We start from the raw sequence: 143402 nt of genomic DNA, 5'->3' as shown, positions 1-143402 counted from the left end.
CTTTTTTATCAGTGAGTGCAACTACAATCCACCTCTGTAAAAATTACTCAAACAACAAGTGAATATTCATTCAAGCATAATGTTAAATGCATATCCTTTTCACTTCTGCTGTCTCTGGTTTAGTGCACAAAAAAGACCTGTTGCAATTCTTTGGACTGGGCGAGGACTGACCTGCAAAATACCTCGTGAAATGCTTTTGACAAAAAAGATGACAACTTTGTGGCTGGAGGCCAAAGTAGGCAACAGGACCTACAGGTCACTCAACCTCAGTGTTGTTCTTGAAACCCAGGGTAAGAAATGTTTAAATAAAATGGTGCGGTGGCGCAGTGGGTTGGACCACAGTCCTGCTTTCCGGTGGGTCTGGGGTTCGAGTCCCGCTTGGGGTGCCTTGCGACGGACTGGCGTCCCGTCCTGGGTGTGTTCCCTCCCCCTCCGGCCTTACGCCCTGTGTTACCGGGTAGGCTCCGGTTCCCCGTGACCCCGTATGGGACAAGCGGTTCTGAAAATGTGTATTTTTATACCATTTAGAAGATGGACTGGCGTCCCATCCTGGGTGTGTTCCGTCTCCTTTTGACTTTGCACCCTGTGTCGCTGGGTTTGGCTCTGGCTCGTCGCGACCCTGCTCAGGACAGGCAGTTGTTGACAATGACGTGACATTTAGAAAACTGTAAAAATGCATACTTTTTCAAGTTATCTCCTTTTTGTGCCTAAATAATTGTTGCATACTCTGCTATTTCTTTCTTTCTCCAGTTAAATATGATGCTCCAGAAATTAAAAAGATGTCGCGATCCTCAGGAAATCTGACTTTGTGGTGGGACAGACAGAATTCAGAAGATAAAGGGGCTATACATGAGATTGCATTCAGGAAGCAGGGTGATGATCTTTGGCAAAATGTAAGATGTAAAAATCAACTTTAAGAAACACCTGAGCTGTTTTACTCGTGGCAAGGCTGAATATGTTGGTTCTCAGTGCTGTTAAAGTAAGTTTTCATAGATCAGACTGAATCTTCATTTGTTTTGTAATTGTTCCAGAACACCTTTGAGACAAGAGACGGAGGAAATGCACAAGGTTTGTTTTGTTTTACTTGCAATTTCTGAATCTGTTTCTTTTCGATTTTTTGAAGAAAGTTACAATATAGTATCTTAATCAGAAATTTTACCTCTGCCACAAGATGCAGTTTAAAAATTTACTTGTCAATGACTTTTACCAGTTTCAAATCAGTTACATGTACTCAACGGTGGAAGCACAATGCCATTTGCTTATTCTTTTCACAAAGAAAATCTTTACAAAGCATTGTAATGACGATTATGGAGATCATTATACAAAAATATTCCTATGTATCATTCCAGTCTTTTATTAATGTTAGACTATTCTGCTATGTAATGCAAATGCATAATGACTTGATTATTTTTATGGGTCCAAAAGCTTCTGCAACATTTGACTGAGTAATTGAACTACTATCTAAGCTAGGTAGTTTTAGCATAGATATGTATTGTACAGTATGACTTTTTTAGTCTATGTATGTCACAGGTATCTGCATAAGCAAGTGAGGTACATCTGGTAATTAGGTTTCCATTAATGAGTTGGGATCTGATTGTTTATTGTGCATAGTTGTCATTTCAAGCTCATGTGAAATTTTAGGAGTGGGAATAACTGATCAATAAGCATGTAGCCATTGTAATAAATTCTGAAAATCTTACACAAGATCTGCTTTTACAGAGGAATGGACTGAGAGTCTCCCAGAAAATGAATGTTATGAGGTGCGGATCAGACGAATGGCAAAGGGACTGGGCACTGTCATCTGGAGTGATTGGAGCAACATCAAGAAAGTGCCCATTGGTAAAATAATGGTGTAAAATATTCTGTGATCATATTCAACATAGAACACATGCACTGTACTCAGGTGATATGTAGAGACAACTGTGTCTCCTGTTTTTGAGCTCCATTGTGTCCAAACATTGAGAAGAACACATTTTGCCTGGTCTTACAACAGAAATTTGCAGCAAGCCTAAAGTAACATGGGAAGTAGGAGAACTAAAAATGGGAGTTCGATTGCTGAAGTTAACGTGGAAGGTAAGAGTTCATCATTCTGGTGATGCATTTGAGCCTAGATAATATGTTATACATTAAAAAATCACAGATCAGCATTTTTGTTTGAATACCAACCCTTAAACCATCTTAAAGCTGCTTGTTTTTACAGTAAAAAAAAAATGTTCGAATTAATTTGAGTGAAAATCCAATTAGTTATAAATTTTGACTTCAAAACAGACATGAATAAATCAGACATATATTTCAGTAACTTTTAAGCTTATGTGTTAGAGTCAGAGAAGCATCCATAATAATGTAATTGTTTTAATTGCATAACAGGAACCTCAGAAACTAGCATCTTTTGGAGGAGTGTCATACAAGCTCTCCATCTTCTATGGGCACTGCTGGAGAAAAATTTTTTTATATAATCTTTACACCACAAAGTATAACATAAATGTGACTGCTTCAGCTGTAAACTTGAACATCACTGCCATCAACAGTGTGGGGGAATCTCCAACAGCACAGATTACAGTTCCAGCTCAACATCTCAATAGTAAGAGCTACACAATATATGTGAGCATGTGTTTGAGACTGAAAATTAATACAGCAGATAAATGTCAATGAACTGAGAACAAATGGTCTTTTTTATTATTCTCAGCTTGTTCCAAAAGTCTAGATTTATTATCCAAAAATGTCAAGAAATTCTGTGTAGAGTTGTATAACGTGAATGATGAAAAGACACCACCAGCATCCGTGAAGACCTTCCACAGCAAAAATATAACACATGCAATGAAAAAAATGAAAAAAGGTGAGTTGATATTCCTGGATGTTAAATTTACAAAGCAGGAGATTAATGAAAGAATACAAGGCACTTTGAGAAGCACTAATTTGTAATGTCTAAAAAAAAAAATCAAAGGGGTACAGTGGCACAGCGGGTTTGACTGAGTCCTCTTCTCTGGTGGGTCTGGGGTTTGAGTCCTGCCTGGGGTGCCTTGTGATGGGCTGGCCTCCCATCCTGGGTGTGTCCCCTCCCCCTCCAGTCTCGCACTCTGTGTTGCCAGGTTAGGCTCCAGCTCACCATGACTGTGCTTGGAACAAGCAGTTTCAGCTACTGTGTGTGTAAAAAAAAAAAAAAAATCAACTAGCATTCAGCATTATATTGTCCAATAAACAAATGTAATACTGCACAATGTAGAATGAAACATATTGCATAAATAGATAATAGCACATTGAAAAGAAATACCTAAAAAATAATGCAAATTAATTTTATGTTGTTGTAACATGTATGTGTATGTATCTATATATATATATATATGACTATATATATGTGTGTGCGTATATATACTGTATGTATTTGTTTTATTTAGAAATGGAAGACTTTGTGCGCTATCACTACTTCATTCATGTTGGAGACCATTCTCGACGCACCATTGCACTCTGTCCCTTCTACAAGAAAGAAGAAGGTGATCTGATCTCAGATGTTTACATTATAGGCTAATAACCTGACCCAAGCTGACTAGTTATAAATGTCTCTATGAATTTCGTGTGTTGGGTGAATTCATAACACCTCTTACCAGATTCATAACACCTCTTGCTAAGTTGTGCTTCTTCAGAATTTGTGTGCTCTTTTTAAAACCTCTGACTGGTTCACTTCATTGAATTTAAATTTGTCTGAATCAGCATCTTAATGGTATTTTTGCTGGACTGCATTACCTTCATAATCTAAGACAATAACTGAATAAACGGTAATAAATATCTGTAAAAGATTTAAAAAAGGATCAATAGTAGAAAAAGCATGAGCACTGGTATAAATAGTAGAATGTGGGGAAAACCTTATACTGCAGAAACATAATTAATGGTTATTTATCATTTCAGCGCCCGCAAGTGCTCCTGTTAATGTCACTGTTCTCAACAAAACACACAATTCTGCTTTGCTGCAGTGGAAACCTATACCCATGTCAAAGCAGCATGGCTTCCTCAAACATTACATCATTTACATAGAAAGAAAGAGCAAGATTGACATAGGTACGGTTTCATTTTTTTCTCCACTTTTAATCCACCCATTCCAAGTTTTTGGTTTACTGAAAAAAATAGCTATTTATTCCCCTAGTTAAGATTCAATATCAACATTATATACAAGTGATGACTGAAGTGTATCTTTTGTCAACCAAATAGTTTACGTTGTAATTAATTTACCATACAATGCTGAATGATTTCTGTAACTTGAACTGAGTTTTATGACAGCTTGGTTTCTAAAGGGAGAAATACAATTATTTTTGTAGATTTCCTGAGATGTTATTCTGTCCCTTAAACTTAATGTACAAACTCCTGCTGGTGAACTAACTTTAACAGCAAATGTCTTGTCTCTCCTTCTTTTACACACAGAAAAAGTTTCTTGGCTTCAAACAAATTACACAGTTTGGAACCTTTCATCTGGGACTGAATATACGGTCAATATCACCGGGGAAACAGATATGGGTTTAGGGCCAAATGCAACAATCAAAATCCAAATGTTTTCCTCTCAATCTAACCAAGGTATTGTTCAATATTGTATATGTTACATGGTATAAATGTGCAGACAAATATAAATAATATCACGTGGAGGACAAATAAGGAATGATAACCCCTTGATTTAAAAAAAAAAAAAAATTAGACACTGTCTCTTTAAAAGGAAACAAGTTAAAACTGAAAGCAAAATGAAGCTAAATATAAAACATAGTTAAAAAAACAACTCATCTCTGTTCTGAGTGCAGTAAAGATGAGACTTTATTATTATTATTGTCCTGAACCGATCAGGGTTCCACAGCCTGTCTTGGAATCACTTGGTGCAAGGATGAGAGGAGTACACCCTGCATGTACTAACTTCACACACTTACTCACTAAATGCAATTTAGCATTCACTTGAACTGCATATCTTTGGACTGTGGGGGGAAACCAGAGCGCCCTGGTGAAACTGAGAGAACACACAAACTCCACACAGATAAAGTGGTATTTCAACCTGCATTTAAACAACTCAGGCACTGTGGCACTGGTACTTGCTGTATCATAGTACAGCTATGTTGTTTATTATTATTATTATTATTATTATTACTGTTGTTGTTGTAAATCATGGTTCCAAGGTGAGCTATGATGCCAGGATTATACAGTACCATATACAGGACACTATGACATTGAAAAGTACAGCGCAGCAGTCACATGAAAGTCTTAGATCAAGTATTGAACTACAGTGGACACAAGATCAACATATGAACCAAAACTCTAAAACGCAAGAAGCAACGATTGTAAAATCTGTTTCTATAATGTGAGAAAGTATTAGCAAAGCCTGCATAACTGATGTGATGCATAAAGAGCACTGAGGGTCATGAGGGAGAAGAGGCTAGACAGGCTCAGGGTTTTTGAGAAAAGGTGCTGGAAGCTTCCGAGACTGAGATCAGACTGCTGAGAAACCTTTTTAGAGCTTGTGGAGAGTTCGCACATCCATCCATTGCATTGAGAAGGCAGCCAGAAGCGGAATAGAGGTCTTGAGGAGGGTAGCAGACAGATGAGAGTCTAAAGGCAGGGAGGGGCAGACATACAGGGCTCTGTAGATCAAGGTAAGACTCTTGAATTGAATGAGATCAATTCAATGAGGAATCAACAGAAACACTGGAATAGACAAGTTGTGTGTGTGTGTGTGTATGTGTGTGTGTGTGTGTGTGTATAGCAAGACCCAAACTTTTCTACATGCACCATTATGAATAATGTATTTGTGGAAGTTTTAGCATCAAGAACACATTATAGGTGATACATGCTGCTGCAGCTGACCACACTATTGCAATTCAAAAGGCTGACAGTGGTTTTATTTTATGTATTTATGAAAGTTTTTAGAAATAATTAATTTTAAAATTAATTTTCAGTGAATGAAAAAAATAGCTTCAGAAGGTTCAGACTCTTTGGCAAGTGTATTTTTTATTGCAGTATATAATGATAACACAGCTCTAATACTGATGACAAGGGATGGCATTCTATGTCTATTCATTTGTTAAATTGTTGGAACTTTGCATTAATATAATTTTTTCTCCTTAATATAGATGGCAAACCTTCAAGAACTGATACGATTATAAGTGTCACATGTCTGTTTGTGCTTTGCTCAATTGCAATCTGCAGTTTTGCCATCAAAAGGTACGTCAAAACTTGGTACCGTATTTCTCATCCACCCACTGATTATCTGGTTGTTCAGCGATCAGTTTGCATATCGATATCTAACATTCATATTGCACTCACTTCGAGGTTAATGTCCAAAACTGGTTTTCGCAACCAGGTCATTTGGTCCATCACTCATTCATGGAAGTACCATCTAAAGCATAATCTAAAGCATAATCCTCTTCTATCCCTGCAGATGATTTTCTATTATGATGCATATGTGTTGTGTCAATCAAAAAGAACTAAGAGCAGATATAACAGAATATTTCATGAGATGTACGTTTTATAATATAAATTGACATTTATTTAGCAGATGCTTTTCTCCAAAGCAGCACACATCTCATAGAAACTACAATGTGTCCATTACATTAACAGAAGGAGAGACTTAGATGCAGATGCATGATTCTAAAGCACAGTTAGTTTGCTACTTTCCACCATGTGAACCAATGTACATCCCAGGAGTAGCTGCATAAAGGTTTTTTTACATTGCACAATTAGCTGTGTGAAGGTTTACCCGTTATTCAGCAGTTATGATCTCAAGGTTACAGTGCATACACTTTTAAACATTACATAATCTTAAGAGATCATGGGTGAAGTGAGTCTGGAAGAGGTGAGTTTTAAGACCCTTCTTAAATGTAAACAGAGATTCAGCAGTTTTGAGTAAGAAGAGGAGGTCGTTCCACCACATCAGAGCCAGAACTGGGAACCTTTGTGCGTTTGCTTTCGGATCTTTTGTGTGTGGGAGCACCAAGTGGGCAGATGTGGAGGGGTGTAGCAGTCTGGTTAGCGTTTAGCGGACGATCAGGTCATGTAGACATCTAAGAGCAGTTCCGTTTATGCTTTTATAGGTCATAACCAGAGTCTTGAATTTGATCTCGGTGGCTATAGGAAGGCAGTGCAGAGAGACAAAGAGGGGGATACGTGGGAACGCTTCGAAAAGTCAGACACAAATTGGTGTTGGTGCAACATATTTTTCTCAGTAACCGCTTCACCTGGTCAGGGTCATTGGGGTCCAGAGCCTATCCTGGAATCACTGGGCCCAAGGCTGGGGAGGGGGTACGCCCTTGACAGCATATCTGTCTAATGCAGGGTAGCCACACACTCATTTACACAATATGGGCAATTTAGCATTTACCTTAATTATATGATATTAGAGCGTGGGAAGAACCCAGAGCACCTCGGGGAAACCCACATAAACACGAGGAGAATATGCAAGCTCCACACAGACCAAGCCGGATTCGAACCCACACCAAAGCAGTGCCAATGTGCCACGCACAACTCTATAAGTAGTTTGCACAAAAATCCCAGATTTGTGCAATGTGAACTGACTTCATCTTCTCTTGTTTGCTTAAGCAAATATTTTAGTGAAACGTGTGATATTCATAAATTATAAGTGATTGCCCCCCTTGTGTAGCCTGTTTGCATCAGAGTTCTGAATCCCTCCAGCATGCATGCTTTGCTGGCTGCTGCACAGTATTTCATCTTAAAGTGAAATATATTATCGTTATCCTGTTACCTTGGAAACATTTCTCTGCTGTGCAAACCTAACACTAACTCATTCGGCACCATCCAATTAAAGAGTCTGTCTTTTTTTTTAGTTTCATAAGCAACTACTTACCTGACATTCCAAGGCCTGTGATCCAAGAAACACATTGCTGTTCCCCCGAGAATGACAAGGTGAGGTCACTACTTGGGATTGTTCACCAGATCATGAAGTACAACAGCACTATGGGGCCGTGAGCTAATGATGTGCTCATTTCACAGGAAACATACCCGGTTGGAGAAGAAGTGGATGTTTTTGTTTTTTTGCCCAGTGATGAAGAAAAGGGCAAGAAGCCTGATGTCCAGGAGGAGAGAGCAACGCTGGTTGTTAGCGAAAGTTCCTCCCAGGAGCAGGAGGACAGTGAGTGCCAGTCCGACTCCGACACGGCTGACGCCTCTTGTTTTGCCCTGAGCCCGGACTATAAGAGACAGGTGCTGAGCCTACAGGCCCCTCTGGAGGGAAACGAGTGCGGCCATGGACCACGTCACTGTGATGACACCACACCCTCCTACAAAAACGGTCTAGTCTTTGAAGGTAGAACAGAAAACACACGGAAGGGGACAGAGTTATAATACTTTTAGCCTCGGTGTCACTTATGTGTAAAAGAAAAGTGAGAACATTTTGGTTTTGCTCAGTGCTCAGCAGAGGTGAAGTGCGGTTACAAGTACAAAATGTATTTTTTTAGCAATGACTACAAAATAACTGTTCACGTTTGTTATTTATGCACAATCGTATGTTTACAATAGAGGAATGAACAAAAAAGCCATAAATATATGTGCTATGCCATACAGAATGCAGTGGTTTTTACAGACGGGGCCCTGTCTGTAATTTTGTTTTTTAGAACGTGCATTGAAATTTATTTTTGGACTGATTTAGTATTTCATTTGTGTAATCTTTTTTTGTACCATCTTACACGTCTAAGCATTCATTTCTGTAATCATAGTCGACTACCTCATTGAGTTGTTCGCATTTCATTCTGTTACACATTAACATTTGAATGTATGGAAATATTTTAACCTTAGTTAATGGAACAACTTCTTTAACGAAAGACATTTGTCATGTATTCTCTTTTAATAACTAACCTTCTCCAACTGTTTTTCCCTCCAACAACTTCTTTTCACAGGCATTTCTTGCTCTTAATGACAACATACCGATATATATCAGACATATTGCTGTAACGACCAAGAACTGCCTTTGAAATGAAGTTGTCGGAGGGAAGAGTAGTCTGAAAGAGTAAGGTGAAATAAGGTGAAATATATTCATCTCAAGGGTTTGATGAAATATATTCTATTTTAGATGTAAGATTTCTGAAAGTTTGTAATTTTTGTGATTTTTTTTCTCCACTCATGCAGTTGGACAGAGGTGGACTGCAATTTAATTAAATTACATTTTTTAACCCTTGCTGTGTCAAGAAAACTTCTGGTTCGGTTTAGGTTGTTAAATCAAGGGAGAGCACAGTGGTCTAGAGAGCAGACTTTGCACCTTACGGCTCTCTGAGTTTGGACCTACAGTAGGTTGAAATGCGGCCCTGTTTTTGTGAAGCTTGCATGTTCTTCTCCCTTTCAAATGGGTTTCCTCTTGGAGTCCAAAGATATGTGTTTCAGATGGATCATTGAATCTAAGTTGTTGTTAGGGTATCTGTGTGTGTGTTTGTGTGTGCGTGCGCGTGCGTGCGCGTGTGTGTGTGTGTGTGTGTGTGTGTGTGTGTGTGTGTGTGTGTGTGTGTGCATGGGTGAAAGAGAGAGAAAAAGAATGCCCTCCAGTGCCCTGGGGTCTCACCCAGGTTGTGCTTTATGCTGTATGATTCCTGGCTCTGGATCTGACCCCTAACTGAATAGGAAGTTTCCAAAACTTAGTGCAATACAAAGGAGTAATTTTTTAAACTTTTTATTCTGAATGAAAGTCTGTAAAGGGGCATGGTGGTGCAGTAGGTATGGCCAGGTTCTGCTCTCTGGTGGGGCTGGGGTTTGAGCCCTACTTGGGGTGGTTTGTGATGGACTGGCGTCCTGTCCTGGGTGTGTCCCCTTGTGCCCTGTGTTGCTGGGTTAGTCTCTGGTTTGCCATGACCCTGCTCGGGACAGGTGTTTTCAGACTCTGTGTGTGTGTGTGTGTGTGTGTGTGTGTGTGTGTGTGTGTAATTCTATAAATATGTTATGTAGAGCTTAATTTTTCAATTATAGACAAATACTTATATATTTGTAAAGAATGACTTTATCTGTTACCATTTACCTCTGTTTTTATTTTGCCTTGTACCTCAATGAAAAAAATGATTAAGGGGGTATTTCTGTGGCTGCCGTGTTTTCCATCGTGGTAGGCTGACAAATCTAGAAAGTAATAAACATAACAAGATGTTACATTCAAATAGACTTTCAAAGTGAGTTTTTTTTTTCAAGAAGATTTTACAGAAAATGAATCCTCAGAGTGATTCTTATTTCTACTCACTTTGGGACAAAAATGAGAATCAAAGAGAAAATGTAAGCCTGTTATTGCCTTCTTCTGCTACTGCTCTCTTTTGTGGTTGAGATTTCTGTTACATGTGGTTTGGCCTTATTTCAAAATCATAAATAGAAATCTAAACATGTACTCTACAAACACACACATACACACACACATTTTCAGAACCGCTTGTCCCTGACGGGGGCACGGGTAACCGGAGCCTACCCGGCAACACAGGGAGTAAGGCTGGAGGGGGAAGGGGACACACCCAGGATGGGACGCCAGTCCGTCACAAGGCACCTCAAGCGGGACTCAAACCCCAGACCCACCAGAGAGTAGGACTGCGGTCCAACCCACTGCGCCACCGCACCCCTGCACTCTACAAACAGTGCCTTGCAAAAGTATTCAGATTTTTGAGCAATTCCCTCATTTTACTCAATCACAAATGGTACACTGAAGTGCTGGTCTCTGACACTTTATTTCAAAACACACACACACACACACACACACACACATTTTCAGAACCGCTTGTCCCATACGGGGTCACGGGGAACCGGAGCCAACCCGGTAACACAGGGCATAAGGCCGGAGGGGGAGGGGACACACCCAGGACGGGACGCCAGCCCGTCGCAGGGCACCCCAAGCGGGACTCGAACCCCAGACCCACCGGAGAGCAGGACTGTGGTCCAACCCACTGCGCCACCGCACCCCCTCCTCTATTTCAAAACAACAAAACTCAAAATTATTTCATTGAAATCTAAGAAAGTGACATACATCTCATAGAAAACACAGTGTGTTCATTACATTAGGAGAAAGAGAGACTTAAGTACAGTTAGTTACTTTCCACCATATGAACCAATGTTCATCACACGCGTAGCTGCATAAAACTTTATCCAAATATCAAGAACTCCTAATCATATTCCTAATAATTTTTTTATGAACATTTACTTGACATTATGAGTAGCTGCATGAAACTTTATCCATTGTTAAACAAGCATGAGCTCAAAGCTACAGTGCATGAACATTTACACATTACATAAAGTTAAGAGATCATAGGAGAAGTGACTCTGGAAGAGGTGAGTTTTAAGACCGCTTTTAATTGTAGAGAGAATTCAGCAGTTCTGAGTGAGAGGGGGAGTTTATTCCCCCTCATCGGAGTCGGAACCAAAGACCTTTGTGCTTTTGCTTTTGGACCTTTTGTTTGTGGGACCACCAAGCGAACAGAGGTGGAGGAGCGTAGCAGTCTGGCTGGGGTGTAGCCTTGGAATTGTTTCACAAATATTCCAATGCTTGGAATGTTGAGTCTACTCTTCGTAACATGGCCCCTTCTAAGCAACTGTCTGAGGTTTTGAAAATAAAGGTAACTGACTCATATACACCAATTAGCCACAACATTAAATCCACTGACAGGTGAAGTGAATAATATTGATTATATCATTACAGTGGCACCTGTCAAGAGGTGGGATATATTAGGCAGCCAGTGAACAATCACTTCTTGAATTTGATGTGTTGGAAGTAGGAAAAATGGGCAAGCGTAAGGATCCGAGTGACTTTGACAAGGGACAAATTGTGGTGGCTAGACGACTGGGTCAGAGCATCTCCAAAAGGTCTTGTGGGGTGTTCCTGGTATGCAGTGATTAGTACCTGTCAAAAGTGGTCCAAGGAAGGACAACCGGTGAACCGGCGACAGAGTCATGGGTGCCCAAGGTACACTAATGTGCATGGGGAATGAAAGCTTGGTGATCGGTGTAAATCATTCTGTAGTTCAGAATACAGAATTGCCATGAAAGCTGGAAATCAAAATCAGTTTACAGTAAAGGAAATGTTATTCTTGTGACTAGGAAAGGAGAGTTAGAGAAAAGATCTTTCTGTATATGAAAGAGATCAATTTATAATGATCCATAAAGCCTCTGAACAGAGAGCAGACACGCGGTTCAAAGTTGGAAGCTGTTAAAGAGGTATTGAGTGCATGAGTGCAGACGAGGTCATTGCATTTGTACAGAAGTGCCGCCAGGGGGCATCACTGCTGCAGGCACTCCGTATTCCGGAAAGGTGTCCATACTGACAGCACATTTCAAACAAAAGGCCATCCAGCCTGTTATTCTACCATGTTGTTATTAAAGTAAGTTTGGCAATATATTGCTGTAACATGCCGGGGCGGTCGGAAGGGGTGGCGGAGCCGGGGAAGGAACAACAGCAGCTGAACGTAATCAATGCCCCTATTTCTTCCCCCGGCTCGACCAGTGAAGAGAGAAGAGAGTCTGAGGAGTTAACACTTGAGACGACCCCGGGATGTGAGAGAGAGAAAGCACGAACCCGGTCCCAACAGCAAACCCAACCACAACCACCCCTTCGAGCACCCCTACGAGACACCAGTTCCCTGCGCCCCTGTTTCCCCCTCCCCCTTCTGTCTGCTGTCCCTCAGACCAATAACCCCCCCCAGCAATCCTGGTGACTGTGTCGGACCCTTCTTCTTACAATCGCAAAGCTGTTTTTTAAAATATATTTGGTTTCTTTCCAGTGAACATTTGGAGGTTGGCACAGCGAGTAGCCCTGATGTCTCACAGCTCCTGGGTGGTACGAGAGGATGTGGGTCCAATTCCCACACATGCTGTTCAAGTTCACCATCAGTGGAACACACTCTCTCTGTCACTCACACACTATGGGGGAACCTGAACAGCATGTCTTTGGATTGTGGGAGGAAATCCACACAGACATGGGTTCGATCCCTGCTCAGTCTTTGTGGAGTTTGCATGTTCTCCCCGTGTCCTATTGCACCACCCAAACGTTGTGAGACAGCACTATTACTTGCTGTGCCACTGTGCTGCCCTAACACCTTTGAATTAGCTAGCAAATGATGCCTTAACATCAAGACTATAAAAAAGTGAATTTAGTTTTAATAATGTAATAATAGAGATATTTACACATACATGTACATTACTCTTGAAAGACTTATTGTGTTGTAACACACAGTCGTGGGTGACTAAACCTTGCTGAGTGTCACACACAATACAAAACTGTAGCTCTGAATCCTCTGCTTAGTGTTCAGGACATGGCAGCAACTCTGTGATGAATAAATAACATTTGCAAGTGTCAAAAACAGCATTTCTGAATCTGGGATGGGAAATTCCTTACTTGACTCATGCAGCCTAGGAAATAGTTTAAAGAAAGAGCTGTGATTTTTGCCCAGTGTCATGACAACATCAGAATATACAAGCCATGTTTACAAAAGTGAATTGCCAAAGCACTCATCCACAGTTCAAAGACATTTGTTTCAGGTGGGTTGAGAGTCTAAATTGCTTCTAGTGTGTGTGTGTGTGTGTGTGTGTGTGTGTGTGCGGACATTTTACACTGCTGACAGCAAACATAAAGCCAAAGAAACATGTCTAACCCTGTCACTATATCCTACAATACTACAATTAACTTGCACTTAAAGTCAATAAAACATATACTACTATATACATTTACATTTCATTTTACATTTACATTATATTTATTTATTTAGCAGACACTTTTCTCCAAAGCAACTTCCAATGAACTCTATGTAGTGTTATGAACCCACACACCTTATTCACCAAGGTGACTTACACTATACATACATATATATACATTCTGATTAAAAAAATGTTTAGAAAAATACATTATAATTGCTAGATTACAAAAATTTTAAAAACAGCAAAACACACTGAATATGTCCACATATTATATATATGTGTGTGAAATAAATTAATGTAAATGTAATTGTTTTGCACCACTCCAGTGTCTGGAGGGACACAAAATCCAAACTCAGCTCCTCGTGTAAGTCAAAGATAGGGAATTAAAGGAAGCTCCTCATAAAGTCAAATTCTCAAAAACTCAAATCACCATCCCAAGGTCACTGACTGATATTCCACCAGGGTAATTTTACCTGTCTTAATCTTTAGACATGTCTACACTTTGAGTGAAAACAGAAGGAATCTCACTGTACATGAATATAACTATTTAATAGACACTGTCCAGTCAAATTGAATTGTGAAAAATGGATTTCTTCCGAAAAATCTTTTTACCTTGTATGTTCATAACATCAGATTGGTTACACGGCAACAAGTAGAACAACATGAAACATGACCTCATCAACATGCATCACTACAATGTTAGAGTTATGTCTCCATTAGTGAGTGTCAGTAGGTAGAAGAGCAGTTTAACAAAGATAATTTCTTTTAATGAGTGAAAGTCAAGGAGGCTAATTCAAAATTAAAAAAAAAAATGTCCAATAGAGTGTCTGATGGGCTATGATGAGCATATGCCATGTATGAGATTTTCTTTTTACTCAGAGAGCGCTTGAGGGAGCTGGCTCACTCTGGGAGTGTTTCTCGGGATATTCCCCACTTGAACCCGAACAGTAAAAGCAAATGAATTTGTTGGAGTGCGGACTGAGGTTACACTGAGAGGTGTGGCGAAACAGGCCTTGAGTATAAATGACAGCGGACCTCCAGGATTGCATTGCACCATTCAGACTGAGGCCCACACCAACAAACGCACACGGACACATTTTGTCTCCTCGTCCACACAACGCACTTTGTTCCGCACGCTTGACATGCAGCGGTTTGCTTTCCTGGGGCGTCTCCTCCATTGTGTCCTACTGTGCTGTGTTGCACACCAGTGCAGCTGTGGGCCACAGAGGGGTCGGGTGGACAGGGAGCTGCAGCTCGAAGCTGTCAAGAAGGGGACCCTGGAGTCTCTGGGGTTCAAGGGACCCCCTGGGCGCAAAGAGGAAGCCCAGGAGCAAGAGGTGAGGAGGAGGATGCAGCTGTTCTATGAGGAGCTCCTTGAGCTCCACAGAAACACCAGTCGCGCTGACGAAACTGAGCCCGCTCTCCGCAGACCCCCCACAGTGCTGTCCTCAGCACAAGGTAAGTCCTTCTGAGGTAGCAAGGTTCCTCTTGTAAAATATGCTTACGTGATTAACTTCTTATGAAATGTGTTTTTAAACATCTTTATTGGGGGGGAGAAAAAACACAGGCTTTGGTTTTCATCAAAGTACATTTTTGTTTCAGCTAAATTTAAAATTCATTGAACGTTGTTGTTTGAACTGTTCTGCACTGCAGTTATGCAGAACGGTGTAAACAAATGTGAAGTACTCAGTTCTGTGGGTTATGTAAAGTAAAGTGAGAGGAAGCTGAGAAAAAGGAATGTAATGCAGTGATGTTTTGATGATGGATCATCCAAATGATGGTTGTGCGCTGAGGGGATGTGGTGGTGCAGCTGATTTGGCTGGGTCCCACTCTCTGGTGGGTCTGGGGTTTGAGTCCTGCATAAGGTGCCTTGCGATGGACTGGCATCCCGTCCTGGGTGTGTCCCCTCCCCCTCCAGCCTTGTGCCCTGTGTTGCCGAGTAAGGCTCCGGTTCGCCGCGACCCCGCTTGGGACAAGCAGTTCCAACCAGTGTGTGTGTGGGTTGTGTGCTGTCACACTTCTGTTGTCTCGTGTTTGTTTGTAGAAACAGCAAGGACGGCATCATGTCATTTGTCAGAAAGTTTGTCTCAGTGGACTTTGAAATCCTCACGTTCCTTGTATTCACACGAAAAACTCGAGACCTTTTGCAACTGGTGCTTCCCAACTCATGAATGACCATAACACCTGGTGCCTGATTCACAGTTCTAAAGGAACTAAGCTAAAATTCACGCAGTAATATTATTAAAACTTTTATTTACACTATTATTAAAAAATATTTAACCCTTTTTCATAAAACACTCAATGTGTGTATTATTATAATAATAATGTGAAGGAAGGGGTGCAGTGGTGTAATGGGTTTGGTTCTGCTCTCTGATGGGTCTGGAGTTTCAGTCCTGCTTGGGGTGCCTTGCAATGGACTGGTGTCCCATCCTGGGTGTGTCCCCTCCCCCTCCAGTCTTGCGCCCTGTGTTGCCAAGTTAGGCTCTGGCTCGCCGCAATTCCGCTTGGGACAAGCAGCTTCAGCAAGTGTGTGTGTGTGTGTGTGTGTGTGTGTGTGTAATGTGAAGGACAAGTCAGACGACTAACCACATTTTTCTCTTCTTAGTAGAACCATTGAAAGTGTCGCAGTCCTGTCCATATGGTGACCGGTTCAGAGCTATTTTCAACAAGACCCATCTCATAAGGAAAGAGCTCACAGTAGCACATGCTCAGATGAAGATTTCTGGTGAATTTCATCACAAGTCACATTCTGGCAATTCACAACAACTTTCACAAGAAGTTCAGATCAAAATATACCGTAGAGATGACGAAATGAAGATGCATTTTGAGAAGAAGGCCCTTGTTCTCACTAAAGTCTTTTATGGAAAAAGCCTAATAGTGAACACTGGAGTGCCGGTTGAAGAGTGGAATTTAAATTCTGAGGAGCCTCTGGTGCTGGAGGTGGAGTTTGTCATGTGTGGGAGTTGGTGTCTTCAGGAAACTCCTCGGATATCGCTGGAGATGGAAATCAGCACGCCTGAGCCGAAGAGACGGAGGCAAAGGCGGCGAGCCTCAAAAGACGAAGACTGCGAGGAGGATGAATGCTGTTGCCGAAAATCTTTGACTGTCTCTTTCAAGGACATTGGATGGTCTGACTGGGTGGTGGCCCCGGAGAGTTACACCATGTACTTTTGCGCTGGCTCCTGTCCCCACAATTACAAGCCTGCCAGCATGCACACCCAAATCAAATCCCGCGTGTACCACCTGACCAAAGGGGCTACGCCTCGCCCAAGCTGTGTCCCAGCTGCTTATGAACCAATGCTCCTCATGCACTACAACAGTGATGGGAAACTGACTTATACGCTCTTCAATGAGCTGGTTGTCAGCAAGTGCCACTGTGCCTGATCTATCAGTGTATAAATGGATTTAGAATAGCTTAAGAGCTGCGTTCATGAGACACTCTTATGATATCCAGGTGCAGTGTGATATGCATAATTTTAAATCTGCAATCTCCAAATCACAAACTTTTACTTGACATTGTATTACTGCAATGTAATCTTTTACATACAGTTCCAACAATATTCAGATAAAGTTACTCACTGTACAGCTATATTTTGCCAAAAATGTTCATCATAACTCAGTACGAATGACAAGGTTGACTGAAAAAATTGAAAAACACACCAAATTGCCAATTAAAGTAACCGCAAGAATGAACCAAACTGATTCTGTTCTATGTCATTGTTTACTTATATATTTATCATTTCACAGGTATCAACAACATTTTTTTCATTTACTACGTCAGTCTGATGCGAGTTTATGGATTAATGCAAATCTTTTGCACTCTAAGTATAATATTGTGGACAAACAGTTTGTGTTGGAATTATTGTACACACATTCTACCAAAACATATACCAAAGTACATATCTGTAAAAGCAGCAAAACAAGTGTGGAGCAAACTTTAGTGATAAGGAACTGAGTTTAACCTATGTTTAAATAGCAATTAAGACACATTCTTCTTTTGATTAAAAATAAGTTAAATGAATAATTGCTCATTGCTGATATTCATAAAATTACACACACACACACACACACACACACACACACACACACTTGCTGAACCGCTTGTCCCATACGAGGTTGCGGGGGAGCCGGAGCCTAACCCGGCAACACAGGGCATAAGGCTGGAGGGAGAGGGGACACAGGACAGGACTCCAGTCCGTCGCAAGGCACCCCAAGCGGGACTTGAACCCCAGACCCACCAGAGAGCAGGACCCGGTCCATCAGAAAATTACAAGAAACGTAAATATTGCTCTGGTTTATTTTAATGAATATACAGTTATTTAATAACTGAAAAAGAGCGTAGCTGTTAATAGAAAGAGTAGTTATTCTGATACCATGAAAAGCCTTCGAGATACATGCAAGATAGAGTTTAGTTAGAGCACATGTTCCAAAACACCAACTCATTAAAACAATAATATCTTTGTTCATTTTCTTTTGAGCTACAGTCACCGCAAAACCAAACAGTAAGTAATTAAAGCATTTTGACATGGCAATAAAAGCACTGAAGACAATGGAATTCTTTGCCGGCAAATGTGATATTAAACTATGAAAAAATAAAGCTGAACATGCCAGCAAAACAAAAATTAATTTCAGATAGAGAGCAACAAGAGGCTTTTGGATTTTAAATACATTTTTTGAAAGAAATCACAACATACTATAAAGTTTTAAATGAAAAGGTAAATAACCCATGAAATCTATGAAAAGTCTATGAATAGTATGAACATTTTAATTAAGTATTTTAATTTTTATGCTTGAAATCTTAGGTACTGGTTATTCGAGACACCTGAACCGAACATTTCTGCATTTATGTTGTGTCAGAAACTTCAGAGTATTTGTTGAATTAGGCATTTATCTGACTTGGTACTGAATTGTGTGGTTTAAATATTCAAGCACATTAAAAAACAGACACTGAGTCTTAACAAATATTTTAACATAAGCATGAACTATTAAAGTCATATCAGGGCTGTGGAGGGTGGAGAAAATAGCACTGAAACAACAGTACAACAAGATAAGAACAAACAGAAATCAGTGCAAAGAGATAAGTAACAGCACAGCATTCTTCTTTTTTAAGATATGCACCACATTTGTTCTCTCTGGATTCAGGGTTCTGCATAGTATGTCACTTGCATTATGTTTACCTGATGCTTTTCTCTAAAGTAACTTATAATTAGTCACATAGCTACCAGCTGCTCCAACTACTACACTAGTACATTTACATTTATTCATTTAGCAGACACTTTTCTCCAAAGGAAGGGGGGTACAGTGGCACAGTGAATTTGACCAGGCCTTGCTCTCCAGTGGGCCTGGGGCTCAAGTCCTACTTGGGGTGCCTTGCGACAGACTGGCATCCTATCCTGGGTGTGTCCTCCTCTTCTCCAGCCTTATGCCCTCTGTTGCCAGGTTAGGCTCCAGTTTGCCACAACTCTGTATGGGACAAGCAGCTTCAGATGGTGTGTGTTTCTCCAAAGCAGCATGCATGCACACACACACATTTTCAGAACCACTCATCCCATACGGGGTCACAGCGAACCGGAGCCTACCCAGCAACACAGGGAGTAAGGCCGGAGGGGGAGGGAACACACCCAGGACGGGACGCCAGTCCATCACAAGGCACCCCAAGCGGGACTTGAACCCCAGACCCACCGGAGAGCAGGACCGTGGTCCAACCCACTGCGCCACCGCACCCCCTCAAGCAGCATGCATTTCATAGAAAATACAATGTGTACATTAGGACACACACACACACACACACACACACACACACACACACACACACACACACACACACACACACACACACTTGTCCCATACAGGGTCGCAGAGAACCAGAGCCTACCCAGCAACACAGGGCAAAGGCCAGAGGGGGCACACCCAGGACAGGACACCAGTCCGTCACAAGGCACCCCAAGCGGGACTCGAACCCCAGACACACCAGAGAGCAGGACTGTGGTCCAACCCACTGCACCACTGCACCACCAAAGAGAGACATGGCTACAGGCATTTGGTTCTCGAGTGCAGTTACTTTGTTTCTTTCCACCATATGAACTAATGTTCATCACACGAGTAGCTACATAAAACTTTATCCGGATATCCACAATTCCAAATGACCTTCCTAGTAATTTTATTTTTTGACATATTTATATATAAACATTTACGTTACATTACATGAATGGGGGCGTGGTGGCACAGTGGGTTGGACCAGGTCCTGCTCTTTGGTGGGTCTGGGGTTTGAGTCCTGCTTGGAGTGCCTTGCGGCGGACTGGCGTCCCGTCCTGGGTGTGTCCCCTCCCCCTCCAGCCTTACGTCCTGTGTTGCCAGGTGGGCTCCGGTTCCCCCGCGACCCTGTATGGGACAAGCGGTTCAGAAAGTGTGTGTGTACATTACATGAGTAGCTGTGTAAAGGATTGATCCGGTCATGATCATAAAGATATAGCACATGACCTTTTATATCTTACATTAACTAAAGACATCATGGGAGAAGTAATTCTGGAAGAGGTGAGTTTTAAGACCCTTTTTAAATGTGGACAGAGATTCAGCAGTTCTGAGTGAGAGGAGGAGATCGTTCCGCCACAGTGGAGCCAGAAGTGAGAACCTTCATATTTTACCTTTCATGTGTGGGACTTCCAAGCTGGCAGATATACACCATGTTTTACACTCCATACATAGTAACATAGCCTGATGTAAAATTGTGTTTTAATTATTGAAACAGCAGCCAGCGTGCACAATATTGTTGCCAGCAAATGAGAGAAAGCTGTCATATCTAGGAAGTGCAGTTTTAGACATCTAACATTTACATTTATTCATTATCTAAGAGTGATATTTAAAAACAAACCCATGAGACAATCAACGGCAAACCGTCAGAGGTTACAGAATAAAACATATCATAACCTGGAGAAAATTGCAGATTGAGTTTGCATGCACTTTAAGTTCATACTACAGTTCTAATTAAAGGTTCAATGAGTGATTGTATGACTGATTGAATGATTGACTAATCGATTAAGCCATTGCCATTGAAATGGTTAGAGTGACTAGAGAGAGAGAAGAGTCAGGACCTTGCTACTGAAATCCACCCCAGAGAGATAAATAAAAGTGACACTATAGTAGCTCGATGATGTCCAACAAGAGCTGGACCTGGACCTGGACCTGGACCTGGACCTGGACCTGGACCTGGACCTGGACCTGGTCTTGGACTGAGGAACAACAGCATGCTGTCCCAGACTGAACTACGTCAGTGTTTGTGAGCTGAACTGTGTCTGCATACAACTCTAAAAACCAGGCCGGCTGGCAACTAGGACATTCTTCTGAAACAGAAAAGTGTAGTGAACATTATAAATTGCTTAGACCATTCGTTTAACGAACTCAAAGTAACACTGTCATATTCCTGGCAGTCGCAAAGCAGTAGAAGGGCCTTCATGAAGCAGGATTTAAAGACAAGAGGATCAGAAAAGTTGCCCTGGGGAAGCGGGGCGAGGGCAGGGTCCAGGCATCGTGCAGCAGGCCAGTAAAAGATGATGGAGGACAGACTGGGAGACTGAAGTGGACTGATGGTGAAGATCTAGGCTCAGTCAGTGGTTGTGGGACGTGATGAGCAACAGTCATGAAAGTGAAAAGAATGTTGTCGGCCTTCTTCGGGATGGATTCGAAGTAGTCTTCTAGAACATGGTTTTAGGCAGAATGTGTTTGAGGGTGGCGAGAATGAAAAAGGCAGCAAGAAATAAACATGGGTTCGACATAGAGAAATTCTGGCTGCAATTATTATGAATTTGTTAATCCATATAGAAAATATACTTTCCTTGCTATGAGTAAACAACGTCTGGACAACTGAGAAGAAAATGAAGGGCTTTTTAAAAATAAGTCAACTTGTGCTCTTCAGACATTTTCTTACAATACACATACATTTTGCTTTATAAGTAATTTAAATCTGATTTATCTAATTGATAAATCAGAAAAACAATTTGTAGCAAAAATGGGCATAAAGATACACAGCAGGGCTAAAGAGCTGTGCCACTTTAACTACGTCAGTGAAAAATTCCAAAATGCAATGAGGGGTGTGACATATCAAGTTTCTTTTGACAAGTGCCGGTAAACTGTATATTAAGATAGACGTTAAGATACCAAGATTTGCGCAGAAACGTTGTTCTGTGTCCGGTTCTCGGCCAACAAACGTTGCAGGTTCCGCGTTCCTTCGTGTGTATACAGTACATCCTCTCTATGTCTCCATAGCAGTCTGATGTTAATGTCCTTAATCTTCAATTTTGAAAGGTCTTATTGTCACCACCCAAAGTACACACCATCCTGCAATCAAATTTCAATATCCTTGTTTAATTTCAGATGACATGTGGGAATTTTTTGGTTGTGCATTCCAGGATGGAATATTTAATGACTTAAATAGTGTCTTAGGACACACAAACGGAGGTGTGACATTAGTAAATAGCTTCTTTCTCCTGGGCTTTGTGTGCGCAAGGCGTCATTGGCAAGTTGACTTTCGTCAAGAAAATAAGAAAAACATACTCATTGGAATTTCCCTTAAAACACATCTGGTAGATGAGGCTCGATCACCGGTAAGTTGGTGAAGCAGAAGCAGCCGTGGTGATTCGCACACTTGTGTATCCACAGGTCTTTCAGGACTTTTCACCTATACTGAGTTCCGAAGGAAAACACTGTATGTGACATATTATCAGGCCTTTTTATTAATTTGAGCGCTTAGTGTCAGTGATTATAAATGTTTATGCTCGTTTATAATCGTTTATAATATAAAGAATTTAAAGTGAAGAGCAGAATGAATGAGATTACCTTTAGCATTGCTCTTGGACAAGAAATTTACAACACAACTGTTCAGCTTTTATTAAACTGAAGCACTTTAAAGGAAGTGGGAGGGTGTGGGTTGGCCCAGGTCCTGCTTTCTAGTGGGTCTGGGGTTCAAGTCCCTCTTGGAGTGCTTTGCAACGGAGTGGAGTCCCCTCCCCCTCCAGCCTTACGCCCTGTGCTGCCAGTTTAGGCTCCAGCTCCCTGCAACCTCATATGGGACAAGCAGTTCAGACGATATGTGAGACAGACTTTTAAGGAACATGTATTAGTTGAAATTAAACATTTCTGAAAAAATGTATAGTTTTTGCTTGAAGAAGAAAGTTTAAAAAAATAAAAATACAACACCTCTTAGTGTTACGAATAGTTAAGCATTTTTGAAGATATGAACATTTTCCGGTTTATTTATTTATTTTTAATTGTATTGATATTATTTTGTAAAAACTATGACTGCTGCAGAAGTGATGACCAGCATTTCCATGCCAAACTGTCATTTGACAGTAAAAGATACACAGAATGTGTGGCTATTTTGTTCACCAAAATTGTGTGTAAAGCTCATCAGAAACAGACTCCATTGCATTGCAGGAAAATCACACACTCGCAAAGGGCAATTCAGGGACACCACTAACAACTGTTCATTTAGCTTATACTAACTTACAATGTTAATCTCCTTACAATTATTTACCTATTTATACAGCTGGGTAATTTTACAGGAACAATTTAGGGTAAGTACCTTGCTCAAGGGTTCTACAGCCAGAGCTGAGATTTAAAGCTGCAACCTCAGGGTCCAAAGGCAACAGCACTAACCACTACACTACCAGCTGCCTCACTTCATCTGCTGAGCTTATCTTTAAACTGTGGGAGGAAACAGGAGCCATGTCCAAAGCCATAGTACAGGAGCTGTGAGGCACCAGTGCTGCACTCTTTTCCACCATGATACCAAAGACCGAGAGAATAAAAACAACAAAATTTTAAAAACTGTAAAGGTGAAAGGTGTATGCAAATGCATAATGTAAAAGTGATTTCAAATACACACACACACACACACATTTTCAGAACCGCTTGTCCCTTACGGGGTCACGGGGAACCGGAGCCAACCCGGTAACACAGGGCGTAAGGCCGGAGGGGGAAGGGGACACACCCAGGACGGGACGCCAGTCCATCACAAGGCACCCCAAGCGGGACTCGAACCCCAGACCCACCGGAGAGTAGGACTGCGGTCCAACCCACTGCGCCACCGCACCCCCCTGATTTCAAATATTACATTACATTACATTTATTCATTTAGCAGACACTTTTCTCCAAAGTGACGTATCTCACAGGAAATACAATTTGTACATTACATTAGGAGAAATAGACATTTACATTTATTCATTTAGCAGATGCTTTCATCCAATGCAAAGTACATCTCAGCAAAAGTACAATTTATGCATTACTTTAAGAGAAAGAGACAGAGCTGCAGACATGAAAGTCTCAGGTAAACCTAGTTTGTTACCTACCACTTCCTGCACTGAGGTTCATGGTTCGAGTAGGTGCATAAAACACAGGATAGACAAATCCTGATACCCTCCCAACATTTTTTTTTTTTTTTAAATATTCTAAGATACACAGATAAGTAAGTACAATGCCAGCGTAGTGGCTGAATAAAGGTTGTATCGGGGATACTCATGAAATTACGATGCATGAACAATTACACCGTAAATGAGCTGGAGAGATCTTGGGCGAAGCGGATCCGGATAAGGTGAGTTTTCAGACCCTTCTTGAATATAGACAGAGTTTCTGCAGTTCTGAGTGACAGAGGAAGGTCATTCCACCACAATGGAGCCAGAACCAAGAACCTCCGAGCTTTACCTTTCGTGCGTGGGACCACCAAGGGAGCTGAAGTAGACGAACGAAGGGGTCTGGCTGGGGCGTAACGGTTGATTAAGTCTTGTAAATAGCTGGGAGCAGTTCTACTGATGCATTTGTAGACAGTAACCAGGGTCTTGAATTTGATTGATGAAGCCAGTGGAGAGAAATTAGTAGAGGAGATACATGGGAACGCTTTGGCAAATCAAACACAATTGTGCAGCAGCATTCTGTAGAAGCTGCAGAGGTTTGATGGCAGTAGCAGGAAGGCCACACAGGAGAGAGTTACAGTAGTCCAGATGGGAAGTCACCATGGCCTGGACAAGTAGTTGGGCATAGTCAGTAATGAGATAGGGAAGGATCCTAGGAATATTATGCAGGATGTATCTGCAGGACCAGGTTGTGGCTTCAATGTGTTGAGAGAATGACAGACTCGCGTCAATCGTTACTCCCAGACTCTTAGCCAAGGAGGTAAGCGAAATGAGTGAGTTGTCTAGTTTGATCGACAGATCGTGAAAAGAGGACAGGCTAACTGGGAGGTAAAGAATCTCTGTTTTGGAGAGGTTGAGTTGGAGGTGGTGATCATACATCCATGAAGAGATGTCTGACAGGCAGGCAGCAATGCATGCGGAGATGTCTGATGCACCAGGTGGAAAGGAGAGGAAGAGCTGGGTATCCTCAGTATAGCAGTGGTATTTGAATCCATGGGAGGCTATGACCAGACCAAGGGAGGAGGTGTAGATCGAGAAAAGAAGAGGACCCAATACCGAGCCCTGCGGAACACCGGTTGAGAGAGGCAGAGGGGAAGAACGAGCGCTCCGCCAGACCACTTGATAGGATCTGTCAGATAGGTAGGACTCAAGTCATCTTAGTGTAGCGCCTTTGATCCCAAGCTGGTTAAGAGAGGAGAGTAGAAACCAGTGATTGACAGTGTTGAACACTGCAGGCAGATTGAGGAGGATGAGGACCAAGGAGAGGGAGGCAGCTGTAGCATCTTGAAGAGCGTCAGATAGCGCCAGAAGGGCGGTCTCAGCGGAGTGACCAACTTTGAAACCAGACTGATAACCATCGAGGAGACGGTTCCGGGTGAGGAAATCAGACAGTTGATCACAGGCCCCCCACTTTAGGGTTTTAGACAGGAAGGAGAGGAGAAAAAACGGTCTGTAATTTTCAACCACATTGGAGTCCAGGGAGGGTTTTTTTAACAGAGGTGAAATTAAAGCGGTTTTGAAGGCAGCTGGGAAATAGCCAGAGGAGAGCGAGGAGTTGATTATCGTAGAGATGAAGGAGGAGAGTTGCGGGGAAATGTTCTGAAGAAGTGATGATGGGATCGGATCAAGTGAGCAGGTGGTTGCTCTGCGCAATATCAGAAGGTCAGAGACTTCACATTCGGAGAGCGGCTTGAATTTGGAGAGTATAGCTTTGCAGGGAGGTCCAGCGTGAATCAGGCAGGTTGATGGTGAGAATTTATCAGTGATTACTGAAAACAAAGCAAAGTCATCAGCAGTGAGAAATGAGGGAGGAGGAGGCAGCGGGGGATACAGAAGGGATGAGAAGGTGGCAAAGAGTCTGTGTGGTTTTTTAGTTGCAGACTGTGTTTTGTTGTGAAAGAAGGAGGTTTTAGCTGAAGAGACAGCAGACTGAAAAGCAGCTAATAGTGACTGGTAAGCATCCAGGTCTGATGGAGTTTTGGATTTACGCCACCTTTGCTCAGCAGTCCGCAGTTTGGTCCTGTTAGCACGTAACGTATCAGACAGCCATCAGGTAGCAATGGGGCGTGCTGGTTTAGAATACATAGGACAGAGGAAGTCAAGGGAGGAAGATAGGGCAGAGAGGAAAGTGTTAGTAGCATCATCTGTAAATAGATCAGAGAATTGTGCAGTAGAAGGGAGAGCGGCCAGAGTAGCAGAGACAAAGCAGGAAGGTGAGAGAGATTTTAAGTTGCGGTGAAAGGTGATAATGGGTGCAGAAAGAGACGAGGAGTTAGTGGTGAGGGAGGGTTGAAAGGAAATGAAGAAGTGGTCAGAGACATGCAGCGGAGTGACAGAGAGGATAGGACAGCCACAGTTGCGGGAAAATACAAGGTCGAGACAGTTGCCTGCTTTGTGAGTAGCAGGGGATTAGGACAGGGAGAGATCAAATGACTGTATGAGTAACAGAAGGCCGCTTGGATGAATGTCATCGACGTGCAGGTTGAAGTCACCCAGGAGAATCAGCGGAGAGTTGTCCCCTGGCAGAGAGCTCAACAAGATGTCAAGGTCATCCAAGAAGCAGCCAAGAAGGCCAGGAAAGCGATAAAGGACAACCATAACAAGAGTGATTGGGGCAGTGATAGAGACAGCATGCCATTCAAAGGAGGACAGATCATGCAAGTGAAGAGGAAGAATAGAGTATTCCCACCGGGGAGAGATGAGCAGGCCTGTGCCTCCACCTCTGCCAGAAGAACGAGAGGTGTGAGAGAAGGAGTAGTTAGCAGAGAGTGCTGCAGGTGTGGCTGAGTTGATCCAGGTTTCAGTTAGGGCCAGGTGAGAGATTCGAGGCATAGGCAGGTATGAAGTCAGCTTTTCTCACAGCGGACTGGCAGTTCCAGAGTCCCATGGAGAAAGTGAAGCAAGATGGAAGGTTTCACAGGTGAGGATAGACCAGGTTGCTGTAACAATGAGAGCGCCCGGGCCTCTGGCGGTGACGAAATTGCATGGCTTGCTTACCGTAGAAGACTTTGATGGTCGACATGTGGGACGGATGATCCCTTGCAGACAACTGTACCAATGGCCTTCCTCGGTGGACTCCCGCAGGTAGACTCCCTAGTCTTTGCACCCTGAGTCTTTGAACCAAGAGGCTGCCGCAACCGCTGCCCCTATGGATCACCAGACGCTACTTAAACCAGGCTACTGCCTATCAGCTGACTTCCTAATGGAAACCGAAACTACACCAACAATGGCGACCAAAACAACCAACCAGACGCGATTAATCGAACCACGGAGTCACGCCCACTCCCGCTATGGGACACAGAAATGATCTGGAGAACGGTGGTCCTAACAAACCACTAAATACTATTTAACAAACAAAATAATTACAGTGCCACGCAACACTGAACAGAAACGCAACCAATTGTATTTATCAATCCGCATGGCTACCCGACACAAATGCACGATGGGAAAAAGCGGTAACAAAACAACTACACTTACCTGAAACACCACGAAGAGCAGCGATGCAACTCCAACGCAAAATATAATGCACAATATATAAAGACAGAGTTGCAGACGAGTGATTCTTAAGTACAGTTAGTTTGTTTCTTTCCACCATATGAACCAATGTTCATCACATGAGTAGTTGCATAAAACTATCAGAATATCAACGATTCCTGATAACCTTCCTAATGATTTTTTTTTTTGAGATACATATAAACGTTTACGTGACATTACAGGAGTAGCTGCATGAAGGACTGATCCAAGCATGATCTTAAAGTTATAGTGCATGAACATGTATACCTTACATGAAATTAAGAGATCATCGGCAAAGTGAGTCTGGAAGAGGTGAGTTTTAAGACCCTTTTTAAATGTGGACAAAGATTCAGCAGTCTTGAGTGAGAAAGGGAAGGTCGTTCCATCACAAGGGAGGAACACTTCAACAAGTTAAACGCAACTCAGGCAGCAGCATTCTGTATCAGCCGTATAGGTTTACGTTTATAGGTTTATAGGTTTACGAATAGTAGCAGGAAGGCCACACAGGAGACAGCTGCAGTAGTCCAGACGGGATGTCACCATGACAAGTAGTTGCACAGAGTCTGTTGTAAAGTAAAGACGGATCCTGAGAATGTTATGCAGGATGTATCTGCAGGACTGGGTTGTGGCTTCGATGTGCCGAGAGAAAGACAAACTTGAGTCAATTGTTACTCCCAGACTCTTGGCCGAGGAGGTAGGCAAGGTGAGCGAGTTGTCCTGTTTGATCGAGAGATCATGACAGGAAGACAGGCCAGCTGGGAGGTGTAGGATCTCTGTTTTGGAGAGGTTGAGTTGTAGGTGGTGATCAGATATCCATGCAGAGATGTCCAACAGGCAGTCAGCGATGCTTGGGGAAATGTCTGATGCTCCAGGTGGAAAGGAGAGGAAGAGTTGAGTATCATCAGCGTAGCAGTGGTATTTGAATCCACGGAAGATGATGACAGGGCAGAGGGAGGAGGTGTACATCGAGAAGAGCAGAGGACCCAGTACCAAGACCTGCAGGACACCAGTTGAGAGAGGCAAAAGAGAGGAACGGGAACCCCGCCTGCCCACTTGATAGGATCTGTCAGATAGGTAGGACTCAAACCAAATATGTGGGTAGTGTCCAGCATCCTGGATAGTGTCAAGAGTTTGGCGTTACATTAAATTTTCTCTGTTTCAAATGCAAAACAATACAAGGTATTTTGCACACTTGGTGAAAAAATAGGTGCACCTTTAATGGGTCAGGAGTGCATTTTTTCCCTTCTCTCTTGAATTAAATGGTAATTATAAATCCATTTAAGAAAAATTCAACTCAGGAGCATATTCTCAAGAACATATTGCTTTCAAGGGAAGCATGCATTTTAGTTTCTTTTAAATGTTAAATGAGTTTTCATTTTTAAGCTGTTAAAGTTAATAATAAGTCAATGTATTGTGATTTATTACAGCTTTATTTGTTTTTTACACGACATGTGAATAACTTCAGTGGCATCTGTATATAGCTTTTAGTGATTCACTTTGTGGTAAAAATGACTGAATAAACTGAGTTACAATCAGACTCCTGTGATAACTATGTGAAAATGTTTGCAGTGCACCATACAGCTTCCAAGATGGCTGAATGAAAAGAACTGAAGGTATTTTAGTATCTGGTAAACATCTGAAGACCAAGCTTTGTAAAGTTAGGTGGTAAATGAGCAGTCCATCCATCCATATATTTTCAGAAACTGCTTACTCAGTACATGGCCACAGCCACCCAGAGCCAGTCTCGAGGAGCGTATGGCATAAGGGTCAGTACACCCCAGAATCCACACCAGGCCACTGGAGGACAATTCAAACTCACCACTTCACCTGAAATACGAGGCTTTGGAGGATACCCACACAAATATAAGGAGCACAAGCAATCTTTACATAGACAGAGCCAAATTCAAGCCTTTATGCAGTCCTAGGGCAGGTGGTGCAGCAAGTAGTGCTGCCACACAGCACCTTTGTGGTGTGAGAGAATGTGGGTTTGATTTCTGTGCAGTCTGGCATGTTGTTCACAGGGGTTTTCTCCCACTGTCCAAAGACATGTTTCAGGTGAACTAGTGAGGCTAAATTGCCTGTAGTACCAGCAACTGGTTTACTAATCCCAAAGGAGGGTAAAGGGTTAGGGTTGACATCAGGAAGAGCATCTGGTTCTAAAATCTTTGCTCCAAAATTCTGTGCCACTTGAAGGTAAAACCTGGGATTTCCTGGAAAATGTAAAACTGAATTGATCCAGGTGCTGCCCACTGCACCGCTGTCCATACATGCACTACATTTTCTTTATGTTAAAAGATTTTTTTTAAATATCAAGGTATCACAAATGTAGTCTGTAAACCAAAGTTAATGAATACAGGTAGAACAGGATGTCTCATAAAAAAAAAACTTAATACACTGTCAAACTACATATTTGTTTCAAAAATATCAAAACAAAATGCATTTGTAGGAATAAAGCTCAATAAGAGAACAGCACAACAAGGAATAGAAATTAAATAAGATGAATCATTCATTACTGATTATATCTGCAATTAGTGTACCTATAAATTGTCATCCATATTACATGTACCATAAAACTTGGGAGAACGTACACGGTACATATGTGCTTCACATTTATGGTCTGCAGCATTCTCATTGCCTACGTGATGAATTTGTTTGTGGGCAGTGTGTTGGTACAGAAACATTAAAATCCATGCTGAAAAACCCCATGTAAGAGCTTCATGTGAATATGCTGGAAACAAAGGAGCTCAAATGCTTGTTGCTGGTAAACAATGTGTTTGTCTTGACTGCACTGTGAATTTGCTTAAGATTTACCACCCAACTCATATTTTTATATGTTAACCTTTAAGTGATCATATGTCACCACTATGAGTCAAGCTGCAGTTCATGCTTTCATAAATGCTCGACACAAAGTATCTATACCTTAATTCTGAGACAAGAAGCCATGACCTGCACCACGACAATGCTGAACAACCTCTGCCTCTCATCTGATGCTTTTAAACATTGCACTTCAGATCCTTCCATATGCATTTTATCAAAAACCACACAACAATAAACTGATTTTCAGTGATGACGAGCAATATTTTTAGCTGTAAGGACAAAATACCTGCAATATGTTAAGAGCAAGTGTATAAGTTGGGGAGTCTTTATTTCATTTAGCTGAGGCTTTTCTCTAAAGCAGCTTCCAATTATTTACCCATTTATACAGAAGGATAATTTTACTTGAGCAATTTAGGGTAAGTATGCTATTCCAGAGTACTACAGCCAGAGGTAGGGATCAAACCTGTATCCTTTGGATCCAAAGGCAGCAGCACTAACCACTACCCTACCAGCTGTCCTATTACTGGTTATAGAACTCTACAACAAGTTTGTTGAAATGTGTGTGAACTGTAGGAAAAAAGTCCAGTTCACCCTGCTTCCTATTTACACACACACACACACACACACACACACACACACACACACACACACACACACACACAGCCGATTCCTAAGAGTGGTGCCCCCTAGTGGTGGTTCAACGCACACTTCCCTTCGTTCGCGCCCTTCTGGGTTACAGCAGGCCACTTCCTCAAAAGTTATCTCATTGGTTTCTGGAATACACTGTAGCACTAATTTACTTTACCTTATTTTAAAGATAATTAGTTTAATAGTTACAATAATATAAAATATCATTAATATACTTCTGGACTTCCACTATAAATTTAAGGTAGATATAAGACTTAGAGAGGATTTATTGCGTATGAAATTATGTTAAGTAAATCACACATAACTCGCCGCTGCTATGACACTCTAAAACATACAAACGGGACATTATGTATAGTCTTAAGTTCCTTATAACTGAGACGAGGGAAACTTCCGAAAGCGAACAGTTCGTGTGAAAAAAGCAGGGCCTAAACACGGAGCAAAAAAAATGTCCCCTTCCTTTGTTGTGCTGAATTTTACAGAACCTCCATACAACCATCCATCCATGACGCTCCATGGAGAAATCTGAGAGTGACGACTGTAGGGAGTACAGGGAATGTAAGAGTGCACCGTGGTACTTTATAGTACATCAGGCACAACGTACTCGTCCTCGACACTGGGGTCAAAGTGAACCGAGTTGCCCGGGTAAGAGGGGTCGTTGCTGTAAATGGCTTCGTCCAGCGGCTCGCACTGCAGGTACAGGTTTTCCTGCTGCTGGCAGCTGCGAAAACACAATAATATTTCCTCAGTTCACTAAGAGCCTACGCTGCCACTGACACTGTACAGAGGAGATTACCACCCACCAGCAGGATTATGGGTGCAAAAAGTGCCAACAAGGAGAAGAAATCGAAGAACTCGCTCTTGATTGACACGAACGTACCGCTGCGTTTCGTGATCCGCGGTGTCGCGCGCCCCCTCGGTGGAGCCCCTGTGCACGTTCTCGTAGATGGGCTGCTGTTGCTGCTGCTGGGGCTGCCGGACTGGCTGAGTTGCCACGTTCGTTTCGTACCGCGGGCTCGCCGTGTACTGAGCGCTGTCATGAGCCTTCTTGTCCTCCTCAAACTGCGGAATGTGCCGCGATTTACAGCGCAACGTGTACACCACAGCGGCGATGGCTGATGCCAGCAGCACGAAGACGAGCGGCAGCGACACAGCCAGTGCCAGCGAGCTCGAGCTCGAGCTCGGGATGTCAGGGGGACCCGAAGGGGCCTGTGTGCTGTTTGTGACCATCGTGTGCGAAAACGACGGCCTGTAGCTGCTCTATGGAACAAAACAAGTTTAAGTCAAGTCCGCTCATAAGGACATACATTTCACACTGCTTCAAAAACAAAGTTCTACTTCAGTTCTTTCTAACATATATGTGTTTATGTATTCACATAATTACACATGACGTCACGGAAGAGAAATAAGAGAATATAGAACATTCACAAAGTGTCTTACCTATACTGAAGGGTAAATGTCGTTATTAGACCAGTCTGAGAAGTTGTCAAGAAAGAGACTGTTGCGTTAATATCCGTGCAGTTACAATGACAGCAGCAGTATTTGGGTTCCTCTTTTTAATCCCTGCATTTCTTGCAAAAAAATGGTCTAAAATTGAGGAAGAAGTGAACCAAGATGTCTCTTCCTCTGTGGGACTCAGACCCACTGAAGTAACTTGAGTGGCAAACAACAGCAGCTCCAGTTGCAAAGCAAAGTGCAACGAATGGTTCTGTCGAACATACAGTACAGTACTAACACAAACTAAATGCAATTACAGCACAACTGCTATTATAGTCAGGAATACTTGTGACTGTATGGTCAACTATGACACATTATTCAACAGAAATGACAGAAAGTCATACACATAAAGTTTATATATAGATGTCTGTATAATTTACCATAACTCATCACAGGCACAAAAGAATAAGTAATTACAGAACAGACTTCTGTGAAAATTCCTTTATACTGTAAATTTCAAACCATACTCATATACAGTACATGCCAGCAATTACGTGACTAAACCAGAGAAATGCAGTACAATTATTACTTTAGAAGTCAGAACTAAAATTGTTTTTTTTTTTTACATATTTACTTAATCCCTTCATTACAGAAACCGCCTGTCCATCACAGGATCGCGGTGGTCCGGAGCCTATCCAGGAAGCATAGGGCGTGAGGCAGGGTACACGTGCCACAAGACGTTTTTCAAGATGGGAAAGGACAAAAGCGAGGTTAGCAAGAATGCATATATTTTCATTTGTTACATTTACTTTACAAATATATACTGTATATATGTATATGAGTGCAGCAAATACAATGAGGAATATGTCATACAAATTGTAAAGAATGAAAAAAGTCGATATATTCGCTGATGTATATTTCTTGATGATAGCCGTATCATACGGCGTATGTAAGAAAGTCCTGTTGTAAAAAGGATTTAATGCACATTTGAAAATCTGATTATATGGAATAATGTCTCTATTAGATAACTGTGTGCTTTTAGTAGAAATAGAGAGAAACGCCGGGCCCATTCCATAGCCTATATCCTGGTCTCCAGCACCGCCATTTGCTGTGTTTTCTCCCACCACTATGTAATACGTGTTTAATGTACAGTTCTCTCTCGCTCTCTCTCTCACACGCGCGCGCGCACGCACGCACATTCCTGGTGTCAGCAACCTTCCGAGCTGTAAACCCCAAGGACTACAGCGGGAGCCGCGCGTCCCAATGAAAGCAGTGCGCAGAGAGAGCGCTCGGCACACACTCGCTGTAATGATGTGCTGGTACCGTGTGTCCGGCGTTCTCGGCGAACATGGCGGAGTCGGGCGGAGACGAGTTCTCTTCGGATCGCGCACAGCGCAGGTGAGTGTGCAGTTTCACCGCTACAAGCGAACGCGCATCGAGCAGCTCGGGAAAGCGGGTCTTGCTTTGACAGGAAACGGGGTACGAGGCGAAGTGGCCCCAGTCGGCATCCTGAGCGCGCCCTGCCTGGACGAGCGGTGTGGGAACCGGCCAGGACACACCGGCCTCTCGTGTTGTGGCCGCAGCGGCCAGGAGCGCGTCCGTGCCGCTGCTCTCTCCGGCACGCGCTCAGCACGCACATACTCTTAAAGACACTGCGCCGCTTCGCACGTAAAATGGCCGTGGCTACGTGGGTGGTCGGGGCTGCGCGCGGTGACCGCGGACGAAGGTGACAGCGAGCGGACGGGTTGCGCAACATGTTGGGCGAACAGCGAACACGAAGTGAGGAGGTAGGAGAGCACCGAAGCTTCCTGGAGAGACGTGAGCAGCCTGCCGCCCCCTCATTGTTTATGTGGCTGTTGGCTGAACCGCGGCTTGATAAACGAAAACGGGATGAGCGGTAAACGGTGTTGAAAGCTCCTACTGCACGATATGTGTTTGAACGCTGTATGCCTCAATCCGTAGCAGCTGTCGAATTCTTACATGATCATCATGATGAGCCTGTGTGTGTAGCCGACACCTTTGCTGGAGGTCTTTGCAGTGCTAGGCAAATGAACTTGGCAACGATCTACCCACTTATAATACAGCCTTTTATTCTGTATCAATTTAGGTTAAATAACTTGATTCGAAGGGGGACCACAGCGGCCCGAGTAGCATTCGAACCAGCAACCATCATCAGGCGAAGAGGAATCCCGTTGCACTAAATTCTGCTTAACATGTGTGCACATACGCGGTTTTACATGCGATGAGCGGAATTTAAAAGGATTATGTTTACATATGACTGCTAGTATCTATCTGACTGGAAATTGAGTCCCGGTCCCATACCTTGATCATTGTTGTACGTCTCTTGCCACATAAATAACACAAACTGACTATAATTGGTAGATGTGCTCTAAATATTTTGATTGATTCAGGGATAAGTGATCATCCTTTAAAAGTTTACATTTTGCTAGTTGTGCAACGAGGACTTTCCTTAAGTTAAGGTCTTCAAGTTGAAGGATACATGGCTTACAAGACGTCCAAAGACGATATAAATTTTAGACATGCCACAAACTGCTTGATTTTACGGTTTTCAGGTTCATCCTTGTTTTTGCATCAAATAAACTCAGAGGTAAATTCAGTAATCCATTCGTCTAGGGCTAGACTAATCCATTCGAACTGCCCTGGGAAGGACCTGCTCTCAGTCGCAACGGAAATTAAATTAATTAAACATTTAGCCTAAACAATTTCTCTGATTTGTTATCTGAAAAGATCCAATTGTGAGGATCAGATTGTGAATTGTCACCAGAGGATTCTGAGAAAGCAGTTTACACTTCTTTCGGCATTAGCGGGGTGCAGTTATGAATTTTCAAAGATCTGAACGCTTTCTATTTTATTTTTCTACACGCAAAGTTGACCTGTATTTATACTCCCAACAGATAGACGTCAGTAAAATTCCCCAAAACATCATGTAATCCGACTTAATTCCGATGACTTCCACAGCGTTTACAACTCTTGCCTGGTGTTCGAGTTTTCGTAATTAGAGCCGTGTTGTAACTATGGAAACCAAAGCGGACAATAAACAAAGCAGGAAGCCGGAAGAAGATGAGGAATATTGCTCATTAATCAACTGGCATTTGGAGGAGCTTGTGGAGAGACAGCATGTTTTTATTTTCAGTAATTTTAAATTAGTTCGAATTTAGTAATAGCTCAGAGTTAATATAATCATTAAGTTAAAGAACTACGTTAAAAAAGTTTTTTTTTTTTTTAATTTCTTATAGTTATGTCTGAGCTTTTTTTTTTTTTTTTTTTTTTTTACGAAACCTAATATGGAAATCAGTTGAGGTATGTCTGTACTGTTATGCTTTTAATGACTGTAATTTAGCTGTAAAAGTTACTTTAGAGTTACAAAACACACTAGTTAGTTTCTTCGTAGGATGTATTTCAAGATGTGAAGTAATAAATACCCCCTCAAAACAATGTTAATCTTTAATTAAAGCAGGTGTGAAGAATAAAATGAAATGGACTCATAAATTTAACTTATTCTGGCCATTTTAGCATTTGGGTTAGGGTTATCATAAGTTATTTCTTTGATTCAAAAACCTCTCCTCTCTAAGTTTTCATAAATTAGTCTCTGGGAAACTTTTGCTGTGAAAATCAGTGATTTACAGATAAAGTGAGCTAAACATGTTAAGTCTATTTTTCAGTCATCTAATGTGTTTTCTCATTCAGGGATCAGTTTCTTCAGTGAAGCAAAGATGAAGATACTGGGCCTCAACCGTTGTCCTTAATTTCAGATTGATTTTTATACTAAATGAAGTGAACATGGTGGATGTTTAAATTGTGTCTATAGACCTTGTTGCAAGTTGTTTGTCAATTTCTTCAGCTGCAATAAAAGAAACGCTAAAAGAGCAGACACCACTGCCAGAATCTGTCTCAATACCCAGATGCTGAGCTCCCCCTGGCAGTGACTTAATACTTAAAGAACTGTGGACTGCTCATATAAGGGGTGGTCTTAGACCTCATTTTATTTAGTATGTTTTTATCCTCTCCATGGCTTGCATAATGCTGCAATTAAGCCACCTTCTGGTTAATAATATGCAGCGATGTTACCCTAGTAGGTAATTTTTTACTGGAGCAATTTAGGGTAAGTACTTTGCTCAAGGGTACTACAGGCAGAGGTGAGGCTCAAACCTGCAATCTTTGGGTCCAAAGGCAGTAGCTCTAACCACTATGCTACCAGCTGTCCCATAATTAAAATTAATCCGCTGGTTTCGTTCAAGTAAATCAATTTTTCATAAAGGTTGAAATCCAATGAAAGGTTGTACAAGAAAAAAGAAATAGGAATGCTGCAATTCAGGGAAATTGATGTCTAAATGGGAAATTCCATTGTGTGTATTTTTAAGGGATATGCATGCTGAATAGTAAGAAGTACCTCCTGTCATGAAGCATATGAATAATTTAGGACAACAGGGAGTGGGCAGAGTGGTGTTGATGGATTTGCTGGAAAACGGATTGAGAGAATGCACAGTAGCCTTAAAAATGTAGATGATGAAGGCAGAAGGTTGGAGAAACAGGCATCGCAGAGGCTGTGTCATCAGATACAGGGTGGAGGACAGGCAACAGCAAGCTGCTACCATAAGGTTTTTTCTTTCCAATTTTCTTGCAGTATGGCAAACAAAAATAGCACCCTCCGCTGCACATTCTCAGCCCCCAGTCACAGTGCAACGCTTCTGCAGGGGCTCTCTGTCCTCCGTGCCCAGGGCCAGCTCCTGGATGTGGTGCTGGCAATCAACGAGGAGCGCTTCCAGGTCCATAAGGCAGTGCTTGCTTCTTGCAGTGATTACTTCAGGTGAGGTGGGCTTTTGGCGCAGATAGAGCTGAGGGACTGCCAAGAGCAGGTTAGCTGTGGGTGGGATTGTTGATAGTGAGAGAAAGGAGAAGTGAAATGATGATGAAATGGTAAGCAAGTGCTGTTTATTAAACTGGGGGGGGGGGGGGGTTATAAGGGTTGACACAAAATCATTTGTAATGATTATTATGAGTCACTGTTTAATATGTTCTACAGTTATAATGAAAGTGATTTTTTTTCCCCTGTACGATCTATGTAAAGACAATGCTGATGAGATAGTTATTCTTTTGTTGTTTAAAGATGGAGACTGAAGGATCCCTTGTGTACTGTACATCCGTTTCTGTGCTCCAACAGGATTGCATAATGTACATTAGAAGTGGACAAATTAAGTGTGAACTTTGATGGTGTAAATGTCACTGAGTAACACTGAAAGGTAGGCTGGAAGCAGCGGTTTCAGCAAGGAGTCTAATCTCTCCTTTCTCGTGCTTTGCAGAGCCATGTTCACAGGGGGCATGCGGGAGGCCAGTCAGGACACCATTGAGTTGAAGGGACTCTCAGCACGTGGACTGAAGCACATCATTGACTTCGCGTACAGTGCAGAGGTCACACTGGACCTGGACTGTATCCAGGATGTCCTGGGAGCTGCCGTCTTCCTGCAGATGGTGCCTGTGGTAGAGCTTTGTGAGGAGTTCCTGAAGTCGGCCATGAGCGTAGAGACATGCCTGAACATTGGCCAGATGGCCACCACCTTTAGTTTGTCTTCCCTGAAGGAGTCAGTGGACATCTTCACTTTCCGCCACTTCCTGCAGATTGCAGAAGAGGATGACTTCCTGCACATTCCTATGGAGCGCCTGGTGTTCTTCCTGCAGAGCAACAAGCTGAAGAACTGCAGCGAGATCGACCTGTTCCATGCAGCAATCCGCTGGCTGCAGCACAATGAAGCAAGGCGGGCCGAGGCCAGCGAGGTGCTGTGCCACGTGCGCTTCCCTCTCATGCGCTCCTCTGAGCTGGTTGACAGGGTCCAGACTGTGGACATCATGGTGGAGGACGTGTTGTGCAGGCAGTATCTTCTAGAGGCCTTCAACTATCAGATCCTCCCTTTCAGGCAGCACGAGATGCAGTCGCCACGGACTGTCATCCGCTCGGACGTGGTGTCTCTCGTTGCATTTGGTGGGACGCCGTACACGGACAATGACCGCACGGTGAGCAGTAAGGTGTACTTCCTCTCGGACTCTGCTGCACGGCAGTTCAAGGAGCTGGCAGAGATGGAGAGTGGGTGTAGCCACGCTTGCGTGGCTGTTTTGGATAACTTTGTATATGTGGTCGGCGGGCAACACCTGCAGTACCGTAGCGGGGAGGGCGCAGTGGACATGTGCTTCCGTTATGATCCGCACTTGAGCCAGTGGTTGCGCATACAGCCCATGCAGGAGAGCCGCATCCAGTTCCAGCTCAATGTGCTGCAGGGCCAGCTGTATGCCACGGGGGGACGCAATCGGTCTGGCAGCTTGTCATCTGTAGAGCGTTACTGCCCGAAGAAGAACAAGTGGACCTATGTGGAATCCCTCAAGCGCAGAATCTGGGGTCATGCAGGAACCACCTGCGAGGACAAGCTGTACATCTCGGGCGGATACGGGGTCTCGGTAGAGGACAAGAAGTCGTTGCACTGTTACGAGCTCAGCTCTGACCAGTGGGAGTTCAAATCCCCCATGAATGAACCGCGAGTGCTACACGCTATGGTCAGTGCCAAGGGCCGTATCTATGCCCTTGGAGGTCGGATGGACCACGTAGATCGCTGCTTTGATGTTCTTGCTGTGGAGTACTATGTTCCGGACACAGACCAGTGGACCATGGTCAGCCCCATGCGTGCAGGTCAGTCAGAGGCGGGCTGCTGCTTGTTGGACAAAAAAATCTACATTGTGGGTGGATACAATTGGCACCTCAATAATGTCACCAGCATTGTGCAAGTGTACAACACTGAAACTGATGAGTGGGAGCGGGACTTGCACTTTCCAGAGTCCTTTGCTGGAATTGCATGTACGCCACTCATACTTCCACAGACCACAACCCAACGGTAGCCTGTCAGAGGGGCCAAAGAATGGTTTTCTGACTTTGGAGTTACTGAAATAGACAAAAACTTTCATTTCCTTCAGTATTGCTGGTGCAGAAGGCAGCCTCAATAAGAAATTCAGCTTTATACAGTAGTATTTTTGGGTAATAATTATCTCCTCTTGTGTTTAGATGGAACTTTAACTACATTTTGTTGTCTGTATCATCAGTGACCATTGTCATGTCATTAAATGTACAAAACAGTATATTGTATTTGCTTACATTAGGTACACTGCTAAGAAATTACCAGTGAGTCAGCAATTAGTTTGCATGGAATTTCAAACCAACCTTTTTTTTAAGGCAAATTACTTTGTGTATACGATAACTCTTTCTGCCTTCCTTTATACATCTCTTAAAGGGCAGTGGATTGATTGATCTAACAGATACGCTTAAGAGCAAAAAAGTATTAATTCACATTTACCTCCAGTGTACTCTGCAGTTTACTGCATTCTGTGTGTTGGCTTCCATTGTCCGTTCATATACAAAAGTTTTATGTTCAAATCACATTTAATTTGTTATTTGTACTGTATTTTTTTATTGTAACAGAAGAAAATGTGTTTTTTGTATATGCTTCTTCAAGGAGTTTCACTATGGTGCGAAGGAAATGAAACTAAGACAGTTGGTCAAATGATCACTATCAGACAGGAAATGCTGATGTGAACACAAACTGATCTATAAAACTAGTATGGACTCACTCTATACATGGCATTTTCTCGATCCAAAACATGTTGTCTGAAAAGAATTCAGTGCTGGAATGTTTGTTTTTTTTCTACTTGGGTATAAACCGAGCAGCACTGCAGTCTGTGCTTCAAAGACTAGTTTCATACTCATTTTAGTCTTGAGTATTTATTACCAAGCACAACTTGGTGCTTACCCATGTACCTCCTAAGAATTTAGATAATGTCACATGTTTGCCTTGGTAAAACCATTAGATTGCTGTACCCTGTATATTATGTTTTTTCTTTAACACCGAAGCACATTGTGTATATGGTATATATTTTTTTACAATGACATGAAGTGCATTATAATGGAACCAATGTAGAATGTAGGTATTCATACAATAGTTTTTTTTTTTTGGTTTGCATTCAAAAGTAATTTGTGAGAACTAAGCAAGTTCATGACATGTCATGAGGAAAGAAAGATAATTCAATAAAATGTATTTATATATCAGCAATTAAGCTACTTAGTGCCCCTGTAAATTAGTCTTATTCTGCAAATTTTAATTTTCAGTTTAGTGGTGGTCTTTAAAATATGAAGATGTTATTAAAAGGGCAGTCAGCTTAGGATTGGTCCTTATTTACAATACAAGCTGTTTGTGAAATGCTGGATGTCCATGTAAAGAAATGTTTTTTTCATGCCTTTCTGAAAAAAAAAAGTCTTTCATATAGACATACAGGTCCTGAGGTCCTCTGTAGATAGGCATCTTGGTGCTACATGAGTGTCCAGAGACATTCTATTCAGGGCTTAATAAACTGACTGAACTGTGGTCTTTAAACCCCAACTGACACCCAAACTAGAGTTCTGACAGTGTTTTAATTTGTAGATCGTGAACGCACTTTATAATACCCCTGAAGTCTGTGTGATTTTGGCTGTTCCGAAAAATGCAATGTGAGCACATATTACAGATGAGGTGTTACACCTCATTTAAGTATTTCTTAATTTTCTTGTCTGCAAGTTTGCAGCTGTCAAGGCCATTTATGATGAAGTTGTTTCTGAAATAATTATTATAACAGATTTCACAAGCTATCTAGTAGAAGTACATGGTTTGATGTTGTATTCTTTGTCAGATTTGCAGGGGAAAAATACACAGCTATATTATGGGGACATCCTACTGACTGTTTTTGGAGAGGAATGGTACAGACACTAAATAAATGCATTATGGTGCACTATGAAAGTACTATGAAAGTAGTCTTCATTGGTAAGAGTTTCAGTTGGCATGACCACAGTGGTACTAGATAAGATGCCTAAGATTTATGTTTACATTAGATTAATTTTGATTAAAATGCAGACAAACTGTGCTGTTAAGATTTTAAGACTTCCGTTACATGTTGACTCTGAATATAACTATTTATAAATTTTGGCACATTGGTGCTCTGCATTATTTTGCGCTTTGCAGACATGACACTTCCAAATAGCATGATGCATCGTTTGCGTCCTTGTGCTGGATTCTCCTCCATGCAAATGAAAGCTGTAACACTTGTGCTTTAAATGTTGGAGTGTTGAAACTCAGAACAAGAGGGTCATTATTTTCCCTCTACATGTATGACGATTAGTGGTCTTGCTCTATACACCTGTATAAGTATTTAAAAAAGCTCCTGAGTTTGAAAAATGTCATTACTTATGTGTAGTCTTTATTTGGTGTGCAAAATGACTGGCTTCTTGTCAGCAGCTCACTGCAGTGTGGTCTGCATGTTTTTAGTACAGCTCCCTGTTTTTATCTTTTTTGTGGTCAGCATTTTTTCTCTATTGTGTTAATGTGTCAGCAGTTTTGTCAGTGTGGCTATTTTCCCTGCCTTTACAATACATTTCCGTGTTTCTCGTCCGATTATCAATGAAACGACTTGTCACAGGAGAAAATAAAATGTAACTGTGATAATATATTGAATGTACCTCTCTAGGCACATATTTTCCTCAAACTTTCTGAGGAAAATATTTTTCTTAACATCCTGAATGCCCAATAACTAACAATTTTTGTTTGTGTTTAAAAATAAATCTGATGAAAATGCAGTGAAATATATGCTTTCTTTTCATGAGTAATAAAAAAATGTCAGCATATTACAGAAATAGTTTTAGTCTTTACAGAAAACATGGAGATACACATTTGCCATGTTAGATTCAGGGCATGGACAAACAAATTGCTGAACTTGGACTAGAGTAGTATGCAATGTGGTTATGGACAGAGACTCTTAAGCAGACATACGTACATCTATTAATTCAGCAGACCATTTTCTCCCAAGCAAAATACAATAATTAACTAGTATTTGACTGATACCTATGGTTAAGGCATTTTCCAGTGCTAGATGCAATACTTTAAACTCCCTACAATTTTTCACCCATCTGTACAACAGAGCAGCATAACACACACTAATGAGTCCACAATTTGCATGAAACACTTGTCTTTGAACTGTGGGAGGAAACCCATGCAAACACAGGGAGAATATAAACTAACAGACTGAGCCATATTTGATCCCAAGTCTGAATGCACAGTAAAATTATCGTGAGACACCAGTGCTTCCCAGGTATATAACTATGAATTGCTATAGTAAGCTAAAAAACTGCGTAAACATTCTGAGTTGATCTGGATAAAATCATCAGCTCTGCATCTAGACCATACTCTGCACTTACAAGTTTGTATATAATATGCACATTAGCTAAGGGACTTCTGAGAAAGCAGCACAAAGGTTTTTTTTTCTGTCTGTTCTTAGCATAACCATTGTGTTTCCCATAGTGTTTCCTTTTTCACGTTTATTTCAAATTTTGCTTGTATCAATACACACAACCACACTTAAAACTGATATATTTGCAGTAACAAACCAATTGACTTTGGAAATAGAGAGATGGCCACCCATTGATCATTTTCTTTAGCACCTCCTCAACTGAAACGTCAGCATCCAACTAAGTAGCTTTGAGTTTTTCAAATTTTGTCAGTGTTATCAATTCATAGCTGCCTCTAGTGTAATCTAGATCTACTCGTGAGCACCTGGCTCAATAAAACAAAAAGAAACTCAGTTCTGCACTCAGGGTGCAACTCTGATTGTACCAGGACAATGCTGAAACATCCTTGCTCTTGGTGTAGGAGGCTACAAAATGAGACTCCTGGGAGTTAAATATTTTGTATACCCCCCAATTAACCACAGCTTCTGTATGTTTTTTAAGGCATTGCTGTAAAAAGGCACATCAGAGTTTTTGTGGCTTCTTCAGTGACTTTCGGTTAAAATTGTTAATCCTGTGACTGGGACTTTGTCACAAGTCCCTGCTATAATACATTAGTCATATGGTAAGGAGGCCCAAGGATAGGAAATTGGACCATGTTTCCTTGTGTAGATGAGCTCTTCAGAGGTCTCTCACACCAATACCTTGGTGAGCACCTACAAGGCTGAAAGTCCTTGGATTGTTCTCCGGACATTTTCTTGCAGCAAAAGCAAATTATGTGAAGTGTATTGATGACATATTGATCTAATTACATACAATATTTACCCTATCTACATTGTACAAATGATGATTGCACTGAAAGCATAGTTCTTTGATTGATACCTCACAGACATCAAAAAGAGAAAACATGCATAAAGAAGACACTGAAGGAGGTCGTAGAGCTGGAAACCTATATCTATTAAAGGAGGAACAAACAAGTAATCCTGTTTTCTAACTTAGCCACAGGAACTGAAGGAGAGCCTGCATCTTTCATTAAAATCGGGTTGTTTGCTACAGCTCTATCAATACATCCTTCAGCATGAAAAAGGAGGCCACATTCTCTCAAGGCAGTAAAAAAAAGTACACTCCTGCTTTTTCTTGTTCAAAGCCCTTGCAAATACTGGACTTCTGTGTTTTTCTTCTGTAGCACCATCTCTACATCACAGTTATGCCCTGTGCTTTAATGGTTTCCTTGGTAACTTTGTAGGCAAGCCTTTCTGCAAGTGCAAAACAGGGGATGAAACCATATGCTTTTAGCTCTTCAAGGCTAAATATTACATTGACTCTTTTCATGTTGACAGGAAAAGTTCTGAGGATATCATAACGAGAGAGACAGACATACTTATAACAGACATATAACTGTAATCAGTAAACAACACAACATGAAAGTAGTCATGATTATTAAATCAAGCCCAGTAGTGCTGGCCAGCTTTTTCTATATCAGTAAGCAAAAATTCTTAAATTCTGGCCTTTGAAAACTTTCTTGAGTAACATAAAACAAATTTTAAGCTCTTTACAATAAAATATTTCCATCCTTTTTGTAGGAAGACATATACTTTCATAAAGTATGTGTTTCTCAGTCATAAATGTACACCAATATGCATAACTACCAACATTTGGCATATATAACTGCATGAAAGCTGTGATTATGAGAAGTTTTTTGTTTCCGTTTTGCCAAAGAATTTAAGCATGCTTGACACAAGAATATTTTGCCATACTATTCAATAGCACAAAGACGTTTGAGTTAAAAATGCACTTTTAGGTTTTTCTCCTTTTTACAGCCCTTGACCATTTTCAAACAATTTCGCGCTGTAACTAAAAGCTCCAGTACTTCAGACATGTACTTTATAACAGTTTTGGTACTTTCAGAAACGTCCAGAGGCACATATAATAGGCCATCACCAGAGACTACAGCACTATTGCTCTGAAACTGTTACCCTATATTTGAATAATACTTTACATACTGTTGGAGCTGTAGTGGTGCAGCGGGCTTGGTTATGCCTGATCTCTGGTGGGTCTGGTGTTTGAGTCCTGCCTGGGGGGCCTTGTGACCGACTGGCATTCCACCCTGGGTGTGTCCCCTCCCCCTCCAGCCCTACGCCCTGTGCTGCTGGGTTAGGCTCCAGCTTGCTGTGACCCTGCTTGGGACAAGTGGTTTCTGTGTGTGTGTGTGTGTGTGTGTGTGTGTGTGTGTGTGTGTTTATTGTATGCTTCTACCTACTGGATCACTTATTGTCTACAGCAAACCAATCATTTTTGGCAGACTAGTGTGGAAAACTCTTTTGAAGTTAGAATGGACAGTGAAATTTACCTGCAAAGCAATTAAACCTGAGACCAGATCATGCATTCAATCTATGTGGCGATACCATGCATTAAACCTGAGGCCACAATGTCTGTCAATCCTGTGGTCGGATGGTTTCCCAAGAAAAAGCTTTAAAGGAATGCTCACGTCATGAATATTTGTTCATGGAAATGTAAAGCAAATAACGTCCAAGCAATACAGTATTTAATAAACAAGATCAAGTCCTTCACAGAATGATTAAACTGCAGGGTGTTCATTAAACGCCAGTTTCTTCCCTGGAACAGGAGTCCAGTGCCAGTGGAAACGATGTTCTAAGATATAAATACTTACCATAAACACATTCGCTCAAACACACTGACTTGAGAAAAGCGTCTGCTAATGAAGTAATGCAATGCAAATGTAAATGTACATTCACACGGGCTGAGAATAAAAGTAAATAATTCAATTCACTTACATACGGTTCTACTACACACACACAGTCTCGTCAGTGGCAGATGTGATTATATAACACACTTTCAACGTTTTGAATGAAAATGTTCTGAAAAGATGAAAGTCCTGCAAAACGTCCGCGCGTTCATTTTGCACGCTGCGAGACATTTTACACGTATTATTTGTATTAATGTGTTTACGTTTCCGCGCACAGTTGCGCTCTACCGCGCGCACGGTGCGGTCTCGCTGCGTGCGGTAAAGCGGTGCCCGTGGGCTCGAGAGCGCGGCCGCGTGCGTAAGGAGTGACGGAGCCCCACCGCGGCGACGTCGGCGCGCTACGTCCCGTCGAGGGAAAGAGGGAAAAAGGAGGAGAAGAGCGGAAGATGGCGACCTCTAACAATCCGCGGAAATTCAGCGAGAAAATCGCTTTACATAACCAGAAGCAGGCCGAGGAGACTGCGGCGTTCGAGGAGGTGATGAAGGACCTGAGCATAACGAGAGCTGCGCGGGTAAGGCTTCGCTTTTTTGACCGCACCGCGCATTTACATCAGCCGCCTTGTTGTAGTGTTGTATGCAACGTTTTTGGGATATATCAACGCTCTGTAGCCGTACGTGTGCGTGCTGGTGGTGGCGCGCTGAACGGCGAGCGGCGCGTTGGCAGGACTGCTTCGATGGGGAGGTAAACAATAACAAGAAGCCGCGATCCAGAAAGGTTTCGATGGGTGCCACCGCAGAGCAGCGTAAGCGTTATTATTATGGCGATCGTGTGCACAGAAAATTAAGTGTTTGGAGGCGAGCAGAACGAGGGCAGCTGTTGGCATGCTGATGATTTGACGGCTCGCCGCCGTCCTGCTGGCAACATGGCTGTGTGTGGCTGGAGCGTGTTGTTTTCTCGTGCATTTTTAGCTCGCGTTTTCTAGGATGGACGGTGGATGATGGAGTGCGGCTCGTGGCGCTGCAGAGGCCAGTAGCTGCTCCCGATCGACGCCTGCTTTCCGCGCACGGTGCTGTCACGTCACGGTCACGGAGTGTGTTGTTGCCTGTCGTGGCGCTTTCGGGAACAACAGTAGTTAATGCCCGTCTCGTCTGTGCGGGCTGGGATCGCTGATATCGAGGCGACGGGTTTGTTCCTCATCTCTCTCCCGGTCTGGCTCCGAAGATACTGGAAAAACCTCTTGACTGTCTGGGGAGAAGATGACTGTCCATTTCCGAAATCCCAGGTTCTCGGAGCTTTGTTGTTGTTGTTGTTTTTGTTTGTTTCCTGTTGTTTTGAGTTCCTTTAGCACCGTCGCCTCAAGGTGCTGTAAGTAAACCACTACTAGGCTAAGGTGACTTGAGTTGAGGCGAGTTTTCTATTGGCACGGCTGTGGGCACAGACAGACAGTCAGACATCAGAGTTGTCCGATCGGTCTTTTTTTTTTATTTATTAATTATTATATACTGTGTGAACCTCGCACAGGCCTGAAAGCACCGAGTCGAGTGTGACTGGATTCACTTTAAAGTTGGAGTCGTCGGTCGTGCGGGGTCATTGCGAGGGGACCGCGGACATCAACATGGCCACTCACTCAGTCACCCACCGCTTGTCAGTTTCGGGGCCCTTGCCGCACGGCGGCGGCTAAATGCCACGTTAATGAGTAACTGGACGCTCCGCACCGACCTCCGAACTCCTCCGAATCTCTCACGAGGAGGGCTTCCACACAAACACCTTCATGCAGATGAAGAAAACAAAAGTCGGCCGACTTTGCTGCTGAACTAATTCGGCGCGCACGCTTCTCATGAGCGACAATCATGCACAGCGCAAGAAATGACACTTTTTATACGGGAAATGTCATCTAGTGCGTTTTGCTTGCTGCTCTCGGACAGATGTTGCTTGGATTCATTCTCTATAGCTAGCATGTTGTTGTAAATCTTTGTTTTTGTTGAAATGCACTATAAATAAGGTGTACAGATTTTTGTTTTACTAGAGGACATCTCTGCAGTTACTCACTGTCAGTGTGAACCGGCCAGGATCCACTATTGGTTTATTAAGTCCAGTTATAAGTGCTTGTGTTTCACTCACTTGCCTTGTCTTGCATGTATGCTCATAAAACCCTTAATTTTATACTAATTGTTGAGATTGGAGCTAAGTTCACCTGTAGTTTGAAAAATAGTGGGAAAAAAAAAAAAACATCTAAAGAACTGTGGAAGGTTAAGGTGTTAAACTTGACCTGTCTTAATATCACCTTTGTCAAGAAGCTATAAATTCCCTGTAGCAAATCTTTCTTACTTCTTGCTGACCCAGTTGAGTGAGTTAGAATATTTAGCTGCATCCATCTGTGATTTTTTTTTTGTATTTTGTTGTAGGCTGTAGTGTTCATGTAATCACTACACATCAAATTGTATAATTATATGTCCTGTGTATTTCATGCCAAATTGCTTGGCTTAGAGTTGTGATCAGTGGGTCAAGTATTGCAGGTGTGTGTGTGTGTGTGTGTGTGTGTGTGTGTGTGTGTGTGTGTGGGGGGGTTCAGTTCTGGCTTTAGCTTCAGAAAAAAGGTCACATGTTTTATTGTACTTTTCTTAACAGCTGTGATTTACAAATTAAACTTGGCATTGTTTTCTTCTGAGATGCTAACTGCATAATGCTAATTGCTAATATGATCTGGATTAATCACATGGTTCCACCATCAGTTTGATCAAATTGTATATACTATGTCAGTATTATTGTTGAGCAGTGGGTTTACATAGTTGATATTGGTTGGTTTTTTTAGATTCTTCTTTCCGTTCTCTTTGATTTCTTTAAAATACTTTGCTTTAAACAGTGCTAATTAAAAAAAACTCATAGGTGTAATCAGGTCTTATATTTTAGTTTTGTTTGGCGTCTATAATTATCTTTAATGGAATAAGCATTCCCAGAGCTAGAATGCTGTTGTCATATTTGTCAGATTTGCGGAAAAAGAAAGACTGCAGTTCCAAAGATGATTGAGACTGGCCACACCCGTGTTACAAAGAAAAGAAAAAAGGCTAGTTGCACTGTAATCATAAAAGCATCTTCTAAAATGTCACATCAAGCATGAGATTTTCACATTTTTAACAGGTTATGGTAGTTGTCATGGGTGTTGCAATAGCTGTCATAAACTGTCACGACCACTAACATGCTGTTGTGACATGTTTATTGATACTGTGCAGGTGTTAAAGAACATGGTTCAAGGGAAGTGTTACCTTTACCAAGGGATGTGTTACACTTATATGGGCTGATGGACAGTGTTATTACATTTTCTCTTACTTTTGTTCCGTGTGTGATTTGTATAAAATTATGAACAGGTGTTAGGTTTTTTTTGTTTGAGATCTAATTTACACAGTTTTGTCTCGTGACTTAATTATGAATTCAGGATGCTTTCATGTTTTAAAATTTAGTTCAACTGATAAATTCAGAAACTGATATTTTGCCCTGTTTTTAGCTCCTAGAACTGATCACAACGAATAAGCTGTACAGCATAATGTACAACGTTGTACGGTTTGTTCTTTGTCAGTTTCATCTGAGCACAAAATAGACAAAGGCATCAAGACACTTAAGCCCCATACCTTATTTTATTAGAAGCGCAAGATTTCTTGTCAAACATGAGGAATTAGAGATATAGTAAAAGAAGAGCTCTACCACTCTATTTTTCATCAAAACTGTTAGTTTTTCTGTTAGTGCTGCTATTTTGTTTAACATATGTGGCATTTAAAACGCTTTGCTATTGTCTGTCTGCATGAGGGTCACTGCACTGTCGCTTTGCACGTTCTCCTAGGAGGGCGACTGAAATAACTTTGCAGACCAGCACAAGCTTCTCATCGCCACCCTCATGGGCTCTGCCGTTTTCCCAGGACCAGCAGCTGTCCCTTTTCATGCCAAATATAAATATTGGTTGCTATTTTATTGCACAGGGCAAGCCATTCCAATAGTACTCACATCTGTTACAAATATGGCTATTTAGTTTTTGAAATGTACAGGATACTTTTATTTTGGTTTGTGGTTGTTGAGAATATTTTATATACACAATTATTTATGCAGAAAGTTAACATTCTCAGTTGGTTAATGTTATAATTAACATTTTTTTATGAGGCCATTGATTTACTTGGTGTTTCAACGTGGTGTGTTGGCGGTTAGTATGTAGTTCCCTGTTTTTTTATCAATTACTGAAAATCAAAATGAATACATAGTCAGTTTTTTTTTTTTCTTTTTTTAAAGCAGGAAAAAATAAACTGCAGTTAGTTTGGCAATGTATACAGTTTTCTGCTGTGCCATACTTATTAGTGTTCCGAATCTGTTTGGCATAAATTGTCAAACAAATAATACGAATGCAAGAAATAAAATTTCAGGTAAACACACATTTTCTGTTCATGTCACGTTTCTTTCTCATGTTACATTCTCAACTCAATAGGATAATGCTTATTTATCCATCAAAATGCATATTTTGCATTTTTTTTTTTCAAAAAAGCTATTTCAAAATATCAAACACTCTACAGTCCAAAAAGCGCGTTCCACTTTGCTGGTCGTCTGTATGGTTTACAGTACTTGCTACTAAATTCTGATTAATCTGTACTGTGTTTTTGTTGAAGCAAATGCTCTAAATTTTACTTTACAGTATATTACATGACATTCACAATAGTTTAAAACATCTGATGGGATTTTTATGACTAAACTAAAAAACAATTTTCATTTCTTTTGTATGCACATGTAATGTGTCTAATCACTGTAAACTACTGTATGCAAAAATGGAATGGGTCTTAAAAAAACAAAATACTTGATTTTTATACAAAGAATATTCTTACTGTAGGGTAATATTTGGTACCATGATAATTGGTCTCGTGCCTAGTAAGAATGTTAAACATCCAGAGGTTTTCACTTCACCTCATTGTTTTGCAGTTCATTTCTCATATGCTTATAACTCAGTACTGTGTTGATTTTGGTTATGTTTGGCAGAATTCTAATTTTCCATGTCCATTATTATTATTTTTTGCACAGTTGCAGTTGCAGAAGACCCAGTATTTGCAGTTAGGGCAGAACCGTGGACAGTACTACGGAGGATCACTGCCCAATGTTAATCAGATTGGAAATAGTAACATTGACCTCCCCTTTCAGGTGAGCTTTCTCATGTTTTCTTAGCATTTACATTTGTTTATATACATGCAAATTTTGTACATAGATTGATCCCCCCACTGGGCTGTTAAATGAGCACAGTGTTCTAGAATCCATTATATTTGAGCAAGAGGATTGTGTTGTTTCATATAACTGCAGATCAAATGAGAGGCATTTCCTCCTTAGACTGTTGAGCCCTTGATAGGAAGCCTGCTGTAGAAAGTCTTCAGGAAGTAGTGGGAGCACTCTGATCAGGCCATATGTGTGTGTGTGGCTGGTCTTCACACACCAAGTAGGACAGGTTCACTCTGAGATGAGCAAAACTAAGCTTGCGAATTCAAAAATTAACTTAATGCAGTTTTTAATGGTTGTGGAAGTAATATCCATGTTCTTATCGAGTGCATATTCTATTTTTCAGGCAGCATGCTGATTTAAAATAGTGTGTTCAAAAGCCAACGCAAGAACGACCTTTATAAAGCTGCGTTTTTATTCATGTTACTACATTGATTTTCAGTTATTAAGTCATCACTGGTCAATTAGGAGTAACTCTCTCTTATTTCCACCCCCCCCTCCCCATCATTCGTTCTGACAGACTCCTTTCCAGACTACGGGCTTGGACACAAGTCGGACCAGTCGGCATCATGGCTTAGTGGACCGCGTGTACCGCGATCGCAATCGTATTACCTCTCCACATCGACGACCACTTTCTGTAGACAAACATGGCCGCCAGATATCCTTTTCTTTTCTCAAATTATACCTAGTGCTGATGTGTAATTGCTTCTTATTAATCTCTGCATTGGGAAAGGGCATGTGAAGACCTGGTGAGGAGTTTGGAAGTGCAGCTGTTACTGAGTTACGTATATTGGTTCTTCATACTTCCTTATAGTACCATTATGTAGAAGAAAGCTGTACATAATGCTAAGGTTTTAAGCAGTGACTTCTTTGAAAACTTTGAAGTTTATTCTTTAGGTCTATATTGGCATTTTTGACAAAATTAATTATGTTTTAGTGCTGGTTTGAGAGAACTTTCACTTAGCAGCAACACATTGGTTATACTATGGTTGGCTATTGATATTTGAGTTGTGCGATAGGTGCACTAAAGTACAGTATTTGGTGTTTCTTTTTTCAGTGATGGTGCTACACGCTCACATTTAATAGTGCCGTTTCCAAAACTAGTGGATCACGAGTAAATATGTAATGCAGGTCTCTTTTTTGACACCTTTTTGAACGATGTTATACACAGTTATCAAAGTATCCAGATATTTGTTGTAATAAGTATTTTCACAGTAATGTGAAATAGTTGATGTTTTATTTTAAATAGTTCTAAAATATAAGAAATGCCAATCTTTAAATACAGCAGTATGTCCTTTACAGCTTTCACATTGACAGTTGTCCATATGGATCTGTGTATCTCTCTCCTCCGCCTGACACAAGCTGGAGAAGGTAAGGCCTAGCTTTTGTATAATATATACTTTGCAGTATAATGACTTTTTGCTATTGCTATACACTAGTTGTCAAAAGTTTGGAATCACCCAGAGATTTTAATGCTTCATCAAGGTACCATTAAACTGACTTAAAAATATAGCCATGACATCATTACAAGTGTTACAAATGGTTATTACTGTTCAACTGTGTGCCGCGACCCCGTATGGGACAAGCGGTTCTGAAAGTGTGTGTGTGTGTGTGTGTGTGTGTGTGTGTGTGTGTGTGTGTGTGTGTGTGTCAGATGACCAAGAAACTGAAGATTTCAAACAAAGGTGTCCACTACTATATTGAGAGAAGAGGGTAAACTGGGTCTAACTAGGATAGAAAAAGAAGCAGCAGGCCCGTATCCAAAACTGCATAAGAGGATAAGTACATTGTAGTTTGTAGTTTGAGAAACAGGTGCTTTTCAGGTCCTCAGTTGGTTGCATCACTAAATGGTACACACCAAATACCACTGTAACCTGCAACAGTGAAAAAGACAAGTCTGGGATACTGGCCTTAGAGGCAGAGTTTCAAAGAAAAGGCAGTATCTGAAACTGGCAAATAAAAAGAAAGGTTAACATGGGAAAAAGAACACAAATTGGACGGTGGATGACTGGAAAAGAGTATTATTGACGGATGAGTCTAAGTTTGAGGTGTTTGGATCAAGGGAGAGAACATATGTAAGATGTAGAACAAATGAAAAGATGCTGGAGAAGTGCTTCATTCTTTCTGTCAGGCATGGTGTAGGAAGTATAATGAGATGGGGCTGCATTGGTGCTGGTAAGGTGGGAGATTTATACAGAGTGAAAGGAAAAGTGAACCAGAAAGGTTATGACTAGTTTACTACATCACGCCATCCACTGTGGTCAGTGCTTGATTGGTATAAATTTCATCATGCAGCAGGACAATAACCACAGAGTACTTGTAAGCTGCGCAGAACCTATTTGCAGAAGAAATAGGAAGCTGGAGTACTTTATGGATTGGCCGGCACAATGGAAAATTCTTTGAATGTAAACTTTGATGTGTAGACCGAAATAAAAATTATGATATTGTGAATGTATTGACTATCATTTCTGATTAATTTATTTCTACTTTGCTGAATGAAAGTATAAATTTCTATGGAAAACATGAAAATTTCTGGCTGATTCCAAGCTTTTGAATGCAGGTGTATATGTGTGATATACGTATATAAAATGCTATTACCTCCAGTTGAATATCTGTGCTGTATAGAGACGTGTTAGTGAGTTTGGTCCTCTGCCTTAGACTTGTCTCATCTGCCTTTTTTCGCACTGCACGTGAGCTGACCCCCTCCCTTAAATGGGTGTGCATCAAATAGCAGTATGGATGCCACTCACCACAGGCTTGCTCAGACCGTGTGATGTGGGAAGCTGAGAAATTGATTCAGTAAATTGAGTGAAGTTGGTTTATTTTGCCTTGTGGTTCTGATCTGAGCCATGATCTAAGCTGTCAGGCTCTTGACTGTTATTTTGTAAATGCGTGAATAGTAAACATGGATGGCAGTGGAATAGGGGATAGGAGTGTTGATTTAACATAAAGTTTCTGCTGAAATGATGGGCCCTGTTATTGTTATGTCCCTTTTCAAGCTAAACAGTTACTACCCAAATTGTTGATTTTCTTATGTAAAAATACAGAATACAGTATATTATTGTTCTTTAAAGGTATCTGACAGTTTAATCTGAAAATAAACATTTTGGCCACAGATAAATTTGTGACTTTTGCTCATTTGTGAAAACTATTTCCGCTTTTCTGTAGGACTAATTCTGACTCAGCCTTGCATCAGAGTACCATGAACCCCCCCGCACAAGACTCTTTCGCTGGAGGTTCACAAGACCTACAGCCAAAGCGAGGTAACTCTTGGTCATCTCAGCCATAGTGTTGTAGAATTTTCGTTCTGTATATATATACTGTAAGTTTTGAAAGAAGAGGCAATAATCTACAAATTTTGTTTTAGCGGAGCTGTCTCCTATCTGGTGAGTTATTCATGGAAAGAATTATTTAGTTTTTTAATTTTTTTAAATGTATGAACATCAGAAATTCACAGTGGTGCAGCAGGTAGCACTGGTGCCTCGCTATGCCTAGGCTGTACTGACATAGGTTCAAATCCAGTCTGTGTGGAGTTTGCGTGTTCTCCCTGTGTCTGTTTGGATTTTCCTCATGTAAATTGCCCTTACTGTGGCTGAGTGAGTTTGCATGTCTGTGGATATCCTGTGATAGAGAGGCAGCCCATCCAAGGTGTACGCCCCTAGCCTTGCACCCATTGATTCTGGGATAGACTCCAAACCACCGCAACTCTGACAAAGGCAGTTTGTTATAGTGAGTGAGTCATAAAGATGGGATGGGTGGTAGTTATTTGGGCAAAGTTTAAAGCAACTGGCTGATGCTTTTCTCATAGATTATGTCACAGCAGTTATTTGTTGCAAAAATAATTTTTGAAGGAAATAGGTTATTGTTCATACTGGTCATATTGCTTTAAACACGTAATCTGTAGGCCACTGTATGTGAGTTCCGTGAAGGATTTACATATTTGACATGAATGTTCATTGTTACAGTGTACTAATGAGCTACAATGTTACATATTTATACATGTAAAATTAGAGAAGATTTATGTTTTTTTCAGGTAAAGAAGCTGCAACAAGTGTTTTTTTAGTAGAGAGATTTTTGACAGAAGGCTCTATACATGTTGACTTTGTTACTCCTTCTGAGACACTCTTGCAACCTCTGTGTTTAATATGAAAATATTTGTCTAAGTATTTGTTTGGTTTATTGTAGATTTCATTTTCTTACAGCTGAAGTACCTTTCCTCCTTTCTGTATGTCTCTCATTGTTTTGCTGTCTAGTGCTTTTGCTCACAGTGCCTGGGACAGAGGAACCGGAGTCAGAGGTGGATAAAAACATCCAGAAGCAGTTGTGGGACAATAAAAAGGTAAACATGGCTTGCATGGCCTGTTTGGGTATTGGTCATTTGATATTTTCATTGCTGTATTGAAGAAGCACTTGCCTTCACTTGGAAACTATGCTTCTTTTCTAGAATGCATCACCCAGGCCCAAATCTTGTGAGGTCCCAGGAATAAAGTGAGTACTTAAAGTGATTCTAGTTGTCCCCTGTCCCAAAGTGAAAAATCTTCATTCCCTGATGAAGTCTTCTGATTTTGCTGTGTGTTACTTAGAAGCAGATTAAATCATTGAAGAGGAGAATACCCGTTGGCAGGGTTGTGTGAATTATTTCTAGCTTGCAAAAAATAAGGCTGTTCAGTTGGATTCTGGGGAGGTAGGTCATAGTTTGGGTGAAATTCTGTGTTCTAGTGATCTGAGTTTGTTTTCTCTGTCTCTAAAAATATCATTACAGTATATGACTGCTTCTGTACTCCACGCAGAGTTCGTTTAATGATGTGGGAAAATATATATTATGAGGAATCTTGACAATGAAAGAGGAGAGTTGGTTTACATTCTCTGTGCTGTGCATAGTGGAAATAAAATTGCAGTGCCACAGCTGAGTGTTGGTATGGTCATTTATGGTGATAGTACTCACTGTAGTGCTTACCATGCTTTGCCCCAGAGTGTAAAAAAAAAAACCCCTTTCCATGTGACACACTGAGAACTGCAAGATCTGACCAAACTGATGTTACCGTCAGTCACCTCAGTCAGAATGTGTTGGAGTTCTTACACAAAGGGCTTTTTTCTGGACCCTTTTCTGGCAAAGTGAAGAAATTGTTTATGTTAAACACAATACTGGAAACACCGAAGTTTTGTCCTCTAGAAACTTTGAAGTTACATGGGAAATAGGTTTATAAAATACTCCTGTAAACATAGTATTGTAATGTTATTTCACAACTCTTTTTCGATATTGGCGCAACTTCAAATAATGTTTCAGCATCAAAAAATTTGTGTCTTGCACAATGTTTTACCATTGTGGTTTTGTAGCAGTTAACCCTTTTGAAGCTAAGACATTACAAGTTGTAACTTTCATTTAAAAGTTTAATTGATATGAAAGCATGTAGATATCCTTGTAATCCTCGTAATAATCCTTGTAATTTTAACAAGCTGGGTTTACATGAGTCACATGTCTGCAGCTATGTCTCTATTAATGTAATGCATAAATTGTACTTTTGCTGAGATGTATGTCACTTTAGACAAAAGTGTCTGCTAAATAAATAAATGTAATGTAATAGATTTGGACTAGGATATGGAAAGCTAGTGTTATTGACAGAGAATAGTTAACTGATGGTACAGCCTTTGCATTGCTTGTAACAAATTTACAAAGTATACACACACACACACACACTGTCCAAAATTGCTTGTCCCGAGCAAACCAGAGCCGAACCTGGCAACACAGGGCACAAGGCTGGAGGGGACACACCCCGGGCGGGATACCAGTCCACCACAAGGCACCCCAAACAGGACTCGAACTCCAGACCCACTGCACAGTGGGACTCAGCCAAACCTGCTGTGCCACTGTGCCCTCCTTTACAAAGTACCATATGTGATAATGTCTAACAACTTTTGTTTCACTTTGCTCATAGTAAATTGTTCTGAATTGCCAAGAAAGAATATATAACAAATATAAAAATAACTGAATATAGAACAGATAATAAAGTCAAATAACTGCAGTTAGAAAGATGTTAAAAAGCATTTACTTACAGATAATGCTGGAACTGATTTGACAGTGGTGTTCAGTGATTAATTCATTTCCAGTAAAGAAAATGGAGATCATATGTGAAAGTTTTTTAATTTTTTTGATTTACATGTTAAATTGTCAGTATAAACAGACATTATACTTTTTTTGATTTACATGTTAAATTGTCAGTATAAACAGACCATTTTGGATAACCCCCAACCCATTCTAATGAACAACTAACATGTATGAATTCTACTTTTAATAATGAGCTTTCTTATATTTTTCATTCAATCCACATATTATTCATGTTAATATTTGTGTAGAATAATAATAATATGAAGATGTTACATTGTTATATTATCATGTTACACAATTCACTTTCATTTCACTTCAACTTCTGTTCGAGATGCAAACACTGACAAAGACCCCAGTAGTAAGAAATATGGGTACCTTTCGATAGTGCAGCCGGAGCAAGTCGCACGTGTCGTAACTTAAGGGCCATCTGTACTTTAATTGTACTGCTAGTCATATGTGCTGTTAATGAATGCATCACATGTAGGTAGTAGCTAGGCATGTGGTTCATGCCAAGGGTCACCTCACTGTTTTTAACCAAAGCTGGTAATTGCCAAGAACCTTACCAGAGATGAGGTGCTATGAAGGCTGAGCTGGAGATGTGCAGTCGTTATAAAGTTTCATTACAGATCCCAGAACAGTTAGATGCATTACATGGTTTTATAGAAAGCGAGAATAAAATAAGTGATTTTCCACTCTTCCCATCAGTTAAAATTTTTTTCTGAGATAATGAGTGTATTTGTTACGTCTACAGCATTTATGTAATGTGTTCAGCAGCAGTGGGAAAAACTATAGTCAGTGAGAGGAAAACACACTTGGACCACCCTCTGAGAAAATGTTCACATTAGTCCACATGTTATCTATAAGTATTGAAATTCTAATACCACAAAATGCAGCAAACCACATGAATTCTCAATAGTCTCAAAGGCAGCTTAAAAATACCCATCATCCTTTGCAGTATCACATGGCATGAAATGTGTTTTTTTTTTTGGTTTTCCTGTTGTACTCTTTCAGTTAATAAACTGATGTTGCATCATCTTACAGTACTTGGCACGGGATTATGAGCTGTAAAATAAAGCATCAAGCAGCTGGTCTGTTTTACTTTGCACTGTCCTGCTCTGTGGCTGGAGTGACGTGACAATTAGCACTGCAGTGTGTGTCACTCCGGCTCATGGTGAGCAGACTCCTTGGTACACAGGGGCGGTGCAGACAGGAATGGTTTGTGGGACTGAATTACTGGCCTCTTGCTGGGACTTTGTGGGTCAGTTGCAGTGCAAACACTTCTGTGGAAAGTGTCAGTTTCGTAGGTTATTTGTCGTAAAAAGGGCTTTGCAAAAAAAAAAAAAGTTGCACTACTGTTGTTTTCATTTACAGAATGCAGTTTTCCTCTTGTGGTTAGTATTAATGCTTGCATTCTTTGAACTTCTGTTCTCTTCAAAGCAATACCGTCACCTGTGATTTGTTGTTTATCCCAATTCTGAACAATATCCTTAGTTGTCAGTATTTTGTTGTTCTATATTTATGCAGAAAATGTTTAGGTATATACAGATGCAGGATTACAATCTAAAATAAAAACATCCAATGCTTGAGTGGCACGTTAGGGTTTTAATACCCATCTTCAAATTGTTCAGAGTAAATTTAAAAGTTGTATAGCGCCAGTTAAAAATTAAACAAGCCCAAGAAATGCATGTGAAATTTTAATACATCTTAACATATTTAAGTTTCTTATCAGAAATCCTTTTTTTATGTTGCATGTTGAAATTTAAATACACCGCAAAATGGAAAAAAAATTGCCCAAAAAGATATTCAAAATGTTCAGTATCAAGAAAACCTGTTGCTTACTATCATACACATAGGGTGGATTGATTTTTAAACGCAGAACTGTTTGAGAAGACAGCTACAGCTTAAAGTATGCATTTTCATAATGATGATACTACTGAGAATGAAAATTGATAGTGAACTTATTGCTTTCAAAAGGAAAAGTAGAATTAATTAGTATTTTGTATTTCCAGTTAAAAAAGTTATTTTTCATTGTGCAGACTCATCTAATGAATTTTGTTTTTGCAAAGTAGTTGATATGAAATTATGTACCACATTTTTTGTGTGAATTAAGAAAATTTTGAGAATCCAGAAATGCCATGTGAAGGAGAGGAATTGTTTCCATTACTGTAAATGTCATTTGCCATTGTTTTTCCAAAAGACTCGAAAAACAACCTCTGTAGGTAGCATTTCACTCCTGACAGGCGGGCTCTTTGACCTGACTTTCATGACTGTGTGGTCAACAGTGAACATGCACGTGAGCGCATTGATCTTACTCTGTTTTTCTTTGTTTGGAAATGTGAATCTTTGGATTAGCCACTTGATGGTCTATGCCATTATCTAGATAGACTCCCCTTTCATGTATATTCATTTCAGATACATGTGTAGAACCACAGATCTTAATAGATTTTACTTTTTGTGCCTGTTTGCATATTTATAATGCTATTGTTATGCAGTTCCTGTACGCTCTGCACGTCACAATTGCATACATCTGTTGGTTGCATACATCTGTGATTAAACACAGATAAACATCTGTTATAAACACAGATTCCTGCATTACAGTGTATTAGTATGACTTATCTCACATTCTGTTTCTGTGGAAAAACTGCTTGATTTTTTTTTAACAGCATCAAGCTTTAATTTTCTGTAATAGTTGGCACTGGATGCAGCAAGTGGGGGCGCGGTGGCGCAGTGGGTTGGACCACAGTCCTGCTCTCCGGTGGGTCTGGGGTTCGAGTCCCGCTTGGGGTGCCTTGCGACGGACTGGCATCCCGTCCTGGGTATGTCCCCTCCCCCTCCGGCCTTACGCCCTGTGTTGCCGGGTAGGCTCCGGTTCCCTCGCGACCCTGTATGGGACAAGCGGTTCAGAAAATGTGTGGGGGTGTGGTGGCGCAGTGGGTTGGACCACAGTCCTGCTGTCCGGTGGGTCTGGGGTTCGACTCCTGCTTGGGGTACCTTGCGACGGACTGGCATCCCGTCCTGGGTGTGTCCCCTCCCCCTCCGGCCTTACGCCCTGTGTTGCCGGGTAGGCTCCGGTTCCCCTGCGACCCTGCATGGGACAAGCGGTTCTGAAAATGTGTGTGTGGATGCAGCACTTACCTTTTTCATCTTGCAAGAAAGTTTTAAGGAGTAAACGACATTTGTAAATTGAGAATGGGTGTACATTAGCAAGCTGACTTTGTATCATCATGCCTAGAATCATTTCTGTGGTTTAGTGCTTTTTTTTACTTGTCACAAATGCACCAACCCACAGTGAAAAAACTTGTCACAGTAGTGTTTGCATTTTGCAAGTTATTTGACATTTTGTAGTGTGAGACAAACATAAAAAAACCTGTTTCCCTTTTGTCTCTTGACTTCTAAGTTAATACTGGCACGTGTTTTGAGTGATTCTCTCAAATTTATGTATTACGAGCATATTACCATATTAGCATATTACCTTCTATTTAATGAAAGTAACATTGCATAACGTTCTGTCCGAAGCAAAACGTGTTGTGTGGATAAGTTTACCACTGCTAAGCTGTCTTTTTTAAACATTTTAATTGACAAGAACTACCTATACAGTAACCCTTGTTTTTCTTAATTTTTATGCTTTTTTGGTATCTCCTTACAGAATAGGTCAGATTCTTCACAGGAGAAATGTGGTCATATACATTAGAAAGCATAACTTTTGCTCACAAATGCATTAAGTGTACAATAAGAAAATGATTAAGCCTAATTGTAAAATTTCTCTTCCTTTTCTCTAGCATCTTTCCATCACCTGACCAGGAAATGACAACGTCCTTAATCCCAGCTACACATAATACAGGTGGATCCCTGCCTGATTTGACCAACATCCAGTTTCCTCCACCACTGCCCACACCACTGGACCCTGAGGACACCGCATCCTTCCCTGCACTGAGCACCTCCAACAGCACTGGCAACCTGACCACAAACCTCACTCACCTGGGCATCAGCGTTGCTAGCCATGGTAACCTAGCCTTCCCTATAATATCATAAGCAGTAATACAGAAGTTCATGTCTGATAGTCTAGTATTTGACTGATATTCTGCAAGTTCAGTAAAATATTGTTAATCTCAGGGTAATTTATGATTTTTGGTTGCTGCTGTGCTTAAATGCAAAGCAGCATTCCATTAAACAGAAGTAATTACTTAAAGTTGTATTTTAAATGAAGAATTAAGTCTTATGTATTAGCTAAAGGAGATAGAGCAGTGTTTTATTTGTTACACTGTTTACTTAGCGTATTTATGTTGTATATAATGTAGTCATTAGTAATGCCTAACTAGTGGGTCATTGTATAAATTGAACCTTTTAATGTGCATATAGTGTCAGAGCATTTTGCTTTTGTACCAAAGTGCAAGTAAATATATTGCAAAGATAAAAGGAAATAGAAATAATGTTATAAAATGTTAAAACATGAAAAAATGTATAAGTCTAGGTTAATTTAGTATATGTCATCATTGGAATATAAGTGACAGCCTTGTCATCTTGAAATAGATTCTGTCATAAGTATTCTCACTGGTTTTGTTTGGATGGTCTGAGTAGAGACGGTCAGCTGGAGAAGTATATCTCCACAGCTTCTATAATATCACTCTATACAGGCTGTACTGCTATGATGAATATAGTGTGAAGCTGAAGAAGGTCCATACTTTGCCTTAAATTAGATAGTTCTTTGCCTTAAATCAAGCTTCACTGCCTACACTTAATTCTTCAAAATGGGGTGGTTAACAAAAGGTAGAAGTCCGTTTCCCATTCTTCTTTGTGGGGAGAGTTAAAGTCGGTTCCCTGCCTTTCCTGAAAACCCCAACTAGCTTTCACAAAGGTCTCTAAAAATGACATTAAACACACACACACACACACACAATGGCTGAAACCGCTCGTCCCAAACAGGGTCGCGGCGAGCTGGAGCCTAACCCAGCAACACAGGGCGTAGGGCTGGAGGGGGAGGGGACACACCCAGGACAGGACGCCAGTCCGTCGCAAGGCACCCCAAATGGGGCTCAAACCCCAGACTGACTGGAGAGCAGGCCCTAGCCAAGCCCGCTGTGGCGCCACGCCCCCTGACATAAAACACTTGAAATAATAATAAATTAAAATAATCATAATAAAATATAACAACTGGACCATGCTGTCGGCAGCATTACACAGGAGTCATTACACACACACACACACACACACATATTTTCTGAACCGCTTGTCCCATACGGGGTCGCGGGGAACCGGAGCCTACCCAGCAACACAGGGCATAAGGCCGGAGGGGGAGGGGACACACCCAGGACGGGACGCCAGTCCATCGCAAGGCACCGCAAGCGGGACTCGAACCCCAGACCCACTGAAGAGCAGAACCTGCGCCACCCCACCCCCATACACAGAAGTCATTATTCCCCCATAATTCTCAACAGTGCTTATCAAAAACTGTTTACATCCACAGCAGCAGTATTGCATTATGCTCCCATCTCTGCTGCTACAACATGTTTTGTTTGTTTTTTTTTGGTCAGTCTTAGTAAGAAAATACACAAGAAATGTGTTCGTACAGGCTGATTTATACATTTTTTTTTCAGAGACACTTTCACAAAAAGGCATTATAGCAGGAGGGATTGGGGCGGACAGTGAAGAAGGGTATTCATTTCCAAGGGGCATTATATCGAAAGCTCTGATACCAGGAGGGTTGATAGAGGGGTACACCAATAGTTAACTTTATGAAATGCAGCTACTTATGGTAGGTTGCATTTTAACATAAGTTTTATATGACAAGCTTGATATCAGTCTGCGGTAATGTTGCAATTTTTTTAGTCTTTTTAGTCAAATTTTTTAGTCTTCAATAGTTTTGAAAGCCCTTTAACCTGTCTCATCATTTGACTGAGAACTTGATGCTGTTCTTGGGCTGCTTTCACGGTGTTCATCATTCAGGGCTAAGCTTCTGCTGCATGCCCCTACAAGCCTGGCTAACAAATAGTTCTCTAAGAAACAGTCCATATGGCTGTCAGCAAAAGGAACTGCTCTAGATGCTTTGTTCTGCATCAGCTTTGATTAAAACAGAGATGTGCTTACAAGGGGAAACTAGACTTTCATGTAGCAGAAGAAATAACATGGAAGGTGTCAAGTAGATATGGCTCAATAAGACTTTTATTAGCTGACTTTTTTAATCTGCACATGAAGTTTCAAAGTGTTGATCTCTCTTGAAGCATGTGAATAAGTTGTTTGGACAAAAGTACAATGATGATCAGGGCTGAATATTTTCTCTTTTTTTCCTTTTTTTTTTTACTCCCGACAGGCATTAGATAAACAAAAATTGGTAATCAAAGTGACGCAATGAGAATATCACCTAAAAGGAATACTTCAATGCTTATAAAAAGGCTCCAGCATGAAAAATCACCCAAAATAGCAAGATTTTAGGGCCTTTTTGCTTTTTTTGACAATTTTGGATATCTTCTGGCAAGTAAACTGAACAAAAATGCAAGTGACACAAGTGACATCACACTTTTCCGATAATGATGGTGGTCATTGTTTTGCATCAAATTCCTTTATTTTACCTTAATTTTATTCTTGACCTATCCATTGAACAGGTGTCAAAACAATTGTGAAATTTTAAGCAAATTACCTGCCTTGCACGGCAGGGATGTGACGAAGTTTGAATTCGAATTTTGAACATTTTTTGGCAGATCCAAATCCATTGAATTTTGCTGATGCTTTTTCAGCAGATATGAATTTGATGTAGGGAAAAAAGTAGTAAAGTAGTTAAAGCAACACAACTCGTTATAGGCTTTATTTTATATGTAGATGCATTTCTGTCCACAAGTCTAGGTGCATTTGAGAGACAGTAATAATTAATGATTCTAAAGTACTACATGTATACCGGAATACACTTTTATATGTAAATCACTACTTAGTGGTTTGCACGTATAGTCAGATATCAATTATCCAGTGAAATGCATTAAGCCTATTTTGTAAGACTTTGCATAACATGTGTGTCATTGTGATCTTTTGCATAGCATAAAGCGATTGTGTAAGTTCCCATATATGGAGCTTGTTTTGAGTTCTTAAATGGAAATACTCATACTGATATAAATGAATGCTTATGTTCTTACTAATTTTCTAATTTGAGCATAAACCAATATTTTTTGAATTGCTGAAAAGGAAAATTACTCCTTTGTGTAATTTGTAAAATTTTTTTTATTTTTTTGATTGATATGTGCTTGCGGATTAGTAAAAACGACACTTTCAGTTTTCATTAAGAACCGCATCCATATCTGTACAGATTTATACGTTCAAATCCGCATTAGGTGGATGTGGATTTTCATCAGCTGTCACATCCCTTCTGGACAGTCGGGCAACAGTTAATGACAACCCGGATGACATGTTAACTAAGTATTTATTTAACTGATATTATTTGGTCTCTCCCATGTAGCTGGAGTTGTCCTGTTTTGTTTTGGTTCAATTGTTAGGTTTTGTGTTTAATCCAAAGAACTTTTAATTGTATTTTATTAAACTGATATATTTTTAAATTAGTAGTTGGTGGCTGTTTTTAAAGAAGTTTCATTGTAGAATCATGTAACACTCCCTCATTGCTCTGCAGGAATTGCCACCTCCCAACCTGCGATGACAGTAACAACTCAGCGCAAGCAGCAGAATGTGGTTCCGCTCACTCTTAATGCAGACACCCAGAACCAGCCGACCCCTCAGCAACTCTCCCCTACCCTTTCACCCCCTGTCACCGTTGCTCAGGTAGGAAACCCCAATCATGGGCTTCTTTGGATTCTCATATACATTTATTTGTTTATAGAAGTTGTATTGCCATAAATCTATAACAACTTCTTAGTAGCATAGTGTTAAGAAATCTCCAAATATTTTTGTGTGTATATTTATCCCTTAGTTACCAGAAATTCACTATTCATAATACATAAATTCATAGCAGAGAGCAAATTTATACCTACTACATTAAGTGAAGAACCACAGATGAGAAAATTTACAACAATAAAAGATTTATATGGGTAGCTGGTAGCGTAGTGGTTAGAACTACTGCCTTTGAACCCAAAGGTTGCAGGTTTGATCCCTACCTCTGGCTGTAGTACCCTTGAGGAAGGTACTTACCCTTAATTGCTCTAGTAAAATGACCCAGCTATATGGGTAAATAATTGTAACCTCAACACTGCAAGTTGCTTTGGAGAAAAGCATCAGCTAAATGAATAATGTAAGCGATAAGTCCTGCTTTCTGTTGCCACTGTAATACAAATGACTCTACAGTCCCCTTGCATTTCACTACCACTTCTTTTCCCGCTTCTTCAGAACCTAATGGCCCATTTAATTGAAAGCCATTGTATTATGTTTTGCTAAGACTAGCTGAGATGAAAACAATGTCTATCCCAAAATTAGTGTTGCAGTACTTGTTTTAAGGTACATAAGGGAGCACAATTGAAATTGAGGGTTGACACTTAAGTCTTTTCTCAACAGTAAATGTTATTGTCTGCAAGTGTTAACTTTGACAAAATCAAAAAGATTAAAATTGCCATTTTCACGAGCCTATGGAAAGGTACTGTCTGTCGCAAAGAAGACATAGGTTAGTTTGGGTGTAGTTTGTGTGAGCTTTATAAAGATTTTCCCATTCTTACTTGTATTAATTGTGTTCAATACAGTACACACAATCTTTTCTTCACCACAGGCTACTGTGGCTGTTTACGTCATATAATGTGGGCAGAAAAAACTTGTCATCCTATTATTGCACAAATTGCTGTGCTCTTCATTACTGTCCAGTTCATTTGGAGATTTCAGGGTTTACACATCTTTCTGTGTCCTTTCCAATGTTATTTCTTTCTTACAGTTGCTTTTTGAGTAGAAGAAGCACTCATTTTCTGATTATTTATTTTTAATATTACCATTTCATTTATTATTTAAGATCACAGAGTAGGCGACGTTTTGTGCTGCTCATCCATCCATCCATCGATCCGTCCATCCATCAGTAATAAATTGTTAAGAAGTAACAATAATTCCAGCCTTTTACATCTTTTCATTGAAATTTATCCAGTTTATTTCTACATGCTTTGCCTCTGTGAAAAAGCTCCTTGTTGCAAATGTCTCACAAGTATTTAGCCAGGCATGCAGCTGCCTTGCTGACAGCAATTATCTGTGAATTGGCTCTGGCCGCTTAGGACTGCAAACATAAAGCCACACTCCCATGTTGCCCGTGCGTGCCAGTGAAAAAGAAGTATTCCTCTACCATGTTCAATAAATATTCACAATATTTTTACTGTGTCAATTGTAGTACTGACACTGAGAAAGCTGCCTCCATTCAACAGTCATCAGAGTGTATGAATTTGAATGCAGTTTTTTTTTGTTATGGTCATTTCAATTAAAATGCCTAGGATTGTACAAGAGTGCCTTGCATAACGAATTTTGACTGTACAAATATTCATAGATGCAAACATTTTCCAGACTGTTTATTTTTAATTGCATTTTCATAACTTTTACTTATTTGTTGGTGGAGCAAAAAGTGACCTGCATTTCTGGGTCCAGCTGTTAGTTGGCAGTGAAACACAGCAAAACATTAAAGGAGTGTGATCCTTCATTCAGATCCCTTCTAAAGTGTGTGCTTTGCCTGTGTGGTGTTTGTGGTTGTCTATGATTAATTACAAGTTGAATATTATTACATGTTTATGGGGTAAATTAGTCAGTAGTCAGTATTAAAAAAAAAAAAAAAAAAAAAAAGCGATTGTGGAAACAAAGTACAATATTTTTATTTTCATTTTAATATAAAGTTAACAATTTTAAACATTTTGAATATATTACAGCTTTATCCAAGACTTTCACAGAGCCTAATCTGTAAATAAATCATGGGATTGTGATGTGTACATGATTTTAAAAAAGCTAAAAGTGACCCATACTGATGAACATTGATTCATTCCCTAAGCATGCACAGTCAGCCATTGGGATAGATTAATTGTAATTTTAAATTAATTTTCATGTTGTCTGAAATTAATGAAAATAATGAAATACATCTTACAAATATTTTCAAAATTTATTATAACTTTATCTATAAAACTTTTGACAAATCCTCACCTGTGACTAAATCAAGACACATCTATATTACTGAACTTTAATTGATTGTGAATTAGTGGTCAGTAGCATTGGATTTATAAACATATCAAATTATGAACAGGCTTCTAGCCCCAATTGTGTTCATAAGTTAAAGATCTAGTGTATAGTCAAATACTCAAATATTACTTCAGTGTTTAGTATTGTTTCTTTATATCAATTTGTGAATGATTCATCTTTGTGGTTTCTTACCTGGCATTGACTTATCCAGGTGAAACGGTGTCTACTTGATTATCACATTGCAACAGATGTATAGTGTGGCATACAGTTATAAGTCAGTGAACCTGTAAAGTTTGGCCTTCTCACACTTTTTATTAGCCCCCTCAACATACTGGCACATCACATCATACGTCTCCTATTGCAGGCAGTGACTATGGATGCCCTGACGCTGGAGCAGCAGCTTTCCCAGTACCCATTCTTCAGCCAGCTCACGTCACAAGCATTGGCACAGGTGGTCAGTGACCTGCAGCAGCGGCCGCCACAGCAGTTGCAGCAACAGCAGCAGCAGCAACCGCAACAGAACATCAGGCTTGTCCAGTTGCCGCCACTGTCTGTGACGACAGCTACCAGCCTGCCGCAGTCCACCACGGGGAGCCAGACTCCCACCACTGTTGGCATTGACCTTAACTCAGTGAGTTCACTCTTCAAAAAGTACTCAGGCTGATCTTCTTATTCTCCTTCTGTCACAAAGGTCTAATTTTGAAGGTGTTGATTGCATAATGACAGATATTGACAGATTTGTTCCCTAAAATATTGAATCTTCTGCAGCCAGCTTCTACACTTGTTACAATGAGTAATTCAAAGCTTACTTGAGATACATTTAAAAGTCTGCATATAGACAGTCAATACAAAGTAAATGGAAGTTAAATTCTACTATTCACTCAATTAATGTTAGTAAAGGTTTTTTTAAAGGTTACATTGCAAGATTTTGATATGTTGTTCTGTATACCCTTATTCTTCCTCAGAAGATATTCCCTATAATGTTTGCTTTTCACTATTTAAATAGCAAACATTTTGGCTTTTAGGGGTGTTTCTTCTGGGAATATGATAATTTAAGGTATGGTAATTTTATTATACACTATATTTAGGACATCTGAGTTCTGTCTCAGATATATTTGTGAATATTGAAAAATAGCAATTTAACCAGTTCTTGTTTTGTTGCTTTTGTGTAGGTCTTACTGCACTCTTATCACCCTTACAGCATTCACTGGCACCATGGCAGGGTCTCCTGACTCAGTAAAGCTGTTGACAAACTATATTTCTTTATGTTCCTGTAATAACCTTTCTTTATATTTGTCTCAAAACCTTACTGCAACTGAAGTGTCATTTCTGCTATCTACACTTAACTTGCTGCTATAGAATTACATGTATCCTGTTTTTTGTGTTTTCCATTTCATTATATGCATTACATATTTGGCATTACATGCAAACATCAATGCTGTGCCTAGTGCCTGAGAAATTGGGCTGTAATATTTTTAAGTTGAGTTGGTACATTTAGACTCTTGAATGAAGGATGTTGAAGACTGCCCAGTAGTAGTCATATCCTGCCAGTCTATAGGTAAATGTCTGATCTATCAACCAATCCATATATCCATTCATTTTCTGCTTTGGTCCAGCTAAGGGATGCCTTGCAGTTATGGAGCATTTAAATTATTGCGTTAGCATTTAAACAAGTATTAATACCTTGATTTGGCTTGATTATACAGTATTGTGCAAAAGCCTTAGGCGCTTAGATGTTTCACAAAAATACTTGTTTCAGACAGTTATTTAATTTCTTCTGCATAAGTATCAACGGGAAAGAGCATATTTTAGATTTCTAAGCATTCCTTTTGCAAGAAGTTACAGTATTACAGTAAGGGTTTTGTATGTCTTTAAAGAAAGAAAGTACACACACGCACACTGTCTGAAACCACTTATCCCAAGTGGGGTCGTGGCGAACCAGAGCTAACCCAGCAACACAGGGCACAAAGCTGGGCGGGGGGAGGGGACACACCCAGGATGGGACGCCAGTCTTTCGCAAGGCACCTCTAGCAGGACTCGAACCCTAGACCCGCCAGAGAGCGGGACCTGCCAAGTCCACCGTTCCAAGCGGTTGTTGACGATGGATGGTCACTAAACTTTATGGGACGCTTATTAATTAAGAGCATTATTTTTGGAAGCATTCTCACGTTACAGCTTTTTTCCCCAAGTGCCTAAAACTTTTGCACAGTACTGTATGTCTCCTTTAATACGTAATTTTATGAAAATGTTATAGCTGAAGGTAAGGGTATAATGTACACACAGTGCAACATGTCTTAGGCTTGCTTGGTCTGGCTGCAGTTGTTTTAATTGTTAAGCAATTAAAAGACTGGTCAGTGGCAGCCTGGAGGAACATAGGACACCTGTGACCTTATACCATGTAATCAAGAGGTAGAAATGGAGAATTTGGTCATTAGGGATACAGATGATACTGTGTGCATGAATAAAAGGGAGCTTCATGGTGTTTTGTCATCCTCATTGGAATGAATGACTTCTTATCCAAGAAGGAAGACAATACAGTGGTTGTGGGACAAGCTGGAAACGATGCTGGAGATAAGGGTGGACTGACTGACTGTGTCCTTATTATAAGACAAATTTGTTGAACTGATTAGTTAAGTCTGTAGTGGTCTGACATATTGTTAATGTCACTTGCTTGTTCAGCTTCAACAAACTTAAAAGGACTGAAAATTAAAATCATCTGCACTGTTGTTTTAAAATCGTTTTCAGGCTAGAAAGTGCCCAGATTTGTCAAAAATGAAGCCTTTGTATTTTCAAAAATGAATTTGTCTTTTCAGGACAAGCATATGGTACTATAGTACTAAATAGTCAAAATGTCAAACAAATTATGAATAAGCAATTGGCAGTGGTTTTTGGAACCCAAGGGTTTAACTCTGACAGGTGTAAAATGAAGGAAGAGAAAATCATGACAAATGTAAAATGTAGAGAGAAAAGAGCATTTTTATCTGCATGGAAAGAATAATTTGCAGGCCTGGTGAGAGTGGCATTGTGTGTACCGTATGGAGAAGTGCACTTGACATGGCTGACAGGGAATTAATTTTTTACAGGCGGTACATTCATATCACATAGAGAATTTAACTGGTACACTTGTGAACAGTAAGTGTTTGTGTTGACTGCCTTCCCATTTTATTCTCTCTCTGATATGTTCTTTAGTTAGTTTGGAACAGATAAAATGTACTTGTCCTGTGGATAAACAGACCAAAAAGTTTGTTGTGCTCAGCCTTTAGTTTAAAGGAATTAAAAATGAGAATCACTGTATTAAGTCTGTCTTTAACTTCAGAGTCATGCGTTTTGTTTATTTAACACCTCAATCATATAAATTTGAGAAGTAGCTAGAGCCAAAGCAGCAGTGGTGGTCAGCAGGTATATTGATTAAACGGAAAAAATCTGCCTCTTGTGATCAGTCTGTGTTCTGGATTTGTGGGATTCGTCACACTGCAGTATCTTGATTTAGTCTTTTTTTCCCCAAGACAAATTTTTGAAAAAACCACCAAGCATCTCCAGAGACGGAATGATTTATTAATTTTGTTGAAGTTTTGATGAGAGTTTTACATTGCAAATGGTAGACATGATTTTCGGTTGAACATTCCAGGAAAGTTATCCATCCAGGTTCCGTACCTCATGTTTACAAGTATTTACGGTAGCTGGTTCATCCTGTAATAGAGAGGTGCCGAAATGCCTTGTAGAACTGATGGGACCCGCCGTGTTAGCATGGGCTATATTTTAAATGGATGAGATCCATTTCTTCGCTGAGGCGTATGTCTGAAGTATTTCAGGACTATTGAAAGGAGACAGGGGCTTAAAGTAAGGTAAATTGGCGAAGGGCTCAGAGAGCATTATGTGAAGTACTGGAAACACTGTTTTGTTTGTAGAATGTAAGCCCCACAGTTCCCTTAAAAAATGTTAAAATCCATGTTCCTGTCTTAAATTTGTTCTGGGTCAGAGCTAATGTACATTTTCAGAAGGTCCTTCATTGACTACAGCTTGGGTTTTAATAAGTGGCTGATTTTTTTTTTTTTTTTTTTTTTTTTTTTTTTTCCTTCTCCTGTTGTTTTCTTAAATTATTTATTTTAAGCATAATTTTTTCTCTAGTTTCTTTCTTCTTTACTTGAACTTGCTCTTGCCTGAAACAGAAAACAGCATAAGATCTGTCAGGCAACCATTTTCAAAGATTAAGGATAACATTGAAGGTGAACATCTGACTCTTGGAAAAATTTTGAGGGTCTTACCTCCTTGCAAAACAGTTGAGTAAAGGGATATATTTCTTGTATTTTCCCGCGGATGCGTTTCTTGTATTCACTTCTCAGTCGGAGGTGAACACATAGAGTTGATGGACAGACTTGGCACCACCCAGGAGTATTATAGTCAGAACCTGTAGAAATGCGTTTTTTGCCTGTAGCTTTCCCACCGCAGAGTACCCTTGGCATGGGGTTTCTGTCCATCTTTAATGCAATCCTTTATAGGCTTCTTCCCTCCAACAGTACCGCAGTCAGGCTGGGTCCCCTGCCAACCAGTCTCCAACCTCTCCAGTCTCCAATCAAGGCTTCTCGCCTGGCGGCTCGCCTCAAGTAAGGGCGTAACACCTGCTGCTTCATCTTTCTGTTACTGTTCTGCGGTGGAAGCTGGCTTCTCTGTCCAGCCACTGCACATCTCCGCTCCTGTGGTGTTGCCAGTCCCACCACCCATGTCCACCGCCAGTCTGCTGCTCTTTGTCTGCATTCCACATCGCCACAGCTGTGTCCCTTGCTTCCCAGCTAGCGCCTTTTTAAAACTGTGAACAAGGAGGTTGTTGCCTTTTTTAATTTGTTTTTGTTCTGTCTGCTCTCTGTCCCTGTCCATAGCAGTTAATTCAATTCACCATTGATAGTTTAAAATGATTCTGATCAGTAAAGCCCCCTCATTGGTTTATTCTCTATTTTTTATGTTTGAATTTGGTTTTTGTTTGGGGAAAAAAAAGGTTCTGAGTAGCTTTTATATTTCAGACTAGCATTTTAGGCAAATGATTTACGAGGTTCATGAAGTAGCAATTGATATGTTGCAGTTTTAGTCATTTTAATTTGAATTTCAGGCTATGGAAAGTACAATAAATGCTGAAATGATTTGTGAAAAGGACCAGTGATTCAGGTATTGATGTTAAATTTTTATTGGGACCATGGGTCTTCATTGCGGAACATGTCTTTCAGTGCAATAAGTAATTAATAGTTAAATTAACTCATTTGAATCAATATTTCTGGACTTTCTGGGAACTATTTTGTTTTTAATGGCACCATGTTTTCTATCCGATTGTAGCCATTGGATATTCATTGAAAGGGCATTGTGATTAGACAGAATCTTGTGTTTTGTACCATACAAATTTAACTGCAAGTTTCATTTTTTAAAAACTCTGAAGTTACAAATAACAATGTTTTTACATTACAGGGACAGATGGTTTATAATCAGTTTAGGAAACTGAGAAACTAGCTGTATGTGTGTTGTTAGTGGGGACTAAATATTTACTCAGTCAGCAAATATTAATTTGCAGAGAGTGTAGGAAGTATTTCTGAAGTCTTTAGTTTTGGCCTCTTTTTGGTTTTATATATTTGTACTGGATATTTATATTTTTCAAAAATTAAGTCTTTTTAGCATGTGTACACTATACAGTGCTTACTGCATTGCTTTTACATTTATTCATTTAGCTGACACTTTTCTCCACAGAAACTCACAATGTTACAATTACTTACCCATTTATACAGCTGGGTAATTTTACTGGAGCAATTAAGGGTAAGTACCTTGCTCAGGGGTACTACAGCTGGAGGGGGGGATTGAACCTGCAGCCTTTGGAGCCACAAGCAGTAGCTCTAACCACTATGCTACCAGCATTACCTCATTCAATTTGATATAACAATTCTCAATTCAGTGTCTTGCTGTGTTCTTCCTTGCAAGAGATTTAACATACTAATTCCAAACTTGACCATCAAGATAGGACATACAGGTTAACTACACTAAACCTACAGAGACACCGTACCAACTCCTTCCTGTTTTCAGTGTTGGTTCTTGGGGTATATCAGAACAAGGGATTTTTCTGAAATAAAATAAAGCAATACTGCCATTTATAGGGTGTGGAATAAATATTAGAAACACCGCATGAGAAAGGATATAGCTAAATTACAACAGTCAGTACAGAGATGTCATGTTAAAAATACCATTACTATACGTGTCAGCTCTGAAAGAGGTTTAACAATATGTACATTAATATATTTGTTTCTAAAACAACATGGGATACAGTTGGAAAGGGGTCAGATAGTTGAGTGGTTTCTGCATTTCAGATGAAGAGCACAGATTTAAAAAAAAAAAAAAAAAAAACTGTAAAATTATGGGTCAAAGAGGACAGTGCCAAGTCAAACAATTGGATAATTGATTTCAGATGGAAGCTCTGATGGATGGAAGGGTACTTAGGATAGTTGCTGAAAACCACATTGCAATGGTTTTGAAAGTTACCATACGGTTTACCTTTCTGTCTTTGTATGCACTAAATCTGAGCTTCACAAAAACAATATTTATGGTAGGGCTGCCACTGAGGAAATTGATTTTTTATCAAAGACGTGTGTAAATGCATAACCTGGGGTGACAAGCATACTAAATAGCATCCCTGATCAGTTTGGGGGGAATGACTAGATGATGAAAAAAGATTACTTTTTTAGATCTTTGTACAACACCTGGAAAGATGGGAATCCCTTCAGCTCAGACTGCTGACAGTTGTGGAACATTGCAGTAGATCTGTAATATTTCAGGTAGTCATCGTTGAAGTAATTGCAGCCAGTGATTGCTCTGCATAGTTTATAACAGCTAAGGAATATAAATTTTCAGTGATCGGGTACATTTTATAATCCACACACTTTTCTGATCATTACTGTTTATTCTTTTTCTTACTTGACATTTTGATGGCAATTTATAATATTTGACCCATTTATCAATGGGGATTTTAATTCAGCAGTTCAGAGTCCTGTACTCAAACGTGCAGTAGCAGGGTTGTGAAACGTGAAGTAGCACCCTTCAGTTTGCTCATTCTTGCACTTACTATTCGCATAAATACTGCTAAATGTATTGAAGATCATGACCAACAGATCATGGGTATCAGAATTAGTTAAGCTCATTTAACGGACTCTAAAATCACCAATTCTAAACAGATTAGTTTGAATATCTATAGGAAATTGTGGAGGTTAAGTGAAATTCCCCTTCCTTCATTCCACAAAGATCTGAACTTTTTTTTTTTTTTTTGAAGAGTGATCTACACAATTTTACCAGTTTCCGTGGTATGCTTAATTGATAAGCATATATTGTTTAGTGTTTCCAAGATTTTGCCCACCCCAGATGTATTTGTATAGTTTACAAGCATTTCATTATAAACATTATTCCTTATTGCAATAAATTTTTCAAGGATTGTGTATACAGTGGCACCAACTTATTTGGTGCTATTTGTTAGGACAAGAAGCCTGTTTGTATCTCTTAAGTTGCTTTAACCAGCAAGTCACAATGAAAGCTACATAACATAGATCTCCCTCAATTAATTCATGGCTTAGGTTCTATAAAAACCTAAGGTAAAACTATCATTTTAAAAATAATATGCATCCGTTGTCCAAAACTGCTTGTTAGATGCAGAGTGGCAGCGGTCCATGGACTATCCTGGAAACATAAGATAGGAGCCAGGGCACACCCTGGACCAGATTCCAGTCAATTTCAGTGTAGCACTTTTTTCCAAACGACATTAAAATTAAAAGTTATTTAAAATTGTTAAAAATACGTCTGTCATCTCCACAGCCCCTGGTTGAATCCCAGTTGCTGACAATCACAAAAGTATTTCCAATGTTTGTCAGCTTCTGGCCACATTAAACTTTATTATAAGTAAAAGCTTAAAAATACAGGTGTACTTTGATTTATTTGTAAGTTCGTTTATGTAAGCATCTTAGATATAACTATTATCAGGGAAAAAATACTTTCTTGTCATTTCAACTTTTTTTTTCCTTACTTTGAGCTATACTAAAATGAAATCTATTTAAAATGACTGAAAATAGAAATGTCTTATTAGCACAAACTCCTCTTTACTGTCAGTTGGTGACCAGCCCATCCCACAAACAGTATTCATCATGTTACTGGTTACCAACAGTAGACATGAGCTATAAACATCATAGAAGCAAAGTGAAAAAGCAGTCTTTTACTCTTGCTCTGGGTTTTTTCTGCAAAGTAACAGATCGGTCACTTTCATCCTGCAACAATTTTAGTTAAATAGAACAGTGAAGAAAATTCAGTTAAGTTGAAAGGGAAATGTTTATAACTTCAAAACTACGTAACTTGAACATTTGTAGCAGTTTATATTGTTAACCTGGAAAGGTAACGAATCAGTATAAAGGCATTTTGGCTTTCTTGAATTTTTGTGATGTTACACAACTTCTTGAATATGCAAGAAGCCTGCATTTTACCCAACAGATTACTGCCCAGCGTATGAATAAAATGCCTTTAATCACGTTCGTTTATACACAGATTGCTTTGGAATAGATTATATTTGTGTAATTTCAGTATAAAATTACATTTTTTTCTTTTACCTTTCACCTTTCTGTTCCAGTTTTGTACAAAGATATTGCAGTTTGAAGGTGTGTGAATGGTTCCAAACTTGATCAGCTTCTACCATCACCCATGTCACATGAACATGAGGTTGTTTAAGAATTTAACCAAGGAGTGAAGCCCTCTGACACAAATAAATTAATTTTGTATTATTCATTTGTTGTTCAAGGCCCGTGAAATTGTTATAGATCTTGGAAAAAAAAATCTTCTTCCTTGAATTTTGGCAAATTATCCCAGACTGCAATATTGTTTTTGTAAATATAGGAGCAGTATTGTTTGGGTAAGCATAAAAAAATATATATGTTTTTTTCGCCAGCAGGCTTTTTGAACTGGCTGGCTTGTTAAATGCTCCTTCTTTGTGCTCTGTGTTGCATTTCTGGTGTTTCCTTGTAGGATTAATGTTTCCCTGGAGAGAGGTTGCACATTGCACTATTTCTACTTTAAGATTCAAATTTCAATTGGCCTAAAATGCAGCTGTCAACATTTTAACTATTGGGATCATCTCTCGGGAAATATTGTGTGACTGAGCCAAAATGATAAACTGTTTTCCAGTGGTACTGTGCTGTTGGATCTGTACGGAACGTCTTTTTCATGTTCTTTGTTGATCATGGGGCTAATCTATGCCTCATGCACCCTTTTCTTGCCTAATATCTTTGTGTCAAGCTTTTCTGCCCTTCTGTTCTAGCACACTTCTGTTGTGGGCAGCATTTTTGGGGACTCCTTCTATGACCAACAACTCACGTCCAGGCAGACCAATGCTCTTTCACACCAGGTATGTGAATTCAGATTGTTAGTTAGGAAGTCCTATACCTTCTGACCTGTATTGAGCTCTCTTGTGTAAGCTATTAGTCATTTTCCCTTTTTCTCTGTTTCTTTGTTTCTAGTAATTATTTTCTTTAATTTTTTTAAAACTTGTTTAAACATTTTTTGTTTAAACTCCTGTCCTGTTGTATAATTTTTTTTCTCTATAATATGGAATTTGATTTTGTTTTATTAATACATGCTTCCCTGGAATAGTTTAATTCCTTCCTGTTATGCTCTTGTAAAATAAATTCTTAATTACTATTCATTTAAATGGGAAAAGTCATAAATTGCTCCTGCGCAACATGGTTTTCACCAAAACACCTGTCATTTTTCAACAAACATGCAATACTTTTTAGAATGTCAGAACTCCTTTGAACACCTTTAAATCCAGGTTTAAGACCAGGTACTTCTACATAACATATTTGTGTGCTCCTTTTTACGTGTGCTGCCTTTACATATCACCATTTATCTTTTTTTTTTTTCCCCCCCCCCCCACATTTTATTTTGTTATTTTGTGGTTCCTGGATAGCACTTTGGCACAGCAATTACTTAAGCTAAGGATTTGAATATGGGTTGGAATCTGAGTCTGTGTGGAGATTGTGTCCTCGCTGTGTTCATGTGGGTTTCTTCCAGGAGCTCCAGCCACTTGTCACAGTCCAAAGACATTTTTCAGTTGAATTGGTGACACTAAATTGCCCTTAGTGTATGTTAGTTAATGGAAGTGTGTGATTTCTCTGCTATGGACCACCACAGCCCTGCATTGTACCAGGGCTTATAAACAATGGATGGATTTTGTTGTTGTTTTATTTTTGTAATTTTTTTAATGATTTGTGTTTTTATTCTCTTGTTCTTTAACTGTTTGTTTCAATGCCGTTTCTTATTAATTTCTTTAGCAATGCAACCCATATACTTTATCTTTCTTCATTATGGTTTAAAAAAAAATTACATTACCTAACATTCAGTTCTTGTAATTACTCTAATTATCACTTTTAACCTCTCTACTGAGCTATTTATAAAGTATCATTTGCAATGACAGAATAGTAAATCAATTAGCAAAAAGTCTTTCATGACAATGCCTTTCCAGGGAATTCTATGCATTTTATTGCTTCAAGTTTTGAACTGTTAGGTTAGGCTTTCCTTTGCCTTTTCAACTGTTAGCACTTTCTTTGAAACTTTTTTAGGACTCATTATTATAAACAATAAAAAGTCACAAAATGTTTGAGTTGCTTGCAAGCAAGTACACAGTTATGAGACATCTGAGATGCATAGGGGAAACCATGTTGTGCAGCGTGGCCTGCTGACCTTGTGTGGTGTTCCATGTCGCCAAGGCTTGTATTTTGAATTGACCTTTTTCATTGACATTGTATTGACATTTCAAAGATATCTATAATGTTAAGTTTTTCTTTCCTGTACATTCTTGAATCAGATTTTTCCATTTGTCTTTTCATTTCTTGCCAGCTTGAACAATTCAATATGATAGAGAACCCCATCAGCTCCAATAGTTTGTATAGCCAGTGTTCCACCCTCAACTACACTCAAGCAGCTATGATGGGACTGACAGGGAGCCATGGCAGCTTGCAAGACTCGCAGCAGCTTGGTTACAGTAGCCATGGCAACATCCCCAATATTATTCTCACAGGTATAGTACTCACAACATGGACGTTTTCACGTTTATATCTATATTTAAAATTTGTCATACATTGTTAGTGTTCCTGTAATTAATAAGGATTCAATTAATTGCCAATTTCATCATGCCATTAATGAGGCATTTGGCAATTGCATGTAATCCAGGATTTATGGTGGGTTTTTTCCTGTATTATAAATCAGTAAAATTTGGTGTTTTTCTGCAATCGCAGCTGACCAAACCACTCGGTCTGTTTCAGTTACTGGAGAGTCTCCACCTAGCCTGTCCAAGGAGTTGACCAACTCACTAGCAGGTGTAGGAGATGTCAGCTTTGATGCAGACTCTCAGTTCCCATTGGATGAGCTGAAGATTGACCCCCTCACACTGGATGGACTGCACATGCTCAATGATCCAGATATGGTACTTGCCGACCCTGCCACAGAAGACACTTTCCGGATGGATAGGCTGTAATGCAAGAATGCCAACTGCTGTGATAAGTGACCTGAGAGTAGAGGCTGGGAATAGAGGAGGGTTAGGGCATGTAGTTGCCCAGTTGCAAAACAACAATCCGCCCTCCAAGATGTACCCCATTTACACGTATGTCCTTTGTGATGATGAGCTACTAAAACCAATTGGGTCAGGGACTGCCATAGCTTGCTGGGGAAAAATATATATATATATATTTAAAACGGGAAAACATCAGTGCTGTAATGTCCAGTTAAAGTAAGCTTGTTCTTCTGAGCTTGTAAATCCAACTGCATCATTTGTATGCCTGCCGTATGTCTCTTGTTGCATTTGAAAATTATATATATTTTTGGTGGGGGGGGGGGTGCAACATTCAGAATTTTCTACAGATCTGCATTTGGTTGTCAGTTTTTGTATTTTGAAGGGATTTAATCTGCTCATTTTAAAGTTAATGTTTTCTTTTAACCGGAGAAAAATTGAGTGGGGTATTATGAATATGATTTGCATTTTATTTATTTACTTCTTTAATCCAGTACTTGCAAATGTTCTTCATCATTTTGTTTAGTAGATTTGTTATCCTTGTTTTTCTGTGCTCCTCTTTTTGATTTTTTTAGAAAACAAATTCCCATGAATTCAATTATAGCTTTAGCTTTTCAACATGCCATTGTCATTTTGTTTTGTATTTGTTGCTTTTTTTTCTTTAAACTGACCAGCATTCACTGCCTATTTTAGTTTCCTGCCAAAGTTTGTCATATGTTTTTTCTGTTTATGTTGTCATTTGCTTCAGTGTCCCTGTAACTCTACAAACAGTTGACTATGACTTTGTTCCGTTAGGGTTAAGGAGTACTAACCCTCCCCATAACAAATGCTTACTGGTTCTATAGAAACTTTTGTCGCATTTCGTTAGAAGAATTTACCTGTGCCACTTTCAAATAACTACATGAAACTGCATTACAATTTTATTTGTGACTGCTGACACGAATGATCAGGATTACAGTCCTGCTCTTTGGCCTCCATGATCTTTCAGATGGCAATAAGAACTGGTAGTTTGAAAAGTACTCAGTACAGTACAATTTGAACATTTTTTCATATCTGCATATTAATTTGTTTACATAGTCCTTGTCTTGTTCTTTACTGTTTGTAGAATGGTTCTGTCATTTAACGGGATGCCCAAAACAGATTGCTGCTTTTATTCTGTATTTGCATATAAACTATAGCTGAAATTTTCATTTGGAATCTTGCTTTCAGATTTATGTCTTTACCTTCCTGATTATCCATAATCCCCATAGTGCAAGGAGACAAACATGCCAGAAAGTGATTGAGCTCATCACTGTGAGATCACCTAATTTTGCCTTACATGAACGAGATGCTGTTTTCAAGTGTCTGTTACCTAATGTGAAAATGTATTTTTCCTAACGTCTCTTACTTTTCTTGGCTTTTGATAGATTTTTTTAAAGATATATATTGAATGACAAATATTTGTGGCAATGTAGTGGAAAAAGTCAATTAATTGTAACGCCTTGATTGATGTTCAGTGTGTCACACCATTTAGCATTATGAGTGCGGGGGGTTATTACTCCTTAGAGTCTATTGGTATTGAACGGTGTTTTACGTTGCCTGTGTGTATTTATTTATAAATGTATTTATTTATTATTTATTTATTTAGTCTGACTTCTGTTTTGAACATCTTTTTTTCTGTCTTGTTTGGTGGTTTATGCAGGAGTTGGTTGTGCATGGTGTGCTTGGGACAGTGATGTTCAAGCAGTGTTAACTGTTAAATGTGATGTTTACTCTTATTTGGTGTGTGGATTTGGTGCTGTGTTTATCCAGCTTTTGCTCCACATGGGCAGTTTAAATAAGTAAAACTTGTAGTTTGCCACAGATGGTTTAATGATTCCTATGCAAAACAATATAAATTAATAACTATATTCTAACACACAACAATTAGGTTTGGAAGTCAAATTTAATAAAAGTATAATTTAGTTGGAGCAAAACTGAAATATTTTTCTTTATATTTTGTGCCATTCAGATTACTGGATTGAAGAGATATCAGCAAAAAAGCGTTATAGATATCAGATTGTTTTGGTCGTACAGTATTTCTATTTTTTTTTAAACAAATAAAAGAAGCATTAAAAAGCTTGTGTATATTTTGTAGATACCTTATTGCATAAACCTTTGAAATCTGCATGATAAATATGAATAGGATGTTCAGAAAATTGCCTTTATCAGGACAGTTTGTTGGAGTTAAATCATGCCACTTGTAGTATATACTGAACTCCCAAGCAAAAGTAAAAGGAAAATGTTAAAGTGACTGACAAAATGTGATTAACTCATTACTATATTTTGGTGCACTGCTGAGACAAGAATGTATTTATGTTTCCGGTTAGTATTTTTTGTATTCTACCAGGTAGTACCAGCTTTTGGTTTCCCAGTGTTGGACCAAAACGGATGATCCATTGTTTAAAAAAAAAAAGAAGAAGAAAAAAACTGAAGGCTTTCAGTTTTATTCTGATTCATATTTGTATATTTGGTGGTTATTTTACTTTTAGTGATTTATTATTAACTGACATTGTTTGCCTCGCTAATATGGGGCTGTTACATTGTCTGCAGTTCCCAAATTAACATTGCTACTGGCCTCTAAATGCCATGTACAATTTAATGAGGTCATTTTTTTTTTATTTATTTTTGTAAAATATTTTCCCCAAGAAAGCTATATCTTTGTGTAACTGGCCGAGCCTTGCCCTTGTCGTTGTATCAGTTTTATCTTGCCAGTTGCTTTGCACTTTCTGTCATTATAGCATTAAAACCCACAACTGTTTAACCCTCAACTGTGATCACTGACTGGTCTATGTATAGGGCCAAACTTTCATTTACTTGTATTTAAAAAAGAATAGTGTACTTTATGTAAGAACATAATTGTGTATTCTCTGCAACAGAGGTCATTTCTAGTTCATCAGCTTCTAATGTGAACTCGCTGATCCTTTTTCAGTAGTGAGGTTTAGGAAGCTGTCATATCTCAATGCAAACCTGAAAGGGCTCCTGCGTCAGTGCAGCTTGTTCCATGTAACTCAGTTACACTGAATTTGTGTGGGCTGCAAGTAAACGTTTTGTGTGTATGTTAGTTTGCACCACAACGCTCCACAGGCTTAAGAAATGGCACTCAAATAGAAAGATGCTAGATCTGTTCTCAGAGCTGTAGCTCGCTTTTCGATTACATTTAATGTTACCGTGGAGTCACCTTCAGCCTTATGAAAACTGTGATGTAAAATATTTCTGAAAATCTAGACGGGTTTGATGATTTGCTTTGTACTGTTTTGTCATTAATGCAATGGTGCAATGATTTACTTCAATTACTTCTGCTCATATATCCTTAAAAGTTTAAATACAGAGTAGTATCCTCAGCAGTTGGGACTAAAGAATTTTTTTCAGGCTTATGGTAAAGGCAGAACTGACAATTTTTCAATCCCGTAGATCAGAGTGAGCAGTGCACCTTTTAGATCAGAATGCTTGTTCTTCAAAAGTGATCCCAAACACCCAAAATGCACAGGAATGAGAGGAGAACATACGTGTAACCAAATCTTTATTCTCTCAGCATCCTTTGTTACATGTGGGATGTTTGTTTTTTTTTCCCCATTTTAAGTGTCAAATCAGCATCAGCGTTATTTCCGTGTGATGCCTAGATTACATTTTGAGTGCTATGATGATTTTGACATTTGGTTCAGTTTTTTTTTATGCCTTGCTGTGCCATACTGTACATTTCAGTAAAGTTTATTTACTGAAAATAAACTTTTATTTTACTATATTTTTGTATGGCATTACAAAATACCAATGTGTGTTCTGAAAAAGGAAGAAAAAGCTTTTAGAAGAATGCTTGTTAACAATGGATTGCTGATATTAATGGAATGCAAAGTTTCTCTGTACATCTTACTATTAGCATAATATGTCAATCAAATGCGCTGCTGCAGCAAGGGTAGGCTGCAATGTGAAGATGCATGATATGTGAGATGTATATCAAATCCTCTTGAACCATTTCATTTTCTTACCTCTTATGTGTTTCTTTTGTTTAAATATATAAATATCTATATGCTTTTGCATGAGTCCAGACATTGAAATTAACCACTATTTCAAAATTTATTGCACTTGCATACCAAAATATAGCTCTGCTGTTCTATAAAGAAAAAATTGCTCAAATTACAAAAGTCAAATGTAAGACTGTAAATACAACATCTTTTTTTTTTTTTTTTTTTACTTTTTTTGTTAGATCTTTTATTTGTTTACAGGATGTGTACTATCTCATTTTATTCGTGGCGGGAACAAAGGTTAAGTGTGTCTGGTGGTTGTCAGTGTCCATGTACATACTGTATGTTTTCTTTTTGGTATTTTTTTTTAATCTTCATTCAGATTTTTAATCTGCATGAATATTTCCGTTTGTTTTATATCCCTTTTTAAGCATGATTTATTAACAGACCTAGTATGGCATTATAATGTTATGTAGGACTAAGTCTTTGTTACTGTTTGTGTTGTTTACTCCAGTTGTAATAGTTATTGCCCCTTTTTAAGAATTTGGCAAGTATGTGTTGATTCAGTAACAAAAAAGTACTGTCTCTTGATTTTCACCATTTATTTGCACATGTGCATGTGTTGGAATGTCAGCGTTCAGGTATATGCAATCTGTTTTTGCACGGGTTTCTCCAAATTTTTGTTCAGGTATATTACAGACAATGAAATTCTAAATGTACGTGCTAAATTGGAGGCAAATGTCTGAGTAAAACTGCTGTGTTACTCTCCAAAGTTTACACCCCTGTGGATGAAAAGTGTTCATAGTACTTCCATGTTCCAGTACAAATCCAAGTAACAGACATTTGAAATAACCATGATTTCTTGTCGTTTATCTTGTATGCATTTTTGTTTTCCAAATAAGTTTCTATGCTGGTGGACTTGAGAGAGTAATGAACTGCGTAATGTGTTTCATTTATTTGTGCAAAAATTAAAAACTGTGTATGGTCTAAATGTGGACATAAAAGCTTTTACAGCGATTGAAAAACTGTACTACTGCAATATGTCTACTTTTAGGCAAAAGAAAATTTTCCTGAAAATTAAATGGTTTTTCAGAAGAGAGTTTTTCAACTGTTTACAACTATGCTCCTAGCATGCATATCAGAGGTGGCTGCAGCAATGTACCCAAATAAATTTCAAGATGTTACATAGAATATAGATACCAGGGCTGTTATTCCTGGAAGAAATGTTTAATTATGTGTTTTAAAGGATTTGCTAGTTTGTCCTAAATGAGCTAATAAAAAATGTACATTACAATGATTAACCATATAATCTGCATGTCAGGAGGTTTGCCTCCACCATCCTTAAAGCGGTCATGATATGGTCAGGATGCTTATATATAGATTTTGGAAAAGAATAGGTATTTTTTAAATTTTACTAAGATGTATAAAGGAAAAGATGTCTTTTTTTCAGAATTCAAGTTTTATCGACATCGCTGTTAGCGTTTTGCGGTAATACTCTTGGACCCTAAATTATATATCACTTATTCCAATGAACCAGGTACTTTAGCTTTATTAAGCTTATTGTGTTCTTGTGATCTGTTATGAAACAGCTATAGGATACAATTCTTAGTTGAAGTAGTGTGCTTCTCTGATTTTTTTTTTTTTTAATTTTATCTCTCCAAAACAAATTTGGTTGTATACATTAATTTTATTATTGCCATTTATTACTATTATTTATTGAAATGTCTGAAAGAGAATCTTAATGATTAAATCAATAGGATGAGAAGATAATCCATGTAAACAACACAAAAAAATGGTTGCATGTTTGCTGTTAACAGTACAAAGTAATCATCTTTAATTGATAATTATAACATAACATTTTAATGGATAGCTATGTATTAATACAATTAATTTGGTTATTCAAGTCAATTACAAGTGAATAATTCATATTTTAATTGTTAGCTCTACTTGAGTTGAATTCTTTTTACACTTGTTAGCTTTATCTTCAGACTGTTAGCTTTCAGTAGTGTCAGAACCAGATGTCTGTGATTTCAAACATAGGTTAAAATTGTTAGCAAACCATTTAAAACAGGATGGGTATCAGTAGTACAGTCAAAGTAAAGTGCTTAAGTATTGAAAAGGATTATTCACGTCATTTGTTATGAGGAAATTTAAAATATGGGTTTGATGTGCTGTGTCATGGACACCAGTAGGTTATCAGAGTAAATTGTGTTTGGAAAAAAAAAAAAAAGGAAGAGTGATCAAACAGTGCTATTTTATTATGGATAGGAAAGAACACTTTCCACTGTTAATTTTATTTAAAATGGACAGAAATAAATTGTCACTTAGCTTTGTCGTCCATTTTGTGTGCATTTTATTCTACGTTGTCCAAAGGCAGTCTTATAACCAGTCTGTCAGGGAAACAGAATGTATATTCTTAGCAGGACTCTCACTTAATTCCCACTTAGTTTTCAGATGGTACCTTTGTCTGCTTCATCCAGCTTTACCAAATGCATCATTTTATATTTTTAAAATCAAGCTTTATGTTGCAATTGTTCCTTGTTCCGTGCAGACCTTTTTGTGAAAGGCTGAGTTTTAAATTGGTCAGTGGTGTAATGTCCACCAGTGTTTGTTCAGTTCTTGTCATTTTAACATTCTTGATACTCTTGTGGACTGAATGAGATGACACCTTAAATCCCGTGATAAGACTGAGTTCACTTTGACTCGAGAAAGCTTGTCATTAGAATTGTAGAGCTTGCTATTTGAATGGAAATTTTAGAAGGCTTCTCTACCTTACAGCCCTCACATTGTCATCAAGCTAGTAATCATAGCTCAATGTTGTTGTTTTGCTGTTAACGTTACAAAGATGAATGGACTGTTGAAAGATGCCAAAGTAAAACACAGTACAGACCCAATGAATGGTGTGTTTTTGAGTTGCTGTTAATTGTGAATTGAGAAAACATGCTGTGTAGTGTCAACTTTCAAGAGGAATCTTGACCATTAAAGACAAGGATTCAAGGTTTGCTGTTGGGTGGTACTGATTCTTGCCTTGCAGCTGCATACATGGGTGTGACATTTGTTGTATTATTGGATTTGTTTCGTGTAAATATGAAAGACACTGACAAAACTACACAACTGACACAAACCGCATACTCTGTACGTAGAACTCAGTGTAGTCTGCTGTGTACTTTCCCTTGCTCCCATACTGCATAAGACATGTCAGATTACATTATATGACTTGGTTATATCAATTGCGTTAAATATATGTTGTGATTTGTTAATTTCCTGTATGATAATCCATCTGAAAAGCTATTATGCAAGCCACCAAGAAGGATTCAATGTGGCAATGACGTGAGAAAGCCCATTCATGTAAATTGTTTGCCTCTTTGTCATTTTCCTGAATTCCTCTAGGCTTCCGGCATGTTCTGAATTTGAAATTATTGTATTAATTTTATTAGCTATCAGTGATATCAAATGTGGATGCAGACAAGTTGATTTAATGGAAAACGATGTCTGAAAATTCTGAGAAATTAAGCTCTGAAGTGTCATAAAGAACAAGTTGAGCTTCTTACTTGAAAAACCCAACAGGGAAATTTATAAAAGACTATGGAATGAAAATTAAAGGGGACAGAACTCTACGGTCAGTTTCTCTCATAGAATGGCAGCTATATTGTATGGTTACATGTGAGTTGTGTAGCTCAGTGTTAAGAAAGCATCAGATCGTAACCCTTATTCACATCTGTAGTGAATGAATAAAGATTTCTTGTTAAATATGCAAAAATTTAGAGTAGAAAAAATAGCTCACTAGTCCCACGTAGGATTCAGAAATTGGCCCACTGCAAAGAAATTACTAGTTTGGATAATACGGTTTTTTGTATATTGTCAGTTTTGGGAAAATGTCACTGGCTATGGGTATGTCTATGTGCAAATAACTGAGAAGCAATGTAAAGGTATCATTTAAATTATACAACTTTTTAAATACTTGTGTGAAAGCTTTTGTCTTTGTATCTCTGCATTACTATTTGTAAATTAAATGTAATAAAAAGAAGACAGACAAACCAAGAAGAATATCAGCGTTTTTGTCAAACCTTCTGTCGTGTGAACGGTGTTGCATTTAGTTAACTGCAGCATTGTATCAGTGATTCCCTTTATGAGAATAACATTCCTCTGAAATTTATTTGTTTTTCATAATTTTCTTGGTAAAACCTCTTATGACCAAGTATGATAACTTGGAATGAATTACAGTAATGCAGACAATATCCATCATATCTAAGGGCAAGATCCTAGCTGATGTATTACCACATACAGACACCCCTCTACTTTTGTAAATTTGACTTACGTAAATCAAGATTTAAGTTAAAAATTCCCGCCATACACATTATTTACAGACAGCGTTTTTATTTTACGTAAAACGTCTGAAATACGTTAAGTGCAAGTCGGCGTAGCCAGACAAGGCAGGAAGCTGCATCTTCCCAGTTCTCACGTGTTTTGAGTCGAGAACACATCTCCTCTTGTTAGTGTATTGCTTTTTTTTTTTGCATATTTTTTTTACCCGTTTCACTATTCACAAACCCTGATGGTAAATGTGTGCTTTAAGGATTCACTTACTGATGAATCTCTGTCTAGATTTGAAAAGGGCCTTAAAACTCACTTCATCTGGTTTCACTTCTCCCATGATCTTAATGTGTTTATGCACTACTATAACTTTGAGATCATACCTGCTAAACAATGGATAAACCTTCACACAGCTACTCCTGCAATGTACCGTATATGTTTTTATATACTGTGTGTATATATATATATATATATATTATATATATATATATATATATATATAGGCATATATATTTAAATTACTAGGAAGGAATCATAAATTTTTGGATGAAGTTTTACGCTGCAACTCGTGTTACGTACATTGATCCATATGGTGGAAAGTAACTAACTGTACTTAAGAATCACGCATCTGCATCTAAGTGCCTCTTTCTGCTAATGTAATGAACACGCTGTTATTTTCTATACGATGTAAGTCGCTTTGGAGAAAAGTGTCTGCTAAACGTAATGAAAACAACAGCCGTCTAGCAAGCAGACAGCAATCCATTTGGAGATGAAATTGAAAATAATAATGAAGTATAAAAGTGGACAGAGATTATCGTCTGTAGTACGGGAACCAGGTTTAGCCTTATCGACTATAAATACAATAGTGAAGGATGCTGCACGTATAAAGGAGCACGTGATGATGTTGAATGGTGGGGAAGGAAGGGAAATCTGACATACATAACTTTTGACTTGCGTAATGGGTTGAAGAACAGTTTATTTGCATAAGTCAAGGGGTGTCTGTATTTTCCTGTGTATGAAAACTGAAAATAGAAGGCTTTGTCACCTTGGAGTCAGCTTCAGTGAACTATAGCTTCTACTGCGAATGTTAACGTTCTACTGTTAATGTGAAGGACCTGTGATGTTTTAAATGGTTTTTTAAATGTGTTTTAATGTAGCCTGGTAGTACTGCACACACACACACACACACATTTTCAGAACCGCTTGTCCCGTATGGGGTCACGGGGAACCGGAGCCTACCCGGCAACACAGGGCGTAAGGCCAGAGGGGGAGGGGACACACCCAGGACAGGACGCCAGTCTGTCGCAAGGCACCCCAAGCGGGACTCGAACCCCAGACCCACCGGAGAGTAGGACTGCGGTCCAACCCACTGCGCCACCGCACCCCCTTGGTAGTACTGCATATTTTTGAATTTCTAGGAAATCATCAGTCATTTTTTATCGGAAAGCACAATATTAAAATTACTCTTTTGTGGCAAGGAAATAATAGAGGATGGCAGATAAGCAATATTTTATATCCTATGTGGTTACAAAATACAAAGGATAACAAGGATAGAAGATACAGAACTGTACCTTAATGTGCTTAATATTGACATAAGAATGACCTTTTGAGGGAGAAAGAATGTGTAGTTAGAGGAAATTAATACAAACAACAAAATAAATGGCCCACTGAAGACAGAATATGATTACTGTCCACTTACAGAATCCTTTTTTCACACCCAAGGTGAATAGCAAAATCCCCATAATCCTTTTGTGCCAACCTTTTGTTAGGCCTGCAGCTGGATTTGCTGGATTCTGTAAGTGTCAAAGTCCTCTGGGGTGGTATCTGCAAAGGAGAACTCCTCATCAGGATGCAATTATTACAGTCTTAAAAAAATCTCTACATCCTCCAGTACTGCATTGCTTTGATGTTAAAAAAAAAACCATTACAAAGTCCCTTTCGGGCTCATACAGGCTATACTATTTTTGTGTAGTATGTGACTATCCACTCTTTGTGTCACTTCCAACAAAGATACCTGTCCTGTTGCTAGGTGACAGCAGATGATTGCAGGATTTGACAAATTATCAAATTGAGGAAAAGCATAATATTTCATTGAACAAGTCCTCCACGTTAAGCAAGAACCTGTTAGCAAGAAACCTATGAGACATTTTCAGTTTATATTTCAATACAATCAAAATTTCAGAATTCATCTGTATTTAAACTTTAATCCTAGCTTTAAAATACAAGTTGCTTCAGAATATTTAGATTGGTAAGAATATGCCCAAAGAGTTTAAAAGCAATCAGTTGTGTTTAACGTAGGTGAAGTAATTGGGCTTGTATTCATGAGTACTCGTACTCACTTAAATTTATTAATTTAGCTCACACGTTTCCCCAAAGCAACTCACAGTGTTAAGCTACCTGCAGTTATTTACCCATTTATACAGCTGGTTAATTTTACTGGAGCAATTTAGGGTAAGTACCTTGCTCAAAGATATTGCAGCTGGAGGTGAGACTCAAACCTCCTGCCTTTGGGTCCAAAGGTAGCAGCTCTATGTTAGTTTTATAGATTTCTGTTCTTGCTATGGGCAGAGAAGCAGTTCTGCTCACCATTGCACCGGTAGCGCAGGTTGGACCAGATGATGTTCTCCTGGGAGAAGCAGAAGACTCCCAGTCTGCCGCCTCTCATTGTAGTATCGATGATGATGCCCGAGTCTGCTACCATCTGAGGACCCTCATAGAATCGTACCCTGTGCACATCAGGTAAACATAGACCTTCATCAAAACCTGAAGGCAAAAGTTCAATTTGTAAGCTTTTCTCTTGTTTCCCTGGCCTTAGATGACTCACAGGAGAATGTACATATTGTAAGAAACAGGCAGCTGACACTTGACTATGTTTTTTTCCTACCTTATATAGCCATCATGAGGCCTGTGCTGCAGGAACCAACGATAGGAAGTCTTGTCCTTCCAGCCCACATTTCTGGGGTCCTTCCACAAGAGTCTCACCTGACCGTTGCTGTCACCTGTGTGCCACAGTGAGTTTCGCAGGTTCTCCCCAGGCCCCGTGTTTGACTTCACCGCCTGAGCCATGATAAACACAGCAACCATTATGCCCCCTTTATAGAATAGTGAGGAATTGCTGATGAAAAACACAGCGTATTTCTTAACCAAAAGATGACATTTCTTTGAAACTAAATGTGAGCCTACAGCCAGCCTCTGTGTAGCACTGTGCGTGTATGTGTGTGTGTGTGTGTGTGTGTGTGTGTGTGTGTGTGTGTGTGTGTGTGTGTGTTGAATGAGATGATACCTTGAGTTGGATTCCTGGCTCAGCTACTGCTCGGAAAGGGTTCGCTTGCCAGTATATCTGTTCCACTTGCTTCCACATCACGACGTAGAAGCTGGAACTGTCCTGATACCCAAAAATGAAGCCTGCATAGTCATCATCTGTCACTGTGTTCACATGGAATGTCCCTTCAAAGTCCACCCCATTGAAGGCAGTGTAACCTTGCAAGAAGGAAAGAAGAGCATGAAAACAACAGAACATGGGCTATACGGTAATCTATGAACAACCTGTCATTATGAGTAGTTACCACGTATATCTGTTCTTAAATGTAATATTTCAGGGCCAAAATGCCGCGAATGAGTTTGCCATAGTGAAAACTGCAAGCCCTCCTTTTTGCACTGCCTGACTCACTGAAGATCACCTGCTGAACAGAGATGCATCTCTATGGGTTGTACTTAAACCAAAGCTCTTAGCATTCTTGAAACTGTTATCCTTTATCTGTGCAGGTTCATGGAAATCTTCTTTAGGAAGTTGTTTTGAATCTTGCAAAAGTTCTTTGTTCTTCTACATTTATGACAAGACTCACCAACAGCCAACCCAGGGTCACTGTTCATTGTTTGGACAATCTCTCTTCCCTGTATAAAGTAAAAGCAAAGCCATGACACCTTAAACAACAACAGTGCAGTATTTGAATTCAGAAATAAACAATTATTGTCATTCACATTTATCATGACTGTTAGTCTGTATTTTATTGATATCTAATATGTTTTCTGTTCTTTGTCTGGAAATGCTGACCTGGTTTAACACTACCCAGTTAGGGTCAATCTGAGCATCCCCTTCAGGATCTAGCACAACAGTCTGGAAAGCACGGAAGTCTGTCAAGGTGACCTCTGCATTCTCTGGGCAAACATCGATCATGTCGACGAAGGTGTCATTGTCATAGTCATTCTCGCACACATTACCAATACCATCTCCTGTGAGGGTGACAACAGAATACCAACATCGCACTTGAAGTCTGAAGACATGAAAGAATATCCAAGAAGTTAATTATCAAACTCAATTCTCTACTAAGAGCTTGATAGACAGATATTCATGAAAGATAGATGAGCGCAATTACCATCAGAGTCTTCCTGCAGGGGATTGGGAACTAGCCGGCAATTATCAGGTCCAGGCGGGAATAGGTCAGGGATACCGTCATTGTCATCATCATCATCGCATTCATCTCCAACACCATCTCTGTCTGTATCAAGTTGTGAGCTATTAATAACAGCTGGGCAGTTATCCCGAGAATCCTGATGGCCATCTCCATCACTGAGGAGAACAGAGAAGATAACACCTCCAGAAAAAATTAAACAGCAGAATCACAAATAACACAGTAGTGTCTATAGGAAGTAATACCTGTCTTTATTAGTGTCACATGGATCCCCAATCAAATCGTTGTCCACATCCAGCTGTATAGAAACAAGAATGTACTTTCTATTTCCAGTTGGTTACAACACTTTCAACAAAATGAAACATAAAGCAAAACGAAATGGAAATTGACCTGGTCAGGATTGCGGACATAGGGACAACTGTCACAAGCATCTCCAACACCATCTCCATCTCTGTCTTTCTGGTCTCTGTTTGGTACCATCACACAATTATCCACATTGTTGGGTATTCCTGAATAAATAAGCAACATATTTATATGGTGGATAATCACTGGAAGTTAATAACAAGACCATAATGCACAATCCAGGATGCATGTCATATTGTCATGCCTACCATCACCATCAATGTCATCATCACAGGCATCTCCCTTGCTGTCAGCATCGGTGTCTTTCTGATCATTGTTAATGATCAAACGGCAGTTATCGCAGGCATCACCGAAATCGTCCTGGTCCACATTTCTTTGGTTCACGTTGGGCTTTAAGACGCAATTGTCCTACCAAAATTAAATTCAACCAAACCATTTTCTGTTACACAAGTGAAAGCCTTTTCAGGAACAATGGGCTGAACATGTTTTTGTTCTTGTTGAGTTTTGAATTTTCCAGTTTGTTAAACTAATTTTTTATCACTGGTTGGGGAAATGTGTGTGTACCGACCTCAGTGTTTATTATCCCATCACCATCAGCATCTTCATCGCAGGCATCTCCAATCCCATCCCTGTCCGCATCTTCTTGGCCAGAGTTGGGCACAGTTAGACAGTTATCCTGCAAGATATAGCTTCCTGAAAACTTTTGACTTAAATTAATGATTTCACTTCTTAGCATCACTAAATAGAACTAACTTACCTTTGCACAGTTTGTTTCAGGGCAGTTCAATTTCTCATCAGGGAAACCATCAATGTCGATGTCAAGTCCACATAAGTATCCATTTCCAGCCCATCCCACTCCACACTATGCAGAAAGTAGTATGGTAATTAGACATCTTAAAGCAGAGAGGCCTCTTAATATATTTTTAAGATCAACACATTGTACATTCATACTTTAAAGTGAAAAAATATCAACTTTAAATATTACACAAACAACACACACACACACACACACACACACACACACACCCTCTGTCTGAAACTGCTTGTCCCAAGTGGGGTCGTGGTGAACCGGAGCCTAACCTGGCAACACAGGGCGCAAGGCTGGATGGGGAGGGAACACATCCAGTCTATCGCAGGGCACTCCAATCAGGACTCGAACCCCAGACCCGCCAGAGAGCATGACCCGGCCAAGCCCGCCCCACCCCCCCCACATAAACAACTTATTTGAAAAAACAAAAGATAATACCCTTCTTTCAATGCAGACCCTGAAACCTGACTGTAAGAATGACCCTGATCCTAACACTGAGCCTCTGCCTTACCGTAACACAATTTATGACAAATTTTGAGTTGAAGCCCCTATTAAATACTATTACTGTAATGACAACCCTAACCAAAGCCCTGGTCTAACTCCATAGTCCTAAGGTATGACCATAACCAGTAGCCTATAGCACACCGTTAACCTATCTCCTGCCCAAATTTTGAGTGAAAACTATTCCCAAACATCAACTTTTAATGCAACTGAAACCCCAGTTCTGTACCCCTGCCCTGCAGTCTAACCCTTATAGTTACAGTAAGTCTCACCCTAATTCCATATTTACTGCAAATTTTCAGTGCATTCCCTTCCCAAACCCTAACCCAAACTGAAGTCCTACTCATGGTTCAAGTCCTTAGCCCAGCTGCACTGTCCTGATGTCTGACCCTGAACCACACAATCCCTTTTCATTAACCACTAGTCCTGATCAGTGTCACACTGGTCAGGAGACTGTCCCAGAATCACTGAACCAAACAAACCCTGGACGGGACACCAGGCCATCACAGGGCAACCACACATGCACACACACACTATGGGAAGTTTAGAGTCACCAATTCACATGAACTGCATGTCTTTGGACTGCGGGTGGAAGCCCACACAGACATGGGGGGGTACATGGAATCGGATTTGAATGCCCACCGGGAGAGCCCAGGCACTGTGAAGCAGTAGCCCTACCTGATGCACCACCATGCCACCCCACTAACCCTATAGGTGCTGCAAATATTGCTAAACACTAACTGTTGCCCTAACCATAACCCTAGCTATGGCGATGTCTTACCACACACTCAATGCTTCCATCACGGTGTACAATGCACTCTGCATTGGTGTGGCACAGGTTCAACTGATCAGTGCCACAGGCTTTTTCAGCCTTGCAGCCACGCTGCTGGTCTCCGATAAAACCTGGCTTGCAGGGGCCACAGTGGAAGGAGCCCTGCCAACAAAGAGTGAACTAGTTATCCAGCAGCACCTAAGAGTTCTGCACATTTCGGTTGGAGAATGATCACTGATTTCAGGAAATGAGTATGTAGGCAGCATGAGTGGCCTGTACATACTTACTTGTGTATTGCTGCAAATGGAATTAGCCACACAGCCTCCGTTGGCAGGTCCTTCACATTCATTAACATCTGTACAAACCTTTACACAAGACAGGCAGAACATCACTGTACCGCTCTAAATGCTTCTGTGGTGTGCTCTTGATGTGCACAAACGTAACATTTATAAGTTGTCAGCCAAATTAAAAAAAAATTGAAAATGTGTATTATTATATTTAGCTGACGCTTTTCTCCAAGGCAACTTACAGTGTTAAGCTTACAGTTATTTACCCATTTGTACAACTAGGTAATTTTACTGGAGCAATTTAGGGTAAGTACCTTGCTCAAGGGTACAACAGCTGGAGATGAAACCTGCAACCTTTGGATCCAAAGGCAGTAGCTCTATCCACTACACTCCGCTATCAGCTGTCCCAGTCTATTATTATAAAATTTATTTTTATAGAGTGGGATTTTAGAGCCTGGTACCTGTTTATTGGTTCTGGCATAGGAGAGTCCAATTCCCTGCACCACAGGGCCAGTAAAGCCAGCAGGGCAGGGGCCGCAGCGGAACCCAGGGAACGTGTTGATGCAGCGCACCCCAGTGTGGCACGGCTTTGTGAGACACTGCCAGAGGCACAGCCGCACATGGGAATGACAGAAAGATGCTGTAAATGCAAGTTTTATAGCATGCTTTATGACGCTTTATGACATGATGACATTTTCATTGTTTATTGCATGATGGTTCCATTCAGGTAGCCATAGACATGGCATCAGTAAATCATTTGAAACAGAGAACACTTGTGTTTGTTCTATATACACTGTGCAGGGTATGGAGAAGGACCTGAGTCTCAGATGTTTTTATTCTGATGTTTTATTATTTATTATTGTATTTATTCTAGGGGGTGCGGTGGCGCAGTGGGTTGGACCACAGTCCTGCTCTCCAGTGGGTCTGGGGTTCGAATCCCGCTTGGGGTGCCTTGCGGCGGACTGGCGTCCCGTCCTGGGTGTGTCCCCTTCCCCCTCTGGCCTTACGCCCTGTGTTACCGGGTAGGCTCCGGTTCCCCGTGACCCTGTCTGGGACAAGCGGTTCTGAAAATGTGTGTGTGTGTGTGTGTATTTATTCTAAAACTTTATCAATCATGGCTTGGTTTCTGGCTTCTTTATTCAACAACAGACAAGGAGGAAGCTTTGGGAGATTCAATAACAAGCAAACCTCATCAACATCTGTGCAGTGAATCCCATTTCCTTCTGTCCCCTCAGGGCAGGGACCACACTTAATGCCCCCAGCTGTCTCCATACACATTACCCCTGGGTGGCATGGATTAGGTACACAGGAAGGATGCGTGGGCTTGTCATTTCCCATGCCTGCAAGACAATAGCACTGACGTATCTGACCATATACTGTACTACCTAAATACCATGTTTGAGTAGAAGATGGCACTGCTCATGGGTTCTGATCAGTTTGACTTTCAGACAAGGTCCTACACAGACAATGTTGACACCTGCAGCAGAATTAATGCAAGTAAGCAGTGAATAAATATTACATTTTTTTCCCAGGATATGTGCAGATCTTTTAAAGGGGTTATATATGGTGATGCATTTTGAATGGTGAACACAAAGTCACAAAGTTTAATGGCACATCAAAAAAGTTTTGTGGGACCACACTTACCACATGCTTCACATTCCATTATTGTGTTCTTCAGGAAAATAATCTCTTTAATCTAAGAGATGTATACAGAAACTGATTGCTTCATATTATAGAACCATAAACATTTAATGACTCTAATTGTACAATAATGGTCAGTCAGGGTAAGAAATATTTGAATGAATGCATGTCAAAGTCCTCGAAAATGCACTTACCTGCTGCTTCAGTAGTTCCTTGATTTCATCTAGTATCTGATTGGTCCCCTTTATCTCCTTAATTATTTCACCATCTGTTTTCAAGGAATATATAGGTTCCTGTAAAAGGCTTTTTTTTTTAAACAGAAGATGGGATTCAAACCTACAACCTCCAGGTACGGAAGCACTAACGACTACACCGAAAACTGTACTATGAATCAGTTCATTAAGAAAAAGCTGATGGATTTTAAGTACAAATTTTTAACTGAACATCATTCGAAATGGCATGGAAAGACCAAAAGCCCTTGGAAAGAGCTCATGAAGACATAAATCTAAAGACTTTTCAAAGGGAAAAGGAGCACTGAGCCCCTTTACAATAAAACAGCCGTCAAAACAGCTCATTCATTATCCATACGAGCAAAGTTTGCTTTTCCTCTGTTCTATGAGTAATTTCTCAGAAGTATAACGGTGAAAGATGTAGGACAACAGACAAAGGAATACTTATCTAAATGCATCCATTTTGTCTGTTTTTATCTACATATTTCAATACTACTTTATGTAAACACCATGGATATTGAAAACACTATGTTAAAGGAAAATATTGAGAAATATACAACCTGAGAAACTTATCCAGAAGTGTAAATTATGATGTCCTGTCATATTATTTTTCTTTACTTAAGTACCATGTTTGGTAATAAAATAAATAAAATTCTGAGAATTCAAATGGTATAACAACACAAAGAATCTATGGCCAAAACTTGACAGATTGCATGCAGGGAAGGGGGCAGCTGAAGTAAAAGGGCTTTGTTTTGTGCCAAAAAGTTCTATTTGTTCATACAGTGATACCCAAGACATCAGTAAACTAGTAAAGCTCTCCAGGGTCTGAAACAAGGAAGTGTGGTATTTCCATTAGTATCACTACTTTGTTCCAAACTAACAGGGTTATGAATGTTCATCTAGGGCTTGGAGCCTGGAAACAACTGATGTTATATCGCAGCATGAAAATGACCAAATTTCACTCAAAACTGAATTTTAAAATTTGAGAGAAAGTGGATGAAGATGTATCATTTCTTTCAAATTTTCATTTCTCTCAGATTTTAAAGCTGAAAGTTGAAAAATATGTTTTTGATCAAGTTTTCTCTTGGAATAGGATTAAAATACTGAATTACTGCAAATCAGCACTTAAATTTAATGCAAGAAATTAGAATGATTAATTTACCATCCAGTAACACAATTTTGCATGATGCCAGTCATGATAGTCTCTATTTTGGTGTAAATAATGTTACCATTTAATTTTTGCAAATCTTATCTGTCATTAAAACCTTTTGAGTAAACCACTTAAATAGCTTATTGTTGACAATACCTATCAGATACTCATTTTTTATGAATTTTGTCAGTGGGCTAATATAACAGAACAATATTGTACATCAAATTCAGCTCGGTTCAAATGCTAATACAGAAAGACGAAAAACAGCAGCTTTACCTACATACCTCTCCCTTGGCCCGATGTGATCAGGGAGTTCCACAACAAGGCACAAATTAACAACAAACTTTTCACCATGTTTTGATGTCTTTCTTGTTGTATTGTAAAAATGAAAGACAGCGCCAGCAGGTCCGATTTAATACTATATCAGAAGCTAAGAATTCAAACATCCAGTTGTGCCTTTCCAAGTTTTGTGTTGCTCAGCTGGAAGTTTTCCAGGAAGGGGTTTATGGCATCTGCGAAGATCCTTGGTTAGTGAACCACTCATTGCTTTTTCTATGGCTTTATACCTTTCCGACCAACTGACATCACAAATGCCTTCCCTGTGGGACCTACTCTGCAACAGTCAGAGGATTTCAGAATACTTAACAAAAATTGTTCATTTTTAAAAATCTAATTGCTAAAGTATAAAAATCTAGTATATTGAGGCAATATACTAGATTGTTATACTTTATACAATTTAATTATTGTTTAAACTTTTACAGTCAGAGATAACCTTTGAATCCTTTAATTCTTTCATTACTGAGAGAGAGAATCTTGGTTTCTTGGGGAGATCTGATCTTTTGTGTCAGTTTGGGCAAAAATTGTTCAGATTTAATTTAATTAATTATTAATTGTCTAATTTGTACCTATAAACTTAGACTCCATAAAAAAAGTAACCTAAAAGGAACAACACTGTCCATAATATGAAATGCTTCACACATTCAGGTCAGGGTAAGAAATATCTGAAATACAAGAAAGATCTGATCTTTTGTGTCAGTTTGGGCAGAAATTGTTCAGATTTAGATAGGGGGTGCGGTGGCGCAGTGGGTTGGACCACATTCCTGCTGTCCGGTGGGTCTGGGGTTCGAGTCCCGCTTGGGGTACCTTGCGACGGACTGGCGTCCCGTCCTGGGTGTGTCCCCTCCCCCTCCGGCCTTACGCCCTGTGTTGCCGGGTAGGCTCCGGTTCCCCCGTGACCCCGTATGGGACAAGCGGCTCTGAAAATGTGTGTGTGTGTGTGTGTGTGTTCAGATTTAATTTAATTAATTATTAGTTGTCTTATTCATACCTATAAACTTAGACTCCATACCAAAAGTAACCTAAAAGGAATAACATTGTCTATAACATGAAATGCTTCACACATTCTGTCCGACTTATTGAAAGAAATGCATGGAACGCCGAGTCCATTTGCAGCAGTGGGACTGAAAGCTGGTCTTATTTGCGGATGATGAACTCTGCAGATGTTGCTAACATTCCTGTTCCTGCACTCATGAGATTCAGTACGGTACATCTCAACTGGCCTTCATGTGTTCCGTTACGTTTCTCATACCTCCTGTCTTCCTTCCTCTCTTACCGTAAAAGAGCATTGCTAAACTTTTACTGGAAAAATAAGCAAACCTGAGCTCTTTAAATGTACTTTCCTTTTACCAGACTTTAGCAGGGGAAATTAAATTATTTAACTAGATAACTATGCAGCTATTCTTCTGCACACATTTGCTATTTTTGAAATCCTAAAACAGTGAAAAAGTCACATACTTTTTCCATCTTTTTGTGTGCACAGAGTCTTCTTGTTTGCATATTTGTTGAAAGGTCAATACTTGTGTTTACTCATTCATTATTGATAACTGCTAAGTCCTAAGGATCACGGCAGCCCAGAGCCAATCCTGGAAGCAAAGGACACAAAACACTAGACAGGGTAGACATTAGACTGGCTGCCAGTACATTGCAGAAACATTAGTGTTTACACACAGTGTTTGAAACTGCTGGTCCCGAGCGGGGTCTCGGCAAACCGGGGCCTAATCCGGCAATACAAGGCGCAAGGCCGGAGGGGGAGGGGACACACCCCGGACGGGATACCAGTCCAGCACAAGGCACCCCAAGTAGGACTCGAACCACAGACCCACCAGAGAACAGAACCCAGCCAAACCCCCCGCGCCCCTACACTAGTGTTTAGCTGACTGTTAGAAACTTAAAAAAGCAAAGGAAAACTTTTCTTGGCCCTATTTGTTTGGAAGAACTGAGAACACGCAATGCTTTGAACACTGAAAGCCTTTGTGGATGGAGATTTTTGTACTGTCATCAGCACTTCTCAAACACTGAGTATGAGGTGAAAGCAAAATGTTGGAAATCTTTCTACTCAAAACTTTAAAGTTAAAGGTCATAAAATGGAAAACCTGTGAAAACTTCATTAGTGACGTATTGACAGTACAAATAACTGTCAGAGGGGCATAAGAAAACAAGGTTGTGTGCTGGCTAATAGCTTAGGACAAAAAATAAAAAGGGCTGCAGTTAACAGAGTTGCTTGGTTAATATTTTAGTTGAGAATGAACTCAGCTTATGTTTCTCTCAGTCAGTTCCTTTAGCTCATTTCAAAAATGCAAAATGTTTCAATGGTGTTCTGCACTAAGAATAAATACAGGAAGTCTTTAAGAATGTCTGAACCATGTTACACCAAAAGGGGTATCACAATACTATTGTAACAACCCGCGTTACCGCAAGTTTAAGCAGGAAAATGTTTACTGTAAATAGTTGTATTCTGGGTAAAATGTCATTTAAGTGTTCAACCACTAAGGAGACTTAAGGCGGAAAAAATGGGGTAACAGTGTTTCCCACTGAGAAAAAAAAAGCCTGGGGATGTTAAGCAGGAGGTGGCGTTCTTTTTCACCTCATCTAAACCCAGTACACCGCGTGTCACAGTATACCGTACATCTGAGATAAGTAAATGCTGGCATAAATATAACAAGTTATGCATCAAGATATTTCAGTAGGCTTATGTAAGACTGTGGTACTGTCCACCATTATTATAAAATGCAATGACTTATCAAGACCACGACTTGTACCATTCAGCTCCAACGGAGCATGTGCACCATAGAAAGGAGCGATACATGAGGCCACTTGAAACCTTACATGGGCCTTTTGCCGGACCTGAAAGTTAACAATGCTGATGTGTGACTAATACACAAATAACAGTCGAACATTACACGTTATGCATAACTAAGGGGGAAATGGGTGTGTAACATGAGAATGTAGCCAACTAGCTGTGTGCATGGCTTACAGTTATACTACATTGCATTCATTTAGCTCATGCTTTTCTCCAAGGAAATTTACAGTTTTATGCTACTTACAACTGTTTTCCTCAGTATAGAGCTGGGCAATTTTGTTGGAACAATGTAGGGTAACTACATTGCTCAAGGGTACTACAGCTGGAGGTGAGGTTCAAACCTGCAGCTGTTGGGCCTAAAAGGCAAAAGCTTTGACCACTGTGCTACCAAATGTCTTTGTTTTGTTCACTTAGCTAAGCTGTTTTAGAGGAATCAGTGAGTTTCCTATACACACTAACTTTGCCAGATCTGCTTTGTCATAATTAAACTACAGTAAATCACAAATAAGTTCACTAAATTAGTATCAAATATTTGTTAGAAAATTGTCATAGGTGAATAGTCATCGTATCATAACCTGGGGTGCAGTCTCTTTTTAGTACAGGGAAACAGATAATTCACCAAAATGAAATATTTAACATTTAAGTATAAACTCTGTATACTGCCAGGATTGCTCTTTGCACTAGTTTACAAGTCGCATTCAGTTAACATATTAATTAACATATATTTCCACACTTTCCAGAGTTCTACAATTCTACCAATTATAAGCAAAATAAAATACTGCAATGAAACTTTGAGTGTATTCAAATATAATGAGTTTGGTATTTTTTTGTTGTTTTATTCAGTCATTTAATGATTAACATACAGAATGCTATTTGTTAATACACTTCATAACATGGACGGTACTCACAGAATGACTTCAAACATAAAGAACTGCTTAAATTAATAAAATCAAACTTTGACAACACAAAAGAAAGCACTGTTAACTTACTAAACATGATTAAACTTGCATTTAAATGATTTAAGTTCCTCTGACTGGGAATGAACAAGGTTATGAATCAAAGCAGTATAAAACTCTACAGAAACTCTGACTGGTCAAAGATGAACTGTGTTCAGTCTCATTGCAAGGGAGAACTTTGACAGCTGACAGTAGCCTATGAAATCAGTTGAACATGTCATAAGTGTGAGGAGGTGTCACTAACAATTAATTATAAGACTGTTTTCAGAGTTTTAAGTTAAAAGATTGACTGTAAAAAATTATGATGTGAGCAGAACAGGGTGACGTAAGACGAAGGTAATGGAGTAAAAGTACTCTGAAGAAAGCATCATTGCCAAAAAACTACTCTGAAAAGTATAAATTCACGATCTGTAACAATCCCAGAGTATTTTTCAGACTCCAAATGTCCCTCAGGTGTGTTTTGTGTGCTTTACTGTATTTATAATATTTGCTGCCCCATTAGTGTTTCATGTGACTCCTGATGTGACAAGGGGAAGCAATAAAATGCTATAAAAAGAGGAAACCATAAAATGTTTAAAATGTGATTTAAACAAAGAGATCCAAAAGCTAAACCTGAAGAGTTTTTTTGTACAAGCTTTGATGTCTCCACATTGCCTGGTTAAGGATGTGGGTTCTCTGAGTTGTCAAACAGAGAATGCTTCTATGTACCAAATGTTGCTGTTTCCATATGGCATCAGACAACCTGAAATGCCTAGTGAAGAAGCTTTTATGTTGGCTTTCGGGTTTTTACTGGGAATTGTGGAGTGTATTCAACTAGTGTGAGTACAGCTTGTAGGCCTTCACCGCACTAAGTATTTAAATACAGCAGGTGGCAGTTATGCACCACTTTGTTGGCTTTCCTTAATATTAAATTCTCTTGCCAGCTAGTGATGAGTCCAAAGGAACAAATAAGTAGTTTTGAGGAAGTGGACTAGTAAATAGATTAAAATTTATCTGTTTATTTTATTTGTTGACTACAAAATAACTGAAAAATTAGTCTTTTAAGGCACAAATGAGTTTTAAGGCGTAAATTAATGTTTTTCCCCTCAGTTCTACTGTGCAAGTACTGAGTGCTGCATATATTATTGAGAACAAACTGTATAAGGGTTATATAGACATTTCTATATGGGTATAAATGCATATATTTTAAAAATATTTTCCAAGCATATTGTTAGATAATAATAATAATAATAATAATAATAATAATAATAAGAAGAAGAAGAAGAAGAAGAAGACGAAGAAGAAGAAGAAGAAAAAGATTATTGATATCAAGCTAATTGCTGACTGGCAAGGGAAGAGTTACTGTTTAAACCCAAACAAAACATAGTGTAAGGTCTACTTTTATTGGACAGTTATGAGTAGGTGTATGTGACCAAACCCCACCTATAGGTTTCTTCCTGTGTTACACTGCATGTGATCAGATTTGTCACATACCAATAACCTGCTGGTCAGAAGAAGTGGTAATTCTCTTCTAATGAGTATGCCATTGAAGAGTGACCCATCCATCCTTTCCACCACTTTAAGCCCCATCTTTTCTGAGAATTGACATAAATTACACTTACATTTAGTAGACACTTTTCTCCAAAGTGACATGCATCTTAGAGAAAAATACAATGAGTGTGTAACATCAACAGAAAGAGAGAATTGGATGCAGATGTGATTCTGGAATACAATTTGTCACATTCCACCGTATTAACCAGTATATATCACATGATAGCTGCATAAAGGTTTATCAATTATTCAACAATTTGTCAAAAAAAAATTAAATATACAACATTTACACTTTTATTATACACTTAAAATATCAGGGAAGGAATGAGTCCAAAAGATGTGAGTTTTGAGAGCCTTCTTCAGTGCAGAGAGAGATTCAGCAGCTCTGAGTGAGATGGTGAGGTCATTCCACCACATCGGAGCCAGACCGAAAACCTTTGTGCTTTTGATTTGGAGCTTTTTTGTGTGAATTCACCAAGCAGGCACACAGCCTCATAGGTTGATAACAGCCTACAAAACCAACAACAGATCTGCAAATCTTCAAGATATCGGGAAGCAGATCTGTTGATGGTTTTGCAGGCTATAACCAGAGTCTTGAATTTTAACCCAGCATCTATAGGATGCCAATGCAGAGAGACGAGGACACAAGGGAAAACTTTGGAAGGTCAAACATGACTTGTGCAGCAGTGCTCTGTTTTAGCTGGAGAGGCTGGATGGTAGAGACTGGAAGGCTAGACAGGAGAGAGTGGCAGTAGTCCAGGCAGGATATCTCCATGGCCTGGACCAGTAATTGCGTAGAGTTTGTTGTGAGATAAAGACTGATACTGCGAATGTTATGTGAGATGTATCTCTGTTAAGAGAAATTCAGACTTGAAGTGATCATTACTCCCAGGCTCTTAGCCAATGATGTAGGCAAAAAGAGCAAGATGTCCAGTTTGACAGACAGTTCTCTACAGCTCTCAAGACAGATTAGAATTATGTAAGATAAATACCTTTCATACAAAGTTACTGAAATGTATAAAGAAAACAAGCTTTTGCATTTTATGAACTTGTCCCATCTGCCATGATAAAAATATCCAGTTAGAACTTTTCAGTTGTCTTAATGTGAACAATATGAATAATTTGGGTCATATTGTAATTCACCAGAGTTCTGGAGTATGTACCCCCTTTTAAATAACATGTATGGCATTTACAGTATATAACATTAGCCTTTCCTTCTTATAATGAAGTATTACCTCAAAAACAGATGCATATGTTTTCCAGGGCCCACTGAACTACTGTTGGCTAATTAATTAATTTCATTAGTTCCTACATAGCATAGAACACTTTGCAGATACATAGAATTAGCCTATTTGTTTCTCTAGAAGAAAAGAAGAGTAGGAACTGGGCATTTGACTAAAAAAAAAAAAAAAAAAAAACGCCACCGTTTTGGTTAAAATATGAAAAATCTTCGGGTCCTGCTTGGCCGATGTATGGATGCGTGACCCAGTAAGTAGTGTATCTAGCAGTGTAAGTCACCTTCGTGAATAAGGTGTGAGGGCTGATAACACTACATAGAGTTCATTGGAAGTCGCCTTGGAGAAAAGTGTCTGCTAAATAAATAAATGTAAATGTAAAAGAGTTTCGGCGCGAAACGGTGCAGCAGGCAGCCCACTGGTTAAGGACACGTCTTGTAACGCGACGCAGGGGCACTTGTCCTAATGGTGGGGCTTAACGTGAATTGCACCAGCAATTTTTTGCACTTTGCACTTTCTGGATCAAAATGGATTTAGATAAACAGTTTACACGAGTAATGAAAAAAACGACGCTAATAACTCGTTACGCACGCATTCTGAGCAGGTGTTTTGCAACGAGAAATGACAACGGATACGAAGATGGTGGGTCACGCAATGCACATAGAAGGATAAGAGAATGAGTGTGAGGGAGGCGAATTCAGGACAGGACAGGTCCTTTAAAAGGCAAAAAATCCTGAATTCGCCTCATTTGCAAACCAAATGCCCTTCTCTCCGAGCGAGGCGGTTCAGTTCGTCGTCACACGGTCGCACAACCTCGAGCCGCACTGCGCTCACGAGCGAGGATACAGCTGGCAACATATGACAGGACGTTTCGAGGGATTTAAGACCATGTGAAAAGCATTCTGGCAACATTTACACGAAAGCGCTTGAGCCTAACAAACGTGTGAGTTGAATCTAGTAGTCGTTCAGAACTAATTACTGAGTGAGACAGTCAGTGAGTGGTGGATGTCGAAGCGCTTCGGTCACGTTTCATTCGGCAAACTGATCTGCGTTTGCACTTTCTGTAACGACTCAAAAACATTTAATTCTACAGGTAATCTACTGTTACGTTTCCGTATGATAGACGTAAAGAAACGATCCAGTAGCGGTACAAGAATACGTGGCGTTAATCAACCTGCTGGTTCGTGGCGTGGGCTGGTTTGTGGTTAACGACAGGGACGCACTAGTATAGCTTTTTTATACAGATTTTTTTGTAAGAAGAGCTTCCTGATCAGCAGTACTTCGCAGCGGCGTTCCAAAACCGGGCAGTGTGTTCCGTGGCATACGCCGCATTCATCATCAGTTCAGAAACAATGAGCCTTAATGTTCCGTCCTTCCGTTCTCCATAAATAAATGAGAGTTTTGCCGTCGTGCCTCGCTAAAAGAAAGCCTTCGCGCGCCCGATGACGTCAGGTGAAGCAGTCCCGCGGCTGTGAGCTCGGGGCGCGCGGCCCTGCAGCCGAACCTGTATTAATAGTACGGGTCGCGCGCTCGTTCCCACTCGTGGAGTCGCAGGGCCGGGGCCGGTGGAGCTGGAAGGAGCCACCAGTGTTTTCTTGCCTGCTTGTAGTGTAGCTGAGGACAAGCATGGACGTGCTGGCGATTTTGAATTTGGGCGAAATTGCCCAATATTTTTCAAAAATGGCAATGTTTCCAGTTTTTGATCTTGCATATTACATCGTTTCAATACTCTACCTCAAGTATGAACCAGGTGAGTACTACTGATCTCCAACAATCTGTGTATTTTCCCTGGCAACACGCCGGCGTGCTCGTGTGTATATGATTACAGGTACATGTCTCTATGTATATATTCTATATTATATAATCTCTGTATCATATATATACATATATAATCATTTTTGGCTGAACAGATACTAATAACACCTAGAGATGTTTTTTTTGTGGGTTTTTATCATACATCTTTGACTTAAAGAAATGTGACTGAACTGAGTTGCCAGTATGAAATACCTGGTCCTAGTGTCGTGGGACAGATGCGGCATAATAAAAAGTGCACGAGTCCTGCATAATACACTCTTTCATTTTCATGGGACATCTGATGGTTTTATTGCACATCCTTTTTAACATTTATGCTTTTTTATATATGCCTGAAATGTTTTCACTTATAAGACATTGCCTGCACAGTTCTACACAGATCTGTTAAAATACATAACTTATTATGGCAGGCCTGTTAAATGTATGTCTAAGATTCTTTTTCTTCAAGTTTTTAGAATTTTCTTTTTTTCAAAATAAGAAATATTTTGCGTTCCCTGTGAAATGTGATAGAGAGAACCCACATTGCAAAGCTCTAGCGAGAGTGTGCAATAAATAGAATTTCCATAAATAGAGGGTCTGAAGGTCTGCAAGCACTCACACTTACTCAGGGGCACCAAGTAGTGTAGTGCTTACCTTACAGGCTCAAAGTGGCCAGTTCCAATTCCACTCCTGCAATAGTACACTTGGCCAGGGCACTTGCCTGAATTCACAGAGTAAGAACACCCTGCTGTATAAATGGGTGAAAAACATTTCTGTCACCACACTTGGTGTTCTGAGCTGACATTCTGAGCTGCCTTATACAAAGGTCTCAGCTAAATAAAGGTTAAAGGTTAATTCACTTCCAGTGTAAATTAATTTTTTGTTTCGTGTAGGCAGGGTGTCGCTGTTTTCTGTATACGGGCTTATTTTATAAGATCTGTAATTTTCCTTTTCAGCAGAAGGCAACATCACGAGTGCAACTTTACTATATGTCCAAGCATATGTCCACACTTACTACCAGCATCACGGTGTCACTTTGGAAGATTTTTCTATTATAATGCTATTTTTGTCACATAAAGAAGTTGAAGAAATCTACATCATGTGTAATAAAAGTACACTTGCATTAACAGATAATTTACAGTTAATTAAAGTACAGATTTCCAGTTAATTTCACAGACACTAGCACGTAAGAAACCTTTGTGGCATATATTGCATAATATACTTTAAATTTGGATTTATTGCTAATTCAGTTTTCTTACTGCTAAAGTGATACAAAAGTCTAAGCTGAGGTTGCTTTAAAAATATTTATGGCAGTAAAGATGGAGAAAATAAAGCAAGTTTTTTTTTTATTTTTATTCATTACTAATAATTGATTGTGCTGTTTTTCATAATGGGGGTGCAGTGGTGCAGTGGGTTGGACCGCGTCCTGCTCTCCGGTGGGTCTGGGGTTCAAGTCCTGCTTTGGGTGCCTTGCGACAGCCTGGCGTCCTATCCTGGGTGTGTCCCCTCCCCCTCCAGCCTTACACCCTGAGTTGCTGGGTTAGGCTCTGGCTCCCTGCAACCCTGTATGGGACAAGTGGTTCAGAAAGTCTGTGTGTGTTTTTCATATGAATTGTTAAACATGAAAATGGAAAAATGTATGTTATTTTTGTGTAGTTAAAGCATCACACACCTGTCAAATTCACAGTGTTTCTGAGCATGTATAATGTCCCTAGTAGGTAGTTTTTCCTTCTCACATCTCACAATGTGTATCATGAGCACCATGAATGAGCTCTTTGGAGTGTCTGGAAGTCAAGGGTGCAGCAGAGCTTAACAGTTGCAATACAAGAAAAGCAATGGACCATGGTGTATTTTTAGACCACATTTCATAGGATCAGTTTTCTGTCAAACCACCGGCTACTCGCTCCTCGACTTCACTACACCTGTTTCAGAGCATCTCTGCAGCTTAGGAGGCCAGACAACCAACTTTCTGTTCCTCATTTACCCTTGAGGACACTAGGAACATATAAGGCCAAAACTGCGCACATTTTACATGGCAGTAGAAAAGCACAAAGAAACATGCACAAATCGTGCTACATTGATTCATGTCTGAACCATACACTGGTTCCTCATGCTATGAACATTTGATTGGCAAATTTTTGAGGATACATTGATATATTGTTATGTTTCCACAAGTAGCCATTAATTCACGCGGTATGACTGTGAACCTACCTTGAAGCTCTTGTCTGGTATTCCTCTGCAACTGGGATCCATAGCAAGATAAGGAACGCTACACATTCTTATGGGATAAAACATCCCTGGTGTAGATGATAATGAAGGTGAAAGTTGTTGGAACATGATAAACATTACACTTGCTTATGTGCTGAATTAGCCATCAACTGAGTAGATAACAGATAAATGAATTACGGCTTTCGTTAACTTTAAATTAGCATTTATGTTAATGCTTTAAATTAATAAAAATAATGAGATAAGACAACTATATTTTGTTTATTAAAGCTTTATCTCAGGTTTTTACAGAACCTCACTAGAAAACACAGGTGTCACACAGAGGTGTGTATTAGGTGTATTAAATGCATTTTCAACTTACGATGGGTTTCGTGGAACGTAACCCCATTGTAAGTCGGGGACCAACTGTACATTGAGGGAAGCTGGTATTAAGTAGCTGAGTGAAAAAATTCACTTTGGATTGATGAACAGAAATTATGGTCCCAGTTGTGTTTCTAAGGTGAGGACCCAGTGTATCTGATTTCCTTTTTTATGATGAGTAAGAGGCTAGTATTATTCTGTGGTGTTTAATTATATGTGCTGTTTTGTCCTCAACAGTGTTCCTTGCAAAATGTTTGCATGTTGGAAAAAGTGCATGTTGTAGCTTAATCAAGGAAGAAAATATACTTTTTAACTGAATTTGCATCCATTGGGTTTCCACATTTATGTTAATTTATTTAGTGGATGCTTTTTTCCCTACATCTTAGGGAACAATACAACGATTTACAATTACCAGTGAAGTGAAGAGGGGAAATCCTAAGGAGCAGGGTAGAAACAGCAGTTGCCCATAAAAATGAGCTTGACGAAAACTAATCTTATCCTTGTGCAGGGTCAGTGGAGGTGTCTCGAAGGAGTCCCGTGGCTTCCTGGCTTTGTGCCATGCTTTACTGTTTTGGGAGCTACATCCTGGCGGACATCATGCTTGGAGACTCTCCCATTGACTATTTCCACAACAACAGCCACATACTCCTTGCTACAGCTGTCTGGTAAGGTCATCTTGCATAGATTTAACATTATCTATCAAAATAATCATTAGAGAGATAAAACAGCAGTATGGTGACTCCGAGGCTGATGGCACAAATCACATTCATATAGCTTGTAATGTCAAACTGGCCATAATGAGCTCAGCCTTAACACTTACACATGCAAGAAGGAAACTAAAATAGATCTTTACCTTTGTACAGTATATAAAATAACATTATTTTGATAGATTTCTTGTTTTTTTTTCTTCAATTTTTCTACAACAAAAACAGGTACCTCATATTTTTCTGCCCTCTCAACTTATTCTACAAATGTGTGACCTTCCTGCCTATCAAGCTTGTGCTGGTGGCTATGAAAGAGGTGGTCCGTACTCGCAAAATTGCAGCCGGGGTGCATCACGCTCACCACGCCTATCACCACGGTTGGTTCATCATGGTCATCACAGGTTACGTCAAAGGTGAGAACCACTCTGCCTCATCAGCTCCACTTGCCAGGGTCAGTTTAACACACATAAGAGCCTAGTGATATTTTTACCAATAATGCTAGACTCCTTTTTTTTTTCTGTCACTGTCCTCTCAGGAGCTGGAGTGGCTTTGATGTCCAACTTTGAGCAGCTCCTGCGTGGAGTTTGGAGACCTGAGACCAACGAGATTCTGAATATGTCATTGTGGGTATATTTCCCAGAACTTGAGCTGTTTTCATTTTGAACAAATAGATTCTGAACCAGCTGCTTAAGGCTTTATCTGTTAAACCATACTGGCAAAGGTTTGAGTAAATTCAGTTCTATTTTTTTATTGACACCATTAAAGTATTTCTATAGTACATTTTACATTTGTTACACTATGTAATTAATGTCAGCAGTAAACCTGTCCTAAGGCAAATGTCAGTTGGTGCTGGTTTTAGTTTCTTTGTTTCTTTAAATTTTTTTCCACTTGGAGACACAGAGTAAACCTGGCTAATGTCCATCTTTTGTTTTTGAACAGCCCTACAAAGGCCAGCCTGTATGGAGCCATTCTGTTCACGCTTCAGGAGTCGCACTGGCTGCCTGCATCTAAGAGCACTCTAATTTGTCTCTTTACTCTGTTTATGGCCACTTCTAAGGTACATCTTGAACATGTGACTGATTATTATTGTTAAATGGTTTAGAGAGATGACTCCAAAGCTGGTGTTTCACCACAGGCTCCAGTCATAGGTTTTCTGACAAACAGCTTTTTATAATGCTTTTCTTTTACATTCCAGGTTATTATGACTGCCCGTCACTCTCATGGATCTCCTTTTGCTCTGATTGAATCCTGGGTGTGCCACCTGCTGTTTGGCTCCCCCCTTGGAAGCTCTGAGGACTCCCACGACCACCATCACCCTGCACCTGTTGCTGCTGCCCCAGCCTCTCCCACTAAAACCAAGGAGGAGCTGAATGAGGGTACCCGTAAAAGAAAGTCCAAGAAGGCAGAGTAGATGTTCGGCTAGGGGTATGGAAGAAATCGAACAAAGTTCACCACCACCAAGAAGAACCGAAAGCATCTGATTGCCCTCTTTTGTTCAGCAACTGGCCCTGTACACATGTTGCATTCTGCCAGTGAAAATTAACTCTCACGTTACTTGCTGGGAGATGGGACCGTTTGGTGCATACAAGAAAACCGTTTATGGTATAAGATGGATTTTTAGTAATGTGACCTACAGTTTAAATACAATTAAAATACTGTAAATAGCTTCAAATTTCAATTTGGGCAAGTTAATATTAGCGAGTACATTTAACAGAGTAATCTATTTATGTATTTATTTATTTTCAGGTGGGAATTTTCTGCTCTTGAATGTAAAATCTGTGGTGGTGTTGATGAATTACCAGCTTGCTTTACACAGCTTTGCTTTTTCTCTTAACTGCTATAAATGTCTCTGTTCCAGATATAGGAGTTCCAGCTAACTATTAAGTAAAGTTCGTAGTATATTAATTTAAAAATTTCCTTTAGATTTAATTTCTATTAATACTTAATTTAAGATTTCACTTAATTAAAGACAGGTTCATCACAATGTAGAAAGAAACCACAGGACTGCACTCTTATTTTTAAACCACACAGGGATCATTCACACCCCATAGATTTAAAAAAGTCAGATGCATCACCTGAAATAAAGCTAAGGTACTGCTTTCTTTGGAAAAGTGGGAGAAATGTATTGTCTTGCTTACTTTTCAGTTTTTGAAGATGCACAGCAGAGGATACATGTTTCAGTACAGCAGGTTTTCTCTAGACACTTGGGCAGAAAAACATAAGTCAGCACTCCATTGTCAAAAGAGAAAGGAAGACAGGGTCCAGCCTAGGGCAATCTCTGGAGAATAAGATACACCTAAGATGAGTTTAAGTACTTGACTCTAGTGCTAAAAAAAGATATGGGTGATCATTTGGATCACTTGTTTGGGTAAAAAAAAAACAGCCTCGGCTTGTCACAGGTTCCGCTGTGAGCTGGACCCTGGTATGCTTGCTTTCTCAAGCAGGCTCAGAAAGATGGACTGGAGATTGTGCAATTTTATAAAAAATTAAATCAAGCAGGACTGGACTCCCTGGACCCATTCTAATTCACTCCAAGTAAACCATGGAGAGAAGCGGGCTCCACAATGCCAACTGTTCCAGAAGCATCGAAATGGGTTCAGAAGTTAAATATGTGAAATCACATTTGACACTCAGGAAGCACAGTGACACAGCAGGTTGCAGTGGTGCCTCACAGCAGCTGGGCTGTGAGTGTGGGAGTGGATTTGAATATGGTTCAATTTGTGCAAAATCTTCTCTTCATATTCATCATCTTCTTCCCATGTTTGTGTGGTTTTCTTCTCACAGTCCAGAGACGTGTTTCAGGTGAATTGCCCATAGTGTGTACCAATCTGAGTGACTATTTCTGATTGACCTATAATAGATTAGCACCCTGTCCAGTGTTTACCCTGCCTCGTGCCTCATGCTTCCAGGATAGGCTCTGGACCGCTGTGATCCTGCACTGGACAAGCATTATTGACAATAGATGGAAACACAGTGAATTTACATTTTCATCTACTGTGAACCTGAATTGGACAAGTGGTTACTGTAACAACCATAGGCATCTGGATTGCTGTTAACTTCCTAAAGAGGACTGAAGTGCCAGAAAAAAACCCTGTATGGTTTTCCATTTTTATTAGGTCTGACTCCCCTGGCCTTTTGCCTTGTAGCATATTGGTTACTGTTGTAGCATATGAGCTGGGAGGGGCTGATAGCCCAGCTATTTAGATTGGCATGAAGCTGGAGCTCAGAGGTGGGATACTGCACCACAATAGAGGACAAATTTTTGGTAATCAAGTGGGCTGTCCTCACCCTCTGGTGCTGGCTGTTTAGCTAAGCTCTTTATCCTCTGCACTGATCCTGTCTTTCTGCAGTGTCCACACAGAACGGAAGACAACATTGTTCAGATCCCTCCGCAATGGTCCTCAGTGGTACGTTCCAGCTGTTTCAGTGCCATGTGCTTCTCCACCCACTACTCACAACATTTGTGTCAGTGTTATTCCAGTAAGAGTTGGGAGATGAACAGTGGAAATGGGGGAACCAGAGAGGGGTGGCACTTTGTGGAGGAAAAGGGGCAAGGGCCTCTCTGTAAACACATCAGGAGTATAGTGATAACAAATGTACTGGCATCAATCTCATTCGGTGCCCAGGGATGAACACATTTGTAGAAGTCACAGAAATAAGAACAGGAAAAAGATAACCAAATCAGTAATAGCAATGAGAAAGGAATACATGTTAATTTATATGAAAATGTTTACTTGTTACCACAGTCTAGGTTGTCAGGTTGGTTTATAAATGTTTATTTGAATAATTTACCAATTAGTAAGATCCTGTCACATGTAGGATCTATGATGTGTATTCTTTTCTGTCTTATGAGTGTTCACTTCCACATCACCCACATTCAGTGAGTGAATTTTGACAGTTAATTCTGTAAAATATCAACCTTTTGCCAAAGAATGTGATATAGTACATCAAAACAACATAAAACTGGGTTCCAGATCAAATCTGGCAGAAGCTACAGTTTACTTTCATTGCTCTCATCTTTTGTAACATTCTGTATTATGGCTACAGGGTAGGCATATATGCATCACATTTTAATATATACATTCACAAACACAACAACTGCTTTAATTTTCACTAATCTTCCCATTCAGTTGTGTCACAGATATATTAAAAAATACCTGAAAGCCAAAAATTTGATCTGAGTTTTACTGGAGATGTTTCGGAGCTTGTTCCTTTTTTTGTTCATTGAGAGAAAAAATGGCCTCTATATAAGATGAGCAAAAAAATGGAGGTATAAGTAACTGGCTGTTTATAGTATTCTATTTGAAGAGTCTACACAACAAACAAATTTTGCATTGAATAAATATACTGATAGTAACAGTGACATCTGTGGACCAGAAGTCAACTGTGTTTTTCAGAGTGTTGATTCCTTTTTCTATCAGGGACCGACATGCTATTGTTTGTACCTGTACAAACTTACAACAATAAACATACGTATTAGAAAAAATACTGAGTGAGCTGCAATAAACTGTAAAACTTTTTTCAAGCCAGTGTTTACTAATTAATTTTTATGCATTAAATGAGGCATTCCCTAGCTAGGTAACTATCAAATCAGTTTGATTGGGTAAAATAAGTTCACAGACTGTGATTAACCATATAGGATTTAAGTTGTAAAATGGTCCAGAATAATGACTTGCACACAAACATTTTTCATTTTAAAGCTTGCCCCTACCACTACTGTATTGCCTTTAAACTATAAATTTATTCTAAACTGCACCAGGATAAACAGTTGTATTTTTTGAATAAAGGTGTCAGATAAAAGGCAGATTAATGCCAAAATTGTTCATTTTGGGAAGTGGGCAAAATAGTGCTGAAACCCATCAACCTTGTAGGCGTGTTAACAACTGTTCTGTAAGGAATCCAATCCTGATTGAATCCATCAGTTTTTCTCAGTGATCTATTTTTTGAGTACAGTTCAGTTGCTGTTTTCTGCTGCAAGTCCTCCTTATTAGCCGCATGATGTCATGGCTGTTCACATGCAGCAGTTTCCCTCCCTTGTTTTCGTGCGCTATGCACCTGAGTTGCAAACTAACTCGTGCAAATTATGTAGCTTCTATCAGAATATTACGTTCAAACTCTAGGAACTCACGCAAATTTACTGACTGCCAGATATGTTCTATACTTCATCCAAAATATAATTAGTATGACTCACCGTTTTGTGCCATTCATTGTATGTAATATTTACTTATTTAAAAAAGTCCTTTTTCCGTGTGTGCTGTTTCCATTATCATCTGTTGCATTAGTCTAAAGATAAAAAAATGACATTGCATGAATACAGAAGAGGTGAAACAGAAACGAAAATGGAAAAGTATACAGCAAACAAATGACATGCTTAATATACAATTCACTTAAAAACCACAACACATCCGTCTTACTAGAACGACTATATCTAATATGTCATTAAATTAAATGATGTTAAATTACCATTTTTAAGTATAAAAACACATTTTTTAAGGGCTTTTTTCTCATCAAAATATGTTTCCTACTCAAAACCTCCATAGTACATGTGGATTTAAGCAAAATTTAATAAAAAAAAAAAACATGACCTGTAGGGAAAGTGAAGTGATTTTGGACGTACTAACATGATCATTGAGATTAAGGGAAACCGCAGGTGCTATTTACCTGAACTTGCAGTTTACACAGTATCAGGTTTGTAAGATAAGCTTCTTACAATTATTCACCCATTTATACAGCTGGATAATTTACCGGAGCAATTCAGGGTAAGTACCTTGATCGAGGGTAGTATGGGAGGAGCAGGAATTTAAAGTGATGTCCTTTGACTAATTGGCGGCGTTTGTTCTGGGCGGAATTGATAGTTGTGACCAGCAGTTTCGCAACCGTAAATTGAACCAGTAGTACATTAGACAGCAATAACATAAAACTTAATGCAAAATAGGCTTCAACTCCAAAGTTTGAAATAATGTTTAAAATCATGCTCAATCCCACCAACACAGCACCTCCCCCTGTAGAGAAAACTTAACGAAGTATAACTTCCGGGTTCTGAGCTCACAGACGGAAATTGTCATTAATAAGTCAAGTTAGGTTGACCTCACAATGTCTGAGGTCAGTTTGATACTATTGGATAAAGAATTCCAAACTGAACAGCTATTGGTTTACCTTTACCAGCTGCACGTCTTCGGCAGTGTAGGGTTTGTTTACTTTGTGTTGTGAGCTGGACGAAAATGATCGGCGATATTCTACTGTTTGGGTAAATTAATGTTGTTGTGGCTGTTATTGAATTTTAGAATATACTGTATTGTCTTGTTAAAGAAGCGATGTATTTCCTGCCAAAAAGAAAATAAATAAGTTAATAAATTGCTGAATGATAAAAGCTTTTGTTTTTTCAACCAGCAACGAAGTCGTTAATAATGAGGGTACTGACTAATCAAAGAGTGAGTGGACTAGTCTAATGTGGGATTCTAGCAAGTGTGTGTGCATAGAACGTGTATATCACAATAAATACTCTTCTTTTCTCTTCTAGAACCTTACTTATGAATGCAGGGGCAGTACTAAACTTCAAACTGTAAGTATGATGTTATATAAGTGTTATTTGACGGATGCTTCTTGCTCTAATCTAAAAAAGTATCCTTGGTATTATATATTTATTAACTTGCACTGCTAAATTGTATTTTTAAGAGACTTTCAAGAATGTTGTATTATATGTTTGATTATATATAATGCTTATCTGAATTCATCTGCAAATCTGACACGGTTTCTCTTTTCACACAGGAAGAAAAGAGAATCTCAAGGATTCGGAGATGAACCTCATGGAACAACAGGTGGACATTATTTATAAGATGTCATTGTTTCCAAAATATGTTTTTCATAAATTGTGAAAGTGGTGTGAGAATTTGAAAATGTTTGCAGGAGACAACATCAGAGAATTTCTTCTGAGTCTACGCTACTTCCGGATATTCATTGCCCTATGGAACATCTTCATGATGTTTTGCATGATTTTGTAAGTATTGCGTTTGCAACTAATTTACTGTTCTTGTACCTAATTACCTACATAATTATTGTACTATTCTTGCTTATTCTGTGCCTTTTGTGTAAGTTTCAAGTTTATTGTCATAGATACAAGTACCATCATGGTTTGATGCATGTACCTGCATGTACATGTATCATGAAAATCTTCCTGAATGCTTCTCCACAGACTATGGGCAAGGACAATAGGAATACTGCACAAACAAAACAGTGTCAATGACAGTAAAAAAAATAACAATAGCAGCAGTGACAGCAATAACAATAAATAATGGTAACAGTAGTAACAATAATGGTAAGAGTCAGAGAACTCAGAACGAGATTTGGCGGTCATAAGTAATAAGAGAATAAACTGGCTGGAAGAATAGTGACACAAACAAAATAATATACACTAAACTAACATGTCTGCGAGGAGAAGCAATCAATACGTCGCCTCGCACTGGCGCCATGTTCATTAGTAATATATACCATCTCAGAGTTATTAGCAAATTTTTGAATGAATGTAGTTTGCAGTTTAAATTTTATACTGACATTTAATCTTTAATTTGCCCATCATTTCTTGTTTGTTCTCACAGGCTATTTGGAGCATAGGAATTAACAACATGGAGTGTGAGTGTGTTTTAATGTACTCCAAATGAAGATTCTTTAAAGAAACATTTTGTAATGGATTATTTCTGAATTACGGCATGTACCTCTGGGTGTCATGGGACTATTTTTTTCTGTCAATAAGAACACATTTGGATTCACAGTATACAGCTTAGCCCACCTTTTTTTAACTTCCTGACATCAACATGAACACGCCTGTGCAGATGTAGCAATAAAAATGCTACACTTAATGGACCAAATGCCAAGTACTCTATCATCAGTATGGTCTGTTTTGACCAAAGCTCTAAAATTTAATGGAAGGAAATTGAAGCACCCTTAATGATAGTGATATGCAATTTCCAAATACCAAAATTATGATATGATATACATTTTCCTGGGCTGCTCTTTCAAAACTTAATACTTTTGTGTCTTTCATGTCAGAGCAAACCTTCCAGTACTGAAAATGTGTTCACCATTAGTTTCTTTCCAACTACAGGTTCTCTGTTATATTTTTGTTCTTAAGTCTTATGATTGTCCCCAATTTTTGTTTTTAAAAAAAAAAAAAAAATCACTGCATCCGTTCTTGCTGTAAAATCTCATCTTGTAATTAACTCTATCTCTTTGTAAAGAAGGGAAGAAGTGCGATATTAAACTGAATATGTTTTAGTAGAATAAAGCTGTTTTTCTCTTTTTCAAGTGATCCTTGAATTGTCAAAAAGCTGCATTAATCACAGTTAAAACAAAATTTTCACACTTAGTACAGAAGATAGCTGAGGTATGGACACCCAATTATTATCTCCTTGAGAAGAAAACAGGTAAGCAAGCTTGTTGATAATAAAGGTACATAATGTCCACTTTAGAGTTAACCAATTAGTTGAAAGTAAACACAGTTACAGTTTATGGAACAGTGTAACGAATATAGCATACACACTTGTAAACAATGAATCTGAAGTACTGCAATACTATGACACAATGCCTTTCTTACATAAAATTGCAGAACTGAGTAAGAACACTCAGAGCTTCTTGGTTTTAATGTAGTATTGGTCCTAAATGAATTCTCTTATTTGTCAACTAAATGTGTGTTTTGGGTTGAACTGAAATGCATTCTGAAATGAACTGAAATGTAGCATAAAAACTCAGGAACTTTAGTCCTTTTAACTACTTTGCTGTATCTAAGGGAATGATGATTATTGTTTTGGTAAAATACCTACGTTTATAATTGAAATAATGTAAACTGTAGACTTTGATAGTGTAACAATATCAAATGTGTATTGTGAACTGAAGCACTTAACTTAAAATACTTGTTGTGGTGCTTTTGGTATTTGTTCTACTATTATATATTTTCTTGATATGGGCTGAAGATTGCTTATTTCTGTATTTAATTTTTTGATATTATAAACACTCATGTTTCAACATACTTTATAATTTTTACGGTTTTTTTTTTGAGCTAACATACTCGTATGATACTGTCCGAAACGTCGTGTGTATACTATTAACATGTGGAGCGTTTTTACATAAAAATGGCTGGAATGTTCTAATGGGTGCATAATTATTTCTGCGGCGAACTGCTCTTAAAATAAAATGGTAAACACAAAGAAGATAAAATTAGTTATTCACAAACGCAGTGTATAAAACTCAGCATTCTACTGTGTCTCAGTTGTGAGCCGTAACGCCAGCGCTCCAATGGCCACGGGACCCGCTCAGTGTAACCCTACGTTCTACGTCAGGCACGTATTGTGACGCGTGAAGCGCGTCGCGCTCTTCCCACCATGCATTGGGCGAGCGGGTCTCTGCGATGTAGTACGTTTCACGGAGCTGAGGAAACTGCCGAGCGCCGGAGAGGCGGACCACAAACGTAGTCGAAGTCTTAACTCCTCGGATATATACACACATAAATATTATACACACATATTTGAAACAAACAAACAAGCAAGCAAACAAATAAAAACACTAGAGGAGACATGGGGTTTCATCTTCTAGCACATCTCCCAAAAGGCCTGTAAGTGTCTGCAATTCACCCAGTCGTCTCTTCGGAGGATTCCTCTCCCCCTGCCCGCCGATCCGCACCAGCCAGGCAATGACAGCGGCCTCGGCAACCCCGCAGCAGATGAGGGACCGGCTGCTGCAGGCCATCGACGGCCAAAGCAATGTGAGTTGTTAACGGCCCTCTTACGAAAGCTTAGACTATTTTTACTCTAGTCTTTCGTTTATCTAGCTAACGAGTTAGCATGTAATTACTAGTTGCACGACTCACTCGGTACTAAATTACACATGACATGAAAAGCTCCAGTCCATCCGTGCTTATCTGCGATCAAACATTAGTGGAAAGGACAAAATGTCTTGCAGGTCCTCACGAAAGTATTGAAAATCCAGGCTTGTTCTTATTGGTACCTAGTTAGTTACTGTACAGGGCTAACGTTCGTGTGCTGTGCTAGCCTAGCTTACTGTACTCAACTGTTTCCTCAGCACTCGTGTCCACAAACTAGCATGAAACTACGGAATAGACACCCGAAAGCTTGCTCTGCTTTATCTGGAGTACGTTGAAATAACAATATAACGAATAACTGACATTTTTGAATACTTAATTTCGGGTTTCACAGCCAACTGTCGACACATCAGAGCGCTGAAAAGCTGCTGCGTTAAGTTGTCGCTTGTTAGCTAGTTGCTAAAAGCGGTGACAGAAAGGTCTCGGCTAGCTAGTGTAGCTAATCTTCACGTTGCACCTCGGCACGGCTGTCTGCTGTTGCTGTATTAACATATCATATGTTTCATCTGGTTGGTGTTATCTGGATAGCTAGCCAGTATTGTATCGAGGTATCCGATGATGAGCTAAATTTGTTTGGCGACTAACTGTAAGTTACAGTAAAATCCGAAAAACGCCTCAAAGTTTGAACCGTTACATGCTTACTGTCATTTTTTGATGTTAATGTGTTCTTTGGTTAGCTTTGATCGGAAGTACGCTTTAACACGCGAAAGTTCTGTCTTGAAAGATGCCGGCGTGGCTTGCTCCGTTGTGGCCGTCGCTTGGTACACTCCGCGCGGCTCGCCGCACGCAGGAAAGCCCGGCGCTGCGCTCAAGTTGCACAAGCAGGCCCATGAAGTGAAGCTGCAGCCAGAAGTGAAGCAGCACTTCAGACCCACACTTATTACACCTTTTCGACAACACTCACTTTACACCCCTTTCTTCGCCCTGGGAATATGTTAGTTCTGCATGTTTTAGAAGACAAGGGTGTTTGAACAAATCCACACCATCCATGTGAATGCAAAGTTTAGCTGGCGAAGTCATCTTGCTGTCAAGCTAGTTATTATGGGGTTTCTCTAGTCATACAAGCAACGATGACAAAGTGTGTTTTAATGGACATATGAGCTGTTTGTTAAAAACTGTGTTCTCTTTCCATGCCAGTTTAACAGTACAACAGAGCATTTGGTATTAGTTACCAAAACTACCCCCGACACCGTGGTGTGACTTGACCACCCAGCCCCAGGCGAGAGGTTCCAGCTGGGCATTTTGGCTGATTTTGCACATTAATAAGCAAACTGTTGGTGTTTGTGTTGGTATGTTGTATGCGCTCATTACTGAATTAGCTACTGGATCTGGCCTACAGCAGTATAATGTTTATCCATTTGATGTGGGGTAACAGTAATCGGCTCATTACAGGTGGGATTTTAAAACACTTTGACTAGAAAATTGTCACCACAGCAGGATCTGTGGCATTTTACTGTATGTACAACATAAGATTATTGTATCTTAATATCACTCTCTTGCATACCCGTTGTAAACGTGTTTATGGATCTATATAGTACATAACTGAGTTTCCATTTTCACCAAATGTGAGATTGGCATATAGTATGACATAAGTGACATTTAAATTAGGAATTATTGTAGTTTTCGCTTCCAAAACTTTAAGGATATATTTTTCACTGCAAATCTTTGACTTTACACCTTATAATGAGCAAATCTTTTATTGTGTGTTAGTTCTTTCTCATATACTGCTATAGAATTTAAAGTTTTGTAGTTTAGAAAATGTTGATATCCATAATATTATGGGTTAATTTGTATACAAGTAGTAAATTCTTGCATTATTCATGGGAGTAGGATACATCATATTGAAGGTTCAGTTTCATATGGCTGCTAATAATCATGCCTTTTTTAAATACAGCTTGGCTTTAAATCCACTAATAACGTATCTTTTTTTAAATACAGTTTGCATCTAAATTCCATAAAACTAAGTTTTTGTGTTTGCTGAAACATCTCTGATTAATATCATGCTGACCACCCAATCAAAAGGTATGGCAGGTGTTAATGCCTTAAAATTTGTGTGTCATAATGTTAGCTTCTGTACATGATAACCAAAAGGGTGCTTTTCTGTAGTTTCCACTGGATTCCTTTCAGTGGACAGTTCTACACTGATACGTTTTACACATACTTTTGTTTTCTTTGAACTGTACACAACTTTGAAGAATTCATGTGCTAAACGAATGCATGTAGATGTTATACACTTTGGTATTTGACGTGATGGACATAAAATGCTGTTGAAACTAAAGAGGGTAATTAAAATGGCTCTATGTAAATCAGTTAATACTAAAAAATTGTCTTATTTCTAAGTAATGGCAAACATTAAGATGTCTTTGGAACTCTGTAAAGTATTGAGTTTTGTAATTAGGTAGTTGGCTATGGCTAGTTTGGGGGTGGGCAGAAAAAATACATTTTCTTAGTTGTTAAAACAAAGGTACTGAACTTTATGAAACCAAAATATTCCATGTCAGGTCTTTTATGTTACTGATAGCGATTGTATTGGTTGTTAATACAGTATAGACTGAAAGACTTCATAATCAAATTTTCTGCAGGTTTAAATAATGGGTTTATTTTCATAAAGTATTAACATAAAAGCACTAGAAGTACTTACGTTTATGCAATAAATTGTGAATTTATGTTATTTAAGGTATACAACTTTTGACTCGTATTACAGGTTTGGGTGAAGTTTAGTTCAGTGCGTACTAGGATAACATCCATATTCGGGGCGTAAATTAAAATTTCTGTTACAGTTACTGGAATGTGTAAGATGTGACACTTTGTACGATTTTAGGGTTGTTAGAAACAGAGAAACCTTTACAGGGAACACTTTCTGTCGGTACAGCTGCACATATGAAAGTTTATGCAAACTTATTTCAGTTTTGCAGTTTGGTGCTTCTTTATAAATGCAAAATTAGCATACAGATGCTGATGGAAAGGTACATAAGTAGTTGAGTGTAGTATTTAGATTTTGCATTGACACTTCATCAGTCTGAAAAATACTTCATACTTTTTAACTTGTTCTCAAATTATAATATTGCATATGCTTGAGTCAAACAAGGTGATGTAACTTTTTGGAGTAAGTTTACATTGCATTTATACTGTTTATTTTTAGTACAAGCTTTTGATTCAAAATAATTTCAGAATTGTGCTTTGCAATTTCATTGAGTTTGTGATATTTTGTTCTGATTTTGTTTTTGATTTTTTTTTTATTGTGGAAATTGAGTTTACAGTGGAGATGCTGCTTCTCAATTTTGTTTTGTTTGGAAATTGTATTAAAGATTTATTAATTTTCAGTGTTACAAGCACAGTTCAGTGTATTCAAGGTTCAGCTAGGAGTGTATAAAGTATGATTACAGCACATGAACACCAAATGACCTGTTATGGAAGAAAAGACTTAAAGGTTAGGGTTTTTGATCTTGCACCAAGTAATGACTAAGAAAAAATCTTGATACGTCAACTGAGCTGTAACAGACAATCATTAAAAAGTGTACAGATCATTCTCACATGACTGGATATGCTAATGCAGCAATTGTTTTCAAGAACATTAAACAGATATGCAAAGTGAAACAAAAAATTACCCACACTCCCTCAATGTAGTTGTTAACTGCTTTGTCTGGGTCAGTGTCACCCTCCTCCGGAGCCTATCACAGAACCACATGGCACTGGACTAGCCAGGGTACACCCTGGACAGGATGTCAGCCCATCACTACATTAAAAAAAAAAAAAACAGCTTTATTTGAATATCTGAAGTGATTTTCAAACATACAACTGTCAATAAATATTTTTTTGAAAATGCAAAGACGAAAGGAATTGTCATTATTTGCACTGACCTTCTACCTCTCACTCAGTAAAATAACTGGTCATTTTTCTTGTTAGTGGCACGATTGGGAGAAATTAAATACTGTTTCTGTAAAATAACTTTTTTAATATTTAAAGTGTTTAATAGAGAATTGGTAAGGAACCATCATATGTTGTACAAGATGCTTTGCCTGGTGTCACTTTTTGTTATACTTGCCATAGTGCGCATCAAAAAAATCATGTCATCATTGGGATTAGCAATTACATGATGGGACTCCCATATTAGTCTAGTTGTGCAGGGATACTGTACTTTTTTGTTCCATGTTGCATATAACTTATTAAAAAACATCATTTTTCCAAGTATTTTAAATGTTTTACTACATTGTTTTTGTTTGCCTTTCAGCAGATCCACAACATGGTGACTGTACTGGAAGTGATTTCTCACTTGGAGAAGTATCCTATTACCAAAGAAGCACTTGAGGTACTTGAGGAAAAATGGTTGGGACAGTTGTATAAAGCACTGATTGTAAGAATTCCGATTTTATTTTTTCTTTACCTTTATTCAGGAAACTCGTCTGGGGAAGTTGATCAATGATGTGAGGAAAAAGACAAAGGATGAAGATCTTGCCAAGCGTGCCAAGAAACTCCTGCGCAACTGGCAGAAGCTGATTGAGCCAGGACAGAATGAGGTACCGCCAAAGGGGACACCAGGTACCCCAGGCTCTGCCAATGGCGGGAGCCATCCGTGTCCAGCAGACATTTCTCCCCCAACCATCACTCCAGCTGGCAAACCAGCCTCAGAACTCAAGAGCAGAAATGACATCTACAACTCATATTCTCCCAAGGCTGAGAAATCAAGCAGCCGAAAACGGAAGGGAGATCAGAGAGACTGTATGTATTTACCAACGAAAATATCAAAAACGTCTGCCTTTGAGCATATACAGAACTCCACCCCACCACCAACGAATGGCATTGGGAGTAGCCCAGAGCCTTCCTCCAACACCTTAGATGCCAACCCCCACCTGCTGTTAGACAGGGGCAGTACAGAACTTGACAATGACAGACACAATAAGATTCCTGTCAATGCGGTCAAGCCTCATCCCACTACTCCAGGGCATGTGAAACCTCCCAGCACTTCCTCATTGCTCAGAACTTCAGTAATGCAGCAGCACATAAAAATGGATGAAGTAACCGGAAGTGGAAGGGCAAGCCACTGTCAGCCTAGAAGCCCCCGCTGTACTTCCTTCAGCCCAAGAAGTGCAAAGCAGGAGATGGTGGCAAAGCGGCCTGCAACATATGCACCAAGAGGGACGCTTTCAAGTCCATCTCAGAGTTCCAGGTTTTTGGACAGTTCTCCTCCAGTGCCCTCTCCTTTGCCTTCACCCCAGCCTTTAATCCCCACTGCCCAAGTTTCGCTGGCTGATAAACCTCAGTCTCCAAGGCCTAGGCCTTCTCTGCTGTGCAACGGGCCTGCAGATATGTACCAGCAACTGCAACAGAGTATGGGGGCAGTAGAATCAGCACAAGACTCTCATAGTCCTGGACTTGCCTCGCAAAGCTTGTGTGCAGCATCACATGAGCTGGGCACTGAAGCAGGAAAGGTGGACAATTACAGCATGGCATCGGGCTCTGAGGGGAAGAAGAGGAAGAAATATAGACCCAGAGACTATACGGTAAATCTGATTGGGCAGTCCACAGAGGACAGCACAAAACCTGTGCGGTTAAAAGACCGCAGGCTCACTTTCGACCATGTGACACAGCAGATAAAACCCCTGACGCCTAAAGAGTCTTACCAGGGAGAAGAGCCTCATGGGCGGTCCTCGCCCGATCCCCCACGGACCGACCTGCTTAAGCAGAAGCCCGCAGCAGCGCTCCCCAGTCCCTTCCAACAGACAAACTGGAAAGAATTGTCAAGGAACGAGATCATTCAGTCATACCTTAGCCTTCAGAGCAATGTACTGACATCCTCTGGGGCACAGACCCCAGGTGCACATTTCTTCATGACAGAGTATTTGAAACACGAGGAGCACCATATTAAGGAGTCCAGGAAAACGCATGTCTTGGTACCAAATAGCTCTGAAACGGACCTTCCTGGAGTCAGCCGAGAGGTGACTTTAGAAGACCTCTCCAGAATACACAATGAGCGCTGGCCCGGAGTAAATGGCTGTTATGACACCAAGGACAACTGGTACGATTGGACACAGTGCATATCCTTAGATCCTCACGGGGATGAAAGTCGGCTGAACATCCTGCCATATGTCTGTCTAGATTGAGTCCTGTATTTTTATTTCTTTGAAAGGAGAAAGCGAAAAATGTCCACTGTGAATGGCAGGGAAGGCAGAACTGCTAACATTTTCCACCACAGAGAAATGTAATGCAGGCGGGAATAAAAGTGGTTGCCATCAGTAGGCAAAAAGCACTGATTCATTCAATTTTTTCCACAGATAAATTGTAGGGAAAACACCCTGTTTGTAGTGTGCTGCTACCAACAAAGAATTGCAAACATGGGTTTGAAGCAGAGGTAGACTGGTTTCCACCAGTAAAGTTACAACAAAGCATCTGTGGCAGGGTTAATAAAACATCTACCATAAGGTTAAGGGTTAAATATGTCCAGTATTTAAAGTCTGGAGTGTGTGGCAGGAACAGACATGTGGAGCAAGAGATAAATAAAATTCCCTTACGATGTAATCATTTATTTATTTGATCTTTTTTTAATTCTGGAAATTTTGCAAAAACAAATGTTTTGTTTGCATCACACATTCTGTTTGAACTGTTGGTTGTGCAATTCAAAGTTGTGTCCATGTTTTTGCACACTTTCTCTCACAGTAAATGGGTTGGCTACCGTAACGTCCATCATTCCATTCACCTTTCCACCTCCTTCCATATAATTCATGTTACATGCATTTGACACCAATCTCTATATATACACCAGGAAAGAATATGAAAAAGATCTATTTTTGAAAATGTGTTGAATTAAAATATTCATTTTGTTGGCTTTTTCTCTTTTTTACCTGGTTGGTAGCTATCTCTTCCTAATTGCTCAGCCCTCTTCCCCAAGGAATAAAATAAAAATTCAAAGTAAAATACAACAGAGTGCTACTGCATTGCAACTGTGTACTGTGAGGAACAGAAGAAAAAAAATAAATGTTTGTATGCTGGAAATTACTTGTTACCATTCCTTTAGATATTTTGCCTTATTGAAAATTGTCATAACACAGTTTTTGTGCAGAAAAGAGCCTTAGTGAATGTACAGAAATAAATATTCTGTGTTAAGTTGAATGCAGAAGTGAGCAACTTTGCTATTTGGTCCTTTTTAAATGGACACAGTGGTATATTGTGTGAATAAAAAATGCGCAAAACCTGGCCATGTTTTCAGTTTCAGTACAAGTCTATTCCACTTTTATGATAGAACTCTTGATTGAGACATGGTAGAAAAGAAGTAGTATTAAGAAGCTGGCAGCCATGGAATTAGGTTGCACCACCTCACAGTGAACTGTCTTGTTTACTCATCTGGAACAGTTCACAGGAAAGTAACACAGTAAGGTCAGAAATGAGTAATACCCATCATGAAAAAGCTTTCCTTTTTGCAGTAACACTAAAGTTCATGACAAAATTGAAATCACGTGCTAATATAATCTTTAAATTGTGGCCTGAGAATGTCAGATCTCTGTACTCTGTCTTAGCATATTACACATGATGATTTGATGTGAATCTGTCCAAAACTTGGCTTTCTTTCTAATGGGTGTTAGCTGTACCGTTTTCTTAATATGCCCAGGTTCACTTGAGTTGGCATTGCTGAGTTTTAGTTATGATATCGGAATAAAATGGTCATATTTAGGATTTACTACTTGTCTAATAATACAAATCTCCATCTGACAGCTAATAATGCTAAAGAAATTTACGAGTCAGAGAACTCTGAACAATGCTGATTTTGGGTGTCTATAATGAACATCAAAGTGAAGTTTTTTTGACATATTAAATGTTTTCATCCAAATTGTTCATATGAATTCTGATAGGTGTCATATCCAAATATTTTTATCACTTCAGATTATTTCCATAGAAAAATTTATGGAAATAATTTGAAGCCATAATCTAATGTAACCCAAGTTTCTATGCATCGTTATGGAAAAGCCAAGACCTAAGAATATTTCCTGATTGTTTGTTCCAGTTGTTTTAATTAGCATTAACATTTGTAAAATTCAAAAAGCATTCAAATGTAACCTGATTGGTTTTAGGACAAATTTATGCCAGGATTATTAATATGAGCTCATAATTTACAAGTAGAGTTTTGTCTTCAAAACAATTTTGGAGGAGACTGATCCAAGAATGAAAGGTTTTAAGTGCCATTTAGACCAAATGTACATAAATTCAAAACATACAACTGTACAATCACCTCCCATGTCAGTGTATATTACAGCTAATATGTTTTGTGTGTGTGTGTTCCACCTCTGATCACCTCCCACATTTTTCTTAATCTTTCAAGGAATTATCACAAGATCTACAAACTTTTATGAAGTGTGTACCAGCTACCTATAAGGAGTAAATATATTCCAAATGTATTTTAAAGTCTTAAGACCACATCTTGCCAAGTAAAGACAAAATGTACTGAACTAATCCCAGTTACGATTTCATATGGATCCTTTTGTGCAGTGTCTCCTGCACAGGGTCTCATACAGGGTGTAGTTACCAAAAAATTGCTCTGTAAAAGGGTTCAGAGTCATTGACAGAAATGTAAACTATGTAACTGTAATAAAAAATGATTGCGTAAACATGGATCACTGCAGAAAATGGCTGAGAGGGCTTTCCATTCTTTTAGCAGTCCTCACCACATGTAATCTGACAGGCCCAGCATGACCATGAGCAGGATCTTCATCATTCACATCCCAACATGATTTTGCTGTTCCATATTTCATTTCACTGATATTCCGTTTAGTGCAGCAGAATGTGTAACGGTCATCTTTGAGTGTGAGACAGTTGTGCTGTTAGCAGAGCGCTATTAGCTGCTACCAGACCTTGACTTACTTGTCGTGGAGTGGAATCACAGAGAGGTGTATGATTCTCACGCTCAGAGTACTTCAAGTTTTCATTTGCCTATTAAGAGGGAGGGAGGGGCACATCTTCCACAGATTTGTACCTTTCACTCCATTCCACAATCATCGGCCCCACTACAGAGGTGTCTAACAGAACCTCGTGGTAGTTCCACAGCCCACCCACCACACCATTGGCGGAAGGTTATCAAACGAATTCAGATAATTTCACACCCTAAAAACTACTGGAAATGTAAAAAACATTTAAACAATTAACTTTTATTCAGCATTTAATAAGCATTTGGCCACTTGGTGGTACCACCGAAAAGGGATCCAAAATCAAAAGCCCAAGGTTCTTCCTTGTAGCTCCATTGTGATTGTGGTGAAATGAGCTCCCCGTTTCAATCAGAACTGCTGCATCCCTCTGTAAATCCAAAAGGAGTCCCAAAACACATCTCTTTGGGATCCAGTTCTCTCATTTTCTCGTATCTGCTCCATAACTTTCACTACTTACTAGTTACCTGTTTAAAAAAGGATAGGAAACAAGTTTTCTTTAATTCTATATGCAGCTATTCTTGTAAGTGGGCGAAAGCTTTACTATTCAATAGTCTATTGGACAACTTCGAGAATCGCTTTGCCGTGGAATGCACTAGTCTCCGGAGAAACAAGGGATCGTTTGCTCAGCGAATGTCTCATAACTACTGGTACATGACCCATAAAATGAGGTATCGAGAGCATGCAAGGAGATTTCCTTTTTTAAAAAACTAACTATATGGTTTACCGGCTTGGAGCTTCGCAGGATTGACTTCGACAAATTTTTTTGCTCTGTGTGTGTGTGTACACTCAGAGGAGGAAGTGCTGGAAATGAATGACCTTTTTTTCTTTTTTATTAAAAAAAATAAATTAAAGTAAAACCGGGGCACGACGCACACCGTTGACGATAAGTGAACAGAAAATGAAAAAAGAGCGCAGGTAACAGTGGGCACTGCCACTACTACACACTCGAACCGCTTGGTTCAAGTGGCACTTCTCGGCGGACGGGAAGGTGAGCCGAGCGATGAGCACAGCGAGGAGGAAGTGACGGATGCACCTCCGAGCTCCTCCGCGCGCCGCGGTTCGCTGCGCTCCTCCACGTCTCTTCCCGGCCTCCGCCAGCCGGCACCTCCGCGTTCCAACATGGCTGCGGTGGAACGACAGCAAGTGAAGGAGGGGGTCCGCATCGTTATGCTCTGTGTCTGCTGGTACACGGTGAGCTCCGGGGGCAACGTCGTCAACAAGATCATTTTGAACGGGTTCCCGTACCCGGTCACTGTGTCGCTCTTCCACATCCTGTCCGTCGTGCTGTTCCTGCCGCCGCTGCTGCGGGCGTGGGGGGTCCCGAAAGCCGAGCTGCCGCGCAGGTACCAGCGCTGCTACATTCTGCCTCTGGCCTTCGGCAAGTACTTCGCCTCCGTGTCGGCGCACTTCAGCATATGGAAGGTGCCCGTTTCCTACGCGCACACAGGTGAGCGGCTCCGCCGGCCTTCTTCTTGCGCCGCTTCAGCACCGCACAATAGCTTGATCACGAGCGCGGCGCGTCTTCCCGTTTCAGCGCAGGATTTGTGCTGTGTGAGTCTGTGTGTTTGTACAAATTAGAGCTCTTGGCCACCATTTCCTAAGCCGCTCTTTCCCTTCCTATCTGATTGACCGCCACAGCTTTTGCATCGCTTCGAAAGATAAACGTGTATATAGTGAATGATAGCGCGGAATAATTCCGGGAATTGACGGGACGTGGAGGGCGATTGGAGGCCAGCGGTGAAGCGACATGACTCTGCGTGCCGATCGATCGGTGTGTTTTACACTGTGCGATCAGGGGAGGGAGCGGAGATGGGGCTCGGTCGGCGCGGCGCACAGCTGTCACTCACACCGTGGCGCGTGTGTGTGTGTGATAGGAGTGTTTTCGCAGAGTCACACGAGACGAGTCTCATCTCACTCGCCAAAGTCGAGCTCGCGTGCAGCGTGTACGTTCGTGGACCGCTTTTCTTTGTTTTGTGCCAGTGAGTGTGTTCGTTTGAGAGGTGTCCAGAGGTGCGGCTAAGGTGACGTGTGTGTATGTGTTTGCACAAGAAAGGTGTGTGTGTGATATCACTTCCTTCCACGTCAGATGGCCTGCCTCTCCAACAAGTAGTTGTAGATTATGAGACCCACTGAAGGAGGGGTTTTGCTGTCATTTCCAGCCAGGCTGCTCACTGTTTGAACAAAGCCAAGTCATGATCTAGTGATCTGAAGAAATGTATCAAGCTTGCTCCCCTCATCATTTCTTTTATCTACCAACTAGCCAGCTCTCTAGATTAATGAACACAAAGAGCTGATCTGAAATTGTTCTTCTCCACAATCTTTCCTGTCTTTTCCTTCTGCCACAGTCAAGGCCACAATGCCGATATGGGTTGTCTTGTTGTCACGAATCATCATGAAGGAAAAACAAACAACAAAGGTGAGCGTTGGAACCCGTATAGTGGTGGTGTGCTGTGTCCAGATTGTTGTGTTACTATGACCCACTGACTCTCAAGAAAAAAAAATTAGGAAACATACTTCTTGTGATGGCCCTCCAATGTATGGCTGCTAAGTATTACATGGAATTGAACTCCAGCCTCTGAGGTAGGAGACTGAAACCCTGATGGTTTCACATTTTGCCCTTTCCATTGCTTTGCAGTTTTTGGTATGCAGCTAAATCCATCACTAGGAGCGCAACTAATGTAAATATAAAGTGTGTGTACATAAGAATTTGAAGATTTCAGTGCATTCTTGTGAAGGTCTTTTCTTCTTCTTCTTTCAGGTGTACGTATCGCTAATTCCCATAATTGGGGGTGTGCTGTTAGCTACTGTCACTGAACTTTCTTTTGACCTTTCTGGATTGATCAGTGCTCTTGCAGCCACCCTCTGTTTCTCATTACAAAACATATTCTCCAAAAAGGTAAGCAAACCACATTTAGTCCATATGTATCACCTGAGATGTGCAAGTGGATTTTTTTTCTAATTTTAAAAAAGGAAATTAAACTTTTTTTTTTTTTTTGCAATTGATAATTTGGCTATCGTACAACAAAACAAATGGTAAATAATCTCTTGATGGCCTTAATTGCATTGTCATGATTAATACATCGGTCTATATGTTTTGATAAATTTCAGGGAATTTTGGATTAAATGTGCAACTGTGCAGTCTATCAGCTGTACTCTAGGAGTTATGTATTATGCTTGTGGCAACAGTTACTTCATAGTGTAAGTGTAGGGCAGCTGATAGTGTAGCGGTTAGAGCTGTTGTCTTTCGACCCAAAGGTTTCAGGTTTGAATCTCACCTCTGGCTGTAGTACCCTTGAGCAAGGTACAGGCAGCCCCCGGATTACAAACGAGTTCCATGTCCTCAGTCTGTATTTAAGTCAGATTCTGACATAAGTCAGAACAGTTAGGTATGGTCGGTATCTAACGTCAGTTTGTCAGATGTTTGTCTTAGTATATCGTGTACCTTTCTATGCATAAAAAAACATTAAAGAAACACTTCCAGATACACTAAAACAATCACTTTATTATTTCCACTTTAGTTTCAATCGTGATCGTTTTCCTTTTCTTGGATGTGTCACCATCACTTGCATCACATTTACATTTTGGTGCCATGGTTAGGAGGGTAAAAACCAAAAAAAATTAAGCCAAATACAGTAACACATGAGACTGTTAGCAGCGTGGTCTGACTGAAAAGAACAAAGTCTTTGTCCTACCTCAGGCTGACACGTCCTCAAGCCGACGAACCGCTGTAGACACGCAATGTTTTGATGCGGGTCATAAAGTAGTGCCTGTTTGTTATTACAAACCATTGTATGTAACTCAAATTTTCAATATAATAGGCTTAATTATGAAGTTTTTATTTGATTGTTACTTAAGGGTGGCAAAAAAATTAACTTCCGGTCAGTAAGGGGTAGTTCCTAAACTACAGGTTGTACCCAAGTCAGATGTTCGTAATGCGGGGACTGCCTGTGCTTAGCCAGAATTTTCCCTGTAACATTACCTGGCTGTATAAATGGGTAAATAATTGTAAGTAGACTAACATTGTAAGTCATTTTGGAGAAAAGCATCCACTAAATGAGTAAATTTAAATGTTTTATGTTCACATAATTAGGTATTGCGAGATACACGAATTCACCACCTTCAGCTCCTTAACATCCTGGGCTTCAGTGCAGTACTGTTCATGGTGCCTACCTGGGTTCTGGTTGACTTGTCCACGTTTCTAGTGGATGGAGATTTGGTGAGTCCATATTAGCAGCATGAGTGAAGTTGAACTACACACATGTCAGCATTTAGTCTTTTTGTTTGTCTTCTCTCAAAGTTTCTACTTATTATGTAGAGATACAGGTTTGGCTGTTCTTTTTGTCCTCCGAATGTTTCATCTGAGCTCACTTTCAAGTGCAGTACTCATCATAAAAACTCTTTATAGTCCTGTAGCTGTGGAATTTACCCCATATTCACAGTAGAGGGTGGTGAGCCCTCATTTTTAGGATGTCTTCAACTGACAGTGTAGGGTAGCCACTGCTGTCAAATACAGTAAATACAGTTAAATACAATGCTGACTTTGCTGTACATGAGGACCTTCATTTTGTTAACAATCATGCATGCATCATTTGACACTTGGGGGGTGCGGTGGCACGGCGGCGCAGTGGGTTTGTCCGAGGTCTGCTCTCCAGTGGGTCTGGGGTTCGAGTCCCGCTTGGGGCGCCTTGTGACGGAGTGGCGTCCCATCCTGGGTGTGTCCCCTCCCCCTCCAGCCTTGCACCCTGTGTTGCCGGGTTAGGCTCCAGCTCGCCGTGACCCCGCTTGGGACAAGCGGCTTTAGACAATGCATGTGTGCATTTGACACTTTTTAGGTTTTAAAAAACTTTGCTGTATTTGTGTCATTAGTTGAGCTGTTTTATATGAAAAATGCTTCATTAGATACTGTGTCTCATCCCATATCCTCACTGTTTTTTCAATTCAGACCGAAATAGCTAACTGGACTGGAACCTTCCTGCTGCTTGTAGTCAGTGGTTTCTGCAACTTTGCACAGAACGTCATTGCCTTTAGCGTATTGAACCTGGTCAGCCCTTTGAGCTACGCAGTGGCCAATGCCACCAAGAGGATCATGGTCATCAGCATCTCCTTGTTGCTGCTGCGCAACCCTGTTACCTTCTCAAACGTGCTGGGCATGTTGACTGCCATCTTGGGCGTCTTTCTCTATAACAAGGTGATCTATGTGGCCATTTTATTTCCTGTGTTAATATAATTAAAATTTTCTAAGTTTAAAATTTTATTTTCCTTATATGCCATTTTAAACATTGTCCGTAGAATCCCTAGCCTGTCCTCTTCACCGATATATTTCTTCCACAGGCAAAGTATGATGCCAACCAGGAAACCAAGAAGAAGTTGCTACCAGTTTCCAAACAGGACATGGTCTCCTTTGACAACGTGGGCATGGGGCTGGACACGGTGCAGCCCAACGGTACAGTGCCTTTCCCCAAAGGGTCGGACGTGCAGTATGGCCGCAGCAACGTGCTCACTGATCACTTTCAGTACAGCCGACAGACTTTCTCCATGGGCTTCAGTTCCAACCAGTACGATGTGTAAGACTATGCCCATTATTAAGGGCACCGTGTATTTTCAGTATGTTCCCCACAGCATTGTCCAGACGTAGTAAGACTGCAGAGGATGGCCAGTGCTGGTCTTTAAGTGAAAGAAACAGAGACTTTTGATGAAGGATAAACACTTTTACTCTTATAAGGGCAGGTCCTCAAAGAGATGAGCAGACCCTTGTCACAGACCTGTGGTGTTGTCATATCCAAACTTACCTTTAATTCACTGTTTTCCTTTCTTGTTCTCTGGCAATATAACATTGTTGAGTGAAATAATTTAAAATAATGTTTCTTGCAACATTTTAAAACATATCATTCGGAGTAAACTGTGATCTTGTTATTAAATTGCCTTGTTAGGCACAATAGTAACAAGTTCAAGTCTAGAAATACATATGATTGAAAATGCGAATGCTTTGCAGATCATATCTGGAACATGAACAGAAAATATTCAGTGTCTATGCTATTTCTGATTGTATTTTACAAAATTAAATTGTGTCAATATTTTGCTCAGTCAGAAATGTTTTGGCAGAAGACAATAACAAAGCAGTGAATCAAAGAAAATTTGTGCCGTTTTTCGTGAAGTGACCTGTACTCACACGAGTTATAGTTCAGCAATATTCATTGCCATGAAGCCCATAAATGAGATGAGGCAAGGACCGCAACTAGTTTCAGTTGGGGTTTAGTTGGCTCTGAAGTTAGTGTGCCGACTGTTGACGTCCTCACCCATCCTGTAAATCTCAAAACTATTTAGGTTTATTTAATAATGTGAAGTACAGGTAGCGCTATCATTGTTTATTGTATGTGTAAAACATTATTGGTTTGTAGTTTTTGGTGTTAAATTGTATTTGGAAGGAGAATTAAGAGGGAAATGGCATTAGTTCTTTTTTGTATGATAATGTAAGAAATAATGTTTAACTCTGACAAAATAAGAATGCATTATATCAAAGGAGTTGAAAATGTATTTTTATTTTTTATAAAGGGTGTATTTTGTACAATACAGTTCATTATGTCTGAATCATAAAATATTAATTTAAATTTAGCTATGAAATCATTGCTTACTTTGTGTTGCACAGCATGGTATTGATTGAGGTGTCCTAGCAGTTGTAAATTTTGCTCAGTTTTTTTATACTTTTTTGAAGTTCCAAGGATCTTGTGTACATCTGCAATGAGTTAATCCTGCAAAGTGAGTAATATTCACCATCCTGAGGGTCTGTGTTGTGTAGCAATACCCTGATTTTGCTATACCAACAAACGTGAATTCTACTTTTCGTGGGTGCTTGAGGAAATATGATGTATGGAATAGTCTAAATTCATCACTGACAGGCTTGTGTGATTTAAGTATGTGAGAATGACAGGAAGTTTCCACTGTTTTCAACACAAAAAGCCTGTATACCTTCCAGGGAAAAAAAAAAGATCTTCTAAAGATATCTAGCAAACATGGAAAATTATCCTTTCTTTTAGAGCAGTAGACTTTTTCATGAACAAGTCTTGTGACTAAGATGCATTATGCTGGAAAGATTTTGTGTGTTTGTGTTAGTGTATCTCTCCATCAGTGCACTCTAAGGAGTGCACACACAAAAACTTGAGATGGAAACCTGTAACAATACCTACACAGGTGGAACATTGAAAAATGTTGGAATCATAGTGCTAATTTATTGCAATACAACTGCTGTATTATTGTGTTTGGTTTTGGGTTGTGTATATATTTATGTATATATGTGATTTGAAATTTCTGTACCTCCTCACAAGTGATAGGGCCTTTTAAGTTAAGGAAAGGTTACAGTGTCGTAAACTTATAATGCTCTTTAACTGATGCCGCTAATATTAAAAATTTTCAGCATTTATTTGAAAGTTTTTTTTTTTTTTTTTTAACTGCCAGCTAAACACAGTAGAGATACTGTGTCTTTATTTAATGTTCATATAGGGAAAGCACCATTTCATATAAATTTCACATATATGCACCCTGAAATCATCACCTTAAAAAAAATAGCTCAGATGTAACATTTCTTCCACCGTTTAAAACTTGTTGCACTGGAATTTTATGTAATCATTACAGTAAAGAATGCCTATATAGTAGTTTTCTTGAGGTTTCATATACTCCAGTCAAAAATAAGCATGATATTAACGCTGAAATGGGTGTTATTACATGACAAATCTGGGCAAGACAATCAAGATCCTATTTTTAACACCCTAATGTTCAAAAACAGAAACATCTATCCTGCTGTTTAGTGTTCCTCTTCCTTTGCTGTAGTACCGTTTATATATTTCACTGTTTTAATGCTATCTGATGTATTTCATGAACTATGAAATTTCTACTTGAGAACAGTTTTTTCACTTCAAATGGTGAATTGTTTGTACTCACAGTTTAGAAACTAAAGCATAAAATGGTTGTATTAAAGGATCATATCTTCAAAGTTATGAATATACATATTTATTTCTTAATGCAAGTGTAAATCAAAATAATTATATAGGATAGTATTCTCCACTACCATACTCTGTCCACACTTTGACATTGGTGGAATGTTAGATTAGGTACCTTTAAGAATGTAATTTATGTAAGAAATTTAGACTGTGAGAGTTGAAAGTAGGTCTGGGCTGTGAGCTCTTCGCTGACTTCTTGGTCCAGTTTTTACACTGCAGGTTCACTGAGGCCTACACAGCACAGCAGATACAGTCTGAGTCTGAATACCAGACCTATGGTATTTTAAAATACAGCAAAATCAGATAGAATGTGATTATTTTTATTATTGAGCATAATTAAAATCATTTATTATTTATAAACTTGAAAAAATTTAATCTTATTAAATGATGATGATTCATATGCATTGGGCCTGCCCAATGTGTAATTTTTCATTCTCTTTTTGATATTTTGGTTGATTTATGCTTTTGTTTTCTTGTTCTTTTGCTCTTATGTAACATCAACAGGATGCTGTAAAAGTCCTTACAGTATGTTCTCTTATGTGAGAAATTATATATGTTAAATACAAGTAGGTTATATATTTGCTTAAAAACAGTGATAATTGGCTGTGCTAATATTAGTTGGCGGGTAAATAGATGGTCAGCATACATAGGCTTGCTAGAAAAAAACTTGTCATTTGATGTCAGGGTAGATTATGGTAGCGATCATCTTAAAAATAGAACCGCGGTGCCCTCACCTGGATGCAAAACCCCTGTCATCCGGCTCCTGGTTTAGTCTCACTAGAGCCTCTGATCGGAGTGCTGAGAGAACCATCTTGAGCTCCAGAAAAGTCCCTACATGGGAAATTGTTGTGGAAATGCAAACTGAATTTCAAGTGCAGTTTCTTAATGCCCTATGGAAGATTTTTCAAAGACTCATCCATGCTCCCAATAAACCACAGCGAGTCCATTTCCTCTTCATTAGGCAGTGTGGTGCGTTGCACAGTTCAAATGTGCAAAATAAATTTTACCATGCTGTTTCCTTTTTCCTGCATACATAAAATAAAAATGTCTTGTATGTATAATAGGCTCATGCCTCTATTTCCTTAGAGACTCTATCTGCGCTCAACTTCCACAAAGAAAAATTTCTTGGAATTTGCCACTGAAACGGTACTAAAAACTGCATACAGTTTTCCCGAAATATTTAGTGTAGCAAGCACTGTTTATATAGATTCAGTCTGTTTTATTTTTCAGTCAAAAGTCTGGAGGATTGCATTGTTTGTGTTTTTGAATGTCTTGTAGAAAAATTATGTAAATCATGTAAATCAACGCATAACGATCTGCTCAAATTGGTTTAATTCACGTTAAAATTGTCAAAATAATAAAATCAAAACCCAGTGTAGTTTCATTCTGCGTCCATTTTTATTCCTTTTTCCCTCTAAAAGTCTGTTTTTGAAATTTGTGTAGTTTTTCAAAGCATTCTCAATACATTAAATGGAATGTACCAGAAAATGGCACACATGCAGAAATAAATCACTTGTTTGAATCCACCCACATTCCTTCCTGTGTCCCCGTCAGTGTCTACGGGTGGCCACATGAAGTGGTCAGTTTTCGTTTGCAGCTGTCTTGGGGATGGAGGCCAGCTGGCGCAGCGCTACGTGCTTCCCACGCAACGCCCTTTCCCGATCTTTCTCTGAAGAGGCGCTTACAGAAACCTGGACCTTAAGCAGCATCATCCTCCTCGGGAGGACATTCACCCACGGGTCCAGGATGGGATTTATCAAGGCTAACCAAATGGCTATCAGATCCGTGCAGCTGTTTTCCTCCACCAACTTCGCCTGGTTCACAAACACACGTACCTGCAATTCGGCGGTGTGAAAGCAGTAAGTCTAAGTGCAGTTTTTTCTTTACATTTTTATACATTTAACTTACATCTTTGTTCAAGGTGACATATGCCAGATATACTGCACCAAGTTATTTAGTCTACAAATTTACCATTCCTTCCAGCCCCTTACTGCAGGGGAACAGCACCTCAAAGCACCTGGGTGATATAAAAGAACAGGGATTTGATCCCTCCTCAGTCTGGATCGAGTTTGCCTGTTCTCCCTCTGTTCGTAAGGGTTTCTTCTGGGTGATCCGGTTTCCACCCACTGTCCAAGGACATGTTTGAAGTGAACTGATCACTCTATATTTAATCCATCCTAGCAGCAACTGACCACAGATCTGCTGTCTTAATCAAGAGCCACCTTGTAGCTCTCTCTGCTGCTTCAGTAGTTGATCTGATGGCCTTCCTCTTCGCCTCCCCTGTGATGCCCAGCACTGTTAAGGCTTTGCACAATGAGCACCCTGCAAATCCCTGACAGTCCACCTTAATGGATATGCGGCATGTGTGCCAGCATTACCTCCGACATTCCACAAGCTCTTGGTGCTTTCTGCACGTTTCTGCTCATTGGTTTCCTCCAGGTGCCCTTCCCAGGGCACTGTGAGCTCCAACATGACCATTTGCCAAGTAGCCTCTGAAAAGATGATCATGTCCGGTCAGAGAGATGTGAATATAATGTTTTCTGGGAACTTCAGCTGCCAGTCAGAAGCTAGGATTAAGATGCCTGTCTTTGCACTAGGCTGTGGGTGGGCCTTATGGCCAGATTTGCCAAAGGAGATAGTATTCCTTGCAGGGTGGTGATGTTTGGATGGCATTGCAACACCCTTTAGCACCTGGTACCACTAACACCAGTGGTAGTGACCTTTTCCAAGACTTTTTGGGCAACTGCTCAGAAGGTGTTCCAGGGATCCTCTCCCGGTACAAGGAGGGCAGGAGGGTGATACACAATCCCCTCAGACATGGAGCTTAGCTGGACTTGGTAAGATGTTATATACAGCTTGCACCAAGAAACTGACTCGATGGGAGTCAGTCTGCCAGATGTTCGAGGTAACTTTTCATTGCAATGTACTCTCCCACTTTGTCCATGCTCCTTGTTGCTTGAGCCCCACAATCCTGCTGGCTCTTACTTCCTCCATGCCTGCCCATACTTCCTCCTGAATCATATGGTGCCTATCTTTGCTACGGGCCTTGCACTCCTGGGTCTTTGGGAAGAGGCCTAAGCCTACTCTCCCTGTTGCCACTGTGCCCACCAATGCCTTCCATCTCTGGTGCAACTCCGCTCCCTCCAGTTCTTTCTCTGCCCTCCATCTCCAGACTGTTCATACCTCAATGCCAGCAGCAGCCACCTTGGGGTCTGTAGAGTCTGTAAAGGAGTGCTTCTCTTATGCGTGCCACCATGAACTCTTCATAAGGACCTCAAAATGGGATTTGCAAGTTACTTCTCCCATACAGCACTACACTACTGAGGCTCCTAGTCAAGCCAAGCCATCTGCAGAGGTAGCTGATAATCTTCCTTTCCAGAGATTTAACTGTTGTTATGGAGACTGTGTAATATTAACAGAGGCCACAGGAGTCTAGGCAACATGGTGTGTTGATAAATCCAGGCCTTGAATCTACCAGGCAAACCTGACTTTTCTACCTTGGTATGCCTGGCCTCAAACTTTCCAGTAGTTCTCTGGATAGCAGCGGTATCTCTGAGGCTACAGTCAAAGAACTTCCCAAGACTCTTGACTAGTTGCTTAGTGATGGATTCGATGGTTGCTCCAGATAAAGAAAACCAGAACTTATCCACCAATTTTCCCTTCTTCAGCACAAGAGACTTTTTGCTGGTTTAAAGCTTATCCTTACCCACATGATGAGCTTTTCTAGGCCTTGCAAGATCCACCTGCTCCCAGGTACAGATGTTTTAGTGACTGTGAGATCATCTATGAATGCTCTTATGGGGGCTGGTGTACTCCAGTCTTTGTCAAGGGGCCTCTGCATTCCACCTACACTGATTTTACTACCATGTTCATGGCAAGGGTGAAAAATATAACCAAGAGTGTACAACCAGTTATTATACTCTTCTCAAGCCAATGTGAGAGATGTGAGAGAACCAGAAGTGACTCTCATCTTGAAAATGCTGTAATAATCCAGGATAAGGTCCTTGATCTTGCTGGGAACATGGTGTTTGTGTAGGGCGAACTCAACCAACTTTTGTGGTATGGACCCATAAGCACTGGCATGGTCCAGGACAATAAATACATAGGACAAAAACATGGGCTGTAAACTGAAGGCAGCTTGTAGTGTATGGAGTCATACTGGGTTAGCTGTTTGACTGTGCCAGGTGAGCATTGGGAGACAGCATGGTGTTGAGTAATCTGACTGTCTCACGGAAGAAACTGTTGCAGAGTTTGCTGGTTGTGGCACGGATGGCAAAAGGGTGAAGAGTCCATGAGAAGTGTCGTCCACAATGCTGGTGGCTTTGCGGATGCAGCTGTTGTTGTATGAGGTGTTGATGGTGGGTAGAGAGACTCCGATGATCTTTTCAGCTGTTCTCACAATTCGTGGTAGGATCTTGCGGTGGGAGGCTGTGTAGTTCCCGTACCACACGGTGAGACAGCTCATCAGGACACTATCTATTGTACCTCTGTAGAAGGTGGTGAGGATGGGAGGGGGGAGTTTGGCTCTCTTCAGCCTCCGTTGGAGGTGGCGGCGCTGCTGGGCCGTCTTGGCTAGGAAGGTGGTGTTGAGAGTCCAGGAGAGGTCCTCTGTCATGTGCACACCAAGAAACTTGGAGCTTTTGAGTCTCTCCACAGTTTTTCCCTTGATGTGCAGAGGTGACTGGTCTACTCGGGTCCTCCTGGAGTCCACAATTCTTTCTTTAGTCTTATCAACATTAAGAGATAGATTGTTGTCTCTACACCATTCTGCAAGCTGGTTCACCTCCTCCTTGTATGCTGACTCATCATTGTCGCTGATGAGGCCCACAACTGTGTCATAAGCAAACTTAATGATATGATTTGAACTGTACTTTGCAGCACAGTCATGAGTCAGCAGGTAAACAGCAGTGGACTGAGCGCACAGCTCTGGGGAACACCGGTGTTCAATGTGGTGGTGCTGGAGTCGGAGTTGCAGCTCCTTTTTGTGGATCCAAACACCTGCTGTGTACCTCCACTGGCTGGCAATCTTTCCCCTGCACCATGTCACCCTCCACATTTTACACAATTGGTGAAGAGCTTCTGGCCAACACTTGTAAATAATACAAGGCATTACATTTGTTTTAGGGGCGGAGGCTGATCATGCTCTTTTAACCACCTTTTGAACCTCCCTCCAGCTGGGCTCATATGTAACAAATTCAACAGTAGGGGGTGCTAGGTCTATGAGGGCGTTATGGTGTTCAAAGTCTTGCCCTCTTTCTGGGTCACTCAGGATGATGCAAAAGAAGGTGTTCACTTCTTTCACTGAGCACATAAGCTGGCCAGTGTACTGATCCTCTAGCAGTTTCTTGATGAAGGGAAAGGGGTTGGAACTGAAGGACGCCCGTCCTTTGGCTCTTTCTTTTTCACGTCTCCTGTGCCACTCTGCCCAGCAGAGCATCATGAGCTTTCTCCTTAGGATGTTACAAACTCCACCAGTGGCTGTTGCTCATCTTCACTGGCTCTCTTGTGTTACCATTTCAGAGTTCAGAGCTCTTGCCTTGGCTGGTGTATCTTGGTGGCTCTGCAGCTCATGGAGTAAACGGTCTTTATTCTAGGTTTTACACATCCAAACCTTTCGGAGATGTAGCTGACATCTATGGCTGTTAGAAACTGGAGTCAATTGTTCACACACCCCTTGGCTCTAGCTTGAATTATTCTGTTCACATCGTTGTCAAACTGCTGCCACTCTCTATGGCTAGAAGCTGATGACCACTTGATCCATAGCTGCTTGTGAACTACTCTGCAGAGAATGGGAATATGAGATGTGTGGAAGGACTGAGCTCTGTGGGTTGATTCCGGGCTGGGCTGCTCCTGCATCTCACCAGGGTCAGGTCTGCACATCTCTGTCACGTTCCAAGCATTTAATTCTGCCCTGATTGGTTTTAAGTCCATGCAGGTTCTTACATAATTTGCTTCAGATGCATCTTGTGTTTAATGTTATCAAACCGTTAGAATAGATTGAAAGACTTGAATCCGTCCTGTTGGGGATCTCACCTGTCGGGCTCCACTTGGGGTATGTTTCTGAAGGCCTCACTGTAGCTTGTTTTGGGTTTCCTCCTCACAGAAGACATTGGGGGGATGCTAACCCATCCTGTCCCAGGTGCCGTCTTTCCAGATTTTTATTAAATTTCTTATTAAATATATTTTTATAATTTATTAGGAAACCATTTATCTCTATAAAATATGATATAGTGTGTTAGATTAATTTTCTCCTGTGTTTGTTTTACTTCTGACTTTGACTTAGCCAGTATTGCTTCTTCTCTACACCACAAAGAGAGATGTTTGGACAGTTTTGGAGACAAGCTACTTGTAAAATATGGTATTTGCCTTCATTAGGACCAAATTTTCTTTTGAATTTATTGTGGGGAAAGGTCTAGATTTAGTTTTTATGTGTCTCTCAGGAAACTTCAATAAATGTGAGTAGAGAAATTGTAGTAGAAATGAGGTTTGACCAAGCTGCTTTCAGAAATCTTTGTAGGTTTATTTTCAGTTAGTATGAAATGCAATACTTTACATTGGTATTCTGGCCAAGGAGAAATAGAAGCATCAGTACTTGATGCTGACTTTATTTAAAACACAAATATATAGCTGAAGTGCCTTTCAAGTTTAAAATTTATGAAATGCTTTGTCATTCTCCTGAGTGTCAATGAAAACAAATCATAGTAATAGAGGATAGCAAATAATAGAGATCCCTAAGTCCTTCGTGCTGTGTGTCTTTCTTTATGGGTGTTCACTTCAGATGCCTTTTCACAATTATAGTGTGTGGTAAAGTGCTGCCTGTTAAACTGCACAATTGTGCCATATGAAATAAACACAAGCAGATTTGTTTTGACATTGCAGTGATTTATAAGTAAAGGACAGTCATATTCTTCAATAAGCGACATTGCAAGAACAAATTTTGCCTTTTGGACTTCACAAAATATCCATTAGCATTAATGGCAACAGGCTGAAAAAGTATGTTAGTGACCTTGGGGGAAAAAAAAAAAAAACTTTTAGTGGTTTTTTTAGAGATACAGTGCATTCAGAAAGTATTTAGACCCCTTCACTTTTTCACGTTTTAATGTTGCAACCTTATGCTAAAATCGTTTCAGTTAATTTTTTCCCTCATCAGTCTCCACTCAATAGCCTGTAATGACAAAGCAAAAGCAGGATTTTAGAAATTTTTGCAAATTTATTAAAAATAAAAAAAAAACTGAAACATAAGTATTCAAACCCTTTGCTATGACATTTCAGATTTAGATAAGATGCATCCCATTTGTACTGATCATGTTTGAAATGTTTTTACAACTTGTTTTGAGTCCACATGTGGTAAATTTAACTGATTTGACATGATTTGGAGAGGCACACACCTGTCTATATCAGGTCCCACAATTGGCAATGTTTATCAGAGTATAAGCCAAGCCATAAGGTCAAAGGAATTGCCTGCAGAGTTTAGCGACAGGATTGTGTCAAGGTGCAGATCTTGGAAAGGCTTCAAAAAAGTTTCTGCAGCACTGAAGGTTCCTAAGAGCACAGTGGCCTTCTTAATTCTTAAATGGAAGAAGCTTGGAACAACCACGACTCTTCCTACAGCTCCCTGTCCATCCAAACTGAACAATTGGGGATAAAGGCCTTGGTAAGAGAAGTGAACAAGAACCCAATTGTAACTCTGGCTGAGCTCCAGAGGTCCTGTGTGGAGAGAGGAGAAACTTCCAGAAGCACAA

At 39.8% G+C, this 143402-nt stretch overlaps 8 protein-coding genes and 1 pseudogene across 11 annotated transcripts in view; 7 read left to right on the top strand and 2 right to left on the bottom strand.

Annotated features, from left to right (window-relative positions):
* Positions 1 to 8700, top strand: part of il12rb1 (interleukin 12 receptor subunit beta 1) — a 9674-nt gene extending 974 nt beyond the window's left edge. The window contains exons 2-15 of the mRNA XM_029254627.1: positions 1 to 11; positions 124 to 290; positions 751 to 893; positions 1032 to 1068; positions 1720 to 1839; positions 1994 to 2073; positions 2368 to 2581; positions 2687 to 2836; positions 3396 to 3491; positions 3904 to 4053; positions 4414 to 4563; positions 6099 to 6189; positions 7809 to 7887; positions 7975 to 8700. The exon at positions 1 to 11 is cut by the window's left edge and continues 110 nt beyond it. Of these exons, the coding sequence (XP_029110460.1) occupies positions 1 to 11; positions 124 to 290; positions 751 to 893; positions 1032 to 1068; positions 1720 to 1839; positions 1994 to 2073; positions 2368 to 2581; positions 2687 to 2836; positions 3396 to 3491; positions 3904 to 4053; positions 4414 to 4563; positions 6099 to 6189; positions 7809 to 7887; positions 7975 to 8325 (1839 nt within the window). The 3' untranslated portion in view covers positions 8326 to 8700. The remainder of the gene's footprint in view (positions 12 to 123; positions 291 to 750; positions 894 to 1031; positions 1069 to 1719; positions 1840 to 1993; positions 2074 to 2367; positions 2582 to 2686; positions 2837 to 3395; positions 3492 to 3903; positions 4054 to 4413; positions 4564 to 6098; positions 6190 to 7808; positions 7888 to 7974) is intronic.
* A 24453-nt stretch (positions 8701 to 33153) lies between these two features.
* On the top strand, positions 33154 to 39472 carry klhl26 (kelch-like family member 26). Its single transcript, XM_018745830.2, has 4 exons — positions 33154 to 33208; positions 33650 to 33836; positions 37084 to 37266; positions 37760 to 39472. The coding sequence occupies exons 2-4, from the start codon at positions 33787 to 33789 to the stop codon at positions 39339 to 39341; spliced, it is 1815 nt and encodes a 604-aa protein (XP_018601346.1). The 5' UTR covers positions 33154 to 33208; positions 33650 to 33786; the 3' UTR covers positions 39342 to 39472.
* Positions 39473 to 45821: 6349 nt separating this feature from the next.
* crtc1b (CREB regulated transcription coactivator 1b) lies at positions 45822 to 81597 on the top strand. 2 transcript variants are annotated; one of them, XM_018745955.2, is made up of 14 exons: positions 45822 to 46023; positions 50505 to 50621; positions 51211 to 51348; positions 52000 to 52061; positions 53859 to 53953; positions 54944 to 55029; positions 55135 to 55178; positions 60576 to 60799; positions 64406 to 64554; positions 67283 to 67549; positions 71436 to 71522; positions 76238 to 76324; positions 77815 to 77995; positions 78240 to 81597. In XM_018745955.2, exons 1-14 carry the CDS (start codon positions 45898 to 45900, stop codon positions 78449 to 78451), a joined length of 1875 nt encoding a protein of 624 aa, XP_018601471.1. In that variant the 5' UTR covers positions 45822 to 45897; the 3' UTR covers positions 78452 to 81597. The 2 variants fall into 2 exon arrangements, with proteins under 2 accessions (XP_018601471.1, XP_018601472.1); XM_018745956.2 differs by lacking the exon at positions 71436 to 71522 and having other exon boundaries at positions 78240 to 78451.
* A 6797-nt stretch (positions 81598 to 88394) lies between these two features.
* Positions 88395 to 97426, bottom strand: comp (cartilage oligomeric matrix protein). Its single transcript, XM_018745821.1, has 19 exons — positions 97227 to 97426; positions 95757 to 95830; positions 95566 to 95617; positions 95110 to 95261; positions 94383 to 94520; positions 93922 to 93999; positions 93644 to 93796; positions 92311 to 92415; positions 92122 to 92229; positions 91802 to 91961; positions 91581 to 91699; positions 91436 to 91488; positions 91155 to 91348; positions 90833 to 91011; positions 90624 to 90672; positions 90062 to 90258; positions 89663 to 89835; positions 89365 to 89504; positions 88395 to 88602 (listed from the first exon to the last, which is right to left on the bottom strand). The coding sequence occupies exons 1-19, from the start codon at positions 97294 to 97296 to the stop codon at positions 88544 to 88546; spliced, it is 2253 nt and encodes a 750-aa protein (XP_018601337.1). The 5' UTR covers positions 97297 to 97426; the 3' UTR covers positions 88395 to 88543.
* Positions 97427 to 104725: 7299 nt separating this feature from the next.
* tmem38a (transmembrane protein 38A) lies at positions 104726 to 113866 on the top strand. The gene is made up of 6 exons (XM_018745778.1): positions 104726 to 105552; positions 108688 to 108844; positions 109112 to 109296; positions 109419 to 109506; positions 109823 to 109940; positions 110079 to 113866. The coding sequence occupies exons 1-6, from the start codon at positions 105429 to 105431 to the stop codon at positions 110292 to 110294; spliced, it is 888 nt and encodes a 295-aa protein (XP_018601294.1). The 5' UTR covers positions 104726 to 105428; the 3' UTR covers positions 110295 to 113866.
* A 1194-nt stretch (positions 113867 to 115060) lies between these two features.
* smim7 (small integral membrane protein 7) lies at positions 115061 to 117284 on the top strand. Its single transcript, XM_018745851.1, has 5 exons — positions 115061 to 115130; positions 115404 to 115445; positions 115652 to 115701; positions 115790 to 115880; positions 116479 to 117284. The coding sequence occupies exons 1-5, from the start codon at positions 115105 to 115107 to the stop codon at positions 116492 to 116494; spliced, it is 225 nt and encodes a 74-aa protein (XP_018601367.1). The 5' UTR covers positions 115061 to 115104; the 3' UTR covers positions 116495 to 117284.
* Positions 117285 to 118247: 963 nt separating this feature from the next.
* On the top strand, positions 118248 to 125932 carry crsp7 (cofactor required for Sp1 transcriptional activation, subunit 7). 3 transcript variants are annotated; one of them, XM_018745774.2, is made up of 3 exons: positions 118248 to 118637; positions 122989 to 123063; positions 123149 to 125932. In XM_018745774.2, the coding sequence occupies exons 1-3, from the start codon at positions 118566 to 118568 to the stop codon at positions 124853 to 124855; spliced, it is 1854 nt and encodes a 617-aa protein (XP_018601290.1). In that variant the 5' UTR covers positions 118248 to 118565; the 3' UTR covers positions 124856 to 125932. The 3 variants fall into 3 exon arrangements, with proteins under 3 accessions (XP_018601290.1, XP_018601289.1, XP_018601291.1); XM_018745773.2 differs by having other exon boundaries at positions 122986 to 123063; XM_018745775.2 differs by lacking the exon at positions 122989 to 123063.
* A 2558-nt stretch (positions 125933 to 128490) lies between these two features.
* On the top strand, positions 128491 to 135517 carry slc35e1 (solute carrier family 35 member E1). The gene is made up of 6 exons (XM_018745765.2): positions 128491 to 129113; positions 130012 to 130082; positions 130425 to 130562; positions 131757 to 131882; positions 132609 to 132854; positions 132998 to 135517. The coding sequence occupies exons 1-6, from the start codon at positions 128786 to 128788 to the stop codon at positions 133232 to 133234; spliced, it is 1146 nt and encodes a 381-aa protein (XP_018601281.1). The 5' UTR covers positions 128491 to 128785; the 3' UTR covers positions 133235 to 135517.
* Positions 135518 to 138471: 2954 nt separating this feature from the next.
* LOC108930530 (uncharacterized) lies at positions 138472 to 141770 on the bottom strand (annotated as a pseudogene).
* Between the last annotated feature and the right edge of the window lie 1632 nt (positions 141771 to 143402).

This window comes from Scleropages formosus, chromosome 9 (assembly GCF_900964775.1).
Source record: "Scleropages formosus chromosome 9, fSclFor1.1, whole genome shotgun sequence".
NCBI classification, from domain to species: domain Eukaryota; kingdom Metazoa; phylum Chordata; class Actinopteri; order Osteoglossiformes; family Osteoglossidae; genus Scleropages; species Scleropages formosus.
Note: the sequence above shows the minus strand (reverse complement) of the source record. Positions and strands in the feature narration are given on the sequence as shown.

Excerpts from the sequence above, each read along its gene's own strand:
- klhl26 (XM_018745830.2), top strand. The coding sequence starts at position 33,787 with ATGGCGGAGTCGGGCGGAGACGAGTTCTCTTCGGATCGCGCACAGCGC. Across the intron at positions 33,837-37,083 it reads TCGGATCGCGCACAGCGCAG|TATGGCAAACAAAAATAGCA; the intron begins GTGAGTGTGCAG and ends ATTTTCTTGCAG. Across the intron at positions 37,267-37,759 it reads TCTTGCAGTGATTACTTCAG|AGCCATGTTCACAGGGGGCA; the intron begins GTGAGGTGGGCT and ends CGTGCTTTGCAG.
- crtc1b (XM_018745955.2), top strand. The coding sequence starts at position 45,898 with ATGGCGACCTCTAACAATCCGCGGAAATTCAGCGAGAAAATCGCTTTA. Across the intron at positions 64,555-67,282 it reads CCCCTGTCACCGTTGCTCAG|GCAGTGACTATGGATGCCCT; the intron begins GTAGGAAACCCC and ends CTCCTATTGCAG. Across the intron at positions 67,550-71,435 it reads TTGGCATTGACCTTAACTCA|TACCGCAGTCAGGCTGGGTC; the intron begins GTGAGTTCACTC and ends TCCCTCCAACAG.
- comp (XM_018745821.1), bottom strand. The coding sequence starts at position 97,296 with ATGGTGAAAAGTTTGTTGTTAATTTGTGCCTTGTTGTGGAACTCCCTG. Across the intron at positions 94,000-94,382 it reads ATGCCAGAACCAATAAACAG|GTTTGTACAGATGTTAATGA; the intron begins GTACCAGGCTCT and ends TCTTGTGTAAAG. Across the intron at positions 91,349-91,435 it reads TGTGACACTAATAAAGACAG|TGATGGAGATGGCCATCAGG; the intron begins GTATTACTTCCT and ends TGTTCTCCTCAG.
- crsp7 (XM_018745773.2), top strand. The coding sequence starts at position 118,566 with ATGACAGCGGCCTCGGCAACCCCGCAGCAGATGAGGGACCGGCTGCTG. Across the intron at positions 118,638-122,985 it reads CCATCGACGGCCAAAGCAAT|CAGATCCACAACATGGTGAC; the intron begins GTGAGTTGTTAA and ends TTTGCCTTTCAG. Across the intron at positions 123,064-123,148 it reads TTACCAAAGAAGCACTTGAG|GAAACTCGTCTGGGGAAGTT; the intron begins GTACTTGAGGAA and ends ACCTTTATTCAG.
- slc35e1 (XM_018745765.2), top strand. The coding sequence starts at position 128,786 with ATGGCTGCGGTGGAACGACAGCAAGTGAAGGAGGGGGTCCGCATCGTT. Across the intron at positions 130,083-130,424 it reads AGGAAAAACAAACAACAAAG|GTGTACGTATCGCTAATTCC; the intron begins GTGAGCGTTGGA and ends TTCTTCTTTCAG. Across the intron at positions 131,883-132,608 it reads TTCTAGTGGATGGAGATTTG|ACCGAAATAGCTAACTGGAC; the intron begins GTGAGTCCATAT and ends TTTTCAATTCAG.
- tmem38a (XM_018745778.1), top strand. The coding sequence starts at position 105,429 with ATGGACGTGCTGGCGATTTTGAATTTGGGCGAAATTGCCCAATATTTT. Across the intron at positions 108,845-109,111 it reads CTCCTTGCTACAGCTGTCTG|GTACCTCATATTTTTCTGCC; the intron begins GTAAGGTCATCT and ends CAACAAAAACAG. Across the intron at positions 109,297-109,418 it reads CATCACAGGTTACGTCAAAG|GAGCTGGAGTGGCTTTGATG; the intron begins GTGAGAACCACT and ends CTGTCCTCTCAG.
- smim7 (XM_018745851.1), top strand. The coding sequence starts at position 115,105 with ATGATCGGCGATATTCTACTGTTTGG. Across the intron at positions 115,131-115,403 it reads GGCGATATTCTACTGTTTGG|AACCTTACTTATGAATGCAG; the intron begins GTAAATTAATGT and ends TTTCTCTTCTAG. Across the intron at positions 115,446-115,651 it reads GCAGTACTAAACTTCAAACT|GAAGAAAAGAGAATCTCAAG; the intron begins GTAAGTATGATG and ends CTTTTCACACAG.